A 144,179-nucleotide genomic window follows, 5' to 3' on the forward strand; every position below is an offset into this window, starting at 1 on the left:
CACACTGAATTAACTAGCTGTAAATGTAATTTTTGGAAAAACTTATCGAAGCTGGCAAATTCAAATATCAAAATATTTGCCGATCTTTATAGGAAAGGTTATAAAGATAATTTCAGCCAAGTGAAAGCCTTTAATATATACAACCACTTTTGTCAAACCTTCCTCTCTAGCTACGATTCACCAGAAACTTAGGGGAAGATTGCAATTTGAGAATTTCTAATTTAGACAATTTACCATATTATCATTATCACCTTACAATATTCACATTTTGCAGGAACCTGGTACAAGGGCTGAGAGTGTTGGTAAGTAAATGTGCTTAAGACTTTTACAAAGGTGTTAGAATTTTTTATCTCTATCTTAATGTGTTATATTTGTTTTCCTTCACTAACCAGTAAGTGGTAAATGAAAAATAAATAAAGTCTGCACCACAAAATCAAATGATAAGTGCAGTGTACCAGAAAATAGAAATACACCAAGGTTACTTACCGGTAGCTGTTTTTTCCTGAACCCATGACAGCACACCTTGAGAGAGGGATCCACCCTATCAAGGACAGGAAACCGTCTGAAATAAAAGGGCGATACCTCTCCCTCGCTTCAGTTGATTACAGAGCATTGAGAGGACCTCCCAAAAAGGTTAGACACATAACCAACACCTACAATATACAGTATATATTTAACACCCCAAACAGTGCACACCAGGGTGTGAGAAACAGAAAACAGGGGGGGGGGGACTACGGGTGATGTCATGGGTTCAGGAAAAACCGGCTACTGGTAAGTAACCTTGATGTTTTCCCCTCACCCATGACAGCACACCTTGAGAGAATTTTGGAGAATTATGAACACCCTAGGGAGAGACCACCGCTTGAAGTACCCTTCTCCCAAAGGTAAGGTCAGAGGAGGACCAATCCTACCGATAGTGTTTATAGAAGGAAGATGGTGTAGACCAAGTAGCAGCTCTACATATCTGATCGATTGAGACGTCTGCCCTCTCCGTCCAGGAGGCTGCTACGGCTCTGGTGGAATGAGCATTGACATTGTCCGGGGCAGGAACTCCTGTGGATGTATATGCTAAACAAATGGCCTCCCTAAGCCACCTAGAAATGGTACCTTTGGATACCCCGTGACCTTTCCTACTCCCCTGAAAGGCCAGGAACAAGGAATGGTCCTTTGTCCATTCACTAGTCATGTTAATGTACTGTAGTAGGGATCTCCTAACATCTAGGTTATGAAATCTAACTTCCCCGGGGTTTTTCGGATTGCTGCAAAATGATGGTAGTACAATCTCATGGTTACAGTGGAATCTAGACACCACTTTGGGAAGATATGCTAGATCTGGACGCAAGGTGACCCTATCATCATGAATTTGCGTGTACGGAGGATCGACTGAAAGGGCCTGCAGGTCACCCACCCTACGGGCTGATGTTAAGGCCAATAAGAGGATGATCTTAAGGGTGAGAATCTTTGGAGAGACATCCTGTAGGGGCTCGAACGGGTCACCGGTAAGTGCGTTCAAGACCAGATTAAGGTCCCAGGAAGGAACTCTAAGGGACCGAACTGGTCTGACCCTGGCACAGAACTTAATAAATCTAGAGACCCACCTGTTCTAGACCAAGTTACAATTATAGAGCTGCCCCAAGGCAGACGCCTGAACTTTAAGAGTCCCCGTGGCTAGACCCAGGTCACGCCCCTTTTGCAGAAACTTCAGGATTCCCTTAATTTGGAGGCTTGTCAGATAACGGGGCATCTATAAAATTTAGGAACTTCCCCCAGACTCGGCTATAAATTTTAGTGGTTACTGGTTTCCTACTACCCAGTAGGGTAGAGACTAATCCTGGTGAAAACCCCTTGTTACTTAGAAGTGACCTCTCAAATTCCACGCTGCAAGATGGAATCTTCTGGCTTGGGCGTGGAATACCGGTCCCTGAACGAGAAGGTCCGGCCTCTCTGGTAGAACCCAGGGATCTGAAACCGATATTAGTCAAAGCAGGGAGAACCAAGGCCTCTTGGGCCAAAAAGGGGCTATAAGAATTATACTCGCCCCATCCTCCCAAATCTTCCTCACCACTACCGGAACCATTACTAATGGGGGAAAGGCATAGGCCTTCCTGAACTACCAAGGAACCTGGAAGGCATCTACAGCATGGGGATTTTCTGCTGGGTTTAAGGAACAGAATCTGTCTACCTTCCTGTTTGCTCTTGTGGCAAAGAGATCTATGTCTGGTTGCCCCCATAACTGGACAATCTGTCAGAAGACCAACGGGTTTAAGCTCCACTTCCCCTGTCTTAGGGTGTGGTGGCTGAGAAAATCTGCCCTTACGTTTTCCACCCCCCTTATGTGTAGGGCACTGAGGGATGGGAGATGTTGCTCTGCCAGATGTAGGATTCTGTCTGCCACAGTCATCAGGGAGCATGTCCTTGTTCCCCCCTGGTGATTTACATAGGCTACTGTTGTCCGATTGTCAGACCTGACCTGGACATGGTGACCCTGAATGTGAGGAAGGAAGCCTATCAGGGATTTCTCCACTGCCCAAAGTTCTTTTAAGTTTGAGGATGCCCCCATCTCGTGGTATGCCCAGTGACCCTGTACTGAGAGCTCTGCTAGATGACCCCCCCATCCGGAGCCGCTCGCATCGGTTGTAATCACCCAGTCTACTGTTCTGGACCCTGTTTGTCCAACATGAAAGGGAATCTACAGCTTTTAGGGAGAGATAAAACTTCCTTTCTAAAGGCCCGTTGAAGGATCTCTGCGCTGACAGGATCTCCCACTGAAGAAGTCTCATATGCCCTTGAGCCCATCTGACTGCTGGGAGACAGACCGTCATAGAGCCCAGGAGGGACATTGCTTCTCTTAGGGACATCACTGGAGACTGTATGGCTTTCGAAACTAAATTGATTACTTTGCGGACCTTGTCTTCTGGGAGGAAGTAGGCTTGGAGACGAGAATCCAGGATTAGACCCAGGAAGATTTGAGCCCTCGAGGGGGTTATTTTTGATTTTTGGATATTTATCAACCATCCTAGCTGTTGCAACACCGCTGTGACCTCTATAAGTTGACTGGAGCAGTGGACTTCTGATTTACCTATTACCAAAAAGTCGTCTAAGTAGGGAACGATCACTACGTTTTTGATTCGTAGAAAGGCTGCTACTTCCGCTATTAATTTCATGAATACACTCGCGGCTGAATGAACACGGCTACTCTCAGATATTTATGGTAGTCTGGATGAATTGGGACATGATAATATGCGTCCTTCAAGTCTATTACTGCCATAAAGCAATAGTGGTGCAAGAGATTCACTGCCGAGCTCACTGACTCCATCTTGAAAGTCTGGTTGTCTATCAACTGGTTTAGACTCTTGAGGTTGATGATGGTCCTTAAGGACCCATTTATATTTTTTATCATGAACAGGGGGGGAATAGAATCCCTTCCCCCTTTGTGGTATCGGAACTTCGAGAAGGACCCGTTTCTCTACTAGCCCTAATATTTCTGACTTCAGAGCTATCTGTTCTTCCTGGACCTTCCTCTTGGGGGCTATCATAAAGGTCCGGCGAGGAATCTGGCTGAACCGCATCTTCAGGCCACCACTCACAATATTCAGAATCCAGGGGTTTGATGTAATGGCTTCCCAAGCTGGACTAAAGTGGGAAAGCCTTACCCCTACCTCCGACCTGGCGTCATTGGGAAGATTTTTTAGTATTGGAGGATGGTCCTCCAAACATATAGCCTGATTAAATTTTATTCTCCGAAAACTAAATCTTTTTGAGTCCCCTAAAAATCCTGGGAAACCTTTGTTCCTATTGCCCGCTTTTTCTAAAAGGTCACCCAGCTTCTGGCCAAACAGGAGTCTGCCGTCACAAGTGAGGGAACATAATTTATGTTTGGATTGTAGGTCATCCGGACAACCCTTGAGCCACAAGGCCCGTCTGGCAGCATTAGATAAATTTGCTGATCTAGCCGAGAGTCTAATTGAGTCCACTGAAGAGTCTGCCAGGAAGGCCGACGCTGCCTGCATTAGGGGCAGGTTAGAAAGAATTCTATTCCTAGGGATCTTTTTATCCCTAAGCTGGTCTTCCAATTGTTGGAGCCACATCATGAGAGACCTTGCAATACAGGTGCCTGCTACCGCAGGTTCAAGCCTCCTGCTGCAGCCTCCCAAGTGTGACGTAGACAGGAGTCAGCCTTTTTATCAATGGCATCTTTTAGGATGCTTGAATCATCCAAGGGTAGGGATGATTTTTAGGATGATCTGGCCACTGCCCCGTCAACTTTGGGGATTTTATCCAAAGGCTCAGAGTCCTTCTCCTCAAAGGGGTACCTTCTCTTAGAGAACGAGGGTAAGGCCCCTGATCTTTCTGGTTTCCTCCATTCTCTGTCAATGAATCACTGAATTTTAGGGTTTACCGGACAGGAGTGTCTCTTTTTTTCTCCAAGGCCGGCAAACATAATGTCTTCCCGGGATATGGATGTGTAGCACCCTGAGGATTCGGCTGCTACAGGAGTATTGCACCTCAACCCAGAGGTGTGATATTCCACTCCCGGGTAAGGATGGAGAGTGGAACTGAGCTCGGTAGGCTGCATGCACTACACACATCCCATTTCCGAGGAACAGGCCGACGGTACTCCCACTTAGAAATGTGCAGGTACGACCGAGTCTGTTCCTGGCTGGAGTGGGAGGGGGGTGGAACATCCCATGTAGTGTAGGGGCAGATAGGGGGAGCAGCCTGGGTAAAGTTAGGAGCTCATTGGGTGCTGGTCACCTGAGCTCACACATAGAGGGATATATAAGGTGGGCACCAACTAGGATCAGGGTCAGATGCAGAGAACAAGTCAGTTGGAGACAGCAAGACAGCTGCAGAGGAGCAGACAGCAAGCAGAGAGGAAGTCAGCCTGCAGCAAGGGAGAAGAGAGACCCTGAGTGAGAGAGGAGCAGAGAAGGAGTACCCAGAGGGGAGAACAGAGAGGACCCAAGAACCCAAATTAAAGCACCGGGTGAGGAGTCGGCACAGGGTACCGGAACCCAAGCTGGTGGGGGCAGAAAACACACCCTAGCCAGAGACCGGAGACCGTGGGCAGCGTTTGCCACGGTCACCCATCACATCCACCCTGAAGGCACACCACATGAAGGGTCAGGGAACCCAGGGCCAAGGGTGTCCCAACAGAAGGCCCGAGGGAGCTGGACCTAGGTGGATCACTGGTGGGGACGGCCAGAGAACGGGACAGAAAGAGAGCTCAGGGCCACGCTCCGGACTTGTTTGGGGGTTGGCTGGATCCAGGACCTGGTGGACGCAGCACGGCTCGGGTGGTCACTAGCAGCTGGAGTGACCAGTACAACATCTGCAGTAAGTAAACACCCTTAACTGCACAACCCGACTCTGTCTTCACTGCCGTCTGCACTACACCACCACAACCCCCATCCTCTGCGCCTGTCCCCTCTGAGGCTATACCCCTCCCGTTGGGGGTTATCCCACCAAGCTGCGCACCCACCATCAGCCTCAGCGGACCCTGCTGCAGCGGCGGCCACAGTGACCGCATCACAACGGGTGGCGTAGTCGACACAAAAGAACTCTTAATGACATCTGTAGGACTGCCACATAACACAGAGCTTGACGCCCTGGGCACGGGGCCGGGTCACAGCCGCTCGGAGACTACAACCCCCCATCTGATCCGGTGCGGGGTATTCCCCTCAAAAAGGAATATGTCCCAGGGGGCGCGTCAACTTTGGCGTAGTCGGCAGGATTACGTGCCCGCAACACCCGGGTACTGCGTGCCTGAAGAAAAGTGCAAGTTTACCTCAGAGGGAGGTCTCCCGCCGGTTCCGGAGGGTCCACGCCATCGGACTCCATCACCAGTCGCTTCCCGCCGATTGTCCGCCATTTCCAACTTGTTCCCGCCATCTGCAGAGTTTCCCGCCACTGGGCGACGCTTCCCGCCAAAACCGCAGATTTCCCGCCTTGGAAGAGCAGCGGACGCCATTATGGGCGTGCCAAAGGAGGGCAAGAGGCCACCTCCCATCGTGGGCCAGGACAGAAAATGGCGCCAAAAGTGGAAACCGCCCCCACCAACAGAGACTGTGATGCTGGAGGTGTCTGTCAGCGTGAAAGAACTACCCCTGGAGCTGACAGTCACCGAGTTGCCCCGGGACCGCCCTCTAAGTGGGAGGAGACGAAAGAGAAGAGAAAAGATGGGTGCCGCTTGGAGCAGTCTGGAGCGAGCGCACCCGGAGGCAAGAGGTCTAACGAGGAGTAGCGGAGGAGCTCACCCGGAGATGGAGAGAAAGCAGAACAGCACCGGCCCGCTGGCCAGGAGTCTGCTAGAGACCGAGGAAGGAGGGCAGAGCAGCACCGGCCCGCTGGCCAGGAGCCTGCCGGAAGCAGAGCAGAGCAGCACCGACCCGATGGTCAGGAGCCTGCTAGAGTCCACAACCCCGCTAGGTCTAGCGGAGATCTTAGCGCAGCTCCCCCGAGACCGGGAGTGTGCACAAACTGCCCTGGAGGGCCTCGCAAGGAGGATGGCCCGGGTACAGCGAGAGATACTGGCGGAGTGGAGCCGGGAGATGGCCCAGCAAGCTGGAACCCGTCCACGGAGCATGCTCCCCTGGGAGAGGACACCAACTGCCTCTACGGATGACGCGGGAGGACCCAAGGTCGGAGACGGCGCTGAGAAGGGAGCCGAACGTATGAAGGCAGGTAAAGGGGACGCTTATACCCCATACCGAGAGACCGCCCACCTGCCCCGGTTCCCCGTCGCAGAGCCCGAAAGTCCCCCGTCCGTGCCAGTAACCGCCATGTCACCGCTAATGACTAGGCCCCGACCAGAAGCCGCCGCCGCGACCCCTGTGACGTCACACGCACCGACCCGGAGCGTGACCAAGCAGGAAGAGCCTCCGGCCTGGTCGCAAGGCCCGGTACTCCCGGGCCCCGCATCACCAACAGCGCCCCCTACCTCCGCGGAGCCTCCGGCCTGGCCGCAAGGCCAGGTAGCCCAGGGCGCCGCCGTATTAACGGTGCCCTTCACCTTCCAGGTGCCCCAGGCCTGGCCGCAAGGCCTGGGCAACCCGGGCGCCACCACCACCGCGCCCGCACCCGTAAAACCAAGGGTGCCGAGTTTGGGAAAGGACCTCTTCAGCCAGCTCACATGGCCGGACGGGCGGCCCTTTATCTGGCCCGAGGAGTTTTGTGAGCTGGAGCGGCAACAAAGACTAGGGCCCTTGTGTGAGCCCCTGATCCCGGCTCCGAAGCCCGTGACTCGGGTCTCGCCTCCTTTAGAAGAAGCCCAATTCGTGTGGGACCCCACGGGAGAAGATTTGATGGGGTTCACCGGAGAAACTCGGGCAGTCGCCGCTGAGCGTACTGAGTGTTGTCGTCAGCAGCTAGCAGAGTTTGCCAGAGAACGGGAGGAGAGGCGGGTCAGAGAACAACAGGCCCAAATCCGGAGCGCGGAGCAGAAGAGCCGGACTAGGAGGAACCCCCGTGCAGCGCACTGTCCCCGCACCATCGGGACGGTGATAAAGTTCAACCCGCAGCATGGGTGGGGCTTTATTCGGGACCGTAACAACCGCGGTGACGTTTTTGTGACCCGCAGAGACGTCGAGTCCCACCTGCCGGAAGGTCACAAAGGCCGTGACCTCTACGTCGGAGACGAGGTCACTTTCACCCGGCACAAGTGTGCCAAAGGACCTTACGCCCTCCACGTACACCGCCTGACGGAGGAGGAGTTGCGGTGCGAGGAGGAGGAGCCAGAGGACCCGGACGGGTCTGAAGCAACACCGTATCACTAAGAAAAAGCAGGAGGGAGCCGTCGTTGAGGACGGGAATAGAGACTGTATATAGTTGCCCGTCGGGGCACAGTGAACCGTTGCTGCTAAAATAGTCCCCGTTGGGACCAGTGAACTGTTTACCCGTTAACCCCTTCATCCTACAGGCTGAGGACTGTGAGTAGCCATTCCCTTCCCTCTACCTGGCCGAGGACTGAGAGCGGCCAACTTCCCCTGTATATAGTTGCGCGTCCTAAAGCGCCCCCTACCGGTTTTATAGAAAACCAGATTTTCTAAGAGACTGTCGCACTTTTCCCGGACACACGGTGCACAGTGTCCGGAGGAGGAACCGGAAACAGGAGACGACGAGAAAGTTTTATCTGCTAAGATATGTTATTTATATAATGTTTTTTATATGTTTTATATGTTTATATGAAAAAAATTTTGTATGTTTTGGTGTTTTTGTCTTTACAGCCCGAGGACGTGCTGTGATTTACCAGGGGGGAATGTAGCACCCTGAGGATTCGGCTGCTACAGGAGTATTGCACCTCAACCCAGAGGTGTGATATTCCACTCCCGGGTAAGGATGTAGAGTGGAACTGAGCTCGGTAGGCTGCATGCACTACACACATCCCATTTCCGAGGAACAGGCCGACGGTACTCCCACTTAGAAATGTGCAGGTACGACCGAGTCTGTTCCTGGCTGGAGTGGGAGGGGGGTGGAACATCCCATGTAGTGTAGGGGCAGATAGGGGGAGCAGCCTGGGTAAAGTTAGGAGCTCATTGGGTGCTGGTCACCTGAGCTCACACATAGAGGGATATATAAGGTGGGCACCAACTAGGATCAGGGTCAGATGCAGAGAACAAGTCAGTTGGAGACAGCAAGACAGCTGCAGAGGAGCAGACAGCAAGCAGAGAGGAAGTCAGCCTGCAGCAAGGGAGAAGAGAGACCCTGAGTGAGAGAGGAGCAGAGAAGGAGTACCCAGAGGGGAGAACAGAGAGGACCCAAGAACCCAAATTAAAGCACCGGGTGAGGAGTCGGCACAGGGTACCGGAACCCAAGCTGGTGGGGGCAGAAAACACACCCTAGCCAGAGACCGGAGACCGTGGGCAGCGTTTGCCACGGTCACCCATCACATCCACCCCGAAGGCACACCACATGAAGGGTCAGGGAACCCAGGGCCAAGGGTGTCCCAACAGAAGGCCCGAGGGAGCTGGACCTAGGTGGATCACTGGTGGGGACGGCCAGAGAACGGGACAGAAAGAGAGCTCAGGGCCACGCTCCGGACTTGTTTGGGGGTTGGCTGGATCCAGGACCTGGTGGACGCAGCACGGCTCGGGTGGTCACTAGCAGCTGGAGTGACCAGTACAACATCTGCAGTAAGTAAACACCCTTAACTGCACAACCCGACTCTGTCTTCACTGCCGTCTGCACTACACCACCACAACCCCCATCCTCTGCGCCTGTCCCCTCTGAGGCTATACCCCTCCCGTTGGGGGTTATCCCACCAAGCTGCGCACCCACCATCAGCCTCAGCGGACCCTGCTGCAGCGGCGGCCACAGTGACCGCATCACAACGGGTGGCGTAGTCGACACAAAAGAACTCTTAATGACATCTGTAGGACTGCCACATAACACAGAGCTTGACGCCCTGGGCACGGGGCCGGGTCACAGCCGCTCGGAGACTACAACCCCCCATCTGATCCGGTGCCGGGTATTCCCCTCAAAAAGGAATATGTCCCAGGGGGCGCGTCAGATGCTTTCTCCTTCCCCAGACCCATGGTTGATCTGACTGATCTGACCAGTTTGTCCGCACCCTAATTTGGGAAGCAGGGTCTACCATTATCCGATGAGGAAGAGGATGATGAATCACTCAGCCATAGATCCTCGGACTGGGAGGAATCAGAGTCGGAGGAGATATCCTTATGGGATCTTTGCTTCCCTCTAAGTAACCCCTTCAGGGACCCTTGAACCTCTGCGTGGACTATGGATTTTAGATTGGATGCGAAATCCAGAGAACTTTCTGATATGGTCTTATTATTGCAGTTCGAGCAAAGCTGTTTTTGCCAATCTATGGGAAGGGAAATTTGGCATAGGGCACAAATCCTGTGCTTTCGCTTGGCGCTACTCTTCTTAGGTTCCTACAGAAGGAAGCACATAAGAGATTTCCCATTACTAAAAAGGTGACATTCACAAAGATCAGTCACCCCTGAAGTCACAAATGGGTACCGGATTCGGAGGCTGTAGCGGAACATGCGATGATTCCTTTCTGAATGGTTGAGAGGTGTTCGATACCTTGCTCCTGCGGCTGCCACTACGATTGCTCGAGCGGCTGTCCATGTGAGAGGCGTCAGTCTGCCTCGTCCTTTGCTGATGTGGGGGGGGGGGTTAGCTGCTGCTCCTGACTGTCCTGGTGAGCCATGGTTACACAGACTCACTGAAGCGTGAGCAGCGCTTCCTGGATAGCTCCCCCCCTAAAATAGGGCCAATCAGAACCTCCTCGGGTTCAAGGGCCCTTCCCAGGCCGAGGCTCCAAACAAAAAAAAACAGCCCGGGAGCGCTTTACAGGGCGCCACCATCTTGGATTGGGCTCCGCCCCCTGACATCACTCAGCACGCCTCTCCCAGCGTGTCCCACGCCGTGATGTCAGGCGCGTCACACCCGGAAGTTGCCGCTCCGGAATGCGGCCGACTGAGGCGGCAGGGGGTGGGCGGCGCAGCGGTCTGCGGGAAGCCGGAGCCTGCCTCACCGCGTGTGCCCGCTCGGACGCAGGCCCCAAAGGAGCTGCGGACGGCGCTTCTGGAGGCTGGAACCCGGTGTACAGGCCAGGGCCCGTTCTTCCACAATGGAACAGACACAGGTAAGTTTTCTTCTTTCCAGACAGATTCCCATCAAGGACTGGAAACCAACTGAAGCGAGGGAGAGGTACTACCCTTTTATTTCAGACGGTTTCCTGTCCTTGATGGGGCGGATCCCTCTCTCAAGGTGTGCTGTCAAGGTGTGCTGTCATGGGTGAGGGAAAAAATAGCGCTGTCATAAACAAATTTTGAAGACCTTAAAACATATTGTAGCGTTTTATTTGAATAAATATTTTAAATAAATTGAGGAGGAACTTGGACTTGGTTTTATTTGGAGATACAATGAAAGTTGATAACCAGTGATGGGCGAACAGGAACAGTAAATGTTCGGGGTCCAAACCAAACACCTAGTGTCCTTTCACGGACCCTGTACACAGACTTCTTCAGGAAGTCCATTTTAGTGTTCCGGTTTGGCATCCCAAACATCGGCTGTTTCCCACGCTGTCATCTGTGTGACAGCATGAGAAACACTGGTTCTGATCGACGGTCAGAGCGCTGCGGTTCCCACGCTGTCATACAGATAGCAGCTGTGACCGGTGGTGAAAAGGTTACCACCGGTCACATGTGTCGGCTGACGAGAGTACTACTCTCATCATCCTACGCCTGGTCTCGCTGATAGCAACAAGAGCAGGCAAGCCTGATGAGAGTATTCATCAGCCGGCGTCTGTGCTAAAAATATTTAAAAAAAATATATGACAGTGATAATGCCTTTTGTTTCTTGGAGCATTAGAGGCCTGACAAAAACTGTTAACACAACATTGGGTTTGTTTTGTACTTTGCCAACAGATTTTAGATTTTTTTTTATTAACAATTATATTTGCAAAGTTTGTTATTTTACAGTTGAAGGAAGTTAAAAAAATGTGCAAACTGTACATATTAGTGTCTAGCAAATCTTCTGAAATATGAATTAGTCAATTCGAGTGAATTTGGTAAAGAAATTTGATTGGCAACAAAGTTATTCAGCGCGTATCAAATGTTTCTTATTATGTCCTATGGTATTTCCAGTTTCCAAAGTATATTAAACATAGGGTGTTAAAAAACAAACAAAAAAACCTTACTTCTCAACTATGCCATCGCTGCAATTAGCTATTTGGTCCTACTCACAGTTCCTAATTTTTTCTACTCTTCCAGCATCTTTTCACCAAGTAGGCTTCTGTATCATGATGCAGCCTAGTTTAAAAGTGTCTGCATCATTGCTAGCTAGAAGTAGGGGTGAGTAGTACTCCCTATTGAAGGTGTACTTCCACAGAAATATAGCAAGTGCCACAGGAGCAAAGCAGGGTGCTCCAGCTTTGACTCCTGTCTATGTAGTCAGTTCCAACTTAGGAAGACGAGCGCACTTACATCAGAGTGTCATTTTTAGAGTGAAGGTGAAGATTTTCACCCCAAAGGGTTGCATATAGGCTTCTTCTTCTGGATGAAGAGTGCATCTGCCAGCAAGGCATAGAATACTACATTTGTGATAGAGGCATACCATAAATTTCTAGCCTTTATCTAAGGGGGTTACCAAGCAGGGTAATAACTCGATTGGAACCCTGTAAAAAATTGACTTTTATTATATATACAGTACTTTCTTTTGAAATGTCATAAAAAAATGCTAAGGAATATTTGCTTTCATTACCCACAGAAAAGAATGAATTTCCTCACTCTTTGGATATCTTCAAGAGAGCAACCCAAGTAAATAAAGGTAAGATTAATAAAAAAATAGAGTTTGTTAATTTTCTAACAGTTTTAAAGTTCCCTTCAACGTGTTATCTTATTATTGAATATGAGATTTGTCTTCTTGATGATGCAAAGCAATATTTTTAAATTGAAATTATTTATAAAAACACACCCCTATGTGTATGTTACATACTTGATATGGCACCTCCTGAAGTTCTTATGTTTCGGTCTCTGAGTATTCACTTGAGGTGAGACTCGGTCATCGGACATCAGCAACAAGGAACCCACCACCTGGTTGCCCACACTTAATTATTACTGGAAACGTATGCACTTGATCGTTGTCTGCATGAGACTACGTTACCTCCTTTTCTACTGAGAGACAACTTACGGTACTTACTTACCAGCATCTTGGTTGATAAGAAGGAGATGTTTAAGTCCTGTCCTTCTGGGTCCTCCATGAATGCCCCAAACTGGAGAGGAGCATCCACTATGGGCAAGATTGACTTGTATCACAACCATGTTGAAATTTGCTGGAAATTTGCAATAATCCCGGCAAATTCTACTGAGTTAAGGTCTTCACTCACTTAGTGGAGGACTTTAACCTTTTACTGTCCCGGCTTTTGTTGTTGGACCATAATCATGATATAAAGCTTCTACCGCTGTTGGCACTTGTTCTGCTCGTTCAGAAAATTACAGCTCAACAAGTCTAGAAAAATTATAGTCTGAAAAATGAATGGCTGAAAAAACAAAGCAGTAAACAATGTGCAGCTATATAAGATCCCAATGGATCCATGTTACTGCATAAATTACCTAATATACAGACCGACCATCATAATATAATGCTGAGGGGTCTCTGCCTTGCAGAGAAAAAAGACGGTCACAACTGTCTATTGAAAATATAACAAAAATATACCTTTATTAATAATTCATAGACCACATCAAAAAATAACTTCATATATTTACACAAGCAGTCCATAGTGTAGGGACATAATGCTGGGGACCAAAATTAAAATATACAGTGTATAAAAACATGTGACACAGCGGCAGCAAATAGCTAGCCTATTCCACAATGTATATAGAATTGAGAGACTAGTGCCAATGGATATCTGAATTCATATTGTAAATATCCCACAATGCATGGATATAATACTTGACCTGTTGTCATTAACTCTCACATATAGATAAAATTCTGACATCCAGGGTACTCACAAGTTTCCAAAACCTTTATCAAGGTTTTACCGAAACGTGCGTCGGGGTGATACATACAGCGGAGCTCTAGCGGCCAGTGACTATCCAGGTAATGAATACAGGAATACATTGCATTTAATTAGCGGCACATGTTTCAAATATAGACATATATCACATATAGATAAAATTCTGACATCCAGGGTACTCACAAGTTTCCAAAACCTTTATCAAGGTTTTACCGAAACGTGCGTCGGGGTGATACATACAGCGGAGCTCTAGCGGCCAGTGACTATCCAGGTAATGAATACAGGAATACATTGCATTTAATTAGCGGCACATGTTTCAAATATAGACATATATCACATATAGATAAAATTCTGACATCCAGGGTACTCATAAGTTTCCAATTAAATGTACAAATATTTGAAACATGCCGCTAATTAAATGCAATGTATTCCTGTATTCACTGAGAGAGGGCAGATTAAAGAGGGTGAAGAGGCTAAGGAGGTAGAAAAACCCTGCAGAGGGATGAAACCAGAGTTGCACCCCCGAATATTTCAGCCTAACTCTGCTCCCATAGGCAAGAAGGGGGTTTACGTGGCATACGAGGGACATGGTTGACCCAATCTAAATTAAAGATTATGGCAACTTTCTCGTTATTGTCTGTGACATTTACCCTTTGGCTTATAAGGTTATTATCTTGTTTGTTAATGGTTAAAATTGCAAAATGCTAGTAGAAAAAGCAACTTTGTAATTTCCTTGTAATTATAAATCCTTCCAAAACACAGTGCTTATTCATTTTATTGAATAGAGATGCGTAGAGAACAAGCCATCACTGTAGTCTAGTAGTCAAAGACAAACATAAGCAGTACCTACAAGCTCTTTTCCATAGAGCTTGTAAGCACTTCTTTGAAGTTTGCTTCTAATCTGGCCAGCTTCAGTGCAAGAACACAAAGGCAAAGTTACCAGTCCGAACTATCAATCAAACAGGAATACGCCATGCCCCAACAAAGTAGGAAGTCTGGGAAGTGGTATGCCTCTGCAGAAGATTAGGCAACCTCTTTAAGAGTGTAAAATATGTAACAGTCTTTATTAAAATAATATTAATCAATGAATATTGGCATGTCCTTTATTGTTCGTAGGAAAGAATGAATCGGAGGACATCTTCAGCAAAATTATTCAAGGAAATAAAGGTACACTATGACATTATACAAAATTTACATGGTAGATATGTCTCAAAAATATATTTTTTTCCCTTTATTTTTGAAAATGTGCTTCATATTTCAATATTGATATGTATCAGTGACAGATTGTCGTAACCTTTTATTTATGGCACTTTTAGGCAGCAACCTTTCATTGCATGAAGGTGACATCCTCCTACCAAAAGGCCGAAGTGCTATTTCTTGCTCTTCGTGCTTATGGCCTAAGTCTTCTCTTGGAACGGTCAACGTGCCGTATGTCCTCTCATCTATCTACAGTAAGTATTTTTATTTTTTTCTGCCATAATCTACATTGTATATGTAAATTGTTCTTGAGCTCAAGCCAAAATAAATTCCCCCAATATGTATTTTTCCATGGAATTAATTTCTGGAAGAGAGTGAATGCTACCTATTAAGGACATAACTGAAACACAACAATATTTATTTACAGTATGTGTTGTAGGAAAGCAGGAGGTACAGTTCTGGATGGGAGGTATGTGTCACCAAGGTGTCTAGCCTTGGTGATGTGAGTCCTGAAGGTGAAGGCTCCAGAAATAGTAGGTTACTAAGAGGGGCTGTAAGGTGGCGGTGTTCACACCGTGCAGTGACCCAAGCAAGTCCAACATAAGCAGCTTTTATTCAGCACCCATGGGTAAAACAAAGTAGTCCGGTTCGCAGCCGGGTTAACATAAGTCCATAACAACGGTTGCCGTTCAGAACCTGATGGGTGCAGAGCCTTCCCAGGTGTGGGTTCAGCTACACACAGGCCCACCGAGCTTTCTTGCTATGTTCCTAGCAGGTTCCAACACTGAACAACACTAATCCTTAGTGCAGGGTTTTTAAAGGGCCTGTGGCAAGAGCCACTGGAAAACCCGGGTTGGAGGGAGGAGGCCGCCCCACTGCCTTCCTGTAGCCTCCTCCAAGAAATGAAAGCCCTGCCGGGTTTTACTTAATCTGCCTTAGCCAGATAGCCTGACCAGGTCATTGCTTACCTTCATTCCTGCATTGCAGCCGCAGTTGTGTCTGTGACTGCAATGCACGCCAATAGGTTTAATAGGTTCCTGTACACATTCTGGGGGATATATAACATCTCTCATATAAGATCCCAGTCTCTGCCTCACAGGACCATATTTTGGGTCCGGGTTTTAGGAGCGTCCAGAAGAGCTTGGGTGGGAATGGTCGCTCCCATACCTCCAGTCTGGGTTTTGCGGGTTTTAATTAAGGCAGCTGAGCTGTCTCAGAGTGGGCTGTGTGTGAGAAGAGGAAAAGACTGTAGTGCTTGTTAGTCTCTGCCAGAGACTGAGAGAGCTGTACTGTTATCTGAGCGGATGATCCCCTATTTGCTGCATGAACTGTTTTGTGCATTTTGTTATACCTTTATGCTGAAAATAACCTGTTTTCTGGTGCGTCCTCTGAAGTTTATGATAGCAATAAACATTGAATTTTTGGACAAAAAGCTATTGCTTGTTTGTGCTCTATTGGCTACCAAAGAATCCCTACAGTGTGTAAACTGATCTGAAGTAGCTTTTTGATTATTTTTTTTGCCATGCAAAGGAACATCCTCAAACTGGAAACCACATGTGAGAGAGAAATCCACTCATCTCTCATAAATAATAAGTGGTCGGCCAACTATGCCACACGACCAAAGTGAGGCATGCAGCATATCCTCAATATCCTCTGGATATCGGCTGCGTAATCCAAGTTTTAGAAATTCACATAATTATATAATCATAACTCTTATCATGTATCTAAAGTGTTAAATACTTACATGGTCACGTACGCAAAACCTAAAGACGTTCACGATCCAGTGCCCCCCAATACACATTATTTATGGTAGTGTAAAGAGTTATTCCAGATTTTTTTTAAATATCAATAATAAAAAATGTTACCTATTCACTGAATAAGTGATCATTATTAGATGGTGGGAGTCCCATGACTGCCCTGGTTTTTGCTGGCTTCAAGACCACGATCAAGAAAAGTCTAAGTAATTTGCCAGTTGGACATGCTCCCTTACAAAACCAATTGAGCACAGCTTTTGTCTATCTTTATTAAGTAGTAAGCAGATGAGAACAGGTGACTTAGCTCTTCCATTCTGCCAACTGGCATGGTCCAAATGATTGGACCTACCTATAAGTTTATTGTCCCTTGGAGCCTACAAGTATCCACCATGTAGCGATTGTTTTCTACTTTCTTCACGCTTTCTTCGGCCAGTTACAGACTATTTTTGATCTTGTTTCCAGTTACAGACTATTTTTGATCTTGTTTCCAGTTACAGACTATTTTTGATCTTGTTTCCAGTTACAGACTATTTTTGATCTTGTTTCCATACAGACACTGATCAACTACAGTTGTTTAAAACAGCGATGCAGGAATTTGAAACTCTGACCTGTATTCGCTTCATTCCAAGGACAACAGAAGCAGATTATGCTAGCATTTTGTCTTCAAGCGGGTACGTTTTTACATTTAATACTATTTCAGAATTTTTGCATACTCAAGCCCTATTCTTTGCTTCTTATGTTAAGTGCTCAGATTCCTGAAAGAAAAATTGTTTTCAGAGAAAGATAGAAAGATTTTTATATGTGTAAAAGATTTTTTACATATATAGGAGAATTAATTATTAGGTCATTAGTGAATCAACCCATAAATAATGTTATGATCAGCAACATGTACTAAGGAAAGATAGGGGAAAGCTGTCCCTACAGTAAGACTAAGCTGAATCCCTACGAAGTAGCGGGCTGCCTGTTCCTAGCGAACAGACCCGCCTTAGTCCTCGGCTAGTCTGAACGAAGACCTATAGCATTAAGGGAGGGGTCCCTAAAAGAACTAAGGACTGGGACAAAAATGGGACACCTCCTAAACAGAGAACACAAAAAGACAAACTGACAAAAAGGTACTTGAGGTCCCAGAAGGGCCAAGCGAACTGACAGAGAAAGGCCCCGAAGCACCTGGCTAGAGAAACAGTCAAACACTGAAGTCCAGCACAGCCAAAAGGGCAGAGCTGGAATATAAAGGCAGATGGTAACGTGACCGCAAAACACAAGATGGAAAAAACAAACAGGAGGGTTCTAACAAATAATGGATGCTAATAGTAAGTTTTGAGCTTAAAAGTTACCTTCAAATAGGGTTTTCCACTTGCATTAAGTCTTGCACCAAGTGGAAGACCATTTGACACCATGATGGCCAATTCAATCTTGTTTAGACCCATTTATTTAATTGTGTTAAAGGGTTTATCCGCTCATTATTTCCTTATTTTCTAAGACCGGTCCTAACATGGTGTAAAAGAAAACAAGTTTATTCATGTACAATTTTCCCGCAACTTCTCACCTGCTATATCTTTGCCGATCCTCGAGCTTCCATTTCTGGCATGTAACCGGTGCATCCAATAACTAGCCACAGGGGTGACTATACTTTTTAAAGAGGATCTTTTACTAAATTTTTCATGTCTAAGTGGACCCAAGATGAAAAAGTGGCTGCAGTTAAGAAAAATACATTTTATTTTCCTTCTTAATTTCATAAATAAAAGTATTGGCACAAAAGGAGTTCACTTTTTTTTGTAAGTCAAAGTGGGTGTTATCGGAGAGAAAATAATAAAGGGAGAATAAGTACAAGCCCTTAGTGAAAACTATTTAATCATACCCACTTTTTTACAAAAGCTAACTCATTAGGTGCCAAAAATTTGATTGCTAATATCTCTGCAACGGAAAGGCGAAATAAAAACTGCAAAGCAAAATGTATATAGCTCAGCAGCACTGTTACATCATGTGACCAATTCAACGTGAAAAATTTGGTGAAAGGTCCTCTTAATTTCATGCTAAGGTCTGTTTTAGTCACAAAAGGGGTTGAACAACCACTTTAGGTTGCATACTTAAAGCCCAAAAGGTGCCAAGTCAAGCTTGAAGGGTACTGTTCTCAAGGAGACCATGTGTAGATCTAAATTCTGATTTCTATCTACGCCCTAATTGTTGAGAATAGAATAGTGAATATGTGACTGCATATACAGGAGATGTGGATGGTGATTTGGACAGTGACTCCTACATTTGACAGTTGAATTAACCAGTAAAGCGACAAAGTTAACATTTCGCCTTAACTCCTCCAGTTGTGCATCCTACATTGGAAAACTTGGAGGTCCGCAACAGGTGTCTTTATCAGTGGATACCTGCATGCTAAGAGGCATCATACAACATGAGTTATCCCATGTTATTGGATTTGTGCATGAACATTCGCGAAGTGACCGTGACAACTTTGTTACCATTGTAACCAAAAATATTGCAACAGGTATTGTGATTTTTTTGAAAATAAATGTCATTTACATGTAACTCTAATCATGAATTGGCCAATAAATTTGTTCCCCGGTGATGAGTTAGTTAATGGTGGAAGAAATAAAATTAATTTGTCCAACATAAGCTTCAAATAAATATAAACTTTAGTGCATCTTGAACAAGAATTAGCAGGTGCTTTCATTACTTGTATTCAGAGGTGTGTGAATTCATTTATTTTGAATATTTTTATTCTCCCAATAAAACCCCTTTGAATGTAAGTTGCAATATTACTTGATCCTTGTCTCCATCCCTCGGCTGGTGCTTTAATTACTGATGCACTGAAAACTAAAAGTAACCACCGAAAATTGGTAATCTGAACATACGTTCAAAAAAAAGGATCTGAACATAGTCACTGGCTGTGGTATTCCAGATATGTATGTTTTATAACTTGCTTGCCTCGCACTAGTTATCCAACATCAGTCACTGGCTGTGGTATTCCAGATATGTATGTTTTGTAACTTGCTTGCCTCGCACTAGTTATCCAACATCAGTCACTGGCTGTGGTATTCCAGATATGTATATTTTGTAACTTGCTTGCCTCGCACTAGTAATCCAACATGAGTCACTGGCTGTGGTATTCCAGATATGTATGTTTTGTAACTTGCTTGCCTCGCACTAGTTAGCCAAGATACATAGTTTAAAAATAATACATGATCCACTTTGTTGGTCCATCATAAAATGTGAGTAGGGTGTAGCTTTACACAAATAATAATACAATTTTTTCCTCGCTCAACTTAATTTTTCATTTTTTATTACGTGTTTCAAAGTATCTTTTTATCTTTTGCAGGGAATTTAGTCAACTTTGATAAGTATATCACTAACAATTTGGGTCTGGAGTATGACTATGGCTCAGTGATGCACTATCCAAGGTAATAACCTACATCTTTTGCATAGTAAAAAAAAATAAGTACACCCTCTTTTAAGTATAATTTCTTTTTTATAAGTAACATTCGTGTGGTCTGTTCCAATTTGTGTCAGCATATAGCCGCAGAGACCAATAACAAACTAAAAAAGTAAAGCAACATTCAGAAAACATGAAAAAATAATTACACCCTTCCGATTTACATAAATATCAAAAAAGTACATAGTAGTTAAGTGTTATGAATCAAACGATAAGATTATTTAATGGAGTGCAGCATTAAAAGATACATTTTGGCTCAATGGTACAAAGAGACTGATAACTGAATTGTGAATCAATGGTTTGTACATACACTATACATACATTTCATCAAATCCTCCTCTGAGGGTATCAAGCAGCAGTTAGTGCATAAACCTCACTTGGGGGTGAATGAAAAAAACAGCAAAAAAGGCCATAAATAATCAATAATATAAAGTTTATTACATCATAAATAACAAACAATAATATACAAGATACTATACAAGACTAGTGTTGAGCCACACCCGTAGTGTTCGAGTTCGGTTCGGTTCGTCGAACACCCGTGTGTTCGCCGAACTGTTCGTCGAACACCTTCGAACACCATTAAAACCAATGGCAGGCAAACAAAAACACATAGAAACACATAGAAAACACATTCAAAGGTGTCCAAAAGCTGACAAACTGCTCTGAAGACACAACTAACACATGGAAAAGTGACAAGTACATATAGTCATGCGAAAAGAAAAGAGGTGGAGGAGTAAAAGGAGGGGGAGACACAGATATAGGCATGTCATGCCCTTCTAAAATCCAAAAAGTAAGAAGCAGACACGGCCAGTCCGTTCCTGCCCGTGCCACCTCCGTGTCGCCGGGTTTGTGCCAGAGCCGCGGTGGACCCTGACGGCCAGCCCCCTCTCCCAATACTGGTGCCTGTCCGCTGGTGGGTCGAGCCCCCCCTGCGGTGGGGGGGGGAGTAACATCTGCAGAAGAAAGACCATCTTCCAGCCAAACTAACATGTCTACTTCTTTTCGTGGACAATGTGATACGATCCCTTTGTTACGGACACGCCCATCGCTACAAATTCCAGATGAGGCACAAAAACAGCAGGTGCTTCAACGGATATCAAGTGCTCCTTCAAGTGGGCTCTCCTCCACCTCAATTTCAACATCACAAATACTCCAGTCCTCAGAGGCGTCACCCCAATCGCACTTGCTTCTTCACAGCTCCCAAGTCTCCAGCTGCCCGTCTGAGTATGGGGTAACACAGATAGTTGAGTCTGTATAGCCTGGGAAACGGAGGTCTGCTCCAGAGCTTCTGTTAATCCAGATGAGGAAATGATCTGCACTGATGCCCAGAATCTTTATAAGTCGGATCCAGGACCAGATGAAGAAGGTTCTGAGCATAATGTAGACCCTCGTTGCCAAACTGTAACTCCTGTTGGTGGAGACAATGATGAAGACGATGATGAGACTCAAATACCTGATTCGAGCGACAACTTGACTTTTCGGTCAGGGCAGGAAGAGGTTGGCTTTGAGGACGACGGGTGTGATAACACACAGGGTGATGATGACAAGGTTGGAGATCCCACTTACTGTCAACCCACAGTCAGCCAGTTGATGAGGTCACCCGGGCCTTTGCCTGGCCTTGTCGCGGTGGTCGGCTCCCTGGCCCGTACCCTGGGGTCACTCTTTAAAAGGGTGGATAATTGTTAATTTTATAAGAGTTCGTGACGCCACCTGTGGTATCTGGTGAGAAGCACCAGCGCTGCAGCAGTCCACTGAGGCCCGTGATAAGGCAGCTCGATGGTATAGCTCCCCACAGGTGGAGCTAGGTCTCAGGGCAGCGTATGCAGGGGGAATGCAGGACAGGCGAGACCCAGCTGGGTCAGAGCAAGAACGGGAATGGACACGGTAGTCACTTCAGTACCTTTTACTGGAGGAAATTCAGGCACATCCCAGAGCACTGTAGGGTGAAGGGTGCATATCAGGATCCTCCCCAATGAGCGGTTGTAGGGCCTCCTGTTTCTTGCCTCTGCGTAGCAAGTTTCTGACCTGCCTGGAGCTAGGCCTAACTTTGTCTCTGCCCTGCGCTGGCTGACCTTGTGGTAGGGCCTTGTCTTGGAGTTCACGCTCCCAGTATGCGGGGCCTAAGCGTCTCCTGGCTCTGTTACGTATCAGCACCTTAGCGATCCTGGGACTTGTAGTTCTCCAGGGATTCCGGTTATGCCTTACTGGGTCATAGAGATCCCAGTAAGCTCGGATCCGGTGTCCGGTAAATGCTTCGGGGTGAGCTGGTTAAGCTCCCCCGCCCCTTATGTACTAACTTGCCACTCGCCTTCGGCCTACTCGGGCCCTCACTAGGCTATACACACTAACGGCAGCTTGCCGCGCTTCACCGATCTTATGGCGCCGGCACACCTTAAGCTCTATTTGGGCTCCCTGAATCTAGCTAGCAGGAGCCTCGTGCTCCACTGCTGAACTATTAACTGAGTTCTCTAGACTAGACTGAGCTCCACTGCAGACTGACCTCTCTTAGGCTTCTCTACTGCAGGAACTCTTCAGAGGAACTGAACTGCCTAGCTCTACCTTCCCTATTTATATCCCTAACGGGCTCCCTCTGCTGGTCTGAGGTGGAAGGTGGAGATGTGTGAATGTTTATGGGGGCCTCTTGTGGAGGATTCCATCAATACACTCTTCTAGGATCTGTGATACCCAGCGCAGCGGGGCATCACAGATGCTATTGACGACGAGGTTAGGTTGCGGCTTCCAGGACAGAGACGGAGTACTGGAAGCAAGTCAACAACTGCATCCTCAACCACAACTCTGCCTCTGACCACAAGTCGTAGTGGCCCTTCAGGTCACATGGGCTCTAAGCCTTGCATAGCCTGGGCATTTATTCAGATCGATAAAGATGACCCAAAAAATCCATAGTTTGAGTACTTCATGCATGTACCGTCACATGGATATGAAGCATAAGTTGCAGTGGGAAGCTCACTGTGCTACAATGCGGCCTAGCAGGCTGGGCCAACCACCGTCTGCCCCATCTTGTGCATCCGCGGCCTCTTCATCCTCTGTGACTGGGGGGACAGCAGTCACACATGTTTTTGGACGCAGACCTGCCACCTCTTTACCTGCAACAGCCAGTGTGATTGGCAGGTCGTCAGTTCATTGGGAAGTGGAAACAGCTGCTGGTGTTGAGCGCTCTCTGACATCGAGAGCACCACCTTTGGATCAAGGCAACCTAACATGTCCGCCTGCATCTTCCTCACAGACTGGCAGTTTGCCGGGGACACCCTACTCAACCCCGTCAATGCACAACAGGCAGCCGTCGGTCCCTCAGATGTGGAAAAGTAAAAGACCATTTCCTCCTAGCCATGAGAAAGCTAAGAGGTTGAATTTCACTATCTGCAAGCTGTTGGCTACAGAAATGCTGCCTTTCCGCCTGGAGGACACAGTGGATTTTCGAGACCTTATGTCCATCGCAGTGCCCCAGTACCAGATACCCAGTCGGCACTACTTCTCAAAGAAAGGTGTGCCTGCGCTCCACCAGCATGTCGCACACAACATCACCTCTTCTTTGAGAAACTCTGTGTGTGACAGGGTGCATTTCACCAAAGACACTTGGACGAGTAGGCATGGACAGGGGCGTTACATGTCGCTGACTGGGCACTGGGTAACTATGGTGACAGCAGGACAAGGGGCTGCTGTCCAAGTCTTACCGTCCCCACGAGTTTTGCATCAATCCTCTTTATCTCGAAGTTCCTCCACTGCTTCTGCCTCCTCAACCTCCTCTCGGTCCTCCACCTGCACCCAAAGCCTGTCTGGTAATGCCACCTGCTTTCTAACTGCGCAGAAGGAATCCTGCACACCTCCTTACTATGCTGGCAGCAGGGCTCAACGGCATCAGTGTTTACTTTGAAATGTCTGGGAAATGTGAGTCACACAGCTGAGGACTTGTGGTCAGCTCTGGAGACCCAGTTTCATGAATAGTTGTCTCTACTGGACCTGCAACCAGGGAAGGCCGTGTGCGACAATGCTGCAAACCTGGGTGCGGCCCTTCGCCGGGGCAATATCACACACGTGCCTTGTATGGCTCACGTGTTGAACCTGGTTGTCCATAAATTTTTAGCCCACTATCCCGGACTAGATGGCCTTCTGCAGAGGGCACGGTCGCTGTGTGCTCACTTCCGCCGTTCGCATCCCGCAGCTCAACGACTTACATTTCTACAGAAGTCATTGGGCCTGCCAGTTCACCGGCTGAAATGCGATGTGCCGACACGGTGGAATTCAACTCTGCACATGTTGCAGCGACTGTGGCAGCACCGACAAGCCCTGGTGCAATACGTTCTGACGTATAGCCTGGGCCAACGAGATCCAGAGGTGGGGCAAATCACGCTGCAGTAGTGGTCTCAGATCAGGGACCTATGAAGTTGACGCGCCCCCTGGGCCGTGGGGTACCCTGAGCCGGGCCGGTAGACGCTGGGGGTTGTAGTCACTGTGGCGGTGACCCGGTCCGTGACCCAGGGCGGTCAATCCAACGGTAATTTGTATATATGGATTTTATAATGTCCGACTACGCCACCTGTGGAGTGCGGCCAAAGCTGGTGGTTTTGCAGCAATGGTATTATTACTCACCACAGGAAGAGTGTAGCTTCAGGGCAGTGTGGGTGGATGATGGTGGTTGTAGTGCAGGGAGTCAGTAATGAACACAGAGTCCGTGTGATGCAGTCCCAAGATCTTTACTCACAGTTGTTGCAGTCCAGATTACAGGTACCAGAGCAATCTCACCCGTCATGCTGTGCGTACTCAGTGAGGGGCACAGTCCACCCCCAGATAGCTCCGGAGTACTTTGCAGGACCCCCTTCTGTGTGTCCTTTCTCTGGCCTTCTCCCTGCACCTCACACCCAGTGACACTTCTATCCGGTATCATCGGGCCTTGGCGGGCGACGTGTGTTCCGTCCCCTGGGTCCTATGTGGCTACCTTCTTAGTGAGACTGGTGTGGACTTTTGCCTGCAGTACATGAAATGCTGCAGCCTCCGGTTTCTAGTTGAGCCTTGCTGTTTCTCCTCTAGTTGAGGGACCGGTTCCCCTTATCTGGCCTGACCCCTCTACCTCCTGGTAGCAGCGGGAGTACGGGTGGCCTTCTGCACGGTCCGTAGCCCTAGGGTCCCTTCGGTTCCTGGAGTCTTCCTGCTCCCACTCCTCTCTTCTCTCCTTCAGTCCTGGGCCTCCCAGGCTAGGCCCGCCTCCGGAGCAGAGCTCATGCCGAGCCTCTGCTCCTGTCACTTTTCCTCCTCTGACTGGCTTGCTCTTTCTAAGATGGCTTCCTATTTATACTCTCCCTGTCATGTGCTCCCCTAAGCTGCTCCCCTAAGCACCCACTACATAGGACCCTCCCACCAGCTAGGGACCTGGGACTGAGCTCTCCCTTAAGAGCAATCTCACCCTACCCCCACTGCGGGTATGTGTTGGATGCAGGTGTTAGGGTCCCGAGCCATACGCCTTCCTTACCTGAGGGTGAGATACCACACCTCTGGGTGAGATGCAGTAACTCTGTGGCGACTGAACCCTCAGGGGCGCCACACACCCTTCTGCACAGTTTTGAAATGGCGACGAAGATGTTTAGTGCTGACGACTATGCCATTATCAGCATGACTATTCCGGTGATTTACATGCTGGAGCACACATTAAACAGAATTCAGAGTCAGGTGGTGCGACAAGAGGAGGTGGAGGAAGTAGAGGAGGAGTCGTATGCGGAAGGGATAACATCTCCAAGGTCCAGACGGTTGGCAGCACCAAGGCGGCAGGCATGGGAGGGTGGGGGAGAGGGATTAACCAGGGCGCATGGTAGCAGCCAAACTGTTGAGGAAGGTGCAGGAGCCGAGGAAGAAGTGGAGGATGAACTGGCGATGGGCATGGAAGACTCATCAGATGAGGGAGACCTTGATCACATTTCTGTTGTGCGAGGTTGGGGGGAGAGGGCAGAGGAAGGAAGCATGATTCTTACCTCGCTACCAACACAACAAGGACTTGGTCCTCCTGGATGCGCAAGACACATGAGTGTCTTCTTGCTGCACTACCTGAAACATGACCCTCGGATTGCAGAATTCGAAGTAATCCTGACTACTGGGTTGCCACACTCTTAGATCCCCGGTACAAAAGTAAATTTGCCGAAATAATTCCTGCCATAAAAAGGGATTGACGCATGCAGGAGTATCTGCAGACGCTGTTGCAGAATCTTACATGTGCTTTTCCACAAAACACCAGTGGTGCACGAAGTGAATCTCACAGTTCTAACTTGCCAACCGTGGGACAGTCGAGTCTTCATCACTCAAACCGTAACAGTAACACAGTATCTGCTGGTAACAGCAATTTTGTGGAATCGTTTCACCACTTTTTTAGACCATCCTTTGCAAGGCCACAGGAGACAAGAAGTCTGACACATAGTCAACGCCTAGAGACGATGGTACAGAAGTATCTCCAAGTGAACATCGAAGCCATGACTGTGTCACTGGACCCTTGCTCATTTTGGTATTGAAATCTGGAAAAATGGCCGGAGCTCGCCACTCACGCCTTGGAGATCTTGTCATGCCCTGCAGCCAGTGTTCTCTCTGAACGTGTGTTCAGCGCTGCTGATGGTGTGCTGACAGATAAGCATACGCGGCTGTCCACTGAGAATGTAGACAGACTCACGTTCATAAAGATGAACAATCATGGATTCGCAAGGACTTTTCTACCCCTGTGTTATCCTTGGGAGACTAAAAGCTTGAGGATTTGGTAATTTCACCTCACCAACCGCTTGAAGCAACTGTGGGGCAATTGATGCCACTTAACCCTAGAACGCATGACCATAAAAATCTACACTTTCATATACCTGGGGCCTTTTAGGCCCGTGTGCAAATAACATGGATTAACTCAAACTCAAATGACAAACAACTATATACATGAAGAATACCTAGAGTTTCAAAATTCTAACTAAAGTAATCTGCAGAAAATAGAAAATAATTAACAGGGCGGGACTGCGAGGCCCCAGGTATGCGTTCTAGGGTTAAGTGGGGTCTGTGCCACAATTTTGGGAAAAAATGGAGACTCTTTTTGGAGTCCCCTTGCTGTGTCTTACGTGACGTTGGCATCGTCAATTCCAGGTGGGTTGGGTCGCTCCCCCCCCCTTTTAACTGTACGAAACTACATACACTATGGCTTGGGGTAACACAGATGGTTGAGTCTGAAGAGCTGTTTACTCAGAGGTCTGCTCCAAATCTTCAGTGTCTGCTAGTCAGCGTAGAATTTTTAACTGCATCTAGCCTAGGCAATACTTTGGGCGTAGTAGCCCAGCTGCGAAGCAAGCTGCACCGCCTGTGTATCTAATAAGGATTTTTAAATGCATCTAGCCTAGGCAGACTGTGGGGACTGTCAACCAAACCCAGACACTCAGCCCCTCTACCGCCCCCCTTTCCTTGACAATACAATAATGTAACTCTTACAACTGGATGGGTGAGGATCGGTCACAGCTTTATTAACTCTTTATACTCATTCCATTAGAAAGGCATTTTATTTCTAAAATAATTCAGCTTGTTGCAGCATGCCCTGGGTCTCCACTCCGGCAACTTGGCCAACAAGTGTAACTCTCCAACATGTCCTTTCTATTTCCAGGCCACGGAGGATCCTGCGTACTCGTATTCAGGACTCTGACCCCCACCCATCACTCTTAATGCTTGTTCCACTCCGTCCTGGAGTCCTGGCAGGAATATGTCCACTCCAATATCCATTAACTGAACACCGTCGGGCCGTATGAGGCCTGCTTTATCTCCTTCCAGTTGTCGGTGTCGTACCACTACACCGCCTCTGTCTCTTCTAAATTTTGCCATCCGAATATTTATTACCCGCCTTGTCCGTTCGATGGCCGTGATGTCTCGCGCACCTTGCCATACCGCTATCGGCACAATCTCTGACCATACTATAGCTAGTTTTGTGAAAAATTCTCTGAAGCGCTCAGTGTCTAGTTTCATTATTGCCATTAGTTATGCGCTCTTGTGATGACCTAGGTTGTTTCCCCCGGCCTGTATAACTAAGATGACCAGACATCTTGCCTCTCTCCCTACCTTGATTACCTCCATTAGTACCTGTGGCCATAGCAGGCCTCTAATACTTCTCCAGTTGAAATATGTGTTATGAAACTCTAATTTCCTCCTGCCTGGGCGGACTTTCGCCCTTTTTTCTGCCCAATATATATACGAGTGGCCTATCACCCACACTGTTGGCTTAGCGTCACCTGTAAAAGAAACAAACCATATTAGGATAACAAGTCCGGTCTTATGTTTCTTGCCAAACACGTGGATCGCCATCTCCCTATCCTCTGAACTTCCGTTTCTGACAGTCCTGCTCTTGCTGCTTCCGTGGCCGCGCCTATGCGGAATGAGTGTGTCCCGTAATCTTTGGGGTGGTTCCTTGCCGATGTTATGCATTTATTAAATATAGCTTGGAACTGGTATCTTGATAATGGCGTTCCATCAATGTGTGATAGGAAGAAATTACTTTGTGATCTGATGGTTAGATATGTTTTTACTATTGTTACCCGACTCAGTGTACCGTTTGTGGGTTGTAGAAGTACCCAAGTGCCCCTGCCCACTGGAACCATTTTCGATTTGTGTATGCATAGACGTATTGCATTATTGGCTATGACTACGCCCTGGTGTAATAAGCCTCCACTGGTGGTAATTTTGGATTGAGGGACTAATTCGCTTATGCATAGCGCCCCGAAGAAGGCGATCACAAATGCAGTAGACAGTAGTGTTGCTTTAAATTGTGAGTGTCTTGTTAATGGTGTTAGGGATATGATGTGAGAAATCAGTTTTAGTGACACGGGACGGGACGTCTACACTCCTGACTTGGCTGACCCCTTTTCCACCCTTTTATGGATTGTCTGATGATGAATCTTTGTCACATCTCCCCAATTCAGTAGTTGGAAGTGAAATGCTACTCTGGTCAGACACCGCTGCACTGACGCCCCTGATATGCCCCTCATCATTAGCTGGTGGAGAAATTCTATGGTGACTTGTGATCTGGCTTATTCACATTGGTCAACCCGTCTGCCTGCTACTAGTCGTGTCCACTCTTCCCATGCCTTACCGTATGCTTGCCACGTCGACGGGGCAACTGACGCTCTGATTAATGGCATCAACTATTCGCCACTAGATCCCATAGGGAAGGTGGGCAACTGTTGCCCGATGGGTGGGCGTTGTGGAAGAGCTCTGTGAAAATCTGCCAATTGAATTGTGATAAATCGTTAGCAGCAGCTTTAGACCCCTCAGCACCGTGGCTAGCGCGGACCCATACATTGTGTTTTAGGCACAGGAATGCTAGCCGGCGTAGTAGGCCTAGCACTGGGAGAGACGATGATGCCATCTTATTAATGCAGTGCGCTAGGCTGGTGTTTTTTGTTATGAAGCGTATATTTGTGTAAGCCAGGAGCGTGCCCCATATTTCGATTGCTACCACTATTGGGAAGAAAAATAATTTTCAGGGCTAGATGCAGCTAAAAATTATTATTAATTTCAAAGCTGGTGGCGCTAGAAGCCCAAATATTTTTTCAGAGCTAGATGCAGAAAAAATTATATTCAGTTTGCAACCTGATGGAGGTCAGTATAGATGGACTAATAGAACAAGTCCCACACACTGCTAGAAGCCCAAATATTTTTTCAGAGCTAGATGAAGAAAAAAATTATATTCAATTTGCAACCTGATGGAGGTCAGTATAGATGGACTAATAGAGAAAGTACCACACACTGCTAGAAGCCCAAATATTTTTTCAGAGGTAGATGCAGAAAAAAATTATATTCAGTTTGCAACCTGATGGAGGTCAGTATAGATGGACTAATAGAGAAAGTCCCACACACTGCTAGATGGCCAAATATTTTTTCAGAGGTAGATGCAGAAAAAAATTATATTCAGTTTGCAACCTGATGAAGGTCAGTATAGATGGATTAATAGAACAAGTCCCACACACAGCTAGAAGCCCAAATATTTTTTCAGAGCTAGATGCAGATATAAATTATTTTTAATTTGCAACCTGATGGAGGTCAGTATAGATGGACTAATAGAGAAAGTCCCACACACTGCTAGAAGCCCAAATATTTTTTCAGAGGTAGATGCAGAAAAAAATTATATTCAATTTGCAACCTGATGGAGGTCAGTATAGATGGACTAATAGAATGATGCTATGCCCAAAAGGTTTTACTTCACTAGGTGCAGTAAAAAAATTGGTATTCTATACACAGGTGGTATATCTTGCAACACAGATAGGCTACTCCACTGACTAACACACTCTGCAATAGGCCAAAAAGGATTAGCTTTGCTAGATTCAGCCAAATGCTGTGAAAAAAACTTGCACAGCACTGGCACAGACCTGCCTGGCAAAAACTGATAGGAACTGATGTAACCTAGTCCTGAAAAGGACTGCAATTACAATTAGTCTTTACTCCCACAATCTATCTATTTAAGAGCACAGACCTGCCTGATAAAAGTCGTAGGAAATGCTGTAACCTAGTCCTTAAAAGGACTGCAATCACAACTATTCCCTACTCCCAAGCTATCTGTAGATTTGTGCGAAAATTGGCTTGAAATTAACAAGGTATAGCGCACACAGCAACAGCGGTGCCGTCTAACACGCAGCTGCAGCAGTGAGAAAATGGTGGCGACGGGGAAAATGGCTTGGTCTTATAGGGCAAGGACATGTGACATACACAGCCAATGACACATGCCCTTGCTTGTGTGAAAAAAAGCACTTCGCTCTGTGTGTGCGCTGCTGATAGGCTGACAGATTGCACCTCCCCACTGTAAATGCGGGAAAGAGAAAAAAAAAATGGAGATCTTCATTGTTCCTGCAGAGATCCATCCCCTGCCCCTCCCCCCGCCCCGCTGTACACTCAAACTGCGGATTAACATTAATTTTCATCATTACTGAGAAAAAATCCAGTTATGATTTTGGTGCACGAACAGTTATCGAACATAACCTCGAACAGCCGGATTTTTTTCAAATCGTTCGTGTTCGCCGAACGGCTCGAACACCGCCCAAAACAGCTCGAATTTGAGATTGGCGAACAGTTCGAGTAGAACAACGCTCATCTCTATACAAGACGTGGCAGGAAAGAAGTACAGCTAAAAACATATATAGGCAGGATAAAGGAAATGTATACTCCATAAAGTAAGAGACATAAAGAGTCCCCCATAACTATGCTCCTAAATGGTGACCTTCACCATATGCGGAAATATATTGATATTAAATATGTGCATGGTCCTCTGCAATATACAATGCAATAATATACAGTGCATTAAGGAATGTATGTATAAACAAAACCTTGTGGGATAATGTCTAACACTATTAACACCGTCTGGAGGTGGTCTCAATGGTGACACTATAAATATCAGCCATGTGTAGACAATACCTTGAGAGATGATGCATGATCAGAGCTAAAAGGAGCACAGGAGGGGCGCACAGGCACCTCGACGCGCGTTTCACCCCACTGGGCTTCATCAGGTGGCGTGGCTAAGGCTAAAAGATGGGCGCTATCTAAATGGTCAGAGTATATTACACAGAAAATCGGTGCGGTCACAGTCATGATGCTCCATCCCTTAATGACACAGTCTGGCACACACTACGCGTGATGGGAGAGAGGATGCAGTCCTCTCACCCATCGCCACAGTAATGCACCTCCACCAGGGCAGAACAACGCATGCGCATTGAGCATCTTTCCTACAATGGAATGGTTGGAAGTCTGCAGCACGGTAGTGTGTAAAGCTATAATTGAAATGAAATAAGCATAGGTAATAGAGACAATGCAAAATATATCAGTGCATAGTGTAATATAAGATAGTATAATATAAAAAGTGCTAGTAAGAGACAAAGAGAAGTGAACCGGTTGACATTAAAGTTGACATAAAAGAAAAATCATGAATAAACAAAATAACACAACAAGAAAAGTAGTGATAGATCCAATATGATGAGTGATAGATTCAGTGTCAACATCAGCATAGGAGCGTAGCATTGATATATACAGTAGAATATGAAGAATAAAAACAAAGAAAGGAGAAGAATATGATTACTAATTGAAAACAAGAATAAAGTAATAAAATTGTATCCTATCAGTATTAAAATGGCTCAATATTTTTAGATTAAAGACTTAAAACTTGTGGGGGAGGTGTGTGCTTGCACCATCGACTGGTTACTCCTCAGAGATGCAGGCTGAGACAGATCAGACCTTCAAGAGACTTAAAACTGACTGCTTCATTAAGGGCTTCAGGTGATACTCTTTTAAGGGTGATCAATGTGTCTCCTTTTTTAGGAGTTTCCGTTTTATGTCCCTACTAGTGATGAGCGAGCAGTAAAATGCTCAGGTGCTCGATGCTCAAGACAAGCAAATTGGAATACTCGAGTGATCGGTCCGAGTAACGAGCCCAATGTAAGTCTAAGGGAAACTCGAGCATTATTCAGGCGGCTCCCCCCTGCGGTCTGCAGAGGACCTAAAAATTGCCCAAATCGATGGGAACAGTGCTAAAATGACATGGGAACAGCATGGGGAAGACCCCTGGAAGCATCTCTGACTCCTAGGTCACTGCCTAAAAGTGTGCCCATCATAAGTGATCTTATACAACTGCGGTAATAATACAGACATTTTTGGCAACGTGACAAATATGAAACTCCATTTAAAATGGGCAAGACTCGTGGCAAGGGATGGGGAAGTGGATGTGATTCAAATGGTGCACGCAGAGGCCATGGGCAAGATGAAATTGTGTCTGCTGAGGGAGCACAACAAACACCCACATCATGAAAAAAAATTCCTGTCCCAATTTCTAGGGTTGTTGGTTGGATAGCAGATAAAGTTTCCAGTCAGTGTGCCACCACCACCTCCCTGTCTTCCACACGGTCCAGTCTCAGTAGATGTGAGTCTGGACCACATTATTAATGTCACGTACCCGCTCCTCAGCACGTGACTTGGGGTTACGCCTGCAAAAGGGTTAATCTCTCTCCTCTCACTCAATCCAGCACTCGACCTCTGTCCTATGCTGAAGGGAGCATCAATCACACCACAACACAGACTGCGCACCCCGCTTCACACACGCTGCCACCACCCACCGGAGTTCGGGCCGATGGGTCCCCTAAAGTAAGACTATCGGACAATCAACAAATCACACCCTTTCTAGGGTTATGTTGACGCGCCCCTGGGCCTGTGTCGCGCTGCGATGCGCACGCGGGAGCTTACCCGGAGCCGGATCTCTTGAGGGTTGTAGTCTCGTGGCGGCGACCCGGTCCGTGCCCAGGGAGTCAAACTGAGCGGCGATGTACTAGCAGTAGATGGTTGGTGACTACGCCACCCGTTGAATGCAGCTATGGAGCTGCCGCTGCAGGGCAGACCGCTGAGGCCGGTGGAAGGATGGTGCAGCGTGGATGGTATAACCCCCAACGGGAGGGGTATGGCCTCAGGGCAGCCGACGTGGATGATGGGGGTAGCAGGAACCACTCAGAGACGGTGCGGTGTAGTTCAGGGTCTTTACTGGTGACAAAGATAGACCCTCCCGGAGTACTTGCTAGTGATAGGGGCCTGGTCAGTCCTTGAGCAGATGGGATCTCCTCTGGCCAGGCGGAGTTGTAGGCCTTCCCAACTAACTGTACTCTTCTGGCTACCTTGCTAGAGGCGGGAATAAGTAGCCCACGTCCCTGAGTGTACCGTGTGGTGCTCACCCGTATGGCCGGTGACTCGGGGCCTTCTAATGGCTTCCGCTCCACGATGGCGGTGCTGGTCCCACGCGTGTGACCGTGCCTTCGGGCTTCTGGGCCAGAGGACCTGAAATCCTCTGCCGGACGGTTTCTGCTGCTGGGTAGGAGTTAGTCCCCACAGCCTCGGACTCCGGGTCCGGTAAGAAATCTTCTCAGTCAGGGCGAGCTCTGTAGCTGCCAGCCCCTGACTCGTTGTAACACTGCTCCCCACAGAGCTCCTGATGTTTCTTGCTATGCTGCTTCTCTTCTCTACTCTTGTTCTGTCTTCTTTCTCACTAACTCTGCCTCAGCCCCGGGTTTATATAGGGGAAGTCCTTCCCCTCCCAAGACTGGGCAGGAGGTGTGGCATGCACAGGATCCCTGACCAAAGGACCTCCCACCTGCTCTCAGACGTAATATCTCTATCACTGTGGCAACCAGACCCCTGGGGTGTCACATTCCCCCCTAGTGAAATTTAGTACTCCGGGACTAAACATATTTTTTTTAGAAAAACATAACAAGGTATAACAATAACAATACAATAAGAAAAACACATAAGATGGTTACGGCGTGTCCGCAACCGGGTGCAGTTTTGAAAAGCAAGGTGTCCATTTCACCAAAACAGGGAGACGTAACCAGGTAGGGGCCTGTCCTGCCCCGAGTCCTTAACAGTCTTTAGTCCATCCTGGGTTACGCTCCAACTATGTACAAGGATTCCCGGTAAATCCACCAAGGACTCCTAAAAAGAACTAGAAACACAAAATTATACACAAGCAACTATAAACAAGTAAACATTATAAGATAGCTTAAACATTTAGATCCTCCAACGTGCGGGTAGCTGGCCTCTAGTGGCCCTAGTGGACCTACGGAGCTGACTGTCTGGCCCTGAACTACAGGGTGTAGGAGCTGTCAAGGGTAAACTGGGCAGCTGTCTATGGGCCCTCTGGCTCACTAGGGGTATGGCAGGCTCACTATAAGCAGAGGGTTGATTTTCCGGGTCTGCTTGTGTGGAGTCTTCTGCCTCCTGGACCGGCTGTTCTTCCAGCTCTACCGGTTGCTCCGTAGGTTCTTGGGATGATGGTTGGAGGAAGGTGAGTACGGGTACCACAACTGCACCATTGACTTGAGTCCAAGACCGAGGGAAGTCCCCGAGCACGGTACTAACCATATCTTCCCTTTCCTCTACGGGTCGATGGTCTTCTTGTTCCTCTTCAGGGTTCCTCAGTTGTTCGGGACACTTCTTCAGGTGGTCCCGGGATACAATGGCTGTGGTTTCCCCTCCGTCTTTACTGATGGTACAGACCTTCGGGTTTTCGTGGCTGGAGGGCAGTACGGTGTACGGGTCCTTCTCCCACTGGTCGTCCAACTTGTGGAGCCGTCTCTTCCTCTTCAAGACCTGCTCTCCGGGTACCAGGGGAACAGCGGGAGCATACTGGTTGTAAGTTTTCTCTTGTCTTTCCCTAGCCTGACAGAGACTTCGCTCCACGCTCTCCTGTACTCTCCGGTACTGCTGCTGCCTCTCTGTGTCCCAGTCTGTTTCTGGTGAAGTGTCCTCGGGTGTCAGGACTCCCATTTCCAGGTCAACAGGTAACTTACCAGGTCTTGCCCTCATTAGGTAAGCCGGGGTACAGTTGGTGGAACCTACCGGGATGTGGTTGTATAGGTCCACCAGATCGGGCAACTTTTCAGGCCACAGACTGCGTTCTTCCAGGGGCAACGTTTTTAGAAGATCCATTACCACCTGGTTCATTTTTTCACAAAGTCCATTAGTCTGCGGATGGTAGGGTGTCGTCCTTATCTTCCGGCAGCCATACAGATTGCAGAATTCCTGGAAGACCTCCGCTTCAAAGGCAGGTCCCTGGTCCGTCAGCACTTGGTCCGGGTACCCGTGTGGACGGCAAAAGTGCTGCTGGAAGGCTCTAGCTGCTGTTTGAGCCGTTAAGTCCTTGACGGGGACGACAACCAGAAACCGGGAGTAATGATCCACGATGGTTAACGCGTAGACGTAGCCACTTCTGCTTGGGGTCAGTTTTACATGATCCAAGGCTACCAGTTCCAACGGTTGCCGGGTGACAATGGACTGCAGGGGAGTCTTCTGGCTGGCGCGGTCCTTCCTTCTCAGGTTGCACGGGCCACATTCTCTGCACCACTTCTCAATGGTTCCCCTCATGCCTACCCAGTGGAATCGCTCGCGCAGCAGGAACTCCAGCTTCTTCCACCCGAAGTGTCCAGCTCCGTCGTGGTATGCCTCCATCACCATGGCTGCGTCTCTTCGTGGCACCACTACTTGCCAGAGTAATTCATGCGTCCGGGAGTTAACCATTCTGCGGCACAACTTCCCTTTGTAAAGGAACAGTCGACTCTTCTCTGCCCATAGTTGTTTGGCTTCCTCCGGAGCGTCTGGTTCAAGGCGAGCCTCCGGCCGAGTCAGCATCTCCTTCACCAGTCGGACGGCAGGGTCGCTGTCTTGCGTTTCCGCCCAGTTGTAGTGAGGTAAGGGGTTCAACGTAGCAGCCTGCTTACTCCTTACCCGGTGGGAATACTGGATAGTCCCATGACGGTGGAACGCAGGGAGTTCAATCTCTTCCAGTCCCTCCGGATCTTCTCCTTCGTCCGGCAGGTTGGGCATCCTGGACAGGGCGTCCGCGTTAGTATTGGAGCGCCCTGCCCGGTATTTGATTATGAACTCGTAGTTGGACAGACGGGCCATCCACCTCTGCTCCAGGGCACCGAGTCTTGCCGTGTCCAGGTGTGTCAACGGGTTGTTATCCGTGTACACGGTGAACCGGGAAGAAGCAAGGTAATGCTTAAAGCGCTCAGTGACTGCCCATACCACGGCCAGGAACTCTAGCTTAAATGAGCTATAATTCTCGGGGTTCCTTTCGGTGGGTCGCAGTTTTCGGCTGGCGTAGGCGATTACTCGTTCTTTCCCCTGCTGGATCTGGGACAGTACGGCTCCTAGCCCGATGTTACTGGCGTCGGTGTAGAGGATGAAGGGCTGGCTATAATCCGGGTACGCCAAGATTTCATCCCCCGTGAGGGCCATCTTCAGCTGGCGGAAGGACTCTTCTTCTAGCTCTTCCCATTTGAAGGGCGGCTTCTGGTTCTTGGCCTTCCGGGACTGGCCTATCAGGAGGTCCTGCATAGGCGCTGCCTTTTTGGTGAAACCGGGAATAAACCTTCGGTAGTAGCCTACCAACCCGAGGAACTGCCGCACTTCTTTTACGCTGGAGGGGCTTGGCCATCCCTTAATTGCGGTGATCTTATCGGGGTCGGGAGCCACTCCATCAGCGCTCACCACGTGTCCCAGGTACTGCACCTTTGGTTTCAGGAGGTGACACTTGGAGGGTTTCACCTTTAGGCCGTAACTCGCCAGAGCTTCGAACACCTCCGCCAGGTGTTTCAGGTGGTCCTCATAAGTTTTGGAGTATACGATGACATCGTCCAGGTACAACAGGACCGTCTCGAAGTTTCTGTGGCCCAGACAGCACTCCATTAATCGTTGGAAGGTTCCGGGGGCGTTGCAGAGTCCGAACGGCATGCAGGTGAACTCGCTAAGTCCCATCGGGGTGGTGAATGCGGTCTTCTCCCGGTCCGCCTCTGCTACAGGAACCTGCCAGTACCCGCTAGTGAGATCCAAGGTAGAGAAGAAGTTAGCAGACCTTAAAGCAGCCAATGACTCCTCTATCCTTGGTAAGGGGTACGCATCCTTGTGTGTGATACGGTTGATTTTCCGGTAATCTACACACATCCTCATGGTGTTGTCTTTCTTTTTGACTAAAACTAGCGGGGCTGCCCAGGGGCTACAGCTATCCCGGATTACCCCAGCCTCCTTCATGTCTCTAAGCATCCCCTTGGCGTGTTGGTAATGTGCAGGGGGTACGGGTCGATACCTCTCTTTTATGGGAGGATGATCTCCCGTGGGGATGCGGTGTTCTACCCCCTTGACTCGCCCGAAGTCTAACGGGTGTTTACTAAACACTCTCTCATACTCTTGAACCACCCGGTAGACTCCCTGTTTCTGGTGGGAGGGAGTGGAGTCAGTTCCCAAGTGTAGTTGCTGACACCAATCCTCCATTACTTTCTTAGAGCCGTTACCTTCCTCCGGGTGAGATGGAGGCAAGGGTTCCACAGACTGTATAGAGTTTTGGTTGATGGTATATAATTTTGCTAGCGTGGCATACCGGGGCAGGTACACTTCCCTCTCCCCGATATTGATTATGCGAACGGGCACCCTCCCATGGCGTACATTGACCACCCCCCGTGCTGTCAAAATGGTGGGCCTACTGTCTGAGTAAACTGGTTCTACCATTGCCTGGTAATCTCTACCTCTCAGACCAATAGCTGCCCGGCACCAAATCATCATTTCGCTTTTTGGGGGCATGGCAATAGGGAAAGGGTCACACATTCTTACGCTACCAATCTCACCGCCGGAGAGTTCCACCTGTTGCCGTCGCATCAGTGCCCGGATCTCTTTCTGGAGCACTCGCTGCTCGCCGGAGCTGGCGTTCTTGGCAACCTGCTGTAGAAGGAAAATCACCTCTGCAAGACAATTCTCAATTACATTAGTTCCTAGAGTTATTTTTGGGTGGCTCTCATGTTTGTCAATGTCTACAATGATCAGTCCCTGTGCTGCCAGTTCGACTCTACCGATTTTGATGGTCACCTCTTTAAATCCGATCTGTGGCACGGGCTGGCCATTGCTGGCGATGATACTCAAGTCGTCGTCAGGGTAGCGGGTAATATCCGAGTCATTCCAGTACTGCTTAAAGAGCACGTACGGGATAGTGGTGACCTGTGACCCGGTGTCCAGTAGGGCACTCATGGGAATGCCATCCAGTACCACAGGCAAGACTGGACGTCCTCCCACATATCTGTCGCGCCAGTTCGATGGGCCTGGTGATCTTTTTCCTGGGGGTTGGCCCTCTACCCCAGGTTGTGCCCGTTTAAAGAACAGTACCTTTCCATATGTCCGGGTTGATTGCAGCGGCGGCAGATGGGTCGTCCGTCCTCGCTGTATCGGTCACTGGGTCTTCCTCTGGCCGGTGGGGTCCTCTTTGGTCGACGCCACGGGATGTCCTCCGGTCCGGATGCCAGCTGGATCTTCCCTGGGGTGGAAACCTGTAAAGACTGCACAGTTCGGGTTAGCGCAGCAACGCTCTTAGCTAGCTCTTGGACCTGATGGCGTAGGTCTGGAGCCGGGTCATTGTCCAAAGCCTGCGCATCAGCTCCCACAGGCCCTGCCGACAAGGGCGCCGCCTCCTGGTGGTAAGTGATAGCTGGGCGCCTGTGGGTCACAACGCCACCCGGTGCCGGTTCTCGGAGCACCCGGATGGCTCTGTCCTTGAACTGTGCAAAGTCCAGATGGGGATCCTGTAAGGCCATTGCCCGCAACTGGGTTCGGTGGGCATTGCAATATAAACCCTCTATAAATTGTTCAGTCAACAGCCTGTCCTCGTTTCCCACCCCATCAGGGTCGGTCTGCTTTATGGCCCTCAGGGCCTCTTGTAGGTTTAGTGCATAGTCCCTTATACTCTCATGCGCTCGCTGCTTGCACCCGTAGAATCTAAGCTTAATCTTGGCTGAGGTGCGGGTATCAAAGGTGTCCTTCAGCCGGGTTAGTATCCCTGCGACAGTCTTCCTCCCAGGTGGCCAGGATTTTACTTCCCTTTTGGCTGCCCCAGTTATTTGGGCCACCAGGATGCTCACTTTTTGCTCTTCTGTGAGGGGGTACACCTGGAAGAGGCTATCCAGCTTTTCTCTAAAGTCATGCAGGGTATGTGACTCCCCTGAGTACTGGGGTAGCCAAGCTGCTCCCGGGATATAGGGCATGGTGAAGGGCATAACTGCAGCAGCGGTGGCGCTGGTGGGGGTTGAGGCAGTGAAGCTCTCCTCCGTATCCGACATCTTCCTCCCCCCTAGTGGACCGTGGCCTACCTTGCGATGATCCTGTTCCGTAGGCCGCGGCTCCGCAGTGGATCGTCAGGGTTGAGGACCTTCCGTCGCGCTCCGGTGACGTCGGCGTCTGCTGGGCTCCTTCCAGGACCTTACGCAACGTCCGGACGTGAGGCGGGGCTTCAGTTCTCGCGCGCTTTCGGAGTCCACGCCCCTCTTCTTCCCGCGCGGCGTCCTCAAGATGGCGTCCAATGGCGGGAAAACTCCACGGATGGCGGGAAGAAGGTCGAAGATGGCGCCGGATGGCGGGAAAACTTTGCGGATGGCGGGAAGAAGGTAGAAGATGGCGCCGGATGGCGGGAAACCTCCACGGATAGCGGGAATCTTCACCACTGGTAAGTTTGAACAGTCTTTGCTTTTCAGGCACGCAGTACCCGGTGGTTGCGGGCACGAGATCCTGCCGACTACGCCAAAGTTGACGCGCCCCTGGGCCTGTGTCGCGCTGCGATGTGCACGCGGGAGCTTACCCGGAGCCGGATCTCTTGAGGGTTGTAGTCTCGTGGCGGCGACCCGGTCCGTGCCCAGGGAGTCAAACTGAGCGGCGATGTACTAGCAGTAGATGGTTGGTGACTACGCCACCCATTGAATGCAGCTATGGAGCTGCCGCTGCAGGGCAGACCGCTGAGGCCGGTGGAAGGATGGTGCAGCGTGGATGGTATAACCCCCAACGGGAGGGGTATGGCCTCAGGGCAGCCGACGTGGATGATGGGGGTAGCAGGAACCACTCAGAGACGGTGCGGTGTAGTTCAGGGTCTTTACTGGTGACAAAGATAGACCCTCCCGGAGTACTTGCTAGTGATAGGGGCCTGGTCAGTCCTTGAGCAGATGGGATCTCCCCTGGCCAGGCGGAGTTGTAGGCCTTCCCAACTAACTGTACTCTTCTGGCTACCTTGCTAGAGGCGGGAATAAGTAGCCCACGTCCCTGAGTGTACCGTGTGGTGCTCACCCGTATGGCCGGTGACTCGGGGCCTTCTAATGGCTTCCGCTCCACGATGGCGGTGCTGGTCCCACGCGTGTGACCGTGCCTTCGGGCTTCTGGGCCAGAGGACCTGAAATCCTCTGCCGGACGGTTTCTGCTGCTGGGTAGGAGTTAGTCCCCACAGCCTCGGACTCCGGGTCCGGTAAGAAATCTTCTCAGTCAGGGCGAGCTCTGTAGCTGCCAGCCCCTGACTCGTTGTAACACTGCTCCCCACAGAGCTCCTGATGTTTCTTGCTATGCTGCTTCTCTTCTCTACTCTTGTTCTGTCTTCTTTCTCACTAACTCTGCCTCAGCCCCGGGTTTATATAGGGGAAGTCCTTCCCCTCCCAAGACTGGGCAGGAGGTGTGGCATGCACAGGATCCCTGACCAAAGGACCTCCCACCTGCTCTCAGACGTAATATCTCTATCACTGTGGCAACCAGACCCCTGGGGTGTCACAATGTGTTCTTTAGCGAATACAAGATTCAGGCTTATTAAAGTTTTAAGCTTTAATAGAAAAGGTACAGTGCTTATAATAAAAAGATGTAAAAAAATAGAAATAAAAAGTGATATACAGATATTCAAACAGTATGAAAATAAACAGGAGAACTTACAGAACCCTAAACTTGGTCTTCTGTAGCCCGATGGGGAAGGCGGAAATATGGGATGATGATCACAGCAGTGCTCGGCTGCCCCATCTCTGTGACACAAGATTTTAGCCTGGAGGATCCAGTTATAGACCCAGACTGGGGGTCAGATTTCTACACCAGCCTTCCATTTAAACATTCTAATTCTGGGTCTATGATTGGACCCTCAGTAATTTAGCCGTGCATATATTATGTTGTACAAATGTTCCTTGTCCCTCTAACTAGGTCTCTTGAACTTTGTTTGAAGTTCACTATTGGAGATGGCTTCTCTCTCTTATCAATTCTCTTCCTTTTTGAGGCTCCCTGTAGGTGTGATTTATTGCCCTGGTGGTAGGACGCCCCCTGGTGGTAGGACGCCCCCTGGGGAGACTGGAGTCATTGTGACTGGGAAGATGGCTTGTGCTTAGATTGTGACCTGTGTGTGTTGTTGAGTTAACCCTTAGCTTGTATCCAATCCCCTCAGATACATATTTCACTACACCTCCCCCCTTATGAACGTGCATGGGGGCTGACTTACAGCTCCCTAGCACGTATCTGTCTCCGGACCACCTTGGCGTGATAAGCCATCAGCGTTGCCGTGATCAACCCCTTTCTTATGTTGGATGGTGAAATCATATTGCTGTAATATCAGGCTCCATCTAAGCAATTTCCCGTTGTCCCCCACTACTCTGTTGAGCCAGCTGAGCGGGTTATGATCTGTGATCACGGTGAAGTTGCGCCCATACAGATAGGGTTGTAGTTTTTGCAGGGCCTACACAATAGCTAAACACTCCTTCTCTATTGTGGCATACGCTACCTCTCTGGGCAGGAGTTTCCTGCTTAGGTACAGGATTGGGTGCTCCTCACCTTGCTGGTTCACCTGGCTGAGAACGGCACCTAGCCCATAAGTGCTGGCATCTGTCTGCACCACAAACCTGCGAGTGAAATCTGGGGCCTGAAGAACGGGTGAACTGGCCAATGCGGACTTTAGGGCAGAGAATGATTCCTCACACTGAGGAGTCCAGGACACAATTTGGGGAAGCTTCCTCCTGGTCAGGTCCGTTAATGGCTTAGCCAGGGCACTGTAGGCGGGCACAAACCTCCTGTTATAGCCAGCCATACCCAGGAAGGACAGTACCTGTTTCTTGGTTCGTGGGGTGGGCCAGGCTGTAATGGCTTCTACCTTCCCTGGTTCAGGTTTTAGCAGACCTACCCCCACCCGGTGTCCGAGGTATTGTACTTCCCTCATGGCTACCTGACACTTCCCAGGCTTCACAGTCAGACCTGCCGTGTGAAGCCTCTGCAACACCTGAGAAAGATGTTCCTCCCAGGAGTTACTAAAAATGGCTATATCATCCAGATAAGCAATGGCAAACCCCTCAAATCCTTCCAATAGGTGATTTACCAGCCCCTGGAAGGTGGCAGGGGCATTCTTCATCCCAAATGGCATCACCAAAAATTCAAATAGCCCAAATGGCATTATAAAGGCTGACCTTTCCTGAGCTTCTTTGGTCATGGGTATCTGCCAATATCCCCTACTCAGGTCTATGATAGTGAGATACGATGCATTAGCTAGCTGCTCTAACAGCTCGTCTATCCTCGGCATGGGGTAGACAGTAGATGTAGTAAGGATGTTTAACTTCCTATAGTCTACGCAGAACCTGGTCGTGCGGTCCTTTTTCGGGACAAGAACTACAGGCGAGGCCCAGGCACTCTGGGACTTTTGTATTACCCCGAGGTTCAGCATCTCGTCTACCTGCTCCTTCATGTGTGCCTTCACCTCTGCGGACACCCGGTATGCAGACTGCCTTACAGGGAGATTAGTACCAGTGTCCACATGGTGAGTGGCTAAGTGAGTCCTCCCAGGTTTTTCTGTGAAGACTCCTGGTACCTCACTGAGCACCTCCATCAGCTCAGACCTCTGACTGTGGGAGAGCTCAGGGTTAAACTCTGCAGACTCCAGGGACTCCATATACTGAGCCCCAGCCCCCACATCTAGTAACACATCAGCCTCCCCCTCTTCAGGTATGCTACAGACAGGTAAGACACAAGTCTCCCTGTCATGATGAGCCTTCAACATATTGACATGAAATACTTTGCGATGCTTTGCAGGTTCATCTAGAGTCACCACATAGTTAACATCATTTAGCAGCTTGTGCACAGTGTATGGTTCCTCCCATGCGGCCTGTAGTTTGTTCTGTAACATAGGGACCAACACCCAAACCTTTTGCCCCTCTTCATAGGCCCTCAGTCTGGCATTACGGTCATACCAGACCTTCTGGTTGATTTGGGCCTGGGTTGCATTCTCATGGGCAAGGTTGCTTAGTTTTTGCATTCTGTCCCGGAGTCGCAGTACATATTCAACCACTGGGACTCCTGTAGTGTTGGGATCACCCTCCCAACAGTCCTTAATCAAGTCCAGGGGTACTCTGACCCTCCACCCATAAACCAGTTCGAAGGGGGAGAATCCTATGGAGTCCTGGGGTACCTCTCAGTACGCAAACAACAGATGAGGAAGGAAACGCTCCCAGTCCCTTACTTCAGTCTCCACCAGCATTTTCAGCATTTGTTTTAATGTCCCGTTGAAACGTTCACAGAGTCCATTTGTTTGGGGATGATAAGCGCTGGCACCTGTATTTTTTCGCAGAGACTCTCCATCAAGTTGGACATGAATTGGGTTCCCTGATCGGTTAACATCTCCCTGGGAAAACCCACACGAGAAAACACAGTCAGTAAAGCATCCGCCACCTTGTCCGCTTGGATGGAGGATAGTGCCACAGCCTCTGGATATCGTGTAGCATAGTCCACCACTGTGAAGATATACTTTTTGCCCGAGCTGCTAGGTATTGCAAGTGGCCCTATTATATCCACAGCCACTCGCTGGAATGGCTCATCAATCACTGGCAGGGGTATCAATGGGGCTTTCTGTATAGTCCCAGACTTTCCGACCCTCTGACACACTACACAGGATCGACAGTAGTTGGCTACATCCATCCCCATCTTTGGTCAATAAAAGTTATGAGCAAGGCGAGCTTTAGTTTTTTGTACTCCAAGGTGTCCGGCCAGAGGAATTTCATGAGCAATTCTCAATAATTGTTCCCTAAACAGATAAGGAACCATCAGTCGCTTTTCACAGTCCCAATGTTCTGTGTTATCAATGGGGAGAGTCTCTTTATACCGTCTGCCCTGCTCCCAGTAGATTCTCTCTTTGTCAGAAGCAGTAGGGGGTTGGTCAGCAAGACATCGGAGCTTCTCCAGACTGGCATCTGTCAGCAGGGCCTCCTGGAAGCTCAGGCTGTCAGTCTGCAGGCCCTGGCCTAGTGTGAACACCAGTCTCTGGTCAGAAGCAGAGTCCTCTGGGTCTGTGGTCAGGGACCTCGGTGGATCTGGCATGTGAGGGGGCTCCTGGGCCAGAGGAGGGCCCTCCTGTTCTGGCAGTTCTATCTGAGACTCATCCTCTAGTCTCTGGGGTTGAGTCTGAGCCGCAGCCTGACTCCGGGTCACAGCGGCCACATACGTACAGTCCTGCACATGGGTACATTTTCCCTCTCAGCACAGGGTCTCAGGTGGGACATGGGCTTCCACCTTCTCAGTAGCATTTACGTTCAGTGGAGGAATATAGTGGAACACCATCCTTCCCAGTTCGGTGCCTAGCAGCACATTGGTGGGAATAGCCTCCGATACTCACACTTCCCTTACTCCCTTCCCTTCTCCCCAGTCCAGATACACACGGGCCATGGGCACGCTCGCTGCTCACAATTAAAGAGTAGGCATTGCAGGCGGAGCAAGGGACTATACAGGGTGATGCTACCCAGCCCAGCCTCATCTCATCTCAACTCGGATTGAGTGATAATGAGGAGGAGGAGGAGAACATGGTCAGTCGTCCTCTTGGTGAGAACAGGGAAGTCTTGGCTGTTGGCAGTCTGGCACACATGGCCGACTTTATGTTCTGCTGCTTTTACCTTTACCATCGCGTTGTACGCCTTTTAGGCATTACAGAAAACTTGCATGGCACGAGAGAATTCGTGGAGACAGAGGTTTGAGGTTCTGATTAAGGAGGATGTCAGTCTTAGATCAGTTGCAGAACGGAGGGTACAGGAGGGGTGATACACAGAAATGAGGGATGAGATATAGGCTGGTGCAGAAATGAGGACAGCTTGGTGGGTGAGAGAGATGAGTTCATTGTATATTGTAGTGATTGTTTAACCTAACCAGTGCAATGACTGGCACAGGGTAGAGGCGTTGGTGAAGCGGCTTGATAGAAATATGACCCTGGCTGCTGCACTCAGAAGGGATTGGAGAGGAGACAGTTTGTTTAGAGGGAAACCGATTAGAAGAGAGTTGTAGTAGTGAATAAGAGCGACAGTAAGAGTTTTTGCAGTATCAAAGGTGAGAAAAGTTTGAATTCTGGAGAAGTTTTTAAGGTGCAGGTGACATGAGCGAGTGAGTGATTTTCCACATTGAATAACGGAAAGTTGTGTCAAATATGACTCCAAGACAGCAGACGTGCCGAGTGGGAGTTATGGTGGCACCACGTAAATTGCAAGGAAATTGCAAAGTCAAGTGTAGGTAGATTAGCAAAAGCCAGATATAGGGAAGTTAGTAGATAATAATAATAATGGGAAGGACAATTCAAATAAATTCTATATTCTAGAATATTAACTGTCTTATCTGAAATTCTTTTACGGGTGAGGTATCGTAGTATGGACAGCGTATTACACCGATCCAGACAGGTATTATTGCCTTATACTGCGTGCTGCAGAAAATTTTTTACAGTCTATTCTATTCCCTATCGATAACGCTGTTAGATGCATTTGCAATAAGGACAGGTGATTCTAGATGGTATCACCAGCTCCAGATGAGTGTTCATTCTGGTTGCATAAATGTCTTCACAGTCCATAACTTTATTTTTTTTATTTCTTTTGCCTTATATACAAGTCAATACGCTGGAAAGAATGTTTCTTAACATTTTTCCTATTTTAGCTTGTTTTTTGCATGTTTTTTTTGTCAGTCCATAAAAGTGGCGTAATACTCAGGCAAAATTGTTCACAGATAAGCTATTTGTCAGCGGCCAACTGTGAATAGGTTTGAATGCACAATGGAGAGTAATATTTGACACACTCACAAAAATTGCTGGATTATTAGGGCAGTCATGTGGGATCACGTCTGATGACCACTAGTGATGAACGAGCACTAAAATGCTTGGGTACTTGTTGCTCATGTCGAGCACATTGGAATTCTCAAGTGCTCTACCCGAGCAACGAGCCCAATGCAAGTCTATGGGAAACTCGAGCATTTTTCCAGCGGACCCCACCCCAGCAGTCTGCAGAGGGCCAAAAAATTGCCCAAATCGATGGGAATAGTGCTCAAATGACATGCTCAAACAGCATGAGGAAGACCCCCGGAAGCATCTCTGACTCCCTGGTCACTGCTGTGAACAATGTTGTAGATTATTATGGCACTTTTACGGACTCACAATAAAACATACAAAAACGAAGCCAAAATGGATTTTCCTGGGAAAAATGTTAAGGAACATCCTTTCCAGGGTAATGACTTGTATATAAGGTAAAATAAATAACCAAAAACAAAAATGCTCCTCCACACCTTGGGCTATGTTCACACGTAGCATTTTTTATGTATTTTTGCACTTCTGCATTGCTTTCAACGGTGAAAAAATGCATTCACAGGTAAATGTAATTTTAACATTTTACAACCTTATCTGGCCATGTGGTGTGCGAGACATGATCAGACACATCCTGTTTCATTTGTGAAGGAGGGACTCTGAAAGTCACAATACCTATTTTATAGGGCCATCAGGGGGTCCTTATTATTCTTAAAGGGCCAGCAGTAAGCACTTGCTATTGTTAGAGAGCCATCAGCCGGCTATGCTTTGTTGTTCCCAGTATTAACGAGTGGGTCTCCTATACTGTTATTGCATATGCGGTGAGTACAATGGCTGCCAAAATTAGCGAAAAACCCCAATAACAATTTAAAGACACATAGAGGTGGGCCTCAGTAATGACATGTTTCCATTAGAAAAGAGTTGGTCTACCATACTGTTCTTACGTTTGCAGTGACTGCAACGGCTGCCAAAAATTTTGAGGCACTCCAATGCTCCTTGCAAGAGACGTAGAGGAGGGCCTCCTGAAAATAATGTTCCCATTATTAGGAAGTGGGTCTCCCATACTATGTGCTTATGCAGTGAATGCAACGGCTGCCAAAAATTAGGAGGAACTCCAATGCCCCTTGCAAGAGACGTAGAGGAGGGCCTTCTGAAAAAAATGTTCCTATTATTAAGAATTGGGTCCCCCATACTGTTTGCCTATGCAATGAATGCAATGGCTGCCAAAAATTTGGAGGCACTCCAATGCCGCTTGCAATAGACGTAGAGGAGGGACTCCTGAAAAAAATGTTCCTATTATTAGGAAGTGGGTCTCCCATACTGTTTGCCTATGCAGTGAATGCAACGGCTGCTAAAAATTTGGAGGCACCCCAATGCCCCTTGCAAGAGACGTAGATATGGTGATATGGTAGATATGGTGGTATAGGATAAGGATGAGGATAAGGAGGAGGACAAGATCAAATAGACAAAATCAGGAAGCGTATACCAATGTCTGGGTGTGAAGACAGAGATGCATCGGAAGAGAGTTAGACCTCCCAAAAAAAAAGACACTGGATTTGAGTTTATGTTATGCTGCTATCATTCACTGGTGTTGAGAAGTCTGGCCCAATCCAGCCCTTTTTTATTTTTATAATAGTCAGCCTGTCAGCATTTTCAGTTGACAGGCGGATGCGCCTATCGGTTATAATTCCACCAGCGGCACTAAAGAAACGCTCTGAAAAAATTCTAGCAGCAGGACAGGCCAGGACCTCCAAAGTTTAGAGAGCCAGTTCATGCCATGTGTCCAGCTTGGATGCCCAATATTTATAAGGCACAGAGGAATCACGGAGGATGTTGGTACGGTCGGCAAGGTAGTCCCTCAGCATCTTCCCAAACTTTTCTCTCCTTGTGAGAGTACCCGGCGCTTCAAGGCCTGTGCGATGGTAGGGTCTGAGGAAATGGTCCCGGAACTTTGACAGTGTTCCCCTGCCTCTGCTGCATTGGATGCGTCTCTCTCTCACCTGTACTCCTTGGTTATCCAACGAACTGGGATCTTTGCCTCCAGCGTTTTCAGATGGGAATTTTTTTAATAATTCGGCAACAAGGGCCTTCTGGAACTGCTCCAATTTAATTGGCCTGTCCGGTTTGGGAATAAGAGACAAAAAGCTTTCCTTGTAACGTGGGACTAGAAGTGTCACCTAGTAATTAGTGTTGAGCCACCCTCGCAGTGTTCGGGTTCGGTTCGGTTCGTCGAACACCGGGATGTTCGAGGAACTGTTCGTCGAACTGTTTGTCGAACACTTTAGAACACCGTTAAAACCAATGGCAGGCAAACAAAAACACATAGAAACACATAGAAAACACCTTCAAAGGTGTCCAAAAACTGACAAACTGCTCAGAAGACGCTCTCTTTAAAAAAGCCGTCCGGCAATTCAGCAGTGGCATACACCGGTACCCGACAATTTAGACAAGAAGGAATAGAGCATCACACATAGATTAGATAAATAGAAACATGTCAGTCACATATATAAGAAGTACAGTGACAGTGTTGATTACTGTACTTGTCATTTAGTGTTAAAATAAAGGATTTATTAAAAAAAAAATTGGCGTGGAGTTCCCTGTAATTTTAGTCTCTAGCGGAGGTTAAGTAGACGGCTGGGGCAGATGTTTGAAGCCTGGGAAGGGGGTAATAACCATAGAGCTTCCCAGGCTACTAATATCAGCCCCAGCTGAATACCTAGCCTTTACTAGCTATTAAAATGGGGGACCCCCCCAAAAAAAATAACGTGGGGTCCCCCCTATTTTAATAGCTAGCAAAGGCTAGGCAGACAGCTGGGGGCTGATATTAATAGCCCAGGAAGGGTGCCTTGAATATTGGCCCCCTCCCAGGCTAGAAACACCAGCCATCAGCCATCCCAGAAATGGCGCATCCATAGGATGCACCGATTCTGGCACTTAGCCTCACTCTTCCCACTGCCCTGTAGCGGTGGCAGTGGGGTAATAGGGCTGGGGTTGATATCAGCTTATAATGCCAGCTGACATCAAGCCCAGGTTAGTAATGGAGAGGCGTCTATTAGACACCCCCATTACTAACCCCATAGTCAAAGTTAAAAAAAAACACAAACACCCAGAATAAAGTCCTTTAATTGAAATAAAGACACAATTCTTTATTGTTCTAAATTAAACCATACTTACCATCACGCCCATTCCAGCTGAAGCCAATGTCTTCTGCAATAAAAGTAAAATAATAAAGTAACATCATCCTTACATTTCGATGGTTCCCAGGACAGCTCCAGCACTGCTACATCGAGATGACAGGCTGGACCGCAGCAGAACACTGCCATCCAGCCTGTCATCCCGCAGACACTGAGAAGCGCAGGCATGCTTGCGCTCCTCAGTGTCTGGCTGTGACGGCATAAAGATGAGCCGAGGTCATGTCCAATGAACTCAGCTCACCTCATGCTCGTCACTGACAGCGTGGGAAAATTCTCCTGCACTCAGCGCTTCAGCGTGAGAATTTTCCCACGCTGTCAGTGACGTGCATGAGGTGAGCTCATGTCCAATGAACTCAGCTCACCTATGGATGCGCCATTTCTGGGGCGGCTGACGGCTGGTGTTTCTAGCCTGGGAGGAGGCCAATATTCATGGCACCCTTCCTGGGCTATTAATATCAGCCCCCAGCTGTCTGCCTAGCCTTTGCTTGCTATTAAAATAGGGGGGACCCCACATCATTTTTTTTGGGGGGTCCCCCATTTTAATAGCTAGTAAAGACTAGGTATTCAGCTGGGGGCTGATATTGGTAGCCTGGGAAGCTCCATGGGTATTACCCCCTTCCTAGGCTTCAAACATCTGCCCCAGCCATCTGCTTAACCTTCGCTAGAGACTAAAATTATGGGGAACCCCATGCCAATTTTTTTTTTAATAAATCCTTTATTTTAACACTAAATGACAAGTACAGTAACCAACACTGTCACTGTACTTCTTATATATGTGACTGACATGTTTCTATCTATCTAATCTATGTGTGATGCTCTATTCCTTCTTGTCTAAATTGTCGGGTACCGGTGTATGCCGCTGCTGAATTGCCGGCCGGCTTTTTTAAAGAGATCGTCTTCTGAGCAGTTTGTCAGCTTTTGGACACCTTTGAAGGTGTTTTCTATGTGTTTCTATGTGTTTTTGTTTGCCTGCCATTGGTTTTAATGGTGTTCGACGGTGTTCTAAGGTGTTCGACGAACAGTTCGACGAACAGTTCCTCGAACATCCCGGTGTATAACGAACCGAACCCGAACACTACGGGGGTGGCTCAACACTAGTAATGACTGTCACTCAAAATTTGGACAACGCGAGGGTCACGGGAAAGGCAGCGTAACATAAACTCAGCCATGTGGGCCAGATCGCTAATAGGCAAGACTTCCAAGTGCTCACCAAGAGGACGACTGACCATGCTCTCCTCCTCATCCTCCTCTTTCTCCTCCTTGTCCTCAGGCCATCCACACTGAATAGACGGTATGACGGTTGTGCTGGTAATATTGTCTATAGCGCAGGAAACTTGCTCCTATTCTACTTCCTCCTCCTCTTCCTCATTGTCACCCAATCCACCTTTGGGATGAGATGAGGCTTGGCTGTGTGTAATCACCATGTATGGTTCCTTGCTCCATCTCATCGTGCTGAGCCTGCAACGCATCCTCTTTGATTGTGAGCAGAGAGCGTTTCAGAAGACAGAGAAGCGGGGTGGTGAAGCAAATTATGGCGTCATCGCCACTCACTATCTTGGTGGAGTCCTCAAAGATTTGGAGGATGGTACAGATGTCTGACATCCATGTCCACTCCTGAGGTCTTAGGTGTAGAGTCTGACCTGAATACCGATGGCAGTGTTGATTCTGGTAGTCAACAACTGCCCTCTTCTGCTCACAAATCCTTCCCAGCATCTGCAATGTAGAGTTCCAAAGCATTTCACACTAGTTGGAAGGTGGAAGCTGCAAACGCTGCTGAAGCATGCCAAGGGCTGCGGAAGCTGTAGGTGACTTTCTAAAATGGGCACACATGCATGGTTCGTGTGTGAGCCCGCCTAGCTTCAGAGCCGCCACCAGGTTCCGGCTATTGTCACACATGATCATGCCTGGCTGTAGAGTCAGCGGTGTCAGCCACAGATCTGCCAACTGTTTCAGAGCTATCCACAACTCTTCAGCATTGTGCGCTTTGTCACCTAAGCGTATTAGCTTCAGCATAGCATGTTGCTGCTTGGCCAAGGCAATGCTGAAGTGCTTCCAGCTGGTAACTGATGTAATTTTGGAGACAGAGGCTGAAGAGGAAGAGGAGGAGATGCAGGAGCTGTAGAATGTGATTGACTCAGGGCCGGTAATCCTCGGCACTGGGAGGACGTGTTCCGTCCCAGTGTGCCGTCAGCGAGTTGTACTGTCCCTGCCCACAAGCACTTGTCTATGTGTCCTTGGTTAGGTGTACTTTCCCAGTAACTGCAATGTTGAGGGTACGGCTAATGTTGTGGAACGCGTGCTCGTTTAATGCAGGGACAACACACACCGGGAGAAATAGAGATGGCTGGGGACCGAGTACCGAGGGACGGCCGCCGCCATTAGGTTGCAGAAAGCTTCCATCTCCAAGAGCCTAAAAGGCAACATTTCGATTTTCAAGCATGTGCGAATTTCTTAGTGTGGCCTGTGGGCCGATGGCTGCGTATTTGCGCTTGCGTTCCAAGGACAGGGGTAGGGACAACTGAACGCTGTACTAAGACAAGGACGTGGACCTTCTTGCTGATGGTGCTAGTTGAGAGTGTGCAACACATGCGCCATTGACAGGGGATTGGCGTGCAAGCACAACAGCGGAAGAAGCAGTGGTGTCACCCACAGACACTGTTTCTGGACCCTGAGTTTTGGCCCACTTAATCAGGTGCTTTGCTGCCATGTGCCTGATCAGGCTGCTAGTTTCGGAGGATGAGGGTGAGCAATATGTGGTCCAGACTCACGGCTTCTGAGACTTGACCGTATCTGGAAGCATTATCTGCTATCCAATCAACAACCTTTTGACACTGCTCTGTGTTTATTAGTGGTGTTCTGCAGTCCCCTAGTAATTGGGACAGGAAGGTCGAGCGACAAGATGTGGGTGTTTGTTATGGCACAATTTCAGCTTGCCCACGGCCTCAGCCTCTGCATGCACCATCACCATCACATCCATTTTCCAGTCCCTTGCCACGCACCTTGCCCATTTTAAATGGAGGACAATATTTTATACATTCACTACAAATGGCTGGATTTGAACCACAGTTATATGTGATACGTCTGACAGACAAACATGGTTTTAAATAGCTGGTAGCCTGTAGGTTGCTATTCTTCACAGTGACCTTGTGTGAATAGCTTTACTGACACATTGCAACAAAATGGAAATAGAAGCCATAAATGGCTGACTTTGGAATGCAGTTATATTTGATGCGCTTGATGGAGAACCACGGCTTTAAATAGCGGGCATGTAGTTTACTAATAGCATTGTTCACAGCGACCTCTTGTGAATAGCTTCACCGACACACTGCAACAAAATGGAAATGGAAGCCAGAAATGGCAGATTTTGGAACGCAGTTATATGTGATAAGTCTGACAACTCTGCATGTTTCCGGGATAGACTGTGACGAGCCTAGTGTCACCAGGTCTTATATAGACCCGAGGACGCTTTGCAGCCAGCCAATCACTGTAATGCCACAACCAACATGGCTACGGCAATACAATGCATGGCAGACAATCCCTGCATGTTCATTGGCTCTCTAAAGAGCGCCAAATATGCAGGGTGGGTACCCCAGCTCCCAATTGAGCAACCCGAAAATAACAGCCGAGAGCCGAGCTTGTCGAGCAGGGTGATGCTCGGGCGAGTAGTGGCAAGCATGCTCGCTCATCTCTAGTCCCCACCTCTAATTTCCAGAGAAACGTGGTCAATGCCACTTACTAAAAGTCCCTTTAGTATTACAATTATGGACTTTTAAAAATTTGTCTGGGATAATTTTCAATTTATCAGAATCTTGACAGGTGGATGCGTTTTTGATGTGTTCCTGGACACATATTTTAAAGGGTCTTGTAGTCATGCCTATGCAGATAAGGCTGCAAGGACTACTGGCGTGATAAATAACGGTCTCTGTATCACATGTGATATGGTTGACGATCTTGAAGGTTTTATTTGTTTTACAGTTTAAAAATTCTGTGGTTTTAAAGATGTATTTATAAGTAGAACATTCTCTTCAGGGGAAGTAACCCCAAAGAGATAGCGACCCTCAGGGGGAATGTAGAGGTTGCCGGTCAACATGTCTCCAAGGGTATGAAATCTCCACCATGTGACAAGGGGGACACTTAGTAAGTTGTTTCTGAAGATCCCTATCGGTAAGGAGAATGGACCAATCTTTAGAAAGAATATTTTTAATTGCTGACCAGTTTGCATTAAAGATGGTAATAAACCTAAGTGTCAAATTTTTATGTTTTTTTTTGAGTTAAATAGAAGGGTCTGTCTATCTATATTTTTTTCTCGAAAGAATCCTTTTCTCACATCGTGACTATTGTAGCCCTTTTATGGAACCTACGGGTAAGATCTTAAGCTTGGTCAAAGAACTTTTGATCATTATAGCAAATCCTACCAGCTCTCAAAAACTGACTATTGATTGTTTGAGCTGTGGAGAGTGCGAAGAGGTAGAATCATTTGTAATGCACATGTTGTTGGCTGTATTATACAGCTATCACCTGCCTGTAACAGCTCAGATCAGAGCCAACCCTCTCACTTGGAGTCTATCAAAGACTTCCATCTCGTCTATCAAAGGCTTCCATCTCAACCCAGAAACAAACATATACCTCTAAATAATATCTAAAGATCCCATCAAATCAAAGAAGTCAACCTACAGTGTACAAGAAGGAGCAATACAATCCAGAGTGTAAAACTACATCAAATATTATTAATAGATATGAAAATACATTGTAATTAGAACACAATAGGAGACCCATTGATTTAACAAAATCCATACATGATAGAGGACATAGATACAGAAAACAGAAAGGCCATATGCCCTGTAATAACCACATATATTAAAGAATGACCAATATGCAGATATGTAGAGGAGGCCATATAGATATATACCACATAGCTACAAAGTTATAATATAATAATTCTATGGCCAACCATGTCCATATTCCATATAGTATAAAATCACATATTACACTATAAACAGACATATAATATATACCTAAAATAGATGGCTAGATACTCTCACATAATGTAAATATTGTGTCTCATATCCCTATTAATATAAGTTACATGTGGTCACACCTCAAATTTTATTTTCCAAAAATCTTACTATATACTGCAAATACCAAAGGATCAAATAATCAAACTATCACAAGTTCGAGTCATCTAGGTGGACTCAAAAAATGTCTAAGAAAAGATATTTTTTAACTTTGCTTTAAAATATGTTAAAAACCAAGAGGTTTACATCATCTCCCTTTTCTTATTTCAAAAAAATAAAAATGCATAAAAAATAAACATATTTGGTTTCACCACATCTGATCTAACAAAATATAAAAACGATTAACCCATATAAAAAAATGAAACCATAGAATCGTTGTTCTTTTACTCATTGCACCTCTCCAAAACATGTAGTAAAATGTCATCAAATGTATCACAAAATGGTATCACTAAAAACTAGAACTGACGGCACAAAAAAGAAGCTTTCACACAACTCCAACCCAAAAAAAAAAAGTTATGGAGTTTAGAGAATGAGACCAAAACATTTTTTTTTTCTGTAAGATTTTTCAAGTTTTTCGTGGCATAATACGATCCAAAGAATGCCATTATTGAAAATTACACCTCATTCCTCATAAAAAAAAACAATGGTCGTTCAGCTAGGACAATTACAAAGGCTATGAGTACAAACGTTGGAAGTCAATGGAAAAGGATTACATAGTCATTGCTTATGTTCCTTCGCGAAACCATTGTAAGTCACAGATCTTCTTAGACAAGGTCAGATTTATGAAATTACCTTCAGACAAAACAACAATTACTGAAGGTGTATTTTCGAGTATGAAATTCCTCGAATAGTTTTGGGAGAGACTGAAATTTGACCCTAGAGAATAAAGGTAAAGCTTTGATACCTTAGACAGCAAACAAGGATATACTATTCTCTAAGAGAATAAAATATTCATTACATGAAAACTCCATTTCAATGGCAGATGATTGACAACCTTCTAGTGCAATGAAAAGATCCACATATAGTATTAATTCATTTTATTTTGTGGTGGGGGTGGGTTGAAATGGGGGGTATAAAAAAGCAATTCCGCCTCCACATTTTAGATTCTTAGTTTATACTACTAACAGTTTGATATACATAATAATATATGAGCTGAATCATCAAGATGTTCTACACACAAACGTGGATGAAGAAAGTGTATGCTAGAGTAAGATTGTATTAACAGGTGTGTGCATCCTAAGTAATTTGCTGCATTTCTAAGCTGAAGCCTGCCACTGCAAGAAATTTACTACAGTTTGGAGAACATTTCAGCTATAGTTTCAGTCATTTTTTTATTTGCTGGCTGCGCTTGGCAAAGTCCCCTCCTGACTAATCTCGACCAACTATTCGAAAAGTTGGCAGATGTGTCTTGGACTGGCATAAAAATGTCAACGCTTGGAAATTGTTTGCACAACTACAAGGTGCACAAAAAAAAATACATCTCTATGCCAGAATTCTGGAGAGAACTGTTTAATGAATTGTGACCATAATTTTTAAGGCTAGAAATAAGAAAAGTTCAGCCTGTTTTTTTTTTGTAATGTTGATCCAGAAGAAGGTGAAAATCTTTAGAAGACTAAAGGTAATTTTTCTTTTCTTAGAGAAAAAAAATCCTTCAAAAATTGCAATTTGAATCAATTGCTGGATGAACAAATCATCTTTAGTTAATTAATAATCTTATATTGTAATAGTATTAAAATCAAGAAATGCAACTAGACTCTTATTAAATTCTTTAGAATTTGCTAAGACAAATTCCGAGTTCCATAATGTGACTCTAGAATTTCTTTCTTTGTTGGTGTATAAACTGCCTTTGTCTAGATGTTGTGGATGCCCCTTTGTTATAGTTATACTCATATTCTATTTTACTCATTAATATATCACATTATACTTATTTTTGCTATTTCTATTGATGCTCTATCTCTATGATAGGGTCATCCATGTATCACCAATGGGCGTGCAACTCTGGCTACTTGCACTGAATCATTTGTAAGCCAACTGTGTCCTTCAGACTCCATCTAGCTTTGACTATAAAGTATGTCTCATGCCAAGCCTATAGGACAACACTGTCAATAACTAACTATACAATTTCTTTGAAATATTACATAATAATGCCAACATACATTACAAAGTGATGACTGGACTTTACTGATATCATTTTGTTACTTTTTTCCTCAGGAATGCATTCACTATGTATGTAGGACAAGACACCATCGTGCCAAAACCTGACCCAACTGTGTCGATAGGACAAAGATACGGATTAAGCGTTCTCGATGTGTCAAAAATTAACAAGCTATATAATTGTAGTAAGCATCCAAGATTAAGCAAAGACATTTACTTTATTTTTCTGTCCAATTAGCCAAATGCAACGAATTTTCTAAAAAAAGTCAAATTTCACAATTATTTTTTGGGGTCTTTTTTTTCACCATGTTCACTATACAGTAAAACTGACCTAACAATATGATTCTCCAGGTCAGTATAATGATACAGATATCAAAGATGTATTTTTTTTTTTTTTATAAAAAAAAAAGGTGAAAAAAAACCCCGGAAATTTTGAAAAAAAAAATTTTTTTGCTTGTGTCACCATTTTCCGAGATCCGTAATGTTTTCACAGCTTATTTTTTGCACCCTGTGCTGATGTTTTTATTGATACCATGATAGTAGCACCATGATCGCCTATTATTGCACTTTATTCCAGTGTTGCGATGACCAAAGAACTGAAATTCTGGCGTTTCTATTTTTTTTTCCATTACTCTGTTTACCGATTGGATTCATTTATATCATATTTTGATGACTCTGACTTTTACTGATGCAGCAATACCAAATATGTGAGTTTTATTTACTTTAATTGAGGAGATGATGGTGATTTGAACTTTTATTTTTTGTTATTTTTTTCAGATTTTTTTAAAATATTATTTTTTCACTGTTTTACTGTTCTTGTTAATCCACGGTTAGGGACTAGTGTTGAGCATTCCGATACTGAAATATCGGGTATCGGAGTTCCGATACTGAGCTCCGATACTTTTAGAATATCGAATACTGGAATCGGAAGTTCCCATAATGCCTGCGCTCTGCAGTGTCTCTGAAGGATGACAAGCTGGATGGCAGCGCTCAGCTTACTGTACTTGTCATTTAATGTTAAAGGATTTATTAAAAAAAATATTAGTGTTTTCATGCACCGTCTCTTTAAAAAAGCCGGCCGACAATTCAGCATCGGTACCCGACAATATAGAATAGAAAGAATAGAGCATCACACATAGATTAGATAGATAGAAACATGTCAGTCACATATATAATAAGTACAGTGACAGTGTTGATTACTGTACTTGTCATTTAGTGTTAAAATAAAGGATTTATTAAAAAAAAAATTGGCGTGGGGTTCCCCGTAATTTTAGTCTCTAGCGGAGGTTAAGCAGACGGCTGGGGCAGATGTTTGAAGCCTGGGAAGGGGGTAATAGCCACGGAGCTTCCCAGGCTACTAATATCAGCCCCCAGCTGAATACCTAGCCTTTACTAGCTATTAAAATGGGGGACCCCCCAAAAAATGACGTGGGGTCCCCCCTATTTTAATAGCTATCAAAGGCTAGGCAGACAGCTGGGGGCTGATATTAATAGCCCAGGAAGGGTGCCATGAATATTGGCCCCCTCCCAGGCTAGAAACACCAGCCGTCAGCCGCCCCAGAAATGGCGCATCCATAGGATGCGCCAATTCTGGCACTTAGCCTCGCTCTTCCCACTGCCCTGTAGCGGTGGCAGTGGGGTAATAGGGCTGGGGTTGATGTCAGCTTATAATGCCAGCTGACATCAAGCCCAGGTTAGTAATGGAGAGGCGTCTATAAGACACCCCCATTACTAACCCCATAGTCAAAGGTAAAAAAAAAACACAAACACCCAGAATAAAGTCCTATAATTGAAATAAAGACACAATTCTTTAATGTTCTAAATGAAACCATACTTACCATCACGCCCATTCCAGCTGAAGCCAATGTCTTCTGCAATAAAAGTAAAATAATAAAGCAACCTCATCCTTACCTTTCCATGGTTCCCATGACGGCTCCAGCTCTGCTTCCCACGCTGTCAGTGACGTGCATGAGGTGAGCCGAGTTCATTGGACGTGACCTCGGCTCATCTTGATGCCGTCACAGCCAGACACTGCGCAAGCATGCCTGCACTTCTCAGTGTCTGCGGCACGGCAAGCTGGATGGCAGCTTTCGGCTGCGATCCAGCCTGTCATGTGAATGTAGCAGAGCTGGAGCCATCCTGGGAACCATGGAAAGGTAAGGATGAGGTTGCTTTATTATTTTACTTTTATTGCAGAAGACATTGGCTTCAGCTGGAATGGGCGTGACAGTAAGTATGGTTTCATTTAGAACATTAAAGAATTGTGTGTTTATTTCAATTAAAGGACTTTATTCTGGGAGTTTGTGTTTTTTTTTAACTTTGACTATGGGGTTAGTAATGGGGGTGTTTTATAGACGCCTCTCCATTACTAACCTGGGCTTGATGTCAGCTGGCATTATAAGCTGACATCAACCCCAGCCCTATCACCCCACTGCCACCGCTACAGGGCAGTGGGAAGAGCGAGGCTAAGTGCCAGAATTGGCGCATCCTATGGATGCGCCATTTCTGGGGCGGCTGACGGCTGGTGTTTCTAGCCTGGGAGGGGGCCAATATTCATGGCACACTTTCTGGGCTATTAATATCAGCCCCCAGCTGTCTGCCTAGCCTTTGATAGCTATTAAAATAGGGGGGACCCCACGTCATTTTTTTGGGTGTCCCCCATTTTAATAGCTAGTAAAGGCTAGGTATTCAGCTGGGGGCTGATATTAGTAGCCTGGGAAGCTCCGTGGGTATTACCCCCTTCCCAGGCTTCAAACATCTGCCCCAGCCGTCAGCTTAACCTCTGCTACAGACTAAAATTACGGGGACCCCCACGCCAATTTTTTTTTTAATAAATCCTTTATTTTAACACTAAATGACAAGTACAGTAATCAACACTATCACTGTACTTCTTATATATGTGACTGACATGTTTCTATCTTTCTAATCTATGTGTGATGCTCTATTCTTTCTGTTCTAAATTGTCGGGTACCGATGCTGAATTGCCGGCCGGCTTTTTTAAAGAGACGGTGCATGAAAACACTATTATTTTTTTTCATTAATCCTTTACACTAAATGACAAGTACAGTAAGCAACACTGTCACTGTACTTCTTATATGTGTGACTGACATGTTTCTATCTATCTAATCTATGTGTGATGCTCTATCTTTCTGTTCTAAATTGCCGGGTACTGGTGTATGCCGCTGCTGAATTTCCAGCTTTTCATGTAATATATTCTACATTATTCTTAGTTGTTTTCCTTCATGTAGAATTAACCTACAAGGAAAGAAAGGGTTTATTTTCATTCCGATATTTGTGTCCCATTGACTTGCATTGGTTTCCGGTATCGGAATCAACGATATCCGATATTTTTTGGGTATCGGTCCGATCCAATCCGATCCGATATTTCCCGATATCGGAAGGTATCGCTCAACACTGTTAGGGACTTGAAGCTGTGATCATCTGATCGCTTTTACTATACATAGTACATGGCAATGGTACAGTACTGCTATGTACAACGAAATTCATGGTCTACGATCAATGTCAGCTATAGGCTGGCTTTCACAGGAGAACCGTCATGACAAGCTCGGAGGTCTTCAGCAATCCCCTGCTGTCATGAAAACCCATCGGCACCCCGTGATCACATTATGGGCACGCCAATGGGTGCATAGAGTGACGCAACCCCCTGCCAGCGTGCATTAAATGCTGCTGTCAGAGATTGACAGCGGCACTTAACAGGTTAACATTTACGAGCGCAGCTCTGCCTGTGGCTGTAAGGCTGTGTGCCCACTATGCATTTTTTAAGAGTTTCTGCAGCGGCAATTCCAACGCTTAAAAAACGCTTGGTAGAAGGTCTGCCATGTTCTCCAATGATAATCCGCATGTGCTGTGCACATGCTGCGGAAATTTCCGCTGCGCATTATCATTGCGGAAAAATCCGCAGCACTACCAATTATTTTTCGTTTTCGCCGCCATTGACTTGCATTGGAACGCATAACATCCGCATGACTACACGTGCACATGCGGATATTAAGCAATTCAATGTGCGGATGGTAATAATATAATAATAATAATCTTTATTTTTATATAGCGCTAACATATTCCGCAGTGCTTTACAGACATTATCCTCACTGTCCCCATTGGGGCTTACAATCTAGGTTCCCTATCAGTATGTCTTTGGAGTACCCGGGTTTGGAGAAGAGGAGACTCTCCTCCAGACTCGGGTACCATAGAACCTGTTAAAAAAAGAATTAAAATAAAAAATATACATTATACTTACCTTCTGATGGCCCCGGTCTCCTTATTCGATGCATCCGGTCTCCCCGGCAGCTCGCGATGGTCTAAAAGGACCTTCCATGACGTCATTTAGGCATGTGATGGGTCACGCGACTGCTGACGTCGGCGGCCGCGTGACCTGTCACATGACTAAATGACGTCATGCCAGGTCCTTTTACACAACGGTGAGACACCGGGGAGACCGGACACATCGGAGAAGGAGACCGGGGGCCATCAGAAGGTAAGTATAAAATTTTATTTTTTATTTTTTACCATTCTTTTACGGTCACACTATATACGCCGGTTGCATGGGTTTATATAGTGTGACCAAGTTGTCAAGCACTTTCCAAGTGATGCTAAAATCGCTTGTCAACCCGCATGCAGAAATGCACTTGTCCCTGGCAGGAAAAGCGCATGTACAATCCGCATGTACAATCCGCATGTACAATCCGCATGTACAATCCGCATATACAATCCGCATGCGTTTTTTTCTGCCAGGGAGATGCAGAAACGCTCAGGAAAAATCCGGAGCATTTCTGCATTGTGGGCACATAGCCTTAGAGGCAGATGACAGCTGAATGACTCAGCCATCATCTGCGGGGAAAGATGTGGGCTCAGCATATGACGTAACTGTACGTCATATGTCGGGAAGGAGTTAAATGCATTAATATATTTTTTTAACAACAAGTTAAATTATCATCTATCTTTTTCTAATTTCTTTTTCTAATTTTAGATCTTTGTGCTACTTTGCTGAATACTATGAGTGGAACTTTCACATCAGCTAATTACCCCTCAGCGTATCCTAATAATTCCAAATGTGTCTGGTTGATCAGAACCCCTGGCGGTCAGGTAAAGAGCTTCATGGTATATTATGTCACCTGTGTGCCAATGAAGGTATAGCTGCCTGCTTTTGAGTGGAGTTTTTTTTGTGTATTTTTTAAAAGATTTGACATAGTTTGTATCCAGCTTTGTAAAAAACACTTACAAAATTACAGTTCCTTTAAAAAAAACACATTCAAAGATCACACTGCTAAAATCCTTCCTCTTAGAAGATATGTAAGTTGTGCGCCGGGGTGTGTTCTTCAGGATACAGCAAAGTTACGGACGAGAAAACAGACTCTTACACAGCTCACTCACCATAATTATTTTACTTAGTTATGTGGATGACTCAACCAGAAAATATAAAACATTCAAAACATTATGAAGACAGTCAGCCAGGAGGACCCTTGTACAGTTCAGCGTGACACCCACTGTGCCTACTACACTTTCTATAAATCTACCTACTGGCATGCCTGTCTAAGCCGGCCACCTGTTACCTGTTTACACCCTGGGAACTGGGACAATTATATGAGTGTAGCGTACAGTCTCGCCTGCGGTACAGCACAGTAGTTTACAATCTTATAATCAATTATCTCTATCCCCTAACCAAATATCCGTCTCCCGTCCTGATGTGACTTCAATGAACTCAGAGAAATAGTCCATCTTCAACTATATTGAAAATACCCTAAAAGTTAATCAACTGCAACAGCTATCGAAGTTGAACAATTGTCCTTTACTATAATGTTCCACAGAAACTCTCAGCCGCTGCTCTGGGTTCGGTGGGAAGCTTCCACGAGAAGATGGTGTTGGATTCCCCTCCAGCACATCCTCTCCCTGTTCTGAGTAATTGCAGAATGTCCCTCAGATGGGCACACATACTCTTCCTGTGTTTCACATCACTCAGTCTGTAGCCCCACCTCTGATCTTTCGCATGCATCTTACAGTCTTTCAGCAATGCTTAGGCAACAGCGACATCTTGTGACTGAATAACAACATTACTGCAGATAATCTATTTACAACAGGTATAGTATTACACTGATGCGGACATAGGTATACACATTTATACCACCCTGGTGAGCCCACATGCATCTTACAGATACACAATGTACCAGCTGATACTGACTGATGGCTTGTGCTCTACAGTCTGAAATATGAAGTTTCTGTCACTGACAGACATTTTGGTACCTAATTGGATCTGCTGTGGACACCTGGTGACCCAGCATGCACATAAGTAATCAGAACCTTCCCTGATCAATTATTCATCTTCCCCCTGTTAAATTAAAGCAGATCTTTCACCTGATTTTACAATGCAAACTGTATACATTACTAAATAGGTCTTATAGACCTGACTAAGCTGGTGTACTTCTATAGATTTTCTAAATAAATAAAGTAAGTTTTCGTGCCTAATAAGATGAACAATAGATGTAATAACATGTAAAGGATGGTACAATACATAATATTTTTTAGGAGAGAGGGGAGAATAAGTTTGAGGCAAATTAACTTAGCTTTGAATCTCACCAAAAAATTTGGATTTTGCTAAATATGACATTTTTTTGCTAAGAAAATTAATGGAAAAGAGCCAAAAATGGGTTAAAAAAGTACCTTGACTCTCACCCTTCTGGCCCCCCACTCAGATTTCTCAGCAATGTCCTCTTTGCCTCGTATAGTATATTCATAGGGCTTGTAGTGCCGAGTAGGCATCTGACATCACAATGCATTGACGTGATAACTAAGCTGTGTGTGAGCCAATTTCATGGCGTCAGCGGTTAACTCAGTACTGGAAGCCCCAGGGTAGAATGAAAATTCCAGACTCCCAACCAAACCCCGACTCATGCTTAGTCCCCCCTTTGCCTTGCCGATAATACAACAGGTACAACTGAATGGTGAAGGATCGGTCACAGCTTTATTAAATTCTCCATTCATTTCGTTAGAAAGGCATTTAACTTTTCAAACCAACTCTTTGCTGACTGCTCTGTGTCTTCACACCGGCAAGTTGGCCAACAACTCTCCAACATGTCCTTTCTTTATTTCCAGGCCACTGTGACTTGTAAAGTCTCAAATTGTCCATTTTGCCGTGTTCTCACAGGGAAGGGAGGGTGGGACAAATGCTTCCAGGACCAACGGTGAAAAGGAAGGAGGGTGGGACTGTTTATAAACCTATGGGACGGCTTGTGACGGCCATCCCATTCACTTTATTGGTCCCTTCGGGGACTTCCTCTTTCTCTGGCCAGTAAGGGGCAGAGGAGGGGACCACCAATTGCCACGGCCCGGGTAGGGGCCACCGCAGTCAGAGGCTCTTTCCTCATTTAGTGCAGCGCCTGCCATAAGAGCTGAAAAAAATGTCACACGCATGATGCCAGGAGGAACTGTTCGAAGGACCAGAAGGGCCGAGATGACTTGAGTAAATGTTTTTTTTCTCACTCTACACTTATTAAAGGGGTTGTGTGGTCCAAATCGATAAGTCTGTAGTCACTCTGTGTGACAGCAGACATCTAAATCCCCTGAATACACGCACTGTGCACTGTGAGGATTCACCAGTTTCTGAGCCAGGACCGGAGGGTATATATGGGTTATACATACTCCCAGCCAGAGCCCATCCAGTGGGCAAGGCCTTGCTTCCATACAATTGTATGGAGTGGGGCTGCATCCTCTAGTCAATCACGCCCACTGGACGGCCTCACCACTAGTTGGGGCACAGCCTCTCTCAATACAAGTATATGGAGCGAGGCTGCGCCCACCAGACGGGCTCTGGCTGGGACTATAACTCATACATATCATCAGGTCACGGCTCAGAAACCCGCGAATCCCCACAGCGCACAGTGCTTGCGCTGGGGGAATTCATAAGTCTGTAGTCACACAGAGTGACTGCAGTCTTATTGATTTGGACCACAGAACCCCTTTAAGCTCTGGGATCTGGAGAAATAAGGAACATTCAATTTGCATTGAAAAACTTTGATGCAAATCAAAATTCCTGGCCAAATACCAATGAACTGCCTAAAATTCCTGGCCAAATACAGGTGAGCTGCCTAACTTTCCTGGCCAAATACCAATGAACTGCCTAAAATTCCTGGACAAATACAGATGAGCTGCCTAAAATTCCTGGACAAATACCAGTGAACTGCCTAAAATTTCTGGCCAAATACCAATGAACTGCCTAAAATTCCTAGCCAAATACCAGTGAACTGCCTAAAATTCCTGGCCAAATACCAGTGAACTGCCTAAAATTCCTGGCCAAATACCAGTCTACTGCCTAAAATTCCTGGCCAAATACCAGTGAACTGCCTAAAATTCCTGGCCAAATAACAGTGAGCTGCCTAAAATTCCTGGCCAAACAACAATGAACTGCCTAAAATTCCTGGCCAAATAACAGTGAACTACCTAAAATTCCTGGCCAAATAACAGTGAACTGCCTAAAATTCCTGGCCAAATACCAGTGACCTGCCTAAAATTCCTGGCCAAATAACAGTGAACTGCCTAAAATTCCTGGCCAAATAACAGTGAACTGCCTAAAATTCCTGGCCAAATACCAGTGAACTGCCTAAAATTCCTGGCCAAATACCAGTGAACTGCCTAAAATTCCTGGCCAAATACCAGTGAACTGCCTAAAATTCCTGGCCAAATACCAGTGAACTGCCTAAAATTCCTGGCCAAATACCAGTGAACGGCCTAAAATTCCTGGCCAAATACCAGTGAACGGCCTAAAATTCCTGGCCAAATACCAGTGACCTGCCTAAAATTCCAGGCCAAATACCAGTGAACTGCCTAAAATTTCTGGCCAAATAACAGTGAACTGCCTAAAATTCCTGGCCAAATACCAGTGACCTGCCTAAAATCCCTGGCCAAATACCACTGACCTGCCTAAAATTCCTGGCCAGATATCAGTGAACAGCCTAAATTTCCTGGCCAATAACTCACTGCAAAAAATGTGGGGGAAGGAACAGTTAGTGATGAAATGTAATTTTATATTTTATTAATTCTCAGATTTTTTAATTTAGGTGGCGCTCCAGTTTTCCGCCTTTGATGTCCAATATTCAAGTTTATGTACTTCTGACTACATGAGAATTTATGATGGCCCCAGTAAATCTTCAGCAATCTTACACGATAGAACTTGTGGAACAGGATATGTTCCATTAATGGTGTCTTCAAGCAATCAGATGCTGGTGGAGTTTGTCACTGACGGAGCTACAGCTCTAACTGGATTTAAAGCCGTCTTCTCTGCTAGTATGTCTTATATTATATATTTAGAATTTTTTTTATTCTTATTATTTTCATTATTAGAAACAATGTTGAATAGAGAAAGTGAAAATATATAGGCCAAATTCATCATTTGCGGTGTTTTTATGCAAATTGTCTCTTCAGAGAGGACTAGAACTCTAGCACCGCCTACAGGAAGTAGGAATTCTAAAAAGTCAATATCGACTCTTTAACAAGCCTTGTCACATGACTTAGGAGAAAAGCCAAAAACAAAATCTCAATTTTCAGACATTGTGTTTCGGGGTACTGCCCCTCGTCAGTGCAATGTGTGAGATCTGGTTTGGTTGGGTGAGAGGAATCCAAGGGGTAATGTTTCTCCTTGTGGAGGTTGACATGTCAAGCCTGACAATACCCCGAATCACAGTCCTTTTAATATTGTTAGATAAGATCCTATTTTGCGCTTTGTCTCCTTTCAGTTTCTCCTTCTCGTTCTCCTCCTTCTGACCGCTCTTGGGTCTTCCTTTTCATTGAGTACGACATGGGTTATCATGCACATGAATGATGTTAATGTCATACATCATGCCCCGTTTAGTCCCTCAGGAGGTGATGCACATAATTGACATCAATGACATGTGTCAAGTCTTACGTGATTGCATGGGACATAGCCCAAGAGAGGACGGTCTCAAATGAGAAGAAGGCCAAGGAGGAACCATCAGAGCAGGAATCAACAACAGTGGGACAGGACTAGAGAGGGCCAAGGAGAGCTTTTGTATTTCTAACCCCTTCCGAAACTTTAGAATGTAACAAAATGGTGGCCAACCAAAATGATGGCCAACCAAAATGGTGGCCAACTGGCCCCAATTTCAGCAAATTGAATTTTTCCGATCTGAATAAGCCGTGTCGCTTATCTCTACTTATGATTTTCAACCAGCAGTTCATATGTGACTTTACCATGAACATTAGAGGAGTTGCACTACAATAAATATTAAAAATATGATTTATATTTAATGGCTGGGGGTCATACCACTAGGACCCTCTCATCAATCACTAGAATAGTTCGAGAGAAATTATTCTGGAGGACTTTCAAATAAGTGGTGGTCACCTGAGCCTCCTGCTATTCCATTCGATGTCTATGTGACTAATGGAGAAAACCGAGCACTGTTCTTCTCCATCAGCAACATAGTCTTTAAATGCAGTCAATGGTCCTCCTAATATCCCCTATCTTGTGGATACATATATCTAATGGTGTACTCACTTTATAGTTGTTGTCTTAGCTTAGAAAATTCCCGAAAAATAGGAATAGTCCATGATCTAGACATAGGTTTGTAACTGACTAAACTGCAATACTAGACATAGCCTATCGGTCAGAGTGGCAGTATTTGTGAGATAAAAAATATAACCTACATGTATTTGCTAAACTAAAAAATATAACCTACATGTATTTGCTAAACTAAAAAATATAACCTACATGTATTTGCTAAACTAAAAAATATAACCTACATGTATTTGCTAAACTAAAAAATATAACCTACATGTATTTGCTAAACTAAAAAATATAACCTACATGTATTTGCTAAACTAAAAAATATAACCTACATGTATTTGCTAAACTAAAAAATATAATCTACATGTATTTGCTAAACTAAGACAATTCTTTACTTATGAGGGTAAACAGACACTGACGTCTTCTTCCTTTCTTATTAATTCTTCTTTCAGTACAATGCGGAGGAGCATATTACTCCTCTTCGAAGACATTTTCCACTCCTGGATATCCTGCCAGGTACTACTCAAATCTAGACTGTGGTTGGGTAATTACAGCTCCCACCGGATACAAGGTGAGAACAAGAAGCAGATGAACATCTAATATATATAATTGTCTTATCCCGTCTGTCTGTCTGTCTGTCTGTGTGTCTGTGTGTCTGTCTGTCCAGGAAATCCCACGTCGCTGATTGGTCAAGCCACGGCCAATCAGCGATGCGGGATTTGAGAACAAGATGTCGGCCGTTAGCGGCTTACCCTCACCCGCTCAACCTCACACCCTCAGAAGCTCACCCTCAGACGCTCACGCTCTGACACTCACGCTCTGACGCTCAAGCTCTGACGCTCTGACGCTCAAGCTCTGACGCTCACGCTCTGACGCTCAAGCTCTGACGCTCTGACGCTCAAGCTCTGACGCTCACGCTCTGACGCTCACGCTCGGACCCTCACGCTCTGATGCTCACGCTCACACACTGACGCTCACGCTCTGATGCTCACGTTCACGCTCTGACACTCACGCTCTGACTCTCACGCTCTGACGCTCACACTCTGACGCTCACGCTCTGATGCTCACACTCTGACGCTCACGCTCTGACGCTCACGCTCGGACGCTCACGCTCACGCTCGGACGCTCACGCTCTGACGCTCACGCTCGGACGCTCATGCTCTGACGCTCACACTCACGCTCTGATGCTCACGCTCGGACGCTCACGCTCGGACGCTCACGCTCATGCTCTGACGCTCATGCTCTGACGCTCACGCTCTGAAGCTCACACTCTGACGCTCACGCTCGGACGCTCACGCTCTGACGCTCACGCTCGGACGCTCACGCTCACGCTCGGACGCTCACGCTCTGACGCTCACGCTCGGACGCTCATGCTCTGACGCTCACACTCACGCTCTGACGCTCACGCTCGGACGGTCACGCTCTGACGCTCACGCTCGGACGCTCACGTTCACGCTCTGACGCTCAGACGCTCACGCTCTGACGCTCACGCGCTCAGGCGCTCACGCTCACGCTCTGATGCTCACGCTCTAACGCTCACGCTCTGATGCTCACGCTCACGCTCTGACGCTCACGCTCTGACGCTCACACTCACGCTCTGACGCTCTGATGCTCACGCTCTAACGCTCACGCTCTGATGCTCACGCTCACACACTCACGCTCACGCTCTGAAGCTCACGCTCTGACGCTCACGCTCTGACGCTGACACTCACGCTCTGACGCTCACACTCTGATGCTCACGCTCTGACGCTCACGCTCTGGCGCTCGGACGCTCACGCTCTGACGCTCACGCTCTGGCGCTCACGCTTTGGCGCTCGGACGCTCACGCTCTGACGCTCACGCTCTGACACTCACGCTCACGCTCTGACGCTCACGCTCACGCTCTGACGCTCACGCTCTGACGCTTACGCTCACGCTCTGACGCTCACGCTCTGACGCTCACGCTAGGATGCTCACGCTCGGAGGCTCACGCTGACGCTCACGCTCACACACTCACGCTCTGGCGCTCACGCTCTGACGCTCACGCTCTAACGCTCACGCTCTCACGCTCACGCTCTGAAGCTCACGCTCTGATGCTCACGCTCTGACGCTGACACTCACGCTCTGACGCTCACACTCTGACGCTGACACTCACGCTCTGACGCTCACGCTCTGACGCTCACGCTCTGGCGCTCGGACGCTCACGCTCTGACGCTCACGCTCATGATCTGACACTCACGCTCTGACGCTCACGCTCTGACGCTCACGCTCTGACGCTCACGCTAGGATGCTCACGCTCTGACGCTCACGCTCGGACGCTCACGCTGACGCTCACGCTCACACGCTCACGCTCTGACGCTCACGCTCTGATGCTCACGCTCACGCTCTGACGCTCACGCTCTGACGCTCACGTTCATGCTCTGACGCTCACGCTCTGACGCTCACGCTCTGAAGCTCACGCTCTGACGCTCACACTCACGCTCTAACGCTCACGCTCTGACGCTCACGCTCAGAAGCTCACACTCTGACGCTCACGCTCTGACGCTCACACTCACGCTCTAACGCTCACGCTCGGACGCTCACGCTGACGCTCTGACGCTCACGGTCACGCTCGGACGCTCACGCTCGGACGCTCACGTTCACGCTCTGACGCTCACGCTCTGACGCTCACGCTCTGACACTCACGCTCGGACGCTCACATTCACGCTCTGACGCTCACGCTCTGAAGCTCACACTCTGACGCTCACGCTCTTACGCTCACACTCTGACGCTCACGCTCTGACGCTCACGCTCGGACACTCACGCTCACGCTCGGACGCTCACGCTCTGACGCTCACGCTCGGACGCTCATGCTCTGACGCTCACACTCACGCTCTGACGCTCACGCTCGGACGCTCACGCTCGGACGCTCACGCTCTGACGCTCCCGCTCGGACGCTCACGCTCTGACGCTTACGCTCGGACGCTCACGCTCGGACGCTCACGTTCACGCTCTGACGCTCAGACGCTCACGCTCACGCTCTGACGCTCACGCTCTGGCGCTCACGCTCACGCTCAGGCGCTCACGCTCATGCTCTGATGCTCACGCTCTAACGCTCACGCTCTGATGCTCACGCTCACGCTCTGACGCTCACGCTCTGACGCTCACACTCACGCTCTGACGCTCTGATGCTCACGCTCTAACGCTCACGCTCTGATGCTCACGCTCACACACTCACGCTCACTCTCTGAAGCTCACACTCTGACGCTCACGCTCTGACGCTCACGCTCTGGCGCTCGGACGCTCACGCTCTGACGCTCGGATGCTCACGCTCTGACGCTCACGCTCTGACACTCACGCTCACGCTCTGACGCTCACGTTCACGCTCTGACGCTCACGCTCTGACGCTTACGCTCACGCTCTGACGCTCACGCTAGGATGCTCACGCTTGGACGCTCACGCTCGGACGCTCACGCTGACGCTCACGCTCACACGCTCACGCTCTGGCGCTCACGCTCTGACGCTCACGCGCTAACGCTCACGCTCTCACGCTCACGCTCTGAAGCTCACGCTATGACGCTCACGCTCTGACGCTGACACTCACGCTCTGACGCTCACACTCTGACGCTGACACTCACGCTCTGACGCTCACGCTCTGGCGCTCGGATGCTCACGCACTGACGCTCACGCTCTGACGCTCACGCTCTGACGCTCACGCTCATGCTCTGACACTCACGGTCTGACGCTCACGCTCTGACGCTCACGCTCACGCTCTGATGCTCACGCTCTGACGCTCACGCTAGGATGCTCACGCTCTGACGCTCACGCTCGGACGCTCACGCTGACGCTCACGCTCACACGCTCACGCTCTGAAGCTCACGCTCACGCTCTGATGCTCACGCTCTGATGCTCACGCTGACGCTCACGCTCACACGCTCACGCTCTGAAGCTCACGCTCACGCTCTGATGCTCACGCTCTGATGCTCACGCTCACGCTCTGACGCTCACGTTCACGCTCTGACGCTCACGCTCTGAAGCTCACGCTCTGACGCTCACGCTCTGACGCTCACACTCTGACGCTCACGCTCTGACGCTCACACTCACGCTCTAACGCTCACGCTCGGACGCTCACGCTAACGCTCGGACGCTCACGCTCGGACGCTCACGCTCTGAAGCTCACGCTCTGACGCTCACGCTCTGACGCTCACAATCACGCTCTAACGCTCACGCTCTAACGCTCACGCTCGGACGCTCACGCTCGGACGCTCACGCTCGGACGCTCACGTTCACGCTCTGACGCTCTGACGCTCACGCTCTGACGCTCACGCTCGGACGCTCACGTTCACGCTCTGACGCTCACGCTCTGACGCTCACGCTCACGCTCTGACGCTCTGGCGCTCACGCTCTGACGCTCACGCTATGAAGCTCACGCTCTGACGCTCACACTCGCGCACTGACGCTCACGCTCTGACGCTCACACGCTCACGCTCGGACGCTCACGCTCTGACGCTCACGCTCACGCTCTGATTCTCACGTTCACGCTCTGACGCTCACGCTGACGCTCTGACGCTCAGGCTCACGCTCGGACGCTCACGCTCGGACACTCACACTCGGACGCTCTGACGCTCACGCTCTGACGCTCACGCTCGGACGCTCACGCTCGGATGCTCACGTTCACGCTCGGACGCTCACGCTCTGACGCTCACGCTCTGATGCTCACGCTCTGGCCCTCACGCTCTGACGCTCACATGCTCACGCTCTGACGCTAACGCTCGGACGCTCACGCTCGGACGAACACGCTCTGACGCTCACGCTATGAAGCTCACGCTCTGACGCTCACACTCACGCTCTGACGCTCACACTCTGATGCTCACGCTCTGACGCTCACACGCTCACGTTCGGACGCTCACGCTTTGACGCTCACGCTCTGACGCTCACGTTCACACTCTGACGCTCACGCTCAGACTCTGACGCTCACGCTCTGATGCTCACACTCACGCTCTGAAGCTCACGCTCGGACGCTGACGCTCTGACGCTCACGCTCGGAAGCTCACGTTCACGCTCTGACACTCACACGCTCACGCTCTGACGCTCACGCTCTGACGCTCAAGCTCTGATGCTCTGACGCTCACGCTCTGACACTCACGCTCTGACGCTCACGCTCTGAAGCTCACGCTCTGATGCTCTGATGCTCTGACGCTCAGGCTCTGACGCTCAGGCTCACGCTCTGACACGCACGCTCTGACGCTCACGCTCTGACGCTCATGCTCAGACTCTGACGCTCACGCTCTGACGCTCACGCTCGGACGCTCACGCTCGGATGCTCACGTTCACGCTCACACGCTCACGCTCTGACGCTCACGCTCTGATGCTCTGACGCTCATGCTCTGACGCTCAAGCTCTGATGCTCTGACGCTCTAGCTCTGATGCTCTGATGCTGACGCTCTGATGCTCGCGCTCTGACGCTCACGCTCTGACGCTCGCGCTCTGACGCTCACGCTCAGACTCTGATGCTCACGCTCTGACGCTCACACACTCACGCTCTGATGCTCACGCTCTGACGCTCTGACGCTTATGCTCTGACGCTCAAGCTCTGACGCTCATGCTCTGATGCTCTGACGCTCACGCTCACGCTCTGATGCTCTGACGATCACGCTCTGAAGCACACGCTCTGAAGCTCTGACGCTCATGCTCTGACGCTCTGACACTCACGCTCTGACGCTCACGCTCTGACGCTCATGCTCGGACGCTCACGCTCTGACGCTCACGCTCAGACTCTGACGCGCACGATCTGACGCTCACGCTCGGACGCTCACGTTCACGCTTTGACGCTTACACTCACGCTCTGACGCTCACGCTCTGACGCCCACGTTCACGCTCACGCTCTGACGCTTACGCTCTGACGCTCATGCTCGGACGCTCACGCTCTGACGCTCACGCTCACACTCTGACGCTCACGATCTGACGCTCACGCTCTGACGCTCACGCTCGGACGCTCACGTTCACTCTCTGACGCTTACACTCACGCTCTGACGCTCACGCTCTGACGCCCACGCTCACGCTCTGACGCTCACGCTCTGAAGCTCACGCTCTGATGCTCTGATGCTCTGACGCTCTGATGCTCTGACGCTCACGCTCTGACGCTCACGCTCGGACCCACACGCTCTCGCTCTGACGCTCACGCTCTGGCGCTCACGTTCACGCTCACGCTCTGACGCTCACGCTCTGATTCTCACGCTCTGACGCTCACGCTCGGACGCTCACGCTCTGACGCTCACGCTCGGAAGCTCACGTTCACGCTCTGACGCTCACACGCTCACGCTCTGACGCTCACGCTCTGACGCTCAGCTCTATTGCTCTGACGCTCATGCTCACGCTCTGATGCTCTGACGCTCACGCTCTGACGCTCACGCTCTGACGCCCACGCTCACGCTCTGACGCTCACGCTCTGAAGCTCACGCTCTGACGCTCTGATGCTCTGACGCTCACGCTCGGATGCTCACGTTCACGCTCTGATGCTCACGCTCTGACACTCACGCTCTGACGCTCACGCTCTGACTCTCATGCTCAGACTCTGACGCTCACGCTCTGACGCTCACACTCGGACGCTCACGTTCTGACGCTCACGCTCGGATGCTCACGTTCACGCTCTGACGCTCACGCTCACACGCTCACGCTCTGACGCTCACGCTCTGATGCTCTGACGCTCATGCTCTGACGCTCAAGCTCTGACGCTCATGCTCTGATGCTCTGACGCTCACGCTCTGATGCTCTGACGCTCACGCTCTGATGCTCGCGCTCTGACGCTCGCGCTCGGACACTTACGCTCTGACGCTCGCACTCTGACCCACACGCTCAGACTCTGATGCTCACGCTCTGACACTCACGCTCTGACGCTCACGCTCTGACGCTCACGCTCACACGCTCACGCTCTGACGCTCACGCTCTGACGCTCAAGCTCTGATGCTCTGACGCTCAATCTCTGACGCTCACGCTCTAATGCTCTGACGCTCAAGCTCTGATGCTCTGACGATCACGCTCTGACGCTCACTCTCTGACGCTCACGCTCTGATGCTCTGACGCTCACGCTGTGACGCTCTGACGCTCACGCTCTGACGCTCATGCTCAGACGCTCTTGCTCTGATGCTCACGCTCGGACGCTCACACTCTGACGCTCACGCTCAGACTCTGACGCTCACGCTCTGACGCTCACGCTCGAACGCTCAAGTTCACGCTCTGACGCTTACACTCACGGTCTGACGCACACTCTCTGACGCCCACGCTCACGCTCTGAAGGTCACGCTCTGAAGCTCACGCTCTGAAGCTCACGCTCTGACGCTCTGATGCTCTGACGCTCACGCTCGGATGCTCATGCTCGGACGCTCACGCTCACGCTCTGATGCTCACGCTCTGACGCTCAAACTCGGACGCTCACGCTCGGACGCTAAGTCTCTGACGCTCACGCTCGGACGCTCAGGCTCTGACGCTCACGCTCAGACTCTGACGGTCACGCTCTGACGCTCACGCTCGGACGCTCACGCTCGGACGCTCACGTTCACACTCTGACGCTCACGCTCTGACGCTCACGCTCTGATTTTCACGCTCTGACGCTCACGTTCACGCTCTGACGCTCACGCTCTGAGGCTTACGCTCAAACTCTGATTCTCAATCTCACGCTCTGATGCTCACGCTTGGATGCTCACGCTCTAACGCTCACGCTCTGACGCTCACGCTCTTACGCTCTGACGCTTATGCTCTGACGCTCAAGCTCTGACGCTCACGCTCTGATGTTCTGACGCTCACGCTCACGCTCTGATGCTCTGACGATCACGCTCTGAAGCTCACGCTCTGACGCTCACGCTCTGATGCTCTGACGCTCATGCTCTGACGCTCTGACGCTCACGCTCTGACGCTCACGCTCTGACGCTCATGCTCGGATGCTCACGCTCTGACGCTCACGCTCAGACTCTGACGCTCACGATCTGACGCTCACGCTCTGACGCTCACACTCGGACGCTCACTTTCACGCTCTGACACTTACACTCACACTCTGACGCTCACGCTCTGACGCTCACGCTCTGACGCTCTGATGCTCTGACGCTCACGCTCTGACGCTCACGCTCGGATGCTCACGTTCACGCTCGGACGCTCACGCTCTGACGCTCACGCTCACGCTCTGATGCTCACGCTCTGGCCCTCACGCTCTGACGCTCACATGCTCACGCTCGGACGCTCACGCTCGGACGAACACGCTCTGACGCTCACGCTATGAAGCTCACGCTCTGACGCTCACACTCACGCTCTGACGCTCACACTCTGATGCTCACGCTCTGACGCTCACACTCTCACGCTCGGACGCTCACGCTTTGACGCTCACGCTCACGCTCTGACGCTCACGTTTACACTCTGACGCTCACGCTCAGACTCTGACGCTCACGCTCTGATGCTCACACTCACGCTCTGAAGCTCACGCTCGGACGCTCATGCTCTGACGCTCACGCTCTGACGCTCACGCTCGGAAGCTCACGTTCACGCTCTGACACTCACACGCTCACGCTCTGACGCTCACGCTCTGACGCTCAAGCTCTGATGCTCTGACGCTCATGCTCACGCTCTGATGCTCTGACGCTCACGCTCTGACACTCACGCTCTGACGCTCACGCTCTGAAGCTCACGCTCTGATGCTCTGATGCTCTGACGCTCAGGCTCTGACGCTCAGGCTCACGCTCTGACACTCAAGCTCTGACGCTCACGCTCTGACGCTCACGCTCGGACGCTCACGCTCGGATGCTCACGTTCACGCTCACACGCTCACGCTCTGACGCTCACGCTCTGATGCTCTGACGCTCATGCTCTGACGCTCAAGCTCTGACGCTCAAGCTCTGATGCTCTGACGCTCTAGCTCTGATGCTCTGATGCTGACGCTCTGATGCTCGCGCTCTGACGCTCACGCTCTGACGCTCGCGCTCTGACGCTCACGCTCAGACTCTGATGCTCACGCTCTGACGCTCACGCTCACACGCTCACGCTCTGATGCTCACGCTCTGACGCTCTGACGCTCAAGCTCTGACGCTCACGCTCTGATGCTCTGACGCTCACGCTCACGCTCTGATGCTCTGACGCTCACGCTCACGCTCTGATGCTCTGACGATCACGCTCTGAAGCTCACGCTCTGACGCTCACGCTCTGATGCTCACGCTCTGACGCTCTGACGCTCACGCTCTGACGCTCACGCTCAGACGCTCTGACGCTCAAGCTCTGACGCTCATGCTCAGATGCTCACGCTCTGACGCTCACGCTCAGACTCTGACGCTCACGCTCTGACGCTCACGCTCACACGCTCACGCTCTGACGCTTATGCTCTGACGCTCAAGCTCTGACGCTCACGCTCTGATGCTCTGACGCTCACGCTCTGATGCTCTGACGATCACGCTCTGAAGCTCACGCTCTGAAGCTCTGACGCTCATGCTCTGATGCTCTGACGCTCATGCTCGGACGCTCACGCTCTGACGCTCACGCTCGGACTCTGACGTGCACGATCTGACGCTCACGCTCGGACGCTCACGTTCACGCTCTGACGCTTACACTCACGCTCTGACGCTCACGCTCTGACGCACACGCTCACGCTCTGACACTAACGCTCTGAAGCTCACGCTCTGACGCTCTGATGCTTTGACGCTCACGCTCTGAAGCTCTCGCTCTGACCCTCACGCTCGGACGCTCACGCTCTGACGCTCAAGCTCTGACGCTCACGCTCGGACGCTCACGTTCACGCTCACGCTCTGACGCTTACGCTCTGACGCTCATGCTCGGATGCTCACGCTCTGACGCTCACGCTCACACTCTGACGCTCACGATCTGACGCTCACGCTCTGACGCTCACGCTCGGACGCTCACGTTCACTCTCTGACGCTTACACTCACGCTCTGACGCTCACGCTCTGACGCCCACGCTCACGCTCTGACGCTCACGCTCTGACGCCCACGCTCACGCTCTGACGCTCACGCTCTGAAGCTCACGCTCTGACGCTCTGATGCTCTGACGCTCACGCTCTGACGCTCACGCTCGGACCCACACGCTCTCGCTCTGACGCTGACGCTCTGGCACTCACGTTCACGCTCACGCTCTGACGCTCACGCTCTGATGCTCACGCTCACGCTCTGACGCTCACATGCTCACGCTCTGACGCTAACGCTCGGACGCTGACGCTCGGACGAACACGCTCTGACGCTCACGCTATGAAGCTCACGCTCTGACGCTCTAGCTCTGATGCTCTGATGCTGACGCTCTGATGCTCGCGCTCTGACGCTCACGCTCTGACGCTCGCGCTCTGACGCTCACGCTCAGACTCTGATGCTCACGCTCTGACGCTCACGCTCACACGCTCACGCTCTGATGCTCACGCTCTGACGCTCAAGCTCTGACGCTCACGCTCTGATGCTCTGACGCTCACGCTCACGCTCTGATGCTCTGACGCTTACGCTCTGATTCTCACGCTCTGACGCTCACTTTCACGCTCTGACGCTCACGCTCTGAGGCTTACGCTCAAGCTCTGATTCTCAATCTCACGCTCTGACGCTCACGCTTGGATGCTCACGCTCTAACGCTCACGCTCTGACGCTCACGCTCTGACGCTCTGACGCTTATGCTCTGACGCTCAAGCTCTGACGCTCACGCTCTGATGCTCTGACGCTCACGCTCACGCTCTGATGCTCTGACGATCACGCTCTGAAGCTCACGCTCTGACGCTCATGCTCTGACGCTCTGACGCTCACGCTCTGACGCTCACGCTCTGACGCTCATGCTCGGATGCTCACGCTCTGACGCTCACGCTCAGACTCTGACGCTCACGATCTGACGCTCACGCTCTGACGCTCACACTCGGACGCTCACTTTCACGCTCTGACACTTACACTCACGCTCTGACGCTCACGCTCACGCTCTGACGCTCACGCTCTGATGCTCTGATGCTCTGACGCTCACGCTCTGACGCTCACGCTCGGATGCTCACGTTCACGCTCGGACGCTCACGCTCTGACGCTCACGCTCACGCTCTGATGCTCACGCTCTGGCCCTCACGCTCTGACGCTCACATGCTCACGCTCTGACGCTAACGCTCGGACGCTCACGCTCGGACGAACACGCTCTGATGCTCACGCTATGAAGCTCACGCTCTGACGCTCACACTCACGCTCTGACGCTCACACTCTGATGCTCACGCTCTGACGCTCACACGCTCACGCTCGGATGCTCACGCTTTGACGCTCACGCTCACGCTCTGACGCTCACGTTCACACTCTGATGCTCACGCTCAGACTCTGACGCTCACGCTCTGATGCTCACACTCACACTCTGAAGCTCACGCTCGGACGCTCACGCTCTGACGCTCACGCTCGGAAGCTCACGTTCATGCTCTGACACTCACACGCTCACGCTCTGACGCTCATGCTCTGACGCTCAAGCTCTGATGCTCTGACGCTCATGCTCACGCTCTGATGCTCTGACGCTCACGCTCTGACACTCACGCTCTGACGCTCACGCTCTGAAGCTCACGGTCTGATGCTCTGATGCTCTGACGCTCAGGCTCTGATGCTCAGGCTCACGCTCTGACACTCACGCTCTGACGCTCACGCTCTGACGCTCACGCTCGGACGCTCACGCTCGGATGCTCACGTTCACGCTCACGCTCTGACGCTCACGCTCTGATGCTCTGACGCTCATGCTCTGACGCTCAAGCTCTGACGCTCAAGCTCTGATGCTCTGACGCTCTAGCTCTGATGCTGACGCTCTGATGCTCGCGCTCTGACGCTCACGCTCTGACGTTCGCGCTCTGACGCTCACGCTCAGACTCTGATGCTCACGCTCTGACGCTCACGCTCACACGCTCACGCTCTGATGCTCACGCTCTGACGCTCTGACGCTCAAGCTCTGACGCTCACGCTCTGACGCTCTGACGCTTATGCTCTGACGCTCAAGCTCTGATGCTCACGCTCTGATGCTCTGACGCTCACGCTCACGCTCTGATGCTCTGACGATCACGCTCTGAAGCTCACGCTCTTACGCTCACGCTCTGATGCTCTGACGCTCATGCTCTGACGCTCTGACGCTCACGCTCTGACGCTCACATGCTCACGCTCTGACGCTAACGCTCGGACGCTCACGCTCGGACGAACACGCTCTGATGCTCACGCTATGAAGCTCACGCTCTGACGCTCACACTCACGCTCTGACGCTCACACTCTGATGCTCACGCTCTGACGCTCACACGCTCACGCTCGGACGCTCACGCTTTGACGCTCACGCTCACGCTCTGACGCTCACGTTCACACTCTGACGCTCACGCTCAGACTCTGACGCTCACGCTCTGATGCTCACACTCACGCTCTGAAGCTCACGCTCGGACGCTCACGCTCTGACGCTCACGCTCGGAAGCTCACGTTCATGCTCTGACACTCACACGCTCACGCTCTGACGCTCACGCTCTGACGCTCAAGCTCTGATGCTCTGACGCTCATGCTCACGCTCTGATGCTCTGACGCTCACGCTCTGACACTCACGCTCTGACGCTCACGCTCTGAAGCTCACGCTCTGTTGCTCTGATGCTCTGACGCTCAGGCTCACGCTCTGACACTCACGCTCTGACGCTCACGCTCTGACGCTCACGCTCGGACGCTCACGCTCGGATGCTCACGTTCACGCTCACACGCTCACGCTCTGACGCTCACGCTCTGATGCTCTGACGCTCATGCTCTGACGCTCAAGCTCTGACGCTCAAGCTCTGATGCTCTGACGCTCTAGCTCTGATGCTCTGATGCTGACGCTCTGATGCTCGCGCTCTGACGCTCACGCTCTGACGCTCGCGCTCTGACGCTCACGCTCAGACTCTGATGCTCACGCTCTGACGTTCACGCTCACACGCTCACGCTCTGATGCTCACGCTCTGACGCTCTGATGCTCAAGCTCTGACGCTCACGCTCTGATGCTCTGACGCTCACGCTCACGCTCTGATGCTCTGACGATCACGCTCTGAAGCTCACGCTCTGATGCTCACGCTCTGACGCTCTGACGCTCACGCTCAGACGCTCTGACGCTCAAGCTCTGACGCTTATGCTCGGACGCTCACGCTCTGACGCTCACGCTCAGACTCTGACGCTCACGCTCTGACGCTCACGCTCACACGCTCATGCTCTGACGCTTATGCTCTGACGCTCAAGCTCTGACGCTCACGCTCTGATGCTCTGACGCTCACGCTCACGCTCTGATGCTCTGACGATCACGCTCTGAAGCTCACGCTCTGACGCTCACGCTCTGAAGCTCTGACGCTCATGCTCTGACACTCTGACACTCAAGCTCTGACGCTCACGCTCTGACGCTCATGCTCGGACTCTCACGCTCTGACGCTCACGCTCAGACTCTGACGCGCACGATCTGACGCTCACGCTCGGACGCTCACTTTCACGCTCTGACGCTTACACTCACGCTCTGACGCTCACGCTCTGACGCACACGCTCACGCTCTGACACTAACGCTCTGAAGCTCACGCTCTGACGCTCTGATGCTTTGACGCTCACGCTCTGAAGCTCTCGCTCTGACCCTCACGCTCGGACGCTCACGCTCTGACGCTCAAGCTCTGACGCTCACGCTCGGACGCTCACGTTCACGCTCACGCTCTGACGCTTACGCTCAGACTCTGACGCGCACGATCTGACGCTCACGCTCGGACGCTCACGTTCACGCTCTGACGCTTACACTCACGCTCTGACGCTCACGCTCTGACGCACACGCTCACGCTCTGACACTAACGCTCTGAAGCTCACGCTCTGACGCTCTGATGCTTTGACGCTCACGCTCTGAAGCTCTCGCTCTGACCCTCACGCTCGGACGCTCACGCTCTGACGCTCAAGCTCTGACGCTCACGCTCGGACGCTCACGTTCACGCTCACGCTCTGACGCTTACGCTCTGACGCTCATGCTCGGACGCTCACGCTCTGACGCTCACGCTCACACTCTGACGCTCACGATCTGACGCTCACGCTCTGACGCTCACGCTCGTACGCTCACGTTCACTCTCTGACGCTTACACTCACGCTCTGACGCTCACGCTCTGACGCCCACGCTCACGCTCTGACGCTCACGCTCTGACGCCCACGCTCACGCTCTGACGCTCACGCTCTGAAGCTCACGCTCTGACGCTCTGATGTTCTGACGCTCTGATGCTCTGACGCTCACGCTCTGACGCTCACGCTCGGACCCACACGCTCTCGCTCTGACGCTCACGCTCTGGCGCTCACGTTCACGCTCACGCTCTGACGCTCACGCTCTGATGCTCACGATCACGCTCTGACGCTCACATGCTCACGCTCTGACGCTAACGCTCGGACGCTCACGCTCGGACGAACACGCTCTGACGCTCACGCTATGAAGCTCACGCTCTGACGCTCACACTCACGCTCTGACGCTCACACTCTGATGCTCACGCTCTGACGCTCACACGCTCACGCTCGGACGCTCACGCTTTGACGCTCACGCTCACACTCTGACGCTCACGTTCACACTCTGACGCTCACGCTCAGACTCTGACGCTCACGCTCTGATGCTCACACTCACGCTCTGAAGCTCACGCTCGGACGCTCACGCTCTGACGCTCACGCTCGGAAGCTCACGTTCACGCTCTGACACTCACACGCTCACGCTCTGACGCTCACGCTCTGACGCTCAAGCTCTGATGCTCTGACGCTCATGCTCACGCTCTGATGCTCTGACGCTCACGCTCTGACACTCACGCTCTGACGCTCACGCTCTGAAGCTCACGCTCTGATGCTCTGATGCTCTGACGCTCAGGCTCTGACGCTCAGGCTCACGCTCTGACACTCACGCTCTGACGCTCATGCTCAGACTCTGACGCTCACGCTCTGACGCTCACGCTCTGACGCTCACGCTCGGACGCTCACGTTCGGATGCTCACGTTCACGCTCACACGCTCACGCTCTGACGCTCACGCTCTGATGCTCTGACGCTCATGCTCTGACGCTCAAGCTCTGACGCTCAAGCTCTGACGCTCTAGCTCTGATGCTCTGATGCTGACGCTCTGATGCTCGCGCTCTGACGCTCACGCTCTGACGCTCGCGCTCTGACGCTCACGCTCAGACTCTGATGCTCACGCTCTGACGCTCACGCTCACACGCTCACGCTCTGATGCTCACGCTCTGACGCTCTGACGCTCAAGCTCTGACGCTCACGCTCTGATGCTCTGACGCTCAAGCTCTGACGCTCACGCTCACGCTCTGATGCTCTGACGATCACGCTCTGAAGCTCACGCTCTGACGCTCACGCTCTGATGCTCACGCTCTGACGCTCACGCTCTGACGCTCACGCTCAGACGCTCTGACGCTCAAGCTCTGACGCTCATGCTCGGACGCTCACGCTCTGACGCTCACGCTCAGACTCTGACGCTCACGCTCTGACGCTCACGCTCACACGCTCACGCTCTGACGCTCTGACGCTCACGCTCACGCTCTGATGCTCTGACGATCACGCTCTGACGCTCACGCTCTGATGCTCTGACGCTCACGCTCACGCTCTGATGCTCTGACGATCACGCTCTGAAGCTCACGCTCTGACGCTCACGCTCTGAAGCTCTGACGCTCATGCTCTGACGCTCTGACACTCACACTCTGACGCTCATGCTCGGACGCTCACGCTCTGACGCTCACGCTCAGACTCTGACGCTCACGATCTGACGCTCACGCTCGGATGCTCACGTTCACGCTCTGACGCTTACACTCACGCTCTGACGCTCACGCTCTGACACTAACGCTCTGAAGCTCACGCTCTGACGCTCTGATGCTTTGACGCTCACGCTCTAAAGCTCTCGCTCTGACCCTCACGCTCTGATGCTCACGCTCTGACGCTCACGCTCGGACGCTCACGTTCACGCTCACGCTCTGACGCTCACGCTCTGACGCTTACGCTCTGACGCTCATGCTCGGACGCTCACGCTCTGACGCTCACGCTCACATTCTGACGCTCACGATCTGACGCTCACGCTCTGACGCTCACGCTCGGACGCTCACGTTCACTCTCTGACGCTTACACTCACGCTCTGACGCTCACGCTCTGACGCCCACGCTCACGCTCTGACGCTCACGCTCTGACGCCCACGCTCACGCTCTGACGCTCACGCTCTGAAGCTCACGCTCTGACGCTCTGATGCTCTGACGCTCTGATGCTCTGACGCTCACGCTCTGACGCTCACGCTCGGACCCACACGCTCTCGCTCTGACGCTCACGCTCTGGCGCTCACGTTCACGCTCACGCTCTGACGCTCACGCTCTGATGCTCACGCTCACGCTCGGACGCTCACGCTCGGACGCTCAGCTCTGATGCTCTGACGCTCATGCTCACGCTCTGATGCTCTGACGCTCACGCTCTGACGCTTACGCTCTGACGCCCACGCTCACGCTCTGACGCTCACGCTCTGAAGCTCACGCTCTGACGCTCTGATGCTCTGTCGCTCACGCTCGGACGCTCACGTTCACGCTCTGACGCTCACGCTCTGACACTCACGCACTGACGCTCATGCTCTGACTCTCATGCTCAGACTCTGACGCTCACGCTCTGACGCTCACGCTCGGACGCTCACGCTCACGCTCTGACGCTCACGCTCTGACGCCCACGCTCACGCTCTGACGCTCACGCTCTGAAGCTCACGCTCTGACGCTCTGATGTTCTGACGCTCTGATGCTCTGACGCTCACGCTCTGACGCTCACGCTCGGACCCACACGCTCTCGCTCTGACGCTCACGCTCTGGCGCTCACGTTCACGCTCACGCTCTGACGCTCACGCTCTGATGCTCACGATCACGCTCTGACGCTCACATGCTCACGCTCTGACGCTAACGCTCGGACGCTCACGCTCGGACGAACACGCTCTGACGCTCACGCTATGAAGCTCACGCTCTGACGCTCACACTCACGCTCTGACGCTCACACTCTGATGCTCACGCTCTGACGCTCACACGCTCACGCTCGGACGCTCACGCTTTGACGCTCACGCTCACGCTCTGACGCTCACGTTCACACTCTGACGCTCACGCTCAGACTCTGACGCTCACGCTCTGATGCTCACACTCACGCTCTGAAGCTCACGCTCGGACGCTCACGCTCTGACGCTCACGCTCGGAAGCTCACGTTCACGCTCTGACACTCACACGCTCACGCTCTGACGCTCACGCTCTGACGCTCAAGCTCTGATGCTCTGACGCTCATGCTCACGCTCTGATGCTCTGACGCTCACGCTCTGACACTCACGCTCTGACGCTCACGCTCTGAAGCTCACGCTCTGATGCTCTGATGCTCTGACGCTCAGGCTCTGACGCTCAGGCTCACGCTCTGACACTCACGCTCTGACGCTCATGCTCAGACTCTGACGCTCACGCTCTGACGCTCACGCTCTGACGCTCACGCTCGGACGCTCACGCTCGGATGCTCACGTTCACGCTCACACGCTCACGCTCTGACGCTCACGCTCTGATGCTCTGACGCTCATGCTCTGACGCTCAAGCTCTGACGCTCTAGCTCTGATGCTCTGATGCTGACGCTCTGATGCTCGCGCTCTGACGCTCACGCTCTGACGCTCGCGCTCTGACGCTCACGCTCAGACTCTGATGCTCACGCTCTGACGCTCACGCTCACACGCTCACGCTCTGATGCTCACGCTCTGACGCTCTGACGCTCAAGCTCTGACGCTCACGCTCTGATGCTCTGACGCTCAAGCTCTGACGCTCACGCTCACGCTCTGATGCTCTGACGATCACGCTCTGAAGCTCACGCTCTGACGCTCACGCTCTGATGCTCACGCTCTGACGCTCACGCTCTGACGCTCACGCTCAGACGCTCTGACGCTCAAGCTCTGACGCTCATGCTCGGACGCTCACGCTCTGACGCTCACGCTCAGACTCTGACGCTCACGCTCAGACGCTCTGACGCTCAAGCTCTGACGCTCATGCTCGGACGCTCACGCTCTGACGCTCACGCTCAGACTCTGACGCTCACGCTCTGACGCTCACGCTCACACGCTCACGCTCTGACGCTCTGACGCTCACGCTCACGCTCTGATGCTCTGACGATCACGCTCTGACGCTCACGCTCTGATGCTCTGACGCTCACGCTCACGCTCTGATGCTCTGACGATCACGCTCTGAAGCTCACGCTCTGACGCTCACGCTCTGAAGCTCTGACGCTCATGCTCTGACGCTCTGACACTCACACTCTGACGCTCATGCTCGGACGCTCACGCTCTGACGCTCACGCTCAGACTCTGACGCTCACGATCTGACGCTCACGCTCGGATGCTCACGTTCACGCTCTGACGCTTACACTCACGCTCTGACGCTCACGCTCTGACACTAACGCTCTGAAGCTCACGCTCTGACGCTCTGATGCTTTGACGCTCACGCTCTGAAGCTCTCGCTCTGACCCTCACGCTCTGATGCTCACGCTCTGACGCTCACGCTCGGACGCTCACGTTCACGCTCACGCTCTGACGCTCACGCTCTGACGCTTACGCTCTGACGCTCATGCTCGGACGCTCACGCTCTGACGCTCACGCTCACATTCTGACGCTCACGATCTGACGCTCACGCTCTGACGCTCACGCTCGGACGCTCATGCTCAGACTCTGACGCTCACGCTCTGACGCTCACGCTCGGACGCTCACGTTCTGACGCTCACTCTCGGATGCTCACGTTCACGCTCTGACGCTCACGCTCTGATGCTCTGACGCTCATGCTCTGACGCTCAAGCTCTGACGCTCATGCTCTGATGCTCTGACGCTCACGCTCTGATGCTCTGACGCTCACGCTCTGATGCTCGCACTCTGACGCTCGCGCTCGGACACTTACGCTCTGACGCTCGCACTCTGACCCTCACGCTCAGACTCTGATGCTCACGCTCTGACACTCACGCTCTGACGCTCACGCTCTGACGCTCACGCTCACACGCTCACGCTCTGACGCTCACGCTCTGACGCTCAAGCTCTGATGCTCTAACGCTCAATCTCTGACGCTCACGCTCTAATGCTCTGACGCTCAAGCTCTGATGCTCTGACGATCACGCTCTGACGCTCACTCTCTGACGCTCACGCTCTGATGCTCTGACGCTCACGCTGTGACGCTCTGACGCTCACGCTCTGACGCTCACGCTCAGACGCTCTTGCTCTGATGCTCACGCTCGGATGCTCACGCTCTGACGCTCACGCTCAGACTCTGACGCTCACGCTCTGACGCTCACGCTCGGACACTCACGTTCACGCTCTGACGCTTACACTCACGCTCTGACGCACACTCTCTGACGCCCACGCTCACGCTCTGACGCTCACGCTCTGAAGCTCACGCTCTGAAGCTCACGCTCTGACGCTCTGACGCTCACGCTCGGATGCTCATGCTCGGATGCTCACGCTCACGCTCTGATGCTCACGCTCTGACGCTCAAACTCGGACGCTCACGCTCGGACGCTAAGTCTCTGACGCTCACGCTCGGACTCTCAGGCTCTGACGCTCACGCTCAGACTCTGACGCTCACGCTCTGACGCTCACGCTCGGACGCTCACGCTTGGACGCTCACGTTCACACTCTGACGCTCACGCTCTGACGCTCACGCTCTGATTCTCACGCTCTGACGCTCACGTTCACGCTCTGACGCTCACGCTCTGAGGCTTACGCTCACCCTCTGATTCTCACTCTCACGCTCTGACGCTCACGCTTGGATGCTCATGCTCTAACGCTCACGCTCTGACGCTCACGCTCTGACGCTCTGACGCTTATGCTCTGACGCTCAAGCTCTGACGCTCACGCTCTGATGCTCTGACGCTCACGCTCACGCTCTGATGCTCTGACGATCACGCTCTGAAGCTCACGCTCTGACGCTCACACTCTGATGCTCACGCTCTGACACTCACGCTCTGACGCTCACGCTCTGACGCTCACGCTCTGACGCTCACGCTCACACGCTCACGCTCTGGCGCTCACGCTCTGACGCTCAAGCTCTGATGCTCTAACGCTCAATCTCTGACGCTCACGCTCTAATGCTCTGACGCTCAAGCTCTGATGCTCTGACGATCACGCTCTGACGCTCACTCTCTGACGCTCACGCTCTGATGCTCTGACGCTCACGCTGTGACGCTCTGACGCTCACGCTCTGACGCTCACGCTCAGACGCTCTTGCTCTGATGCTCACGCTCGGATGCTCACGCTCTGACGCTCACGCTCAGACTCTGACGCTCACGCTCTGACGCTCACGCTCGGACGCTCACGTTCACGCTCTGACGCTTACACTCACGCTCTGACGCACACTCTCTGACGCCCACGCTCACGCTCTGACGCTCACGCTCTGAAGCTCACGCTCTGAAGCTCACGCTCTGACGCTCTGACGCTCACGCTCGGATGCTCATGCTCGGATGCTCACGCTCACGCTCTGATGCTCACGCTCTGACGCTCAAACTCGGACGCTCACGCTCGGACGCTAAGTCTCTGACGCTCACGCTCGGACTCTCAGGCTCTGACGCTCACGCTCAGACTCTGACGCTCACGCTCTGACGCTCACGCTCGGACGCTCACGCTTGGACGCTCACGTTCACACTCTGACGCTCACGCTCTGACACTCACGCTCTGATTCTCACGCTCTGACGCTCACGTTCACGCTCTGACGCTCACGCTCTGAGGCTTACGCTCACCCTCTGATTCTCACTCTCACGCTCTGATGCTCACGCTTGGATGCTCACGCTCTAACGCTCACGCTCTGACGCTCACGCTCTGACGCTCTGACGCTTATGCTCTGACGCTCAAGCTCTGACGCTCACGCTCTGATGCTCTGACGCTCACGCTCACGCTCTGATGCTCTGACGATCACGCTCTGAAGCTCACGCTCTGACGCTCACGCTCTGATGCTCTGACGCTCATGCTCTGACGCTCACGCTCTGACGCTCTGACGCTCACGCTCTGACGCTCATGCTCGGATGCTCACGCTCTGACGCTCACGCTCAGACTCTGACGCTCACGATCTGACGCTCACGCTCTGACGCTCAAACTCGGACGCTCACGTTCACGCTCTGACACTTACACTCATGCTCTGACGCTCACGCTCACGCTCTGACGCTCACGCTCTGACGCTCTGATGCTCTGACGCTCACGCTCTGACGCTCACGCTCGGACGCTCACGCTCTGACGCTCACGCTCTGACACTCACGCTTGGACGCTCACGTTCACGCTCACGCTCTGACGCTCACGCTCTGACGCTCATGCTCGGACGCTGACGCTCTGACGCTCACGCTCAGACTCTGACGCTCACGATCTGACGCTCACGCTCTGACGCTCACGCTCGGACGCTCACGTTCACGCTCTGACGCTTACACTCACGCTCTGACGCTCACGCTCTGACGCCCACGCTCTGACGCCCACGCTCACGCTCTGACGCTCACGCTCTGAAGCTCACGCTCTGACGCTCTGATGCTCTGACGCTCTGATGCTCTGACGCTCACGCTCTGACGCTCACGCTCGGACGCTCACGCTCGGACGCTCACGCTCTCGCTCTGACGCTCACGCTCTGACGCTCACGCTCTGACGCTCACGTTCACGCTCACGCTCTGACGCTCACGCTCTGATGCTCACGATCACGCTCTGACGCTCACGCTCGGACGCTCACGCTCTGACGATCACGCTCGGAAACTCACGTTCACGCTCTGACGCTCACACGCTCACGCTCTGACGCTCACGCTCTGACGCTCAGCTCTGATGCTCTGATGCTCATGCTCACGCTCTGATGCTCTGACGCTCACGCTCTGACGCTCACGCTCTGACGCCCACGCTCACGCTCGGACGCTCACGCTCTGAAGCTCACGCTCTGACACTCACGCTCTGACGCTCACGCTCTGACGCTCATGCTCAGACTCTGACGCTCATGCTTTGACGCTCATGCTCGGACGCTCACGCTCTGACGCTCACGCTCGGATGCTCACGTTCACGCTCTGACGCTTACGCTCACACGCTCACGCTCTGACGCTCATGCTCTGATGCTCTGACGCTCATGCTCTGATGCTCAAGCTCTGACGCTCACGCTCTGATGCTCTGACGCTAACGCTCTGATGCTCGCGCTCTGACGCTCGCGCTCGGACGCTCACGCTCTGACGCTCGCACTCTGACCCTCACGCTCAGACTCTGATGCTCACACTCTGACACTCACGCTCTGACGCTCACGCTCACACGCTCACGCTCTGACGCTCACGCTCTGACGCTCAAGCTCTGATGCTCTGACGCTTATGCTCTGACGCTCAATCTCTGATGCTCACGCTCTAATGCTCTGACGCTCACGCTCTGATGCTCTGACGATCACGCTCTGAAGCTCACGCTCTGACGCTCATGCTCTGATGCTCTGACGCTCATGCTGTGACGCTCTGATGCTCACGCTCTGACGCTCACGCTCAGACGCTCTTGCTCTGACGCTCACGCTCGGACGCTCACGCTCTGACGCTCACGCTCAGACTCTGACGCTCACGCTCTGACGCTCACGCTCCGACGCTCACGTTCACACTCTGACGCTTACACTCACCCTCTGACGCACACGCTCTGACGCCCATGCTCACGCTCTGACGCTCACGCTCTGACGCTCACGCTCTGAAGCTCACGCTCTGACGCTCTGATGCTGTGACGCTCACGCTCGGACGCTCATGCTCGGACGCTCACGCTCACGCTCTGATGCTCACGCTCTGACGCTCACGCTCGGACGCTCACGCTCGGACGCTCAGGCTCTGACGCTCACGCTCAGATTCTGACGCTCACGCTCTGACGCTCACGCTCTGACGCTCACGCTCGGATGCTCACGCTCGGACGCTCACGTTCACGCTCTGACGCTCACACTCTGACGCTCACGCTCTGATGCTCACGCTCTGAGGCTTACGCTCACGCTCTGATTCTCACTCTCACGCTCTGACGCTCACGCTTGGATGCTCACGCTCTGACGCTCACGCTCATGCTCTGATGCTCATGCTCGGACGCTCACGCTCGGACGCTCACGCTCTGACGCTCAGGCTCAGACACTCACGCTCAGACGCTCACGCTCAGACTCTCACGCTCTGACGCTCACGCTCGGACGCTCGGACGTTCACGCTCTGACGCTCACGCTCTGACGCTCACGCTCACACTCTGACGCTCACGTTCACGCTCTGACGCTCACGCTCTGAGGCTTACGCTCACGCTCTGATTCTCACTCTCACGCTCTGACGCTCACGCTCTGACGCTCACGCTCTGACGCTCACGCTCGGACGCTCGGACGTTCACACTGTGACGCTCACGCTCACGCTCTGACGCTCACGCTCTTGCTCTGACGCTCACGCTCATGCTCTGACGCTCACGGTCTGACGCTCACGCTCGGACGCTCATGCTCTGACGCTCATGCTCATGCTCTGATGCTCACGCTCGGACGCTCACACTAACGCTCTGACGCTCACGCTCTGACGCTCACGCTCACGCTCTGACGCTCACGCTCATGCTCTAACGCTCACGCTCATGCTCTGACGCTCACGCTCGGACGCTCACGCTCGGACGCTCATGCTCATTCTCGGATGCTCACGCTCGGACGCTCACGCTCGGACGCTCACTCTCACGCTCTGACGCTCACGCTCTGACGCTCACGCTCAGACACTCACGCTCAGACTCTCACGCTCTTATGCTCTGATGCTCTGACGCTCATGCCCGGACGCTCACGCTCGGACGTTCACACTCTGACGCTCCCACGCTCACCCTCACACGCTTCCATGCTCACCCTCACATGCTCACCCTCACACGCTCACACCCTCACATTCTCACCCTCCCATGCTCACCCGCTCCCACGCTCACCCTTCCACGCTCACCCGCTCCCACGCTCACCCTCCCACGCTCACCCTGTGCTAGCCGGTCATCTCCCGGCTGCTCGCAGCAGAAGTACCCAGACCGGCGGCCTCGCTCCCCGGTCCTCCAAAATTCATTAGGGGCCCCAGGGGGATACATTGGGGGGTTAATTTAAAGTAGTGCGCAACCCATTTAAACACTGCTTTGCTGATTAGTTGCGCCCGGTCGGCCGCATACATATTCTAGAATACCCGATGCGTTAGAATCGGGCCACCATCTAGTATGTTATAAAAATATAGAAAGATTGACCTAAAGGGAGTATGCTATCAGAAAACAACTTGTTTTGTAAAAAAAAAGTAAAATGTCATTTTTTTATATGATGATTTATATTAAAATACAAATTCAAAATCGTGCAATTTTGACCCTGGACTCTGGGGCTACTCAAACTCATACTTTGGGTCCTTTCAGTAAATCCACATGTACATTAGCAGAATAGATCCTATCTTTTGTATTAAAATACCGAATAATATGGTCATTGTGCAGGGAGGGGAGAGTATTTTCAGCAGTGAAATCACCGATTGTGATGGGTTAATCCTGCGTTATCAGGTATTACTTGTCATTGTAATGCTGACTCTGATGATAATGAGCCTGCTGAAAATTCTTCCTTGAAGAACTGGAAGAATGATAGTAATGTAGCCCCAGTTTGCAGTGTGAAAAAGGAAACATTGCTATTTTATTTAATAGAGATTGTAAAAAAACATAGTTCTATTTCCAAAACGTGAAGTGTAGTCCTGTGAGCTCCAGCTCCCCAATTCTTGCTGTGTTCAAGCATAATATACAGTTATTTTCTGCCTGTACTTTGAACAAAACAGAATCTGTGGATCATGAGCCCAGCATGTTGGGAGCAAGGACGTCTCCAGCAGGTCTCGAAGGACCAAGCTGTAAAGGTGACGCCACCATGGGCCTGTATACTCTGGCGGTACTCCATCTGTGGGGTTTCGTTAGAGCTGAGAATAATATTCCTGGTTTTGATGGACATTTTGAGTGGTGGCCTCTACAGGGTGGTAGAGCATGAGCTATGGGGTGGATCAAGCGCTTGATGGTTAGAAGTCAACAGCAAAGCTTGTTTGGACTTGAAGGTGACGCCACCATGGGCCTGTATACTCTGGTGGTACTCCATCTGTGGGGTTTCGTTAGAGCTGAGAATAATATTCCAGCTGGTTTTGATGGACATTTTGAGTGGTGGCCTCTACAGGGTGGTAGAGCATGAGCTATGGGGTGGATCAAGCGCTTGATGGTAAGAAGTCAACAGCAAAGCTTGTTTGGACTTGAAGGTGACGCCACCATGGGCCTGTATACTCTGGTGGTACTCCATATGTGGGGTCTCGTTAGAGCTGAGAATAATATTCCAGCTTGTTTTGATGGACATTTTGAGTGGTGGCCTCTACAGGGTGGTAGAGCATGAGCTACGGGGTGGATCAAGCGCTTGATGGTAAGAAGTCAACAGCAAAGCTTGTTTGGACTTGAAGGTGACGCCACCATGGGCCTGTATACTCTGGTGGTACTCCATATGTGGGGTCTCGTTAGAGCTGAGAATAATATTCCAGCTTGTTTTGATGGACATTTTGAGTGGTGGCCTCTACAGGGTGGTAGAGCATGAGCTACGGGGTGGATCAAGCGCTTGATGGTAAGAAGTCAACAGCAAAGCTTGTTTGGACTTGAAGGTGACGCCACCATGGGCCTGTATACTCTGGCGGTACTTCCTCTGTGGGGTCTTGTTAGAACTGAGAATAATATTCCAGCTGCTTTTGATGAACATTTTTAGCGGTGGCCTCTACAGGGTGGTAGAGCATGAGCTATGGGGTGCATCAAGCCCTTGATGGTAAGAAGTCAACAGCAAAGCTTGTTTGGACTTGTAGTCTGGAGACACCAGGTAAGAACTCTGGGGAAGTGCTGGATCACAAAAATAACAAGAGGCAACAGTGGATGAAGGAGATGAAAGGGCATCTTAAAACGAGAAACAACAGAATCCAGGGGGTGTTGTCAGATTATTTAAGGACTACAAGCTTTTTACTTCTCACTTTGTGCCCAGAAAACTCTATTAAGATGCATAGTTGCCAATAGTCCCAACCTGGTTCTACTGATCAGACTTAGACATTGAGGTCTCAACTTCTTGTGGAGCAGCGCACTGCGTCCCAGACCTCCAGACACCTGATTTCCATAAGGTGGTCCGCTCCTGCTGTGATGGTGGAGTTTGGACCGGTGGCATTGCCCTCTCTTCAAACTGTGCGCTCTCTTTTGTTGCAAGCTGAGGAAGTGGCCCTGAAGCTGGAAAATTAGAAAGTGATCTTCAGCCATCCGAGCAGCTTCAACGCAGCACTTACAGGTTGTATGGGAAAGAGCTTGGAAGCGCTGTGCATGTTTGGACACTACTTCCAATAAAATGGACAAAATGAGCAGTAAACAATGAAATTAAAAATCACTCCGTACTTGAAAATGGAGAATATTTTTAATAATATGTAATTTGCAATTTTAACCATTTATGATAATGAGATTAACCCTTTAAAAGTCCCTATTTTCCCAACAGTGATGTTCGTAAGTATGGCGCTAATCGGGAGAACATGGATTTTTCTTTCCCATTATTGTTACATTAAGGAAAACAGAACTTTATAAAAAAAATGGGTAGTATTATGTGGCATGAAGAATAATTCTAAAAATCTTTCTCTCTGTTTTCTTTTTTTTCTAGATCACTCTTACTATGAACGACTTTGCCGTTGAAAGTGAACCTTCATGTGCGAATGACTACCTGTTAGTTTATGACGGACGTTATACCACTGCTCCCATAATAGGAAAGAAATACTGCTCCTCATCCCCTCCTCCTCCTCTGGTGTCCACGGGAAATATCATGTTGGTCTTATTCCATAGTAATAATGTGACCGAGATGAAGGGTTTCCAGGCCACATACATTATGTGTAAGTATAAAGACATTTCAGAATTCACATACATTATAGCAAAATTTTAGCAATGCTTGAACAAGTCATTATTTTTCCCATTTATGCCTTAATCCTTATGCAAATTACATAAACATACTAAACAGCCATGTCATTTATAATCCCCTCTACACCTGGTTAAAGTGCTTTTTGATTCTGCTCCTTTAGCAGCTCCTTTTAATTGTTGCTCATCAAGAATACGTACAATAAATTTAAATAGTCTGTGTCTGAGTTTCCCTTGTCCCAACTCCCGAATTCAGACAGAAAAATTCACTAAACACAAATTGTTTGATTTCAGTTTATGGATATTGCCGAGCAGCGGTTGAAAGGATCTTCTAAAGGGGCATGAAAACAGCACTATAGCACAGTGTTGAGAGAGATGGAAGCAAAATTAAATAATGAAGTATATTGCAAAAAATCCTAAGTTTGCAATGCCGGAGGAAAATTATAAAAAAAAAAAAAATATTATTACTATTTAAGTTTTCATCCCCATCCCAAGAAAATGAATTATCATTATATGTAAACAGTTGCCAAATAATCGCCTTACCCTACAATTCATTATTCACAATATACGTCTCAGTCCTCTGAAGAAGGGGTTCTCCAAGAGGTTAACATTGATCATCTACGTTAAAGAATCAGTGATTAATTGGTCGATGTCACAACTATTTAGGACAAGTACCAGGTATTGCCAATCCTGCAGGCGTACCACTGTCCCCATGTGAGTAAAAAAGCAAATATTCAGATAACCTCTTCACAGTGGAAGACAACAAGGTCTGTAATGCCACCAATAAGAGGTCAGAACTCTAGAAGACAAAGGTCTTATCTCTTAAAACCTCCATCGGAAGCCTCTCACCCAGCCAACCAGTCAAAAGTCTCCTGCATTGCACTGATGAGGGGCAAGAACCCTGAAGCAGCTGTTTGCAATTAGAGATCTTTCCATGTGCCTATTGAAAAGGAATAAAAGGTAAATTAAGGGTTGTTTCACCAGGAGTTGGTCCAATCACTTCTTCTGAGGTCTTATACATCTTGTTAATTATTATATCTTATTAATATATTATTAATTGCCATATGGTATGTTGTTTTTAAGTGAATACACGAATTGGAAGAGTCTAAGGCACAATGTATTTTGTTGCCTTGGGTAAGTCTAGGAAGATCCATCTTCAATGGACACTTTATATGATTTCCTTTGATAAGCCAGTTGATTTTTTGTCTTAATTTTTTGCAATAGATTATATTTAATTATTTACTAATCTAAATTATATTTCTTTTTTTGACAGCACCAAAATGAAAAGACAGAATGGGAAAACGCCAAACAATATCATATCATGAGAAGATGAAGACTATATTTTCTATTTCCGGGGATAATTGAGGAATATTACATTTCAGAGGTTGAGTTCCTTTAACCATACGTTGCATTCTCAGTATCACGATTGATAGCAAAGCTTTCGAAACATATTGTCCTATAGAAAATCACATTATTACAGTCCATTATTCCTCATGTAAACTTTTCTTTACTCTTTGGTGGATTTAAATAAAACAGGGATTTATTTCTTGGCTGTGCGTCAATGACAGAAGAAATGATGGATCTTATTTCCTACTTTGCTTGACTTCTAATTACATATAAAAAAAGGTTTTATCACATTTGATTGTCTTGTTTTTTGTCAGCATAGTTCTAACAAGTAATTGGAGCATTGGAGCGCAGAATACAAGTCTCATCGGGACAATTTGCTGAAAACAGACCTTGCTGTTATAAGTGGTCTTGGTTCTGGAAGCCACCAAGACAGGCAGAGATGTTTCCTAAAGATGAACAAATCCCTTAAAATTCTTAATTCCCAAAATTTCCCCAAAATTTTGATCCATGGTGAATCAATTCACTGTAAAGCTCAAGTAATGCCAACACCCTTTAACTTCTTTGAAAAGAATCTGTCAGAAGGATCAACCCTCCCGAGCCGTCTATATGGGCATGTAGGTCATAGAAAATTCTATGAAATGATACCTTGTGTGTATTATTCCAGTGAAATCCATATTTTTTTCTTAATATGTAAATGAGCTGTTAAGATCTATGGGCCGGACATAGATCTCCTCGAGAATCTGCCTTTAGAGCTTATTTTAAAAGAAAGGTGGGGTTACCAGAGTGAGACATGTAGATCAGGAGTCATTACATGTCTCACACTGGTAACTACACCTTTCATCTAAAAAAAGCTCAGGGAGATCTACGTCCGGCCCATAGAGCTTAACAGCTCATTTACATATTTAGAAAAATGTGAATTTCTCTGGAATAAGATATCGGATCGCCGTACATGTACGGCACTGCAGGAAATGCATTCCTGCGAACCGGTGCCATTTGCAGAGCTGCCACAATCATCATCTGGTGTCAGTTATGCATCATATTGATTAACACCTTTAATGGTAGAGTATTAGATCTACCATCAGAGCAGGGATAGCTCATGTCCCACTGTGGTAGTCAGTTAAAAAAAAAGTGAAATAAAGTTTGTAAAAATGTGAAAATACAAAAAAAAATGTTAAAAAAATGTTTTGCAAGTGAAAACTTAGTTCACCCCCCCCCCCAAAAAAAAAAGTAAAAAAAAAAGTACAGATATTTGTTATTGCTGCTTCCGGAACTAAACAATCCGTAAAACTGTCTTATTATTTAACCCATTTGGTGAATACAGTAAAAAAAAAAATAGAAAAAAAACAAACAAAAAAAAACTTACACAAGACATAATAGGATAAAAAGTGATAAATCACATACAAAAAAAATGGTATCAATAAAAATGTCATCTTGTCCTAAAAATATAAGCCCTTATATAGGTCCATCAACAAAAAAGTAAAAAAGTTACAGCTATCAGAGTATAACAATGGAAAAATAAAATATTGTTTGTAAAAAATTGTTTTTATTCTGGCACAAAACATAAAAACCCTATAAAAACCTGGTACCACTGACATTGTGATAATGCAAAGTATTCGGCTATGTTCACACATCATGTTTTTTTTAGTGTTTTTTTATGCAGTTTTTATGCCAAAATAGACTGGGATTCTTTTTTTCACAGAACTTTATGTACATGCATAAAAAGAGACAGAAGGACAGTGAAAAAACGCATGAAAAAACACACTAAAAACGTATGAAAAAAGCACCAAAAATACAAAAAAAATGTATGTAGTCCAAAATGGTACGAATAAAAACGTCAACTCATCCCGCAAAAAAACAAAATGGCGTAAAACAAAAATTAAAAACAACTCCTGAAATACTTTTTATTTGTTCATTCTGTTTCTCATCAAAAAAAAAATGGAATACAAATCAAATAAAAAAAATGCAATGTACCCCCAAATTGGCACTACTAAAAACTTCATCTCATCCCCAAAAAAACAAGCCCCTACTCAGTTCTGTCATCTGCCAATGGAAAAATAGAGGTTGTCCATGTTCCTAGTAGGTTTGAGGTGTTGGAAAAGCGATATGACTCCCAAAAAACCCAGTAAAATCCAAGCTCCGAAAGCCAAATGGCCCCTCTTCTGAGCCTCGCAACGTGCCCAACCGCACTTTACCTCAACATGTTTGGCATTACTGTAGAAGGGAGGGCACTTAAAAGGGTTCTCTGGGTCTAATCATTGATTATCTATCCATTGGATAGTTCTTCAATATGAGATCACTGGGGGTCCGACACCAGCGCACCCACCTATCAGCTGAAAACTGCTCCAGCAGTGGCCGCACCTAAGTAATGCACTGGTGGAGCACAGAAGCTGCACACATTGCTTAGTAGACAGTTGCACTGTGTTCATGTACTTAGTCTACAGTATCTGGAAACTTTTCCAGGTGTATACAATAATGTCACCGTGATTGTTCACCAGACGCACTCTAAGGCTATGTGCGTTTTTGATGCATTTTTGCGGCAAAAGAAATGCAGCGAAAACTTTTGCTAATCGGTCTGCCAGCTATTACAATGGTAATCCTGATGTGCTGTGCACATCATGCAAAAATTTCCACTCAGGAATACCATTGCGGAAAAAACTGCAGCATGTCCACTGATCGTGCGTTTCAGCTGTGAAATTGCGCTCATTGACTTTAATTGAACAGCAGCAAAAAATAATATTTTTACCTGCGGATTTGCTGCGTTTCAATTAAAGCCAATAGGCGGTGAAACACTGCGGAAAAACTCTACGGGTTGTACCCGGGTCGGCAGAGGAGCTGATAACAGCGAGAGCGGCGTGGCTGAGGGGAGCAGTCATCTCACCAGCTGAGCCAGGAACCTCTGGCAGTAAAAAAATAAAAAAAAAAGGTAAAAAATAAAATAAAAAACCTTATTCTCACCTGTTCGGCGATGTCCCCCGGCGACATCTTCCGCCCGGCGGTACACTGCGGGGAGCGCGCTCGCTCCCTACAGTGTACTGCGCTGCCAGGACCTGCGGTCACGTGAGAAGATCAGCTGAGAGCTCACGTGACCTCACCGTGGGAACACGAATGTTCCCACCAGTACTGGTGGTGAGCTCAATGGGGCTGATCTTAAAGACGCTCCCATTACTAACCTGGGCTTCATGTCAACCGCCAATACAAGGCTGATGTGAACCCCAACCCAATTACTGCACTCGCCACCGCTACAGGACAGTGGGAAGAACGGAGGCTAAGAGCCAGATATGATCTTATAGATGCGCCATTTCTAGGACTGCTGAGGGGTGATATTATTAACCCTAGAACGCATACCAGGGGCCTCGCAGGCCCGCCCTGTTAATTGTTTTCTATTTTCTGCAAGATTTCTTTAGTTAGAATTTTGAAACTCTAGGTATTCCTCAAGTATATAGTTGTTTGTCATTTCCAGTTGGTCATTTATTTATTATTTGCACACGGGCCTAAAAGGCCCCAGGTATGTGAAAATGTAGATTTTTATGGTCATGCGTTCTAGGGTTAACCACGGACGAGGCTAGTATCCATGGTCCCTTCCCTGGCTATTAATATCAGCCCACAGTGGTCTGTTTAGCCTTTTCTGGTTAAATTTTATAGGGGGACCCGTCGTCAATTTTTTTCTTGGGTCCCCCTGTAATCTAGCCAGTAAAGGCTAAACAAACAGCTGTGGGCTGATATTAATAACCAGGGAACATTGTTGGCTAATAGCCCTTTCCCCGGCTACTAATATCAGACCCCAGCTTTCCCTCTGCTGGTTATAAAAATACAGCGGGAACCCACGCCATTTTTAAAAAAAAATTTAGGCTCTGTGCCCACAATCCGGACATAGCAGTGCTTTGGGCGCATAAGTTGCATTCAATTGAACGCAGGTAAAGCCACATGTGTTCACTGAGCCATGCGGATTTACCGCATTCAATACTTTCTAGTGGTCAAATTTCTGTTGCGGAGACTAGCGACTCTGCAAGAGAATTTGACAAGTTGCGGTCCTGAAAGACGTGGTGCATGTCAGTGTCGATGGGTGTTTCACAGCCTCTGATGCACGCATAGCGGACATGGGATTTCTAGAGATCCCATCCACTATGCTGTAACATCTGGACACTGCAGATTTGACACAGTATAATCACGCAGCTTGAAACCTGCAGCGGCTCCTGATCATGGCCACGTACCCAAACTCACCTGCAGCATGTCAATTTCTGTAGTGGACATGCTAGTCTCCGCTGCAGAATTTGACCATTTGAGGTGTTATTATATGCGGTGGATTCACATGTACCGATAACAAAAGTGCAGCATTAGAACACCGCGTTTTACCCAATGTAATACTATGGGGCAGTGCACATCAGAGATTGCTTTCTCATGCCGATTCAGCATGACAAAACAATGGCAACATGCTGTGATTGGCAGCGAGACTTGGCTCACACGCACCCATACAAGTCTTTCAGTTCATGTGAAATATCGGACTGCACTCGAATGTCATCCGAATACAGTACGATATAGGCCAAAACAGGCAATGGAGGAGATGGAGAAATTACTTTCTCTGTCTCCTCCGCACCTGTACTGCAATTCTCTCACGCAAGAGGATAAGAGCACAGTGCACGGACACTCAGCTCACGCTCGGAGCAGAGCTGGAGCCGAGTGCCATTAGCATATCACATCCGAAGCTCTCGCGTCGGATTCTATACACTCGTGTGATTCCAGCCTAAAAAAGTGATTTCTTTCAGCCTCCATCTGGCTGGTATGCACCTATATACTGTAAGTGTATAGCAAAGCACAGAAGATTGCACTTTCCTATACAGGAGGACACTGCAAAGAGATGTATACCAAATAGATCTCTTTACAATGGGTCCCTATGCTGAACGGATGCTTCCGGATAAGTGATGAGCGAGCACTATAATGCTCTGGTGCTCATTGCTCATTGCTCAGATTGTTAGAACCCTCCTGTTAGTTCTTTTTCTATTTTGTTGGTCACAAGACTTTCTGTCTATATATCCAGCTCCGCCCTTCTGGCCTTGCTGGACTTCAGTGTTACATTTACTCTTAAGCTAGCCAGGTGCCTTGTATTTAACTCTGTAGTTTGCTTGGTCCTTGGACCACTAGTACTTTTTGTTTGTTTGTCTTTTCTCTGCTACATTTTCTGCTAGGAGGTGTCCATCTATATCCCAGTCCTTAGTTCTTGTAGGGATCCCTCCCTTATATCTATAGGTCTGCGTTCAGACTAGCCGAGGACTTAGGCGGGTCTGTTCACAAGGAACAGGTCCCCTGCTGCATCGTAGGGAATCAGCTTAGTCCTATTGTAGGGACAGTTTTCCTATCTTTCCTTAGTACTTGTAGCAGTTCATAACAGTAAGTCCAGCCCAAAACAAAAATTAAACACTCTAAGGAAAGAAATCCAGATATCAACATGCTGTCGGTCAGGAGTTGGCTCATCGCCTACAGGGACTGTCTTTGGAGGTGGCCGAGCTCCAGCAACACATGAGTAGCTGTCCTGGAGCGCATTTTGTGGAACCGAAGGTAGAACTGCCAAATTTTTTTTATGGTAAACAGCAAGATTTTTTTTCCTTTAAAAACGCTTGTTTATTATATTTTCATTTAAGACCCAGATCCTATGGGAATGAATCACAGCTCATTGGGTTTATAATGTCACTTTTGCGCAAAGAACCACAGGGATGGGCCTTTTCTCTCCAACCTAATGATCTGTGTTTTAGATCAGTGGAAGATTTTTTTTCTGCTATGGGGTTGTTGTATGATGATCCTGATCGAGTCTCATCTGCTGAAACTGAATTAAGACGTTTGAAGCAGGGATCAGGTGATGTGGAAAATGATTGTACATACTTCAGAAGATGGTCGGCCGAAGTGGAATGGAATGACTCGGCATTAAAATGTCTGTTTCTTGCTGGTCTAGATGAAAGGGTTAAGGATCTGCTGATTGCCTTCCCAACACCTGGAACCTTGAAGGAGGCAATGTAATTAGCTATATGTGTGGACAGGAGACTGCGTGCTAGGATTAATGAGGAGAAATCTACTGCTATGGCAGCTCCTAGTTTTCAGAGGGTCTGCTCGGAAGGTGGAGAACCGATGGAGATTGGGGCGATGTCACCCCATTCTCAGGAAAAAGACCGCAGGTTTGCTAAGGGATTATGTTTTTATTGCGGTAAATCTGACCACTTTATTAAGAACTGTGTGGTTCGTTTGAACAAAGAAAAAAAAAAGTCAGTTACGCCCGTATAGCTTGTTTAAACTCACAGGGAGTATTTCTTTCTGGAAGCACCTCATTCCAGGAGGAATTGATTGAATTTCGGGTATTTATGGATTGTGGTTCTACACTCAATGTGATTGATAAGGGATTTTTGGAAACATTTAAATTAGAATCCAAACTTTTGTCATCTCCTATTTCTGTGGTTGCTGTTGATGGCTCTCCTTTGAAATGTATTACTCACAAGGTTTTTGAATTTCCCCTCTCCATTAATGGTATTCACCAAGAGAATTTGGATTTGGCGGTATTAAATAACTTGCCTTCTCCAGTGGTTTTGGGGTTACCTTGGTTAAAATTGCACAATCTTGTACTGGACTGGTCTACCCATGAAATTAAGTCTTGGAGTCCTAAGTGTCATGATAAATGTTGTAATGGTCACATTGCTGCTGCGGATAAAGGGGAATTACCTGTACCTATTCAGGTTTTTTGGAAGGTTTTTTCTGAGGAGGAGTCGCAAGTTTTACCTCCTCATAGGGATTATGATTGCACCATTGAGTTTGTCCCTGGAGCTACTCTCCCCAAGAGTCGCTTATTTAATCTGACTACCCCTGAGAGAAAGGCCTTGGAGGAATACATACAGACAAGCTTGGCCGGCGGTCACATTAGACCTTCTAAGTCTCCTGTGGCTGTTGGATTTTTTTTTGTAAAAAAAAAAGGACGGCGGTTTGCGTCCATGTCTGGACTTTCGCGAAATAAATAAAATTATCGTACGCAATTCCTACCCACTGCCATTAATTCCTGACTTGTTCAAGTTAGTGGGGGCCAAGTGGTTCTCTAAAATTGATCTCCAGGGGGCATACAATTTGTTGCGAATGAAGGAGGGTGATGAATGGAAAACTGCTTTTAACACTCCTATGGGTCATTTTGAGAATCTGTTTATGCCTTTTGGTCTTACCAATGCACCAGAGTTTTTTCAGAACCTTATTAATGACATCCTGAGACCTTTGATTGGTAAGAATGTGGTGGTGTATTTGGATGACATTTTGATTTATTCGCCGGATCTGGAGTCTCATTGGCGGAGCATACGTGAGGTATTGCAGTTGTTAAGTGACAATTCGCTTTTTGCTAAGCTGGAGAAATGTGAGTTCGCTGTGCAGAGAATTAGTTTTTTGGGCTACATTATTTCCAGCGAGGGCTTTGAGATGGACCCGGTGAAGGTTCAGGTGGTGCAGGAATGGCCTAGGCCTATTGGTTTGAAATCGATACATAGATTTTTGGGTTTCGCCAATTATTACAGAAAATTCATTAAGAATTTTTCTATAATTGTTAAGCCGCTGACCGATCTCACCAGAAAAGGTGCGAATACGGTTCAGTGGACTACGGAGGCCATTGAAGCTTTTGTGTATCTCAAGGAGAGGTTCAGTTCTGCCCCCATCCTTATGCAGCCTGATGAGACCAAGCCTTTTCTGGTCGAGGTTGATGCGTCTTCGGTGGGGGTCAGTGCTGTTTTGTCTCAGGAAAACAAGGATGGAGTACATCCCTGTGCCTTTTTTTCAAAAAAATTTTCTGAGACCGAACTTAATTACGATGTTGGTAATCGGGAATTGCTGGCTATTAAACTCGCATTGGAACACTGGCATCATCTCTTGGAAGGTGCTAAATTTCCCATTCAGGTTTTCACTGATCATAAGAATCTGATCTATCTTGATGCTGCCAAGCGCTTGAATGCCCGTCAGGCTAGGTGGGCACTTTTTTTTTCGCGGTTTAATTTTTCTGTTTCTTACATCCCGGGTACCAAGAATGTAAAAGCTGATGCTTTATCTCGCAGCTTTTCTCCCATGGTTGGTACCGAGGAGGAGGAGAGCATTTTACAGGAAGGTGTTGTGATAGCAGCATTGGACTCCATTTTGGAAAATGGGATTCTGAAAGCCCAGGAGGATGCCTCGTCTAACACTCCCCATGGGAAGTTGTTTGTGCCTAGGAACTTTAGGAGAGATTTGTTTGTGGAGTGTCATGAGTCTCGGTTGGCAGGTCATCCAGGAATTTCTGAGACTAAGAGACTTGTAGGTTGCAGTTTTTGGTGGCCTGGGTGGTAGAAGGAAGTCATTAAGTGGGTGCGTCAATGTACTGTGTGTGCTAGATCTAAGTCTTCACATGCTCCTGCTGCGGGGTTGCTTTGCCCTCTGGAGGTTCCTAGTGCACCTTGGACGCATCTTGCTATGGATTTTATTACTGACCTTCCTGCCTCTGAGGGTTTCACTGTCATCTGGGTGGTCGTGGACCGTTTTAGCAAGATGTGTCACTTGGTTCCTTTCATCAAACTGCCCTGCGCTAAGACACTCACTAAGGCTTTTGTTAAGGAAATTGTCAGACTTCATGGCGTTCCTACCGACATTGTTTCCGATAGGGGACCTCAGTTCGTGGCTCGTTTTTGGCGTGCCTTTTGTGACAGGTTGGGAGTTTATTTGTCATTTTCATCTGGATATCATCCTGAGTCTAATGGACAGACAGAAAAAAGAACCAGGATGTTGAACAGTTTTTGCGTTGTTTTGTGGCTGACAATCAAGAGGGGTGGTCTGAGTTTCTGCGACTTGCTGAATTTGCTCTTAACAACCATACATCCTTTTCTGCTGGGTGTTCTCCTTTTTTTTGTTGTACTGGGAGACATCCGTCGTTTGGGTCATTCTCCAAATTGGTATCGGCTGTGCCGGAGGAGGAGAATTTTTCCGGTGATTTGGAGAGAGTTTGGATTGATGTACGTTGTAACCTTCAATAGGCTAACAAAAAATCTAAGAGGTACTTTGACAGGAAACGTCAAGAGGTTTTGTTTACGGTTGGTGACATGGTTTGGTTGTCCTCAAAGAATCTGCGGTTGAGGATTCCTTCTAAGACATTGGGCCCGAAATTTGTAGGGCCGTTTAAGGTACTTCAGGTAGTTAACCAATCTGCTGTTAGGTTGGAGGTTCCCACCTCCTGGAAGATTAATCCGGTGTTTCATGTTTCCTTATTGAAAAAAGCTGATGTTTCGGATAGGGACGCCACTGTCTCTGTTGCTCCGGTGGTGGAAGACGGTGAATATGAAATTTCTCGCATTCTTAATTCTAGATGGCATAGAGGGAGATTGCAGTATCTCGTCGCTTGGAAAGGTTTCGGCCCCGAGGATAACTCCTGGGTAAAGGCGGATGATGTCTCTTCTCCTAGACTTGTCGGAGCGTTTCACAGGAGGTTTCCTGATAGACCTGGGCCTGGAGGATCCGGAGGATCCTCATAGAAGAGGGAGTACTGTTAGAACTCTCCTGTTAGTTCTTTTTCTATTTTGTTGGTCACATGACTTTCTGTCTATATATCCAGCTCCACCCTTCTGGCCTTGCTGGACTTCAGTGTTTCTTTTACTCTTAAGCTAGCCAGGTGCCTTGTACCTAACTCTGCAGTTTGCTTGGTCTTTGGACCACTAGTACTTTTTGTTTGTTTGTCTTTGCTCTGCTACAAATTCTGCTAGGAGGTGTCCATCTATATCCCAGTCCTTAGTTTTTGTAGAGATCCCTCCCTTATATCTATAGGTCTGCGTTCAGACTAGCCGAGGACTTAGGCGGGTATGTTCACAAGGAACAGGTCCCCCGCTGCATCGTAGGGAATCAGCTTAGTCCTATTGTAGGGACAGTTTTCCTATCTTTCCTTAGTACTTGTAGCAGTTCATAACAGTAAGTCCAGCCCAAAACAAAAATTAAACACTCTAAGGAAAGAAATCCAGATATCAACATGCTGTCGGTCAGGAGTTGGCTCATCGCCTCCAGGGACTGTCTTTGGAGGCGGCCGAGCTCCAGCAACACATGAGTAGCTGTCCTGGAGCGCATTTTGTGGAACCGAAGGTAGAACTGCCAAATTTTTTTTATGGTAAACAGCAAGATTTTTTTTCCTTTAAAAACGCTTGTTTATTATATTTTCATTTAAGACCCAGATCCTATGGGAATGAATCACAGCTCATTGGGTTTATAATGTCACTTTTGCGCAAAGAACCACAGGGATGGGCCTTTTCTCTCCAACCTAATGATCTGTGTTTTAGATCAGTGGAAGATTTTTTTTCTGCTATGGGGTTGTTGTATGATGATCCTGATCGAGTCTCATCTGCTGAAACTGAATTAAGACGTTTGAAGCAGGGATCAGGTGATGTGGAAAATGATTGTACATACTTCAGAAGATGGTCGGCCGAAGTGGAATGGAATGACTCGGCATTAAAATGTCTGTTTCTTGCTGGTCTAGATGAAAGGGTTAAGGATCTGCTGATTGCCTTCCCAACACCTGGAACCTTGAAGGAGGCAATGTAATTAGCTATACGTGTGGACAGGAGACTGCGTGCTAGGATTAATGAGGAGAAATCTACTGCTATGGCAGCTCCTAGTTTTCAGAGGGTCTGCTCGGAAGGTGGAGAACCGATGGAGATTGGGGCGATGTCACCCCATTCTCAGGAAAAAGACCGCAGGTTTGCTAAGGGATTATGTTTTTATTGCGGTAAATCTGACCACTTTATTAAGAACTGTGTGGTTCGTTTGAACAAAGAAAAAAAAAAGGTCAGTTACGCCCGTATAGCTTGTTTAAACTCACAGGGAGTATTTCTTTCTGGAAGCACCTCATTCCAGGAGGAATTGATTGAATTTCGGGTATTTATGGATTGTGGTTCTACACTCAATGTGATTGATAAGGGATTTTTGGAAAAATTTAAATTAGAATCCAAACTTTTGTCATCTCCTATTTCTGTGGTTGCTGTTGATGGCTCTCCTTTGAAGTGTATTACTCACAAGGTATTTGAATTTCCCCTCTCCATTAATGGTATTCACCAAGAGAATTTGGATTTGGCGGTATTAAATAACTTGCCTTCTCCAGTGGTTTTGGGGTTACCTTGGTTAAAATTGCACAATCTTGTACTGGACTGGTCTACCCATGAAATTAAGTCTTGGAGTCCTAAGTGTCATGATAAATGTTGTAATGGTCACATTGCTGCTGCGGATAAAGGGGAATTACCTGTACCTATTCAGGTTTTTTGGAAGGTTTTTTCTGAGGAGGAGTCGCAAGTTTTACCTCCTCATAGGGATTATGATTGCACCATTGAGTTTGTCCCTGGAGCTACTCTCCCCAAGAGTCGCTTATTTAATCTGACTACCCCTGAGAGAAAGGCCTTGGAGGAATACATACAGACAAGCTTGGCCGGCGGTCACATTAGACCTTCTAAGTCTCCTGTGGCTGTTGGATTTTTTTTTGTAAAAAAAAAAGGACGGCGGTTTGCGTCCATGTCTGGACTTTCGCGAAATAAATAAAATTATCGTACGCAATTCCTACCCACTGCCATTAATTCCTGACTTGTTCAAGTTAGTGGGGGCTAAGTGGTTCTCTAAAATTGATCTCCAGGGGGCATACAATTTGTTGCGAATGAAAGAGGGTGATGAATGGAAAACTGCTTTTAACACTCCTATGGGTCATTTTGAGAATCTGTTTATGCCTTTTGGTCTTACCAATGCACCAGAGTTTTTTCAGAACCTTATTAATGACATCCTGAGACCTTTGATTGGTAAGAATGTGGTGGTGTATTTGGATGACATTTTGATTTATTCGCCGGATCTGGAGTCTCATTGGCGGAGCATACGTGAGGTATTGCAGTTGTTAAGTGACAATTCGCTTTTTGCTAAGCTGGAGAAATGTGAGTTCGCTGTGCAGAGAATTAGTTTTTTGGGCTACATTATTTCCAGCGAGGGCTTTGAGATGGACCCGGTGAAGGTTCAGGTGGTGCAGGAATGGCCTAGGCCTATTGGTTTGAAATCGATACAGAGATTTTTGGGTTTCGCCAATTATTACAGAAAATTCATTAAGAATTTTTCTATAATTGTTAAGCCGCTGACCGATCTCACCAGAAAAGGTGCGAATACGGTTCAGTGGACTACGGAGGCCATTGAAGCTTTTGTGTATCTCAAGGAGAGGTTCAGTTCTGCCCCCATCCTTATGCAGCCTGATGAGACCAAGCCTTTTCTGGTCGAGGTTGATGCGTCTTCGGTGGGGGTCAGTGCTGTTTTGTCTCAGGAAAACAAGGATGGAGTACATCCCTGTGCCTTTTTTTCAAAAAAATTTTCTGAGACCGAACTTAATTACGATGTTGGTAATCGGGAATTGCTGGCTATTAAACTCGCATTGGAACACTGGCATCATCTCTTGGAAGGTGCTAAATTTCCCATTCAGGTTTTCACTGATCATAAGAATCTGATCTATCTTGATGCTGCCAAGCGCTTGAATGCCCGTCAGGCTAGGTGGGCACTTTTTTTTTCGCGGTTTAATTTTTCTGTTTCTTACATCCCGGGTACCAAGAATGTAAAAGCTGATGCTTTATCTCGCAGCTTTTCTCCCATGGTTGGTACCGAGGAGGAGGAGAGCATTTTACAGGAAGGTGTTGTGATAGCAGCATTGGACTCCGTTTTGGAAAATGGGATTCTGAAAGCCCAGGAGGATGCCTCGTCTAACACTCCCCATGGGAAGTTGTTTGTGCCTAGGAACTTTAGGAGAGATTTGTTTGTGGAGTGTCATGAGTCTCGGTTGGCAGGTCATCCAGGAATTTCTGAGACTAAGAGACTTGTAGGTCGCAGTTTTTGGTGGCCTGGGTGGTAGAAGGAAGTCATTAAGTGGGTGCGTCAATGTACTGTGTGTGCTAGATCTAAGTCTTCACATGCTCCTGCTGCGGGGTTGCTTTGCCCTCTGGAGGTTCCTAGTGCACCTTGGACGCATCTTGCTATGGATTTTATTACTGACCTTCCCTCCTCTGAGGGTTTCACTGTCATCTGGGTGGTCGTGGACCGTTTTAGCAAGATGTGTCACTTGGTTCCTTTCATCAAACTGCCCTGCGCTAAGACACTCACTAAGGCTTTTGTTAAGGAAATTGTCAGACTTCATGGCGTTCCTACCGACATTGTTTCCGATAGGGGACCTCAGTTCGTGGCTCGTTTTTGGCGTGCCTTTTGTGACAGGTTGGGAGTTTATTTGTCATTTTCATCTGGATATCATCCTGAGTCTAATGGACAGACAGAAAAAAGAACCAGGATGTTGAACAGTTTTTGCGTTGTTTTGTGGCTGACAATCAAGAGGGGTGGTCTGAGTTTCTGCGACTTGCTGAATTTGCTCTTAACAACCATACATCCTTTTCTGCTGGGTGTTCTTTTTTTTGTTGTACTGGGAGACATCCGTCGTTTGGGTCATTCTCCAAATTGGTATCGGCTGTGCCGGAGGAGGAGAATTTTTCCGGTGATTTGGAGAGAGTTTGGATTGATGTACGTTGTAACCTTCAATAGGCTAACAAAAAATCTAAGAGGTACTTTGACAGGAAACGTCAAGAGGTTTTGTTTACGGTTGGTGACATGGTTTGGTTGTCCTCAAAGAATCTGCGGTTGAGGATTCCTTCTAAGACATTGGGCCCGAAATTTGTAGGGCCGTTTAAGGTACTTCAGGTAGTTAACCAATCTGCTGTTAGGTTGGAGGTTCCCACCTCCTGGAAGATTAATCCGGTGTTTCATGTTTCCTTATTGAAAAAAGCTGATGTTTCGGATAGGGACGCCACTGTCTCTGTTGCTCCGGTGGTGGAAGACGGTGAATATGAAATTTCTCGCATTCTTAATTCTAGATGGCATAGAGGGAGATTGCAGTATCTCGTCGCTTGGAAAGGTTTCGGCCCCGAGGATAACTCCTGGGTAAAGGCGGATGATGTCTCTGCTCCTAGACTTGTCGGAGTGACGCGCCCCCTGGGACATATTCCTTTTTGAGGGGAATACCCGGCACCGGATCAGATGGGGGGGTTGTAGTCTCCGAGCGGCTGTGACCCGGTCCCGTGCCCAGGGCGTCAAGCTCAGTGTTATGTGGCAGCTTTACAGATGTTACTAAAGTTCTTTTGTGTCGACTACGCCACCCGTTGTGATGCGGTCACTGTGGCCGCCGCTGCTGCAGGGTCCGCTGAGGCTGATGGTGGGTGCGCAGCTTGGTGAGATAACCCCCAACGGGAGGGGTATAGCCTCAGAGGGGACAGGCGCAGAGGATGGGGGTTGTGGTGGTGCGGTGCAGCCGGCAATGAAGACAGACTCGGGTTGTGCAGTTAAGGGTGTTTACTTACTGCTGATGTTTCGGTCACTCCAGCTGCTAGTGACCACCCGAGCCGTGCTGCGTCCACCAGGTCCTGGATCCGGCCAACCCCCAAACAAGTCCGGAGCGTGGCCCTGAGCTCTCCCTCTGTCCTTTCTTCAGCCGTCCCCACCAGTGATTCACCTAAATCCAGCTCCCTCGGGCCTTCTGTTGGGCAACCTTTGGCCTCAGGTTCCCTGACCCTCCATGTGGTGTGCCTTCAGGGTGAATGTAGTGGGTGACCGTGACAGACACTGCCCACGGTCTCCGGTCTCTGGCTGGGGAATGTCTTTACCCCCACCAGCTTGGGTTCCGGTACCCTTCTGCTGACTCCTCACCCGGTGTTCTTATTTGGGTTCTTGGGTCCCTTCTTTGTCCCCCCTCTGGGTCTTTCTGCACTCCACTCTCTCTCTCTTCAGGCTCAGGTCTGCTCTGCTCCCTTGCTGCAGGCTGACTTCCTCTGCAGCAGACTTGTTCTCTGCAGCTGACTGACTGACTGACAGGCTCCTCTGCGTCTGACCCTGATCCTAGTTGGTGCCCTCCTTATATATCCCTCTATGTGTGAGCTCAGGTGACCAGCACCCAATGAGCTCCTACCACTACCCAGACTGCTCCCCCTATCTGCCCCTACACTACATGGGATGTTCCTCCCCCCTCCCACTCCAGCCAGGAACAGGCTCGGTCGCACCTGCACATTTCTAAGTGGGAGTGCCGTCGGCCTGCTCCTCTGGAATGGGATGTATGTAGTGCATGCAGTCTATCTGAGCTCAGTTCCACACTCCTTCCTTACCCGGGAGTGGAATATCACACCTCTGGGTTGAGGTGCAATACCCCTGTAGCAGCCGAATCCTCAGGGTGCTACATTCCCCCCTGGTAAACCACAGCACGTCCTCGGGCTGCAAAGACAAAAACACCAAAACATACAAATTTTTATAAACATATAAAACATATAAAATATTATATATATATAACTTTTTCATATAGACATCATTATAACATTCTCGTCGTCTCTTTCTTTCTTCCTCCTCTGGTCACCGTGCAACTCGTGACCAGGTAAAGTGCGACAGTCTTTTGATAAGCAGTTTCTCATAAAACCAGTAGGGGGCGCCTTAGGAAGCGCAACTATGTACAGGGAAGTTTTGGCCGTTCTCAGTCCCCGGCCAAGTAAAGGGAATGGGATGGCTGCTCACAGTCCTCAGCCTGGTTTGGGTAGGGGACACACAGATTAAACTGTTCACTGGTCCCAACGGGGACTAAACTGTAAAGCAGCCACGGTTACTTGTGTACCCCAACAGGTAACTATATACAGTCCTTTGTACTATTTCAGTCATAGTACCTTCTAGCCTTGAACCCGTCCGGGTCTTCTGGCTACTCCTCCCTACACCGCAACTCCTCCTCTGTCAGGCGATGCACGTGGAGGGCATAAGGTCCCTTGGCACACTTGTGCCGGGTGAACGTTACCTCGTCACCGACGTAGAGGTCACGGCCTTTGTGACCCTCTGGCAGGTGAGACTCGACATCCCGTCGGGTAACGAAGACGTCACCCATGGTGTTCCGGTCCTTTATGAAGCCCCACCCATGCTGCGCATTAAACTTTATTACCGTCCCGATGGTACGGGGACGATCTGCTGCACGGGGGTCCCTTCTGGTCCGACTCTTTTGCTCCGCGCTGCGGGTCTGGGCCCATTGCTCTCTGGCCCGCCTCTCCTCCCGCTCTCTCTTGAACTCTGCCAGCTGTTGACGGCAACACTCGGTACGCTCTGCTGCAGCTGCCCGAGTCTCTCCGGTGAACCCCATCAAATCTTCTCCCGTGGGGTCCCACACGAACTGGGCTTCCTCGAGTGGAGGCGAGACCCGAGTCACGGGCTTTGGAGCCGGGATCAGGGGCTCACACAAGGGCCCTAGTCTTTGCTGCCGCTCTAGCTCAGGGTACCCTTCGGGCCAGATGAAGGGCCGCCCGTCCGGCCATGTGAGCTGGCCGAAGAGGTCCTCCCCCAGGTGTGGCACCCTTGGTATTGCGGGCGCGGGCGCGGTGGTGATGGCGCCCGGGTTGCCCAGGCCTTGCGGCCAGGCCTGGGGCACCTGGAAGGTGAAGGGCACCGTTAGGACGGCGGCGCCCTGGGTTACCTGGCCTTGCGACCAGGCCGGAGGCTCCGCGGAGGTAGATGGCTCTGCTTTGGATGCGGCGCCCGGAAACGCTAGGCCCTGTGACCAGGCCGGAGGCTCTTCTTCCTGCGCCACGCTCCGGGTCACGACGCGTGACGTCACTGGGGTCGCGTCGGCGGCTTCCGGTCGGGGCCTAGTCGGTGGCGGTGTCATGGCGGTCTCGGGTACGGCAGGGGGACTTTCGGGCTCTGCGACGGGGAGCTGGGGCAGGTGGGTGGTCTTCCGGTATGGGGTATAGGCGTCCCCCTTACCTGCTGCCATACGTCTCGCTCCCTCTTCTGCGCCGTCTCCGGCCTTGGGTCCTCCCGCGTCATCCGCAGAGGTAGTCGGTGTCTTCTTCCAAGGGAGCGGGTTCCGTGGACGGATTCCAGCTTGCTGGGCCATCTCCCGGCCCCACTCCGCCAGGATCTCCCTCTGCACTCGGGCCATCCTTCCCGCGAGGCCCTCCAGGGCACTCCGCGCGCACTCCCAATCTCGGGGAAGCTGCGCCAGGATCTCCGCTAAGCCTAGCGGGGTTGTTGACTCCAGCAGGCTCCTGACCATCGGGTCGGTGCTGCTCTGCTCTGCTTCCGGCAGGCTCCTGGCCAGCGGGCCGGTGCTGCTCTGCTCTCCTCCTTTTTCCTTTTGCAGGCTCCTGGCCAGCGGGCCGGTGCTGCTCTGCTGCCGCTCCATTCCCGGGTCTACTCTTTCTCTCCTCGACTCCGGGTGCTCTCGCTCTGGACACCTTGCCTCCGGGTGCGCTCGTTCTAGACTGCTCCAAGCGACACCCATCTTTGCTCTTTTCTTTCGTCTCCTCCCACTTCGAGGGCGGTCCCGGGGCAACTCGGTGACTGTCAGCTCCAGGGGGAGTTCTTTCACGCTGACAGACACCTCCAGCATCACAGTCTCTGTTGGTGGGGGCGGTTTCCACTTTTGGCGCCATTTTCTGTCCTGGCCCACGATGGGAGGTGGCCTCTTGCCCTCCTTTGGCACGCCCATAATGGCGTCCGCTGCTCTTCCAAGGCGGGAAATCTGCGGTTTTGGCGGGAATCGTCGCCCAGTGGCGGGAAACTCTGCAGATGGCGGGAACAAGCTGGAAATGGCGGACAATCGGCGGGAAACGACTGGTGATGGAGTCCGATGGCGTGGACCCTCCGGAACCGGCGAGAGACTCCTTTCTGAGGTAAACTTGCACTTTTCTTCAGGCACGCAGTACCCGGGTGTTGCGGGCACGTAATCCTGCCGACTACGCCAAAGTTGACGCGCCCCCTGGGACATATTCCTTTTTGAGGGGAATACCCGGCACCGGATCAGATGGGGGGGTTGTAGTCTCCGAGCGGCTGTGACCCGGTCCCGTGCCCAGGGCGTCAAGCTCAGTGTTATGTGGCAGCTTTACAGATGTTACTAAAGTTCTTTTGTGTCGACTACGCCACCCGTTGTGATGCGGTCACTGTGGCCGCCGCTGCTGCAGGGTCCGCTGAGGCTGATGGTGGGTGCGCAGCTTGGTGAGATAACCCCCAACGGGAGGGGTATAGCCTCAGAGGGGACAGGCGCAGAGGATGGGGGTTGTGGTGGTGCGGTGCAGCCGGCAATGAAGACAGACTCGGGTTGTGCAGTTAAGGGTGTTTACTTACTGCTGATGTTTCGGTCACTCCAGCTGCTAGTGACCACCCGAGCCGTGCTGCGTCCACCAGGTCCTGGATCCGGCCAACCCCCAAACAAGTCCGGAGCGTGGCCCTGAGCTCTCCCTCTGTCCTTTCTTCAGCCGTCCCCACCAGTGATTCACCTAAATCCAGCTCCCTCGGGCCTTCTGTTGGGCAACCTTTGGCCTCAGGTTCCCTGACCCTCCATGTGGTGTGCCTTCAGGGTGAATGTAGTGGGTGACCGTGACAGACACTGCCCACGGTCTCCGGTCTCTGGCTGGGGAATGTCTTTACCCCCACCAGCTTGGGTTCCGGTACCCTTCTGCTGACTCCTCACCCGGTGTTCTTATTTGGGTTCTTGGGTCCCTTCTTTGTCCCCCCTCTGGGTCTTTCTGCACTCCACTCTCTCTCTCTTCAGGCTCAGGTCTGCTCTGCTCCCTTGCTGCAGGCTGACTTCCTCTGCAGCAGACTTGTTCTCTGCAGCTGACTGACTGACTGACAGGCTCCTCTGCGTCTGACCCTGATCCTAGTTGGTGCCCTCCTTATATATCCCTCTATGTGTGAGCTCAGGTGACCAGCACCCAATGAGCTCCTACCACTACCCAGACTGCTCCCCCTATCTGCCCCTACACTACATGGGATGTTCCTCCCCCCTCCCACTCCAGCCAGGAACAGGCTCGGTCGCACCTGCACATTTCTAAGTGGGAGTGCCGTCGGCCTGCTCCTCTGGAATGGGATGTATGTAGTGCATGCAGTCTATCTGAGCTCAGTTCCACACTCCTTCCTTACCCGGGAGTGGAATATCACACCTCTGGGTTGAGGTGCAATACCCCTGTAGCAGCCGAATCCTCAGGGTGCTACAGGAGCGTTTCACAGGAGGTTTCCTGATAGACCTGGGCCTGGAGGATCCGGAGGATCCTCATAGAAGAGGGAGTACTGTTAGAACTCTCCTGTTAGTTCTTTTTCTATTTTGTTGGTCACATGACTTTGTTGGTCACCCTTCTGGCCTTGCTGGACTTCAGTGTTTCTTTTACTCTTAAGCTAGCCAGGTGCCTTGTACCTAACTCTGCAGTTTGCTTGGTCTTTGGACCACTAGTACTTTTTGTTTGTTTGTCTTTGCTCTGCTACAAATTCTGCTAGGAGGTGTCCATCTATATCCCAGTCCTTAGTTTTTGTAGGGATCCCTCCCTTATATCTATAGGTCTGCGTTCAGACTAGCCGAGGACTTAGGCGGGTCTGTTCACAAGGAACAGGTCCCGCGCTGCATCGTAGGGAATCAGCTTAGTCCTATTGTAGGGACTGTTTTCCTATCCTTCCTTAGTGCTTGTAGCAGTTCATAACACAGATCTGCAGAGGGCCTAAAAATTGCCCAAATCGATGGGAACAGTGCTGAAATGACAAATGGAACAGCATGGGGAAGACCCCTGGAAGCATTTCTGACTCCCAAGTCACTGCCTAAAACCGTGGTCATCAGTCTTGAACTTATATTACTGCGGTAATAATACGAATATTTTGGGCAACATGACAAATATGAAATTCTATTTAAAATGGGCAAGGTGTGTGGCAAAGAACGAGTAAGTGGACGTGATCCAGATGGTGCACGCAGAGGCCGTGGGCAAGATGACACTGTGCCTGCTGAGGGAGCACAGCAAGCACCCATATCATGTCGACCTAGCTTCTTGTCCCACTTTCTAGGGGACCGCGGAATACCACTCTTGAAGCCAGAGCAGTGTGAAAAGGTTATTGGTTGGATAGCAGATAAATAACGCTTCCAGTTAGCTTGCAACCACCACCACTACCACCCTGTCTTTCACACGGTCCAGTCTTAGTAGCCATGAGTCTGGACCACATTATTATTATTATTATTATAGCGCCATTTATTCCATGGCGCTTTACATGTTACATAGCAAAAGCAATTAAAATAATCTTGAACAAAAAACGTGATGGAGACTGGTGCAGGAGGAGAAAGGACCCTATCCGCAAGCGCTCACAGTCTACAAGGGATGGTAGAGGATACAGTAAGTGAGGGTAGAGATGGTCATGCAGCGATATGGTGGAGTGGTGGTTACTGCAGATTTTAGGCTTGTCGGAAGAGGTAGGTCTTCAGATTCCTTTTGTAGGCTTCCACGGTAGGCGAGAGCCTTATATGTTGGGGTAGAGAGTTCCTGAGTAGGGAAGATGCACGGGAGGAATCTTATATGCGATTGTGAGAAGAGGGAGTAGAGAAGGGAGGAAGAGGGAGTAGAGAAAGAGATCTTGTGAGGCTCAGAGATTGCGTGCAGGTAAGTACCAGGAGACTAGATCACAGATGTATGGAGGAGACAGGTTGTGTGTGGCTTTGAATGCCAAGGTTAGGGTTTTGAACTGGAGTCTCTGGACAATGGGGAGCCAGTGAAGGGATTGACAGAGAGGAGAGGCCGGGGAATAGTGGGGGGACAGGTGGATTAGTCAGGCAGCAGAGTTTAGGATATATTGGAGGAGTGCGAGAAGGGAGACCACACAGCAGGAGGTTGCAGTAGTCGAGGCGAGAGATGATGAGGGCATGCACAATTGTTTTTGAAGATTTTTGTTTGAGGAATGTGCGGATCCGGGAGATTTTTTTACTTGGAGTCAGCATATTCCTCAGTTGTACCTCAGCGTTCAGTTGTCCCTACTCCCGTCCTTGGAATGCAATCGCAAATGCGAAACCACCCACCCGCCCACCCACAGGCCACATTACTAAACTGCCACATTTCTCAACTGCTTGCACAAGAAATTCTGCCATTTAGGCTCGTGAAGGTGCAAGCTTTCCGCAACCTCTTAGCTGTTGTCCCTCGGTACTCGGTCCCCAGTAGCCACTATGTCTCCCGGTGTGCCATCCCTGCCTTAAACAAGCACGGGTCTCAGAACATTACCCGTACCTCAGTTACTGGGAAGAATCACCTAACCACAGATACGTGGACAAGTGTTTGTGGGCAGGGATGGTACATCTCATTGACAGCACACTGGGTTAATATTGTGGAAGCCGGGATCCAGTCGGACCCTGGGACAGACGACGTCCTCCTGACACAGAGGATTGCTTGACCTGGGTCAATCAAGATTCAACACAATGTTCACAAGGTAGACAGCAGCAGTGGTCGGTCTCCAAGACAACGAGCAAACTCCTTCATGATGATAGAGGTCACCATCTCCTTAGCTTACTGGTTTTCATGAATAATTTGGAGATTCATGGCAGCTCTGGTTATGCTGTCATTTAAATGTAGTTTTTTCATTTTGGTTCAGCAAGGGTTAATGTTAGTCTCTTGCTGGCATCCTTTTGTTAATGGTCAGCTGATGTTGGTTGGTGTCACTCCAACCTCCCTTTAAATAGCCACATGATCCATCAGCTGACCGCCGGTTATAGTTCATGCTATGCTGACCTTTTTGAAGGAGCCAGTCTCTGGAGAAGCTGTGGTGTTCATTACTATTGTAGCGGTGAAGTTTTCTGTTGGAGAGATAAGTATATATTATGTTGTTATCTTCCCATTGTTTATTTTACCTTCCTTGTGTTGTCCTATTGTAGTGGTGAGACTAGTGTCTCGACGGCTTGTGCACAAGGCCAGGTTAAATGCAGGGCCAATGAGGGCTTAGGCGCATGATCGCGCACAAGGGGGAGGAACTGTCTAGGATGATAGGGGAGCTTAGGGACAGACACAGGTTGGTGTTAGGAGGTGTCCCTTTCCTTGTTCCCTACCGCTGGGGCCCTCCTTCCCCCTCTATTTCCCATTGCATCCGTGTGTTGTGCTGTCCGCCGAACATTCCCTTGTCATTCCGTGACACTGGTACTTTTCTGTGGGAATGAGCTTGTCTCTAACCAGCCAGGAATATCCAGTGAATGGCACACTATGGTTTGGTATTAGCACCCAGTAAGAGAAGCAAATCCATCCACAATTTCCATCTCAGGAATTTTATTTGGTAGACTGCCTGCCCAAACATTAGTTTCTCACAAAGGACCTGAAGACACTGAGTGGCAGTAGGTGCAAGTTTCTCCAGCATGACCTGTTTGTTAGATATCAGAGAGAGAACAGAATTGGGCATTGCCAAGGTGCCAGATTGCAGATCTTAAGTCTTATAGATTGCTGGAGCCAGTCCACAGTAAAAAAAAAGCAGCCATAGAGTGTCCAGGAACCTTCACACAGACTTTTTGTAGCCAGTGCTGCATCTCGGTGAGAGTTGTATTCCACCAGATCCATATTCTTTAGGTCGATGAAAGGACTGGCATAGAGGGAAACTGCTGTTTATGTTGCCTCTATATAAATAAAAATTATTATTATTAATTGTGACCAACCAGTAATTACTATCGCCCAAAATGCGTATGTGGCACCCCAGGAGTCCGGATGCCACATTGACATTGCCTCCCTCACAGGGGGTGATGCCATACCTAGAAGGAAGGAGGGGTCCCCTTATCAGGTAACACCAGCATCAAACACATTTCCTGGCCACAGACCAGAAGGGGGAGCTCCTCCCCTTTAAATTGGAGCCTGGAGGCGGGGTTAGAAAAAGTCAGTTGGAGGGAGAAAAGGGAGTTGGAGACAGGAGAGCGACGAGGGAGAACCTGGGGAAGGGAGCTGTGACCAAGCTCGCCCCAGAGAAAAGCACAAGAAACAGAACAATGGAGTCCGTGGTTGTTCGGGTACTAAAGTCCCGACAGCTAAATCCGGAGGGCAGGAGACTGCAGGTCTCCTGGCCCCACCAAACGCCCAGAGGCTCAGCAGTATACTTGGGCCCAGCGCCGCCAGCACCACCTCGAAGGAGCAACACCTGAAAAGGGCTTGAGCTGCCTGCCATACGGGTGAGGAATAGACGATTGCTCAGGAACGAGGGCCAGAGCATAGCTTTAAGCAGCAGGGCCAAAGAGGATAGCGCAGAGGGAAGGCCTACAACTCCACCTGGCAAGGTGGATCCCCAAATTGCTTCTAGGCCGCCCGAATCTCCATCACCAGCTATTACCAGTGCCCTGGTCTGCTCCATCAAACCTCATGGAAACCGCCATTCTTGTGTTGTCTCGTCATTATCTACGCCCTCAGCTCTGCACTACACTGTCCCTGCCAACAACATCTACCTTTTCAAATCTCCATATACTGCCCTGGAGCTTAGCTCTGTCCGTGGAGAGCTGAACCATCTTTGCTACGTCACCATAAGCCGCAGTGGATCTGCACCATAGCTGCGCCCCATATAGCCTCATACCACGGGTGGCGTCATGAACATTATCCCCAAATCTTTATTTCCACAATTGACTGTTCTTTATTTGACTGCCCTGAGCCACGGACCGGGTCACTGCCACCAAGACTACCCCAATACAGGACCAGCCCGGTTACCTAGTACCCCACGGCCCCAGGGGGCGCATCAACTTGGCGTCACGAGCAGGATTCGAAGACCGGTATAACCGGGTACTGTGTGCCATAGACTTTGCTGAGCTGTATAATCACATCATTTGATGCCAGCGGAGGGGAATCAGGAGGCCCAGATCCGGAACCGCCGGTTAAGCGATCCCTCTCGCCTGCAGAGCAGCAGACTGGTACGCCAGCAGAAACCCTGAACCTGGCTGAGGTTCACTAGGGGGGGGGGGGGAAGATGCCCAACCTGGAAGAGGATCCAGCTGCGGGCGCGGCCTCCGCCACTGTAATGCCTTTATCCATGCCGTATATCCCAGGGGCGGCGTGGTTGCCCCAGTACTCAGGGGAGTCGCACACCCTGAGCAAATTTGAGGAGAGACTACATAGTTTGTTCCAAGTGTACCCTTTGTTTGAGGAGCAAAAAGTCAGCATCCTCATAGGCCAACTAATCAGTGCAGCCCAGAGAGAGGTGAAGTCCTGGCCGGGCAGGGGCAAAGGCACTGTTAAGCAAATTCTGGCCAGGTTGAAGGATACCTTTGACACCCGCACCGCAGCAGAGATTAAAATGAAGTTCTACAGGTGCAAACAAAGGGTGCAGGACAGTGTACGGGACTATGCTCTAAACCTGCAGGAGGCGCTGCAGACCATTAAACAAGTAGACCCCAACAGTGTGCGAGATGAGGACAGATTGCTAACCGAACAGTTTATCGAGGGGCTCCTGTCTAACGCTCACCGGACACAGCTGCGCATTATGGCTCTGAAAAACCCTGATCTGGACTTTGCGCAATTTAAAGACCGAGACATCCGGGTGCTGCAAGAATCAACCCCAAGTGGCACTGCACACCTCTGGCACCCAGCTATCACATACCACCAGGAGGTGGTGTCCTTTTCCCCGGCGCCTGTGGAGGCTGACGCGCAGGCCCTAGATAATGACCCCTCTGCAGTCCTACGCCTTCAGGTCCAGGAAATGACCAAAAGTGTGGCTACACTAACCAAAACCGTTCAGGCCATGCTAGTGTCTCCAAAGGAAAGGATCCAGCTGGTTTCCAGTCTAGATGATGTCCCGTGGAGGCGGCAGAGAAGAATTCCACCGACCAAAGGGAGAGAATGCGATCGATACAACCAGAACGGAAAACCCATCTGCCACTGCTGTCAAAAGGCGTGGCACATAGCAAGATTCTGCGATTTAAACAATCAACCCCTGGGGCAGAGGGCCAACCCCCAGGAGTAAGACGACCAGGCCCACAAAGCTGGCGAGACAAGTACGTGGGAGGACGACCGGTCCTACCTGTCGTGCTTGATGGCATCCCGATGAACGCGTTACTGAACACTGGTTCCCAGGTGACAACGATGCCATATATCCTTTTTAAATGATACTGGACTGATTCAGAAATTACCCGCAGTTCAGATAAACACTTTAACATCTATGCCAGCAATGGTCAGCCTTTGCCTCAGGTGGGGTATAAATAGGTGACCATAATGGTTGGCCGAGTAGAATTGCCATCACAAGGGTTGATTATTGTAGATATTGATCGCCGAGAAAGCCACTTTATGATAACCTTAGGCACCAATGTGATAGAGAATTGTCTTGGGGAAGTTACTGCTTTGTTGCAAAAGGTCGCAGAGACTGCCAGTTCCAGTCAGCAGAGAGTTCATAGAATCATAGAATCATAGAATCATAGAATGGTAGAGTTGAAAGGGACCTCCTGGGTCATCTGGTCCAACCCCCTGCTCAAAGCAGGATTCACTAAATCATCTCAGACAGATGTCTGTCCAGCCTCTGTTTGAAGACGTCCATTGAAGGGGAACTCACCACCTCTCGTGGCAGCCTGTTCCACTCATTAATCACCCTAACTGTCAAAAAGTTTTTTCTAATATCTAATCTGCAGAAGGAGAACAGAGCCCTGATGAAAAGACAACAGGTAGAGTGGTCTGGTGGAGAAGTCGGCAGTGTCAGAGTGGGTGATCCATTCCCCATTGCAATGCCCCCTAGGAGTGAAATGTTAATATGGTGTCGGGCAGCAAAAGGTCTCAGGGGTCAAGAATATCAGGCCCTGGTAGAACCCGTGTACTCTGATAGTAGGCCCCCCATCTTGACCGCCAGGGGGGTAGTCGATGTCCGCAAGCGGAGAGTACCGATGCGCATCCTGAATTGTGGGGAGAAAGAGGTCCAGTTACCCCTGTATGCCACCCTTGCTAAGCTGTTCACTGTCAGTAACAACGCAATAAAGGCAGTGGAACCCTTGCCTCCATCCGAACAGGTGGAAGACAATGACTTCAAGGGACAGAAGGAGGATTGGTGTCAGAAGCTACAAGTAGGCACTGACTCCACCCCTTTGCACCAAAAGCATGGGGTGTACCGGGTTGTCCAAGAATATGAGCTAGTCTTTAGCAAACACCCACTAGACTTTGGGCAGGCAAAAGCGGTCCAACATCATATCCCCACAGGAGATCATCCGCCCATTAAAGAGAGGTACCGGCCTGTACCCCAAGCTCACTATCAATGTGCCAAGGGAATGTTATGGGAGATTAAGGAGGCTGGGGTAATCAGAGATAGTTGTAGCCCCTGGGCAGCTCCATTAGTCCTCGTTAGAAAGAAAGATGGTACAATGAGGATGTGTGTTGATTATAGGCAGATTAACCGCATTACACATAAGGAAGCCTACCCATTACCCAGAATTGAGGAATCATTAGCTGAGATCCGCTAACTATTTCTCCACTTTAGATCTCACCAGTGGGTATTGGCAGGTTCCCGTGGCCGAGGCGGACAGAGAGAAGACCGCGTTTATGACACCAATGGGCCTCTGCGAGTTCAACTGCATGCCATTCGAGCTCTGCAACGCCCCGGGAACATTCCAGCGGTTAATGGAGTGTTGCCTAGGACACAAAAACTATGAAACCGTTTTGCTGTACCTAGACGACATAATCGTCTACTCAAAGACATAAGAAGACCACCTGGAGCACCTGGCCGAGGTGTTCGAAGCCCTATCTGGTTTTGACCTGAAAGTAAAGCCGTCCAAGTGCCACCTGTTGAAGCCCAAGGTGCAGTTCCTAGGCAATGTGGTAAGCGTCGAATGTGTAGCACCAGACCCTGAAAAAGGCACCGTGATCAAGGGCTGGCCAAGACCCTCCACTCTCAAGGAAGTGCGGCAGTTCCTCAGGCTGGTAGGCTACTACAGGAGATTCATCCAGGGTTTCACCAAGATAGCGGCACCCATGCAGGACCTCTTAATGGGCCAGTCCAAGAAGGCCAAGAACCCGAATCCTCCGTTCGAGTGGGGTAAAAAAGAAGAAGAATCCTTCACTCGACTGAAGGTGGCTCTTACGGGAGACGAGGTCCTGGCCTACCCCGACTATGGCCAACCCTTTATACTCTATACGGATGCCAGCAATGTGGGATTTGGAGCGATGCTATCCCAGGTACAGCAGGGCAGAGAGAGAGTGATTGCCTACACCAGTAGGAAGCTCGGTCCCACGGAAAGGAATACCAACTATAGTTCCTTTAAGTTGGGGTTTTTAGCCATAGTCTGGGCTGTAACAGAGAGCTTCAAACACTACCTGGCTTCAGCAAAGTTTACAATTTTCACAGACAATAATCCACTGACCCACCTTGAAACGGTGAAGCTATGTGCGCTGGAGCAGTGATGGATGGTCCGGCTGTCCAACGACGATTTTACCATCAAGTATTGGGCGGGGCATAAAAATGCTAATGCTGATGCGCTATCCAGAATGCCAAACTTGCCAGATGGGGAAGAAGACACGGAAGAGCTGGAGGAGATAGAGCTACCGGCTTTCCATCGTAATGGGGTGAACCAGTGCTCCCACTGTGTGAGGGACAAGTGCTCCGCCAATAGAGAGGCCATGTTTAACCTATTGCCCCACCATGGATGGGCAGAAACGCAGAAAAGCGACCCGGCTGTCCACCTAGTAAAGGAGTTTCTGACACAAGCTGTTGTGGAAGGAGAAGGGCAAGCTGTTCATCTACGAGGGAAAACTGTGTCGGAGAAGTAATAACTCCCGGACACACAAACTGGTCTGGCAGGTGGTAGTCCCAAAGCGGGATGCGCCAATGGTCTTAGAGGCGTACCACGACGGAGCAGGACACTTCGGGTGGAAGAAGTTGGAAGTCTTGCTATGTGAGCAATTCTACTGGGTTGGCATGAGGAAAGCAATCAAGAGATGGTGTCGAGAATGTGGTCCATGCAATCCAAAACAGAAAGACCGTGATAGCCAGAGGGCTCCCCTGCAGCCCATAATCACCAAACAACGACTTGAACTGGTAGCCTTGGACCACGTGAAGCTAGCCCCAAGCCAGTCAGGCTATGTCTACGCTCTCATCATAGTAGACCACTACTCCTGGTTCCTGGTAGTAGTGCCAGTGAAGGATCAGACAGCTAAAACGGCAGCCAAAGCGTTTCAACAACACTTTTGTCGCCCGCACGTTTACCCTGAATGAGTGCTTACTGACCAAGGCCCAGCCTTTGAAGCAGAAGTGTTTCAGGAATTCTGTAACTTGTACGGCTGCAATAAAATAAAGACGACGCCGTATCATCCCCAGACCAACGGGTAGTGCGAGAAAATGAACGAGGTGGTAATAGACCTGTTGAAGATGTTGCCCCTTGAAGAATGTAGCCTGTGGTCAGAGAAGTTGCCGGATTTGGTAGACCTATATAACCACATCCCGGTGAACTCCACCAATGGTACACCCGCCTACCTGATGAGGGAAAGACCTGGAACTACCCATTGACTTAAACATGGGAGTTTTAACTCCTGAGATGATATCACCAGGTGCAGATTGGGATACGGAGTGGCTGCAACAATACCGCAAGGTGTAAGAATGTGTAGGGAGAAGTTTGTCCCAGGCGAGACAGAGGCAGGAAAGAACTTATAATCAGCACGCACCTGCAATTCCCTTGTCACCTGGAGAACAGGTACTCAAAAGGAAGAGACTAGTTCACAAGTTAGATGATCAGTGGGAGGTTGAGCCATACACCGTCTTACCTTAAAATTTCGACAACACCAAGGTATGCCTCATCAGTAAATATGGAGGAGAGACTTCAGCGGCAGTCTCAAGAGACCAGCTGAAGATATGCCCTGACCAATTGAGACACCAAGAGGAAGACCAAAACAGCCCCCAGCACACAGAAAAGGTGGAAGAGACGGTTCAAACCATCCTTGGAGAATTTCCCCGGTCTTGGACGCAGGTGAACCAAGCAATCGTGGTACCTGTCCTGACCTTTCTCCAAGTAGCCTTACCGGAAGCCACGGAGACTCAAAAACAGCTGGGAGACCAGGAGGCCCCAGCAACAGATGCCACAAATGCAGTGGAACAAGTGAATCCACCCCCTTCTAGCGTGAATAGTGAGTCAAAGAGGTCGTAGAAGACTAACAAGCCTACCGGTGTTACGTCAGACTAACCATAATGTAGTCCATAGTGCTCTTACCACACCAGTGGTAGACACTAGAAACCCGGGTAGGTCATTGTCAATAACTGTACTGCGTAGATCAACCCATAGTACCAGAGGTCAGCTCCCTGCCCGTTATAGGGACTAATGTGTAATAAGATAATAGTGTATAGTTATATAGTTGCAACCATTAAGTATGAGAGCCTACAGAGACTTCCTGTAAGAATCTTTAAGCAATCGTGAGAGTATATAGTTATTATGTTTATGGACAAATGGACCACAGGACTAGATGTGGTCAGAACAATGTTGTGTAAAGTTAATATTTGACCATGAAAATAAACTGCGGGCGTGGCCGAAAGCAAGGCCCACTGACAGAGTGCCCTGAAGCCACGCCTAGGGACGATACACGAAGTGGGTTGAGGCGGTTCCCACCAACCAACCTTCAAGAACAGGGAAAAAGACAATTCCCAGATACCAGCATAAAGACTAAGCGCCGCAGTGACTGCTCCCAATTTTTGTTTGTTTTTTTGTTGTTCTGCAATTTTTGCCTTTCTGAGACTTTGTAAATTTTTTGGAATATAAATCGTTATTGTTGTTAAATGTTTAACTCTAAAAGGTGTCCTCAGTCCGGGAGTACTGAATTTAACTAGTTGGGAATGTGACACCCCTGGAGTCCGGATGGCATTGCCTCCCTCACAGGGGGTGATGCCATGCCTAGAAGCAAGGAGGGGTCCCCTTATCAGGTAACACCAGCATCCAACACATTTCACAGCTCCAGACCAGAAGGGGGAGCTCCTCCCCTTTAAATTGGAGCCTGGAGGCGGGGTAAGAAAATGTCAGTTGGAGGGAGAAAAGGGAGTTGGAGACAGGAGAGTGACGAGGGAGAACCTGGGGAAGGGAGCTGTGACCAAGCTCGCCCCAGAGAAAAGCGCAAGAAACAGGATTCCTGAGTCCGTGGTTGTTCGGATACTAAAATCCCGACAGCTAAATCTGGAGGGCAGGAGACTGCAGGTCTCCTGGCCCCACCAAACGCCCAGAGGCTCAGCAGTATACTAGGGCCCAGCGCCGCCAGCACCGCCACGAAGGAGCAACACCTGAAAAGGGTCGGGCTTGAGCTGCCTGCCATACGGGAGAGGAATAGACGATTGCTCAGGAACGAGGGCCAGAGCATAGCTTTAAGCAGCAGGGCCAAAGGGGATAGCGCAGAGGGAAGGCTTACAACTCCGCCTGGCTAGGTGGATCCCCAAATTGCTTCTAGGCCGCCCGAATCTCCATCACCAGCTATTACCAGTGCCCTGGTCTCCTCCGTCAAACCTCAAGTAAAGGTAGAGGAACCCGCCATTCTTGTGTTGTCTGGTCATTCTCTGCGCCCTCAGCCCTGCACTACACTGTCCCTGTCGACAACATTACCTTTTCAAATCTCTATATACTGCCCTGGAGCTTAGCTCTGCCTGTGGAGAGCTGAACCATCTTTGCTACGTCACCATAAGCCCCAGTGGATCTGCACCGCAGTGGCGGCTCCATATAGCCGCATACCACGGGTGGCGTCATGAACATTATCCCCAAATCTTTATTTCCCCAATTGACTGCTCTTTATTTGACCGCCCTGGGCCACGGACCGGGTCACTGCCACCGTGACTACCCCAATACAGGATCGACCCAGATACCGAGTACCCGACGGCCTCAGGGGACGCGTAACTTACAACACGAGGCTCACAGTTAAGGCAGCGGAACATAAAGTCAGCCAAGTGTGCCAGACTGCCAACAGCCAAGATTTCCCTGTACTCACCAAGAGAACGACTGTCCATGTTCTCCTCCTTATCCTCCTCCTCATTATCACCCACTCCGCATTGAGATGAAAGGAGGCTGGGCTGTGTAGCATTATCCTGTATAGTTCCTTGTTCCATCTCTGCCTGCAATGCCCCCTCTTTAATTGTGAGCAGAGAGCGTTTCAGTAGACAGAGAAGTGGAAGGGTGATGCTAATTATGGTGTCATTGCTGCTCACAATCTTGGTGGAATCCTCAAAGTTTTGGAGGATGGTACAGATGTCAGACATCCATGCCCACTCATCAGCTCTTACAGTGGGTACAGAAAGTATTCAGACCCCTTTAAAGTTTTTGCTCTTTGTTTCATTGCAGCCATTTGGTAAATTCTAAAAAGTTCATTTTTTTCTCATTAAAGTACACCCTGCACCCCATCTTGACTGAAAAAAACAGAAATGTAGCAATTTTTGCAAATTGATTAAAAAAGAAAAACTGAAATATCACATGGCCGTAAGTATTCAGACCCTTTGCTCAGTATTAAGTAGAAGCACCCTTTTGAGCTAATAGAACCATGAATCATCTTGGGAATGATGCAACAAGTTTTTCACACCTGGATTTGGGGATCCTCTATCATTTTTCCTTGCAGATCCTCTCCAGTTCCATCAGGTTGAATGGTAAACGTTGGTGGACAGCCATTTTCAGGTCTCTCCAGAGATGTTCAATTGGGTTTAGGTCAGGGCTCTGGCTGGGCCTGTCAAGAATGGTTGCAGAGTTGTTCTGAAGCCACTCCTTTGTTATTTTAGCTGTGTGCTTAGGGTCATTGTCTTGTTGGAAGGTGAACCTTCGGCCAAGTATGAGGTCCAGAGCACTCTGGTAGAGGTTTTCATGCAGGATATCTCTGTACTTGGCCGCATTCATGTTTCCTTCAATTGCAATTAGTCGTCCTGTCCCTGCAACTGAAAAACACCCCCATAGCATTATGGTGCCACCACTATGTTTCACTGTTGGGATTGTATTGGGCAGGTGATGAGCAGTGCCTTGTTTTCTCCACACATACCGCTTAGAATTATCACCAAAAAGTTCTATCTTCATCTCATCAGACCAGAGAATCTTATTTCTCATAGTCTGGGAGTCCTTCATGTGTTTTTGAGCAAACTCTATGTGGGCTTTCATAGGTCTTGCACTGAGAAGAGGCTTCCGTCGGGTCACTCTGCCATAAAGGCCTGACTGATAAAGGGCTGCAGTGATAGTTGACTTTGTGGAACTTTCTCCCATCTCCCTACTGCATCTCTAGAGCTCAGCCACAGTGATCTTGGGGTTCTTCTTTACCTCTCTCACCAAGGCTCTTCTACCATGATTGCTCAGTTTGGCTGGACGGCCAGGTCTAGGAAGACTTCTAGTGGTCCCATACTTCATCCATTTAAGGATTAGGGAGGCCACTGTGCTCTTTGGAACCTTGAGTAATGCAGAAATTTTTTTATAACCTTGGCCAGATCTGTGCCTTGCCACAATTCTGTCTCTGAGCTCCTTGGGCAGTTCATTTGAGCTAATGATTCACATTTGGTCTGCCATGCACTGTTACCTGTGAGGTCTTATATAGACTGGTGTGTGCCTTTCCAAATCAAGTCCTATCAGTTTAATTAAACACAGCTGGACTCCAATGAAGGAGTAGAACCATCTCGAAGATCACAAGGAAATGGACAGCATGTGACTTAAATATGAGTGTCTGAGCAAAGGGTCTGAATACTTATGACCATGTGATATTTCAGTTTTCATTTTTTAATAAATTTGCAAAAATTTCTACATTTTTGTTTTTTTTTCAGTCAAGATGGGGTGCAGAGTGGACTTTAATGAGAAAAAAAATGAACTTTAAAGAATTTACCAAATGGCTTCAATGAAACAAAGAGTGAAAAATATAAAGGTGTCTGAATACTTTCCGTACTCACTGTATGTGCGGAGGCTGACCTGAATTCTAACGGGCGTGTTGAAGCTGGTACTCAAGAATTGCCCTCTGCTGCTCACAAATCCTTCCCAACATCTGCAACGTTGATTTCTAACGTGTAAATGTAGCACCCTGAGGATTCGGCTGCTACAGGAGTATTGCACCTCAACCCAGAGGTGTGATATTCCACTCCCGGGTAAGGAAGGAGTGTGGAACTGAGCTCAGATAGACTGCATGCACTACATACATCCCATTCCAGAGGAGCAGGCCGACGGCACTCCCACTTAGAAATGTGCAGGTGCGACCGAGCCTGTTCCTGGCTGGAGTGGGAGGGGGGAGGAACATCCCATGTAGTGTAGGGGCAGATAGGGGGAGCAGTCTGGGTAGTGGTAGGAGCTCATTGGGTGCTGGTCACCTGAGCTCACACATAGAGGGATATATAAGGTGGGCACCATCAAAGATCAGGGTCAGACGCAGAGAGGAAGTCAGATGCAGAGGACAAGCCTGCAGCAAGAGAGAGAGAAAGAAACAACAGCCCTGGAGAGAGAGTGGAGTGCAGAAAGACCCAGAGGGGGACAAAGAAGGGACCCAAGAACCCAAATAAGAACACCGGGTGAGGAGTCAGCAGAAGGGTACCGGAACCCAAGCTGGTGGGGGCAAAGACATTCCCCAGCCAGAGACCGGAGACCGTGGGCAGTGTCTGTCACGGTCACCCACTACATTCACCCTGAAGGCACACCACATGGAGGGTCAGGGAACCTGAGGCCAAAGGTTGCCCAACAGAAGGCCCGAGGGAGCTGGATTTAGGTGAATCACTGGTGGGGACGGCTGAAGGAAGGACAGAGGGAGAGCTCAGGGCCACGCTCCGGACTTGTTTTGGGGGTTGGCCGGATCCAGGACCTGGTGGACGCAGCACGGCTCGGGAGGTCACTTGGAGCTAGAGTGACCAGGAACATCTGCAGTAAGTAAAGACCCTTAACTGCACTACCTGAGTCTGTCATCATTACCGGCTGCACCGCACCACCACAACCCCCATCCTCTGCGCCTGTCCCCTCTGAGGCTATACCCCTCCCGTTGGGGGTTATCCCACCAAGCTGCGCATCCACCATCAGCCTCAGCGGACCCTGCTGCAGCGGCGGCCACAGTGACCGCATCACAACGGGTGGCGTAGTCGACACAACGAACTTTAATAACATCAGTAAAGACTGCCACATAACCCTGAGCTTGACGCCCTGGGCACGGGACCGGGTCACAGCCGCTCGGAGACTACAACCCCCCATCTGATCCGGTGCCGGGTATTCCCCTCAAAAAGGAATATGTCCCAGGGGGCGCGTCAACTTTGGCGTAGTCGGCAGGATTACGTGCCCGCAACACCTGGGTACTGCGTGCCTGAAGAAAAGTGCAAGTTTACCTCAGAAAGAAGACTCCTGCCGGTTCCGGAGGGTCCACGCCATCGGACTCCATCACCAGTCGTTTCCCGCCGATTGTCCGCCATTTCCAGCTTGTTCCCGCCATCTGCAGAGTTTCCCGCCACTGGGAAGCGATTCCCGCCAAAACCGCAGATTTCCCGCCTTGGAAGAGCAGCGGACGCCATTATGGGCGTGCCAAATGAGGGCAAGAGGCCACCTCCCATCGTGGGCCAGGACAGAAAATGGCGCCAAAAGTGGAAACCGCCCCCACCAACAGAGACTGTGATGCTGGAGGTGTCTGTCAGCGTGAAAGAACTCCCCCTGGAGCTGACAGTCACTGAGTTGCCCCGGGACCGCCCTCGAAGTGGGAGGAGACGAAAGAGAAGAGAAAAGATGGGTGTCGCTTGGAGCAGTGTAGAACGAGCGCACCCGGAGGCAAGAGGTCTAATGAGGAGTAGCGGAGAAGCTCACCCGGAGTCGAGGAGAGAAAGAGTGGACCCGGGAATGGAGCGGCAGCAGAGCAGCACCGGCCCGCTGGCCAGGAGCCTGCTGGAGGAAGAAGGAGGAGAGCAGAGCAGCACCGGCCCGCTGGCCAGGAGCCTGCCGGAAGCAGAGCAGAGCAGCACCGACCCGATGGTCAGGAGCCTGCTGGAGTCAACAACCCCGCTAGGCTTAGCGGAGATCCTGGCGCAGCTTCCCCGAGATCGGGAGTGCGCGCGGAGTGCCCTGGAGGGCCTCGCGGGAAGGATGGCCCGAGTGCAGAGGGAGATCCTGGCGGAGTGGGGCCGGGAGATGGCCCAGCAAGCTGGAACCCGTCCACTTAACCCGCTCCCTTGGAAGAAGACATCGACTGCCTCTGCAGATGACGCGGGAGGACCCAAGGCCGGAGACGGCGCAGAAGAGGGAGCGAGACGTATGGCAGCAGGTAAGGGGGATGCCTATACCCCATACCGGAAGACCGCTTACCTGCCCCAGCTCCCCGTCGCAGAGCCCGAAGGTCCCCCGGCCGTACCCGAGACCGCCATGACATCGCCACCGACTAGGCCCCGACCGGAAGCCGCCGTCGCGACCCCGATGACGTCACGCATCGTGACCCGGAGCGTGGCGCCGGAAGAGGAGCCTCCGGCCTGGTCACAGGGCCTAGCATTTCCGGGCGCCGCATCCAATGCAGAGCCATCTACCTCCGCGGAGCCTCCGGCCTGGTCGCAAGGCCAGGTAACCCAGGGCGCCGCCGTCCTAACGGTGCCCTTCACCTTCCAGGTGCCCCAGGCCTGGCCGCAAGGCCTGGGCAACCCGGGCGCCACCACCACCGCGCCCGCGCCCGTAATACCTAGGGTGCCACATCTGGGAGAGGACCCCTTCAGCCAGCTAACGTGGCCGGACGGTCGGCCTTTCATCTGGCCCGAAGGATTCTTGGAGCTGGAGCGGCAGAAGCAACTAGGTCCCCTGTGTGAGCCCCTGATCCCGGCTCCAAAGCCCGTGACTCGGGTCTCGCCTCCTCTAGCAGAAGCCCAATTCGTGTGGGACCCCACGGGAGAAGATTTGATGGGGTTCACCGGAGAAACTCGGGCAGCCGCAGCTGAACGTACAGAGTGTTGCCGTCAACAGCTGGCAGAGTTTAAGAGAGAACGGGAGGAGAGGCGGGTCAGAGAACAACAGGCCCAAATCCAGAGCGCGGAGCAGAAGAGCCGGACTAGGAGGAACCCCCGTGCAGCGCATTGTCCCCGCACCATCGGGACAGTGATAAAGTTCAACCCGCAGCATGGGTGGGGCTTTATTCGGGACCGTAACAACCGCGGTGACGTTTTTGTGACTCGCAGAGACGTCGAGTCCCACCTGCCAGAGGGTCACAAAGGCCGTGACCTCTACGTCGGTGATGAGGTAACGTTCACCCGGCACAAGTGTGCCAAGGGACCTTACGCCCTCCACGTGCATCGCTTGACGGAGGAGGAGTTGCGGTGCGAGGAGGAGGAGCAAGAGGACCCGGACGGGCCTGAAGAAACCACCAGCCGTAAGATAAGAGCAGGAGGCAGACGCCGTTGAGTGCGGCAGAGCAGGAGACTGTATATAGTTGCCTGTCGGGGCACAGTGAATCGGAACTGAAACTGAAACTGGAACTGTTGTTGCTGCTAAAATAGTCCCCGTTGGGACCAGCGAACTGTTACCTGTAACCCTTTCCATACCAGGCTGAGGACTGTGAGCAGCCATCCCTTTCCCTTTACCTGGCCGGGGACTGAGAACGGCCAAAATTTCCCTGTACATAGTTGCGCTTGCTAAAGCGCCCCCTACCGGTTTTTATAGGAAAAACCATTTTTCCAAAAGACTGTCGCACTCTACCTGGTCACGAGTTGCACGGTGACCAGAGGAACAGAAGAGAGAAAAAGACGACGAGAATGTTGTTTACCTGAAAAAGTTTATATATATATTTATATAGTATTTCGTATAATATTTAATATGTTTTACATGTTTATAAAATGTTGTATGTTTTGGTGTTTTTTGTCTTTGCAGCCCGAGGACGTGCTGTGATTTACCAGGGGGGAATGTAGCACCCTGAGGATTCGGCTGCTACAGGAGTATTGCACCTCAACCCAGAGGTGTGATATTCCACTCCCGGGTAAGGAAGGAGTGTGGAACTGAGCTCAGATAGACTGCATGCACTACATACATCCCATTCCAGAGGAGCAGGCCGACGGCACTCCCACTTAGAAATGTGCAGGTGCGACCGAGCCTGTTCCTGGCTGGAGTGGGAGGGGGGAGGAACATCCCATGTAGTGTAGGGGCAGATAGGGGGAGCAGTCTGGGTAGTGGTAGGAGCTCATTGGGTGCTGGTCACCTGAGCTCACACATAGAGGGATATATAAGGTGGGCACCATCAAAGATCAGGGTCAGACGCAGAGAGGAAGTCAGATGCAGAGGACAAGCCTGCAGCAAGAGAGAGAGAAAGAAACAACAGCCCTGGAGAGAGAGTGGAGTGCAGAAAGACCCAGAGGGGGACAAAGAAGGGACCCAAGAACCCAAATAAGAACACCGGGTGAGGAGTCAGCAGAAGGGTACCGGAACCCAAGCTGGTGGGGGCAAAGACATTCCCCAGCCAGAGACCGGAGACCGTGGGCAGTGTCTGTCACGGTCACCCACTACATTCACCCTGAAGGCACACCACATGGAGGGTCAGGGAACCTGAGGCCAAAGGTTGCCCAACAGAAGGCCCGAGGGAGCTGGATTTAGGTGAATCACTGGTGGGGACGGCTGAAGGAAGGACAGAGGGAGAGCTCAGGGCCACGCTCCGGACTTGTTTTGGGGGTTGGCCGGATCCAGGACCTGGTGGACGCAGCACGGCTCGGGAGGTCACTTGGAGCTAGAGTGACCAGGAACATCTGCAGTAAGTAAAGACCCTTAACTGCACTACCTGAGTCTGTCATCATTACCGGCTGCACCGCACCACCACAACCCCCATCCTCTGCGCCTGTCCCCTCTGAGGCTATACCCCTCCCGTTGGGGGTTATCCCACCAAGCTGCGCATCCACCATCAGCCTCAGCGGACCCTGCTGCAGCGGCGGCCACAGTGACCGCATCACAACGGGTGGCGTAGTCGACACAACGAACTTTAATAACATCAGTAAAGACTGCCACATAACCCTGAGCTTGACGCCCTGGGCACGGGACCGGGTCACAGCCGCTCGGAGACTACAACCCCCCATCTGATCCGGTGCCGGGTATTCCCCTCAAAAAGGAATATGTCCCAGGGGGCGCGTCATAATGACATTGCACATCAGTCAATGAGCTGGAAGCTGCAAACGCTGCTGAAGCACTGCCTGAGTGGCTGAAGCTGTAGCTGACTTTTTGAAATAGGCACGAGGTAGACAGCAGCGGTGATCGGTCTCCTAGACTACAAGGAAAACTTCTTCATGATGATAGAGGTCACCATCTCCTTAGCTTGATGGTACTTTTCTGTGAGAATGAGCTTGTCTCCAACCAGCCAGGAATATCCTGTTAATGGCACGCTATTGCTTGGTATTAGCACCCAGTACTAGAAGCAAAGCCATCCACAATTTCCGCGTTTCAGAAGACAGAGAAGCGGGATGGTGACGCTAATTATGGCGTCATCGCCGCTCACCATCTTGGTGTAGTCCCCAAAGTTTTAGAAGATGGTACATATGTCTGACATCCATGTCCACTCCTGAGGTCTTATGTGTGGAGTCTGAACTGAATACGGACGGCCTTGTTAACACTAGAACTACTGATGGAGTCATTTTGACTCCTTTCGTTTTTTATTTCTCTTCTGTGACTACATTTTTCAGAATTCCGGCTTGAAACTCGGTGACTTTTCCTCAAATATGATGTGAAAAAAGATTTTGTGAGAATAAATAATTTTGGTGAAAAATTTGCGCGTTTTTTTCAAAATTTACCAAGAACTACTGAAGGGAGTCATTTTGACTCCCTACTATATTTTGAGGTCCTTTTGTCACTAAATGTTGCAATAAAGTTTTGTGCATAATTTTTTCACTCTGTCTTATTTACCCTGATGTTCATATAGATGTAGTTCAATTTACATGTCAACTTTTCACATTTTCCTTGTGTTTTACCTGCTTGTATTACTGTGTAATGCTGAACAAAATAGCTTGTTTACTCTAGGCTCCTATCTTATGCTAATGAAGGGTGGTGTTTTTCTAAGGTCCTAGCAGGAGACAGTATTCTGGATAGTAACTTTACTTTCAGTTCAGCTGAAGAGACAAAGAGAACAGACGCAGACATACGAGCTCTGAAGACTCATACAGGTATGAATTGTTATGAAATAGTTTAGCTGTCTGTCAACTGATTCAGCCCACCTACTTTTGAAGGTGGCAGAACAATTATTATTTCTTTTAGTTTTCATTTCATTTCTATTTTTCAGCAGGGAACTATATAGAATTATGGAATTTGTGAGGAATATGGAGAGAAGACGTTTGATAAAGCCTTAGGATATTCTGGCTACTTTGCAATCCATACCGGAGGATGAATCGGAATCCGAATTGCAGGAACATGTATTTGATTCTGACAGTGATGAAGATTTCATTCGTCAGAACATATCAAGTGAATCTGAAGACTCAGAAGGAACAAATCCAGAAGGTAAGTAGTTATGTGTATTTATTTGTTCTTCCACACACTGAGTTAGGGCCTGTGCACACTAGCAGAATTCTGGCTGAATAGCGATCTGGATATTCTTGCCGCAATACAGGCCGTACCTGCCCGCTCATGCCTGAAGCTCCGCTCCAAACCCCGGGCTGGAGCCGCTGTCAGGGACAGAGCAGCGCTTGCTTACGCGCGAGCACGGCTCCGTCCCAGACAGTGGCTCCAGCCCGGGGTTCGGAGCGGAGCTTCAGGTATGAAACTCCGCTCTGTACCTGAGCGGGCAGGTACGGGCCGGATTGTGGTGAGAATATCCGGTCGGATATTCCGCCGCTAATCCAGCCAGTGTGCACGGACCCTTACAAAACAAAAATTCTAAATATTCATCAACTTTTTTACAGATATTCCAAGCACATCAACTGGGGATCGGGCTCATGCAGTTATGTTGCCTCGTGACCATCCTCCTGGTCGTGGACAGAAAAAATCAGCAAAACGTCCCAGAAATGAAAGAACAACAGATAACGATGGCGGTGAAGGTAATGCAACAACAAACACCAGAGAAGGCGAATCTGAAGGAATACTAGTTTCAGCGGATGGTATTCAATGGAAACCTGTTGAAATTGGAGAACACTTGCCTGGTAGGCGTGACAGCCAAAATATTCTTCGAGAAGCACCTGGCCCTACAGGATACGCCAGAAGAAATATCATTATCGATAGTCCTTTGAGTGCATGGCGTTTATTTTTTGATTCACATATAAAGAACTGTACGCTTGCAGAAGCATGCAGGAACAATAATTTACAGTTTACTCTATCTGATGAGGAGCTAGATGCATTCATTGCGATATTATATGCTCGTGGAATATCTGGCACGAACCGTCACTCGATTAGCAGTATTTGGTGTAATAACTGGGGAATACCGTTTTGCAAAGCGACAATGTCTAGGGACCGCTTTGTTGAAATTATGAGGTTTCTCAGATTTGATGAGAAATCTACTCGATCGGAGAGACTGCAAACGGACAAGTTTGCTCTATTTTCTACTGTGTGGGACAGGTTTATTGAAAATTGTATTGCGTGTTACAAACCTGGCCCATACATAACGGTGGATGAGCAACTTTTCCCAAGCAAAACTAGGTGTCCATTCACGCAGTACATGCCTTCCAAACCAGATAAATATGGCCACAAATATTGGCTAGCTGTTGATAAGAGGAGCAAATATCTGGCAAATGGCTTCCCTTATCTAGGCAAAGATGACACACGCCGTGCTGAGGACCGTTTAGCTGACCATGTGGTAATGAAGTTATTGGACCCGTTTTTGAAAAAAGGTCGCAATGTTACAACCGATAATTATTTTACTTCAGTAAAATTAGCTAAACAGCTAAAAAGCAAAGGAACAACCATCGTGGGAACACTGAACAAGATAAGGCGAGAAGTGCCTAAAGAAATAAAATCCATGAAAGAGGAATTGTACAACACTAAAGTGTTTAGAAATGAAGACAATTTTACACTTACAGTATATCAAGGAAAGCCCAACAAAAATGTTGTCATTTTGAGTTCCGTCCATCCAGATGTTGTTGTTGCGTCTGATTCCGCTAAAAAAACTCCAGAAACGGTAAAGTTTTACAATGAAACAAAATATGGAGTAGATGTAGTGGATCAGATGGCACGAAAATATACCACACGAACATGCACAAGGAGATGGCCTGTTCATGCATTTGAAAATGCCTTAGACTTTGCGGGTATAAATGCATGGATAATATTTAAGGAGATTACCCACCAAAAAATGTCACGCAAGGCATTTTTGCAAACGCTTGTGAGAGAGTTGAGTGGTCCTTATGTCACAGATAGGGAAAAGGGTTCCACGTCCCAAGTTTCTACATGCTCAGAAGTGATGGTTCAAACAAAATTTTGCCAGATCAAAGAAAAGTGCAAGAAAAATAGATCTGTCGGAAATTGTAAGACTTGTGGTAAGTCTTTGTGTGGGCAATGTACTGCCATAAATCAAAGGCAATGCCTAAAATGCGAAACACCAAATGTTTAGAAGGTGAATTCTGCGCCATATTTTAATTTTTATGCTCCTCCACCTACATTTTCTCTGCTTTTTGTTCTTCAGTTGTTGTTTATATGTGTGCACTTGAATAAAAAAAAATGTTTGAAAAACGTCTATTATAATTATTGTTATTTTCTGTAGAAAAATAAGAAAAGCAGAAAAAAAACAATCAAAAGCTTTACTGTTGGATCTCACAATAATAATACATTACAAAAAATATAATTATTAATAAATAACCACAAATGAAACTCTAAAAATAAACGAAAACAAGCAAGGAGTCAAAATGACTCCTTTCAGTAGTTCTAGGCGGGGTCACGAGTCCAGTAGTCCTAGTGTTAATGCTGGTAGTCAACAACTGCCTTCTTCTGCTCACAAATCCTTCCCAACATCGGCAATGTAGAGTTCCAACATGTGGGGACATCGCAGATCAGTCGGTGAGCTGGAAGCTGCAAATGCTGCTGAAGCACGGCAAGGGCGGAGGAAGCTGTAGCTGACTTTCTAAAATGGGCACACAGGCGGCGTAGTTTGACAAGCAGATCCGACAGATCCGGGTAGGTTTTGAGAAACAGGTGAACCACGAGGTTAAGCATATGGGCCAGGCATGGTACGTGTGTGAGCTCTCCTCGCCTCAGAGCCGCCACCAGGTTCCAGCCATTGTCACACATGACCATGCCTGGCTGTAGGGTCAGCAGTGTCAGCCACAGATCTGCCTGCTCTTTCAGAGCTGTCCAAAACTCTTCAACATTGTGCAGTTTGTTACCTAAGCATATTAGCTTCAGCACAGACTGTTGCCGCTTGGCCGAGGCAGAACTGCAGTGCTTCCAGCTTGCGACTGATGTGGTCATTCTGGAGATGGAGGCTGAAGAGGACGAGGAGGAGGTGCAGGAGCTGTAAAATGTGGGGGCAATTCTGATTGACCCAGGGCCCGCAATCCTCGGCGTCGGGAGGATGTGTTCCGTCGCAAGGTCAGACTGAGTCCCGGCTTTCATTATACCAGTGTGCCGTCATCGAGATGTACCGTCCCTGCCCACAAGCACTTGGCCCCGTGTCCATGGTTAGGTGGACTTTACCAGTAACTGCGTTGTTAGGGGAACGGATAATGTTGTGGGACACGTGCTCGTGTAATGAGGGGACAGCACACCAGGAGAAATAGTGGCGGCTGGGGACTAAGTACCGAGGGACTGCAGCCGCCATCAAGTTGTGGAAAGCTTCCGTCTTTATGAGCCTAAAAAGCAACATTTTGAGCACAAGCATTTGCGAAATGTCTGAATTTAGTAGTGTGGCCTGTAGGGCGTTGGCTGTGTATTTTCTCTTGCGTTCCAAGGACTGGGGTAGGGATAACTGAACACTGCGCTGGGACAAGGACAAGCTTGCTGATGGTGCTATTTGAGAGTGTGCAACGACACGTGCAGGGCGGGAGGCATCTTGGCATGTGCCATGGACAGGGGATTGGCATGCACGCACAACAGCGGAAGAAGCAGTGGTGTCACCCGCAGACACTGTTTCTGGACCCTGAGATTCGGCCCACTTAGTTGGGTGCTTTGCTGCCATGTGCCTGATCATGCTGGTGCTGGTCAGCCTGCAAAAGTGAACGGCTCTTCTGAGTGTCCAAGTGTGGGATCAGTTGTATCCGGGCACTCGGCATGGTGGGAGGAACAAGCAGGGCCGGCTCCAGGTTTTTCTGGGCCCCGGGCGAAAGAGTCTCAGTGGGCCCCTTTAATACATACCATGATTCATGATGCACAGACACCGCAGAGAAATATATATATATATATATATATATAGATCTTCGAGATGGTTCTACTCCTTCATTGGAGTCCAGCTGTGTTTAATTAAACTGATAGGACTTGATTTGGAAAGGCACACACCAGTCTATATAAGACCTCACAGGTAACAGTGCATGGCAGACAAAATGAGAATCATTAGCTCAAATGAACTGCCCAAGGAGCTCAGAGACAGAATTGTGGCAAGGCACAGATTTGGCCAAGGTTATAAAAAAATTTCTGCATTACTCAAGGTTCCAAAGAGCACAGTGGCCTCCCTAATCCTTAAATGGATGAAGTATGGGACCACTAGAAGTCTTCCTAGACCTGACCGTCCAGCCAAACTGAGCAATCATGGTAGAAGAGCCTTGGTGAGAGATTTCACTTCTTACATTACATGAGCGATATCTATTGTAAATTCCACAATAGCTCAGAAACCAGCGAATCGCTCCACACAGAATACTGGCCCCCATATAAGGCCCCATTCGGAATACTGGCCCCCATATAAGGCCCCATACGGAATACTGGCCCCCATATAAGGCCGCATACGGAATACTGGCCCCCATATAAGGCGCCATGCGGAATACTGGCCCCCATATAAGGCCCCATACGGAATACTGGCCCCCATATAAGGCTCCATACGGAATTCTTGGCTCCCATATAAGGCTCCATACAGAATACTGGCCTCCATATAAGGCTCCATACGGAATACTGGCCCCCATATAAGACTCCATACAGAATACTGGCCCCCATATAACGCTCCATACAGGATACTGTTCCCCTAATAAAGCTCCATACAGGATACTGGCCCCCATATAACGCTCCATACAGGATACTGGTTCCCTTATAAAGCTCCATACAGGATACTGGCCCCCATATAACGCTCCATACAGGATACTGGTCCCCTTACAACGCTCCATACAGGATACTGGCCCCCATATAATGCTGCATGCAGGCTGTTACCCCCCCACATAATGCCCCATACAGGCTGTCCCCCCCATATAATGCTCCATGCAGGCTGTTACCCCCCACATAATGCCCCATACAGGCTGTCCACCCCCTTATAATGCTCCATGCAGGCTGTTCCCCACCTTATAATGCCCCATGCAGGCTGTCACCCCTCCTCTTTATAATGCCCCATGCAGGATGTACCCCCCCTCTTTATAATTCCCCATGCAGGATGTCACCCCCTCTCTTTAGAATGCCCCATGCAGGATGTTACCCCCCCTCTCTTTATAATGCCCCATGCAGGATGTCACTCCAGCCCTCTCGTTATAATGCCCCATGCAGGATGTTACCCCCCCTCTCTTTATAATGCCCCATGCAGGATGTCACCCCAGCCCTCTCGTTATAATGCCCCATGCAGGATGTCACCCCCCCTCTCTTTATAATGCCCCATGCAAGATGTCACCCCCCCATATTATGCCCCATGCAGGATGTCACCCCCCATATTATGCCCCATGCCTCCATACATTAAGAAAAAAACAAAAAATCAAATACTCACCTCCCTCCTCCTCACCTGCTGCCCGCTGCTCGGGTCCGGACTCCAGCGTTGCCAGCGTCGTCCCGCTCTGCGCTCCCTGTGACGGCTCAGGGGAGTGCACGGTGGAAAGACGTCACAGCGCCCTCTGACCTGAGACGTCACAGGGAGCGCAGAGCAGGAAGACAGCGGATCTGCGGAGGCACAGGGAGAGGTAAGTTTCCGGCTGCCGGGGCCCTGAGCAAGTGGTGGAGAAGGGCGGGCGCTGTCACCGCTCTCCTCCGCCCATAGCCCAGCGGGGTGCGCGACCGCCAGTGGGCCCCCCTGCCTGCTCAGGGCCCCAGCACTTGCCCGGGTGCACCGGGTGCTGACGCCGGCCCTGGGAAGAAGGATCAGGGTGAGTAATATGCGGACCAGACTCATGGCTTCTGAGACTTGACCGTGTGGAAGACAGGATGGTAGTGGTGGCGGCATAGTTACTGGAAGCATTATATGCTATCCAAGCAACAACCTTTTGAAACTGCTCTGGGTTCAATAGTGGTGTACTGTGGTCCCGTAGTAATTGGGACAGGAATGTCAAACAATTTCAGCTTGCCCATGGCCATGTCCTCGGCCTCTACATGCACCATAATCATCACGTCCACTTTCCCGTCCCTTTGCACGCACCTTGCCCATTGTAAATGGAGGACAATGTTTTCCACGTTCACGAGAAATGGCTGATTTTTGAATGCAGTTATGTGTGATAAGTCTGACAGAGAACCAGGATTTTTAACAGCAGGCCTGTAATTTACTAATACTATTCTTCACAGACACCTAGTGTGAATAGCTTGACCGACACACTGCAATAAAATGAAAATGGAAGAAATGGTTGATTTTGGAACACTCTTATAGGTGTTATGTCTGAAAGAGAACCACAGTTTTATTTAGCAGGCCTGTAATTTACTAATACTATTCTACAGAGAGACCAAGTGTGAATAGCTTGACTGAGAGACTGCAATGGAATGAAAATGGAAGAAATGTCTGATTTTGGAACACTGTTATAGGTGTTATGTCTGATAGAGATCCACAGTTTTCAATAGCAGGCCTGTAATTTACTAATACTATTCTATGTTGCGGAAAACCTATACTAACAGGATGTTCAATGGACCCTCTTGCTATATGCACAGTAGTCTGCAATAAACACTCCTGCATGCCTAACTTCTGCTATCACCACTGAATATATGCAGCTGGATTAGTCCTCTGAAGGACTGTTAATTCAGATGGATATATTTATATATATGTTGTGGAATAGTTACACTAACTATAAAGAAGCAAATCTCTCCCTGACGCAGCAGCACCTCTCCCTACTCTGTCTCATTCCGGGGAACTCTGTGATGAGCATGGGGGTGCCAGGTCTTTTATAGACAGCACAGTGATGCTCGGGCAAGTACCGAGCAGTGGTGAGCAAGTTCGCTTATCACTAGTGATGAGCGAGCATGCTCGCTACTGCTCGGTGCTCGCCTGAGCATCTCACTGCTCGAGATGCTCGGCGCTCACAGAGTATTTCCGGGTTGCTCGGGCAGGAACTCGGGTCCCCACCCTGCATGCTTGGCGCTCGTTAGAGAGCCAATGAACATGCAGGGATTGCCTGCCAAGCACTGTAATGCCGTAGCCATGTTGGCTGTGGGCATTACAGTGATTGGCTGGCCGCACAGAGTCATCAGGTCTATATCAGACTTGGCGCCGCCATGCTTGTCACAGTCACTCCGGAATCAGGCAGAGTAGGGAGAGGTGCTGCTGCATCAGGGAGAGATTTGCTTGTGTATTAGGTAGTGTAGGGATAAAAGCTGTACATTACACATATCCATCTTAACAAACAGTCCTTTAGAGGACTAACTAATCCATCTGCAGAGATATCAGGCAGGCAGTGCATATAGGCAGGCAGGCAGGGTATATAGCAGACTGCAGTGCATATAGCACAATAGGCTCCATTTCAGTTCTGCCTTCTGCTGCTGTTAGATATTTCTAGAAATAGGCCCAGGTCTCGGGGGCCAGGAATACTTTTCTTTGGATCTTAATCCTCATTATTTGCTTAAAAAGCAATCCAGAGAACATTTGCTTGTTGGCACTGCAGAATACAGCCAGGTCCTTTTTATATTACAGCGCTAGAAATCGAGCTATTTAAAACTGTGTTTTCTCCATCAAACGGATCACATATACGTTGTTAGAAAAGACTGCCATTTCTGGCCTCCATTAAAAATTTCCTTTAGTGTGTCAGTGAAGCAATTCACAGCAGTTTGCTGTTCAAACTACTTACCTACAGGCCAGGTATTTAAAACTCTGTTTTCTCCGTCACACGGATCACATATACGTTCGCTCCAAACTCAGTCATTTGTAGTGAGCGTGGAAGATACTGTCCTCCATTTAAAATGGGCAAGGCACGTGGCAAGGGACGAGGAACTGGACGTGATGGTAATGGTGCCTGCAGAGGCCGAGGACAAGCCGAAATTGTGCCACAACAAACACCCACATCTTCTTGCCTGACCTTCCTGTCCCAATTTCTAGGGGACCACAGCACACCACTATTGAACCCAGAGCAGTGTCAAAAGGTTGTTGGTTGGATAGCGGATAAGGCGACGGTGGGAAAGTGTCACAAGAGGTGAACGATGATGAGACATGATTGCCAGAAAGTCAGGTGGTGGACCAGGGTGCAGAAGTGGAAGACGAGGTGGTGGATGATATAGTAACTGACCCAACCTGGCAGGAGGACATGCAAAGCGAGGACAGCAGCACACAGGGGGATGGAGGCAGAGAACCCCAACAGACAGGAAGAAGCAGTGTGGTGGCCGCAGACAGAAGACAGGCAACCGTTCCCCGTAACACCAACACGAAGGAAGTTGCCAGTACAACTGTTAGGTCTTCCCGAGTCTGGTTGTTTTTTAAAGACTCTGCCGATAACCTCAAAAAGGCCATTTGCACCACCTGCCAGACCAGCATCAGCAGGGGTGGCAAAACGACCAGCCTGACCACCACCAGCATGATCAGGCACATGGCAGAAAAGCACCCGACTTTGTGGGCCGAACTCCAGGGGCCAGGAACAATGTCTGCTGGTGGCACCATTGCTTCTTCCGCTGTTGTGCATGCAAGTCAATCCCCTGTCCATGGTGCAGGCGAAGATGCCTCCTGCCCTGCACCTGTCATTGCACACTCTCAAGTAGCAGCATCAGGAAGCACGTCCATGTCCTTGTCCCAGCGCAGAGTTCACTTGTCCATAACCCAGTCCTTGGAATGCAAGCACAAATATGCCGCCAACGCCCCACAGGCCACACTACTAAATTCTCACATTTCACGACTGCTTGCGCTCGAAATGTTGCCATTTAGGCTCGTGGAGACTGAAGCATTCCGCAACCTGATGACGGCGGCCGTCCCTCGGTACTCGGGCCCCAGCCACCACTATTTCTCCCAGTGTGCCGTCCCCGCATTACACAAGCACGTGTCCCAAAACATTAGCCGTGCCCTCAACAACGCAGTTACCGGTAAAGTCCACCTAATCACGGACGAGTGGACAAGTGCTTGTGGGCAGGGACGGTACATCTCGCTGACGGCACACTAGGTTAACATAGTGGAAGCCGGGACCTAGTCGGACCTTGGAACGGAGCACGTCGCCAATGATTGCGGGCCCTAGGTCAATCAGGGTTGCCCCCACGGTCCACAGCTCCTGCACCTTATCCTCCTCAGCCTCTTCCTCCTCTTCAGCCTCCATCTCTGAAATGACCACATCAGTCACAAGCTGGAAGCACTGCAGCACTGCCTCGGCCAAGCGGCAACAGGCTGTGCTGAAGCTAGTATGCTAAGGTGAAAAACCGCACAATGCTGAAGAGTTGTGGACAGCTCTGAAAGAGCAGGCAGATCTGTGGCTCACACCGCTGAACCTACAGCCAGGCATGGTCGTGTGTGACAGTGGCCAGAACGTGGTGGCGGCTCTGAGGTGAGGCGAGCTCACACACGTACCATGCCTGGCCCATGAGCTTAACCTCGTGGTTCAGCAGTTTCTCAAATCCTACCCAGAGCTGCTGGATCTGCTTGTTAAAGTACGCTGCCTGTGTGCCCATTTTAGAAAGTTAACTACAGCTTCCACCGCCCTTGCAGTGTTTCAACAGCGTTTGCAGCTTCTGGCTCACAGACTGGTGTGTGATGTTCCCACGCATTGGAACACTACACTGCAGATGTTGGGAAGGATTTCTAAGCAGAAAAGGCAGTTTTTGAGTACAAGCATCAACAAGGCCATCGGTATTCAGTTCAGACTCCACACATAAGACCTCAGGAGTGGACATGGATGTCAGACACATGTACCATCCTCCAAAACTTTGAGGACTGCACCAAGATGGTGAGCGGCGATGAAGCCATAATCAGCGTCACCATC

General features: G+C 49.4%; 1 protein-coding gene across 1 annotated transcript; it reads left to right on the forward strand.

Moving 5' to 3' along the window:
• Nucleotides 1-10,395: 10,395 nt before the first annotated feature.
• LOC141152664 (embryonic protein UVS.2-like) lies at nt 10,396-94,020 on the forward strand. Its single transcript, XM_073637221.1, has 12 exons — nt 10,396-10,612; nt 12,238-12,297; nt 14,603-14,653; nt 14,803-14,937; nt 16,991-17,108; nt 18,756-18,934; nt 19,766-19,847; nt 56,689-56,816; nt 61,619-61,734; nt 65,700-65,925; nt 67,615-67,733; nt 93,745-94,020. Exons 1-12 carry the CDS (start codon nt 10,396-10,398, stop codon nt 94,018-94,020), a joined length of 1,707 nt encoding a protein of 568 aa, XP_073493322.1.
• Nucleotides 94,021-144,179: the final 50,159 nt, after the last annotated feature.

The sequence above is a fragment of the Phyllobates terribilis genome, unplaced genomic scaffold, assembly GCF_046119375.1.
Source record: "Phyllobates terribilis strain yellow unplaced genomic scaffold, ASM4611937v1 Scaffold_6__1_contigs__length_29720123, whole genome shotgun sequence".
In the NCBI taxonomy this organism is placed as follows: domain Eukaryota; kingdom Metazoa; phylum Chordata; class Amphibia; order Anura; family Dendrobatidae; genus Phyllobates; species Phyllobates terribilis.

Excerpts from the sequence above, each read along its gene's own strand:
- LOC141152664 (XM_073637221.1), top strand. The coding sequence starts at position 10,396 with ATGTCAGGCGCGTCACACCCGGAAGTTGCCGCTCCGGAATGCGGCCGA. Across the intron at positions 65,926-67,614 it reads TAAAGCCGTCTTCTCTGCTA|TACAATGCGGAGGAGCATAT; the intron begins GTATGTCTTATA and ends TTCTTCTTTCAG. Across the intron at positions 67,734-93,744 it reads CAGCTCCCACCGGATACAAG|ATCACTCTTACTATGAACGA; the intron begins GTGAGAACAAGA and ends TTTTTTTTCTAG.